Source organism: Colius striatus, chromosome 1, assembly GCF_028858725.1.
Source record: "Colius striatus isolate bColStr4 chromosome 1, bColStr4.1.hap1, whole genome shotgun sequence".
NCBI lineage: Eukaryota > Metazoa > Chordata > Aves > Coliiformes > Coliidae > Colius > Colius striatus.
Window position 1 is genome coordinate 63,323,732 of NC_084759.1, and position 144,179 is coordinate 63,467,910.

General features: G+C 39.5%; 1 protein-coding gene across 2 annotated transcripts; it reads right to left on the minus strand.

The window, feature by feature from the left end:
- Positions 1 to 19,237: 19,237 nt before the first annotated feature.
- Positions 19,238 to 109,869, minus strand: NCK2 (NCK adaptor protein 2). 2 transcript variants are annotated; one of them, XM_061997343.1, is made up of 5 exons: positions 109,593 to 109,869; positions 75,007 to 75,078; positions 52,307 to 52,548; positions 31,135 to 31,856; positions 19,238 to 22,245 (listed from the first exon to the last, which is right to left on the minus strand). In XM_061997343.1, exons 3-5 carry the CDS (start codon positions 52,530 to 52,532, stop codon positions 22,051 to 22,053), a joined length of 1,143 nt encoding a protein of 380 aa, XP_061853327.1. In that variant the 5' UTR covers positions 52,533 to 52,548; positions 75,007 to 75,078; positions 109,593 to 109,869; the 3' UTR covers positions 19,238 to 22,050. The 2 variants fall into 2 exon arrangements, with proteins under 2 accessions (XP_061853327.1, XP_061853336.1); XM_061997352.1 differs by lacking the exons at positions 52,307 to 52,548; positions 75,007 to 75,078; positions 109,593 to 109,869 and adding an exon at positions 34,489 to 34,740.
- Between the last annotated feature and the right edge of the window lie 34,310 nt (positions 109,870 to 144,179).

Below are 144,179 nucleotides of genomic sequence, written 5' to 3' on the forward strand. Positions count from 1 at the left end.
TAGTTTTCTCAACACGACTTCAGCTTCCCTCAGCACTCGGGCAGTCCCCAGAAGAGCAATCCCTGCAGCTCAGCCACACCTGGGCAAGCTGGGCCTTGCTTCTGGAAGGATCGATACCAGTGACTGAGAGATGTAGGGCGCAGTCGGCTGCACAAGTACCGTGTAGCGTCCCTGACACTCGCCAGCTCCTGAAATTGTTAGCATTTATCTGCTCACCCATCACTTGAATCAGCTTTCTCACTGCTGACTGTTGGGATGATCCAGTTCTAAAAGGCTCCACTGCTGCATTGTACATCTTCAATTATACATACAGTGCTCTGCCATAGGAGAAGAGCAACCAAAGTGATTTATTTCTGGGTGAAGAGAAAGCATCCCCTTTGTCTACAAATAATAATTACCATGGGCCACATTCCAATGCTAGCCTTAGTCATGGCTGAAGTTACTAGAACAGAGATTATTTGTGCAGTAAGGTATTTCTCAGCAGGTATCAGGATGTTGGTTTTCAGCCCTAAAGCCTCTACGTTAAATACCACATCTTTAATTATTTCAATTTATCTTTAATCAAACGATGTGTAACTGCAGCACCTCTCTCTTTGCTGGTAGCTGCTCCCATAGATACATAGCAAAAAAAAAAAAAGGCAATTAATTAGTGCAAATCTTAGAACAGAAATAGCTGTGTAGATATCTGTGAAGATGCTAAAAATGTCAGGAGAAAAGCAAGATAAATGTCAATGTTATTAAAAATAAATGTCTACTTAATGCAACATTTACCTAAACGTTTGCCAGGAAAACAGTAAATACAGAATTTAAATCCTGATGTAGCACAGTCACATACAGAGGCTCAAAGGGCAAACTCCACCCCTGCACTGAAAGGCAGCCCGAGATGAAAATCTCATTCCTAGTCTTGATATCATCTGTGCTAACCCTCTTGCACAAAAGTGGATCTTATCCAACATGCAGTGACTTTGTAAACAACCCACTTCCTTTTACCAATACCGACTTTAATTTTCTAACGTTTCCTTCCACATCCACGACGGTGCCTTATCAAGCCCCACACCCTGGCAGAGTGTTGGGATTTGGACTCCTTTTCCATCCGTTGGGGCCTCTCAGCCACTGCTCCGCAGGACCAAGGCCTCGGGTCCCCCCACAAGACCTGTTGTCCTGAGCTCTAAACACACACTCCTGTACTGGGCAAGCAAGAAATATGTGTCTCAGTTCATCAAATAATGCAGATGGCTCTTCCAGTGTAGAGTGTTGCATCTGGGAAAGAATAACCCCAGGTACCAGCACAGGCTGGGGAATGAACTCTTAGAGAGGAGTGTAGGGGAAAAGGGCCTGGGGATGCTGGTGTACAGCAGGATGAGCATCGGCCAGCAATGTGCCCTCGTGGCCAAGAAGGCCAATGGCATCCTGGGGTGTATTAGAACAGTTGTGGTTAGTAGGTTGAGAGAGGTTCTCCTCCCCCTCTACTCTGCCCTCATGAGACCACATCTGGAATATTGTGTCCAGTTCTGGGCCTCTCAGTTCAAGAAGGACAGGGAGCTGCTGGAGAAAGTTCAGTGCAAGGCCACAAAGATGATGGAGAGGAGCATCTCCCTTATGATGAAAGGCTGAGGGAGCTGGGGCTCTTTAGCTTGGAGAAGAGGAGACTGAGGAGTGTCATTAATGTTTACAAATATGTAAAGGGTGGGTGTCAGGAGGATGGAGCCAGGCTCTTCTCAATGATGGCCAATGATAGGACAAGGGGCAATGGGTATAAACTGGAACACAAGAGGCTCCAAAGAAATATAAGGAAGGATTTCTTCATTGTGAGGGTGACACAGCACTGGCACAGGCTGCCCAGATGGGCTGTGGAATCTTCTTCTCTTGAGACATTCAAAACCCGCCTGGACATGTTCCTATGCGACCGGATCTAGGTGAACCTGCTTCTGCAGGAGATTTGGACTAGATGATCTCTAAAAGTTCCTTCCAACCCCTACCATTCTATGATTCCATGAACCCACCTGGATGCATTCCTGTGACCTGCTCTAGGTGGTCCTGCTCTGGCAGGGGGGTTGGACTAGATGATCTTTCGAGGTCCCTTCCAACCCTTAAGATTCTCTGATTCTGTGGCTTATCACCTCAGCAGTGGCCAGCCTGCATGCACATCTGTAAACATTATCAATAAGGATTTTGTGGTTTCTTAGAAAGCTACTGATACAAGTGTTAACTAGTAAAAGGCCAGCAAATGAACCCTGAGGGACCGCACTACACACGCACCAGCTCAGAGATAGTTTCCTCCATCCATCACCACCTGGAGATCTGTCAGTGTCAAAACCATTTTCTGCTGTACACTCTTCATTTTGTCTCTGGATGAAGACGTGATGGAGGCCCACGCAGAAGGCTACTGCATCTGTTATCAGGTGAGCTTGTAATCTTGGCAAAGTAAAATGCATCAGGCTGATTTGACAAGATCCATTTTCCTTAGGCTCTGGTAGATAGACGTTAACAAAGCTGTTCTCCCTTAATTTGTTATTAAAGGAGCCCTACTTCAGTTGTCCCATTATTTTGCTTTGGATCAATGTCAAGCTGACAGATCTATGCTTACCATCAGCACTTGATTTTCATAGCATGTTAGCAATACATTTTTTTTTCCACTCACTGACTAAAAAGCAACTTATAGAGGTCAACAGAGCTCCTCTCTCCAGCTCTTTAAAAATTCTCAGAGAACAGTTTCTCGGATATAATGATTCTAAACTGTTCTGTCAGCTGTTGTCCCGTGTAACCTTTTCTAGCTGCTATCTCAATGGAAAATACTTCATTTTCGTCTTCTGTGATAGAGCTACATCTTCTGTTTACTAGGCCATGCAAAACTCTCTGCATTAGCCCTGGCCTGAACATCAGTCTCAGCAGAAAGCATCAAAAATAAGACAGTCTCCAGGCTGAATGTTCAAAGCTTCCACCTGAAAAGATCCTGGAAGCTGGTTTCAGCTCTGCATCCTCTCAGCTGCATGAGAGAATTTCTCTGCTAAAACATCTTTAAGCATTTCTGGATGAGCTATAACAATTTTTTTTTATGCTTCTGTGATGGACTAGGAAGGAGTATAGAGGGCTTCACACCAAAAGAGAGTTATACAGAATCACAGAATGGTAGGGGTTGGAATGGACCTCTGGAGATCACCCAGTCCAATCCCCTGCTAAAGCAGGTTCACTTCGATCAGGTCGCACAGGAACACGTCCAGGCAGGTTTTGAAAAGACTTTAAATCGCTTCCCAGCTTGAACAGACTGATTCATTCCCCCCACAAAGCTGTGCTGGAAGCAATCACCCTAACATCAGGGTAACACTCAACTTCATACACATCAAAAGAACAGTGATAGAAACCAGCAAATATCCTCACATGCACTGGCAGCTCCTAAACCTGCAGGGGTTGGACCGCCTGACAGGGAGAAAGCTGGAACCTTGACACTGTTCGGACTAATAAGCACATGCTTGACTAAAGATTCGAACAGCAGTTGTAATTGCCATCTGTGTTATTTCCCTGTGACATGTACAAACAGCGGCAGGCTTACATTTCTCAAACTTTCAAGGAGGAAATTCAAGATGTTACTATGTGCATCCCCTTCACAGGCTGAGGGTCAGGGTACACAACTCATTTTTTCACATCATCCTCCATCCCACCCCCTTGGACCATTTCTGACAATGTAAAGCAACAGCTTGATCTCTGAAGTTTTGATCAAGCTGTAAAAACTTGTCTTCCTCATGAAGGGCTGGAGATTTTTTGCAGACCATAAAGATTGCTTTTGCATAGTCTAGATATTATCAGCTAATACAGAAACGTAATACCTCTTCTTAGTACACCAGTAGTATCTAACCCATCCTAATTTCCTGTTCCTTCCTTCAGGAGACAAAACGTCAGAACAGCTGTGTCAGCAAATGCACCCTTTGATAAGCTGGAGATGTCACCCGGAAATCTCCTGGACCCACATCACAGTTATTTTTGTGGAATGGCCCCCATTAGGTTCCTATTAACAATCCTTCCCTTTTCATTGCTTCAGCTTACACCAGCTGCTCGATGCACAAGAACAGCAACAGTGCATAGCCAGACAGAATTAAGAGAACACCACAGTTTAGCTCAAGGAGAAGTTTGCATCATCAGAGATACATCTCTTCATCCCTCTCAGCCAAAACCCACCTCTTCTCCAATAACAAACACCCATTAAACCCCCAGAATTTACTGGAACCGCTTCCAATGACAGACGCCACGCTGTAAAGTATGAAAGATGAGACTGCAATCCAGCAGAGAATGAATGCCCACTTTTGTGCAAAAATGTAATCCTAGAAAGCTACAGAAGCATCCGGAAACAGCAGCTCTCTTACTTGGCCGTAATGCTGACCTCGCGTTCCACCCAGTTCACCAAATAAGACAACCCTGTTATCGCTAAAGATGATCTCATCAAAAAGCAGCTCTTAGGAAGTTTTCTTGCGCAGGAGGCTTTAACCGCCAGCCCTGATGCAGCCTGACTGGGAGCGGGTGTTTGCTCAGCACATTCTGGTGGTCTGGGAGACAAAGCCAGCATTCCCAAGGCTCGAGATAACCAAGCAGATGAAGTCATGCACTCCGGATGCTCCAGAAAGAGAAATGGATTTTTTGGGGGGAGGGCCAACGGGAAACCACATTTAGCATTACCACATGGAAAAGAAGAGAGAGAGAAAAAAAATGTTCCTCTTCTAATGATTCTCTACATGAATGACATGGTGGCATTACCGATAAAATAGCATTCGAAGGGATGAACCCTTTAACCTCAGGAGAAGTCAGACATGGAGGCAACCCATCTAAATGCAGGCACTACAAAGGAGCACCTGGGTCTATGCACTCTCCCCAAGGACAATTATCTTCAGTGGTACAGAAAGAGACTGTGGCTTTGTCTTTTAGGGATCTCAATTAAGCATCACCTTGTTGCCATCCTCATCTCTTTTGAGGAAGGTGCTGCTAAAACTGGTGGGCAACATAGAAATAAAAGGTGAATCACATGCTTACAACAAACCCTCCCGTTCTGGAGCCTGAGTAAGGAGAAAGCTACACAGCAGAGGAGGAGCACGGAGTAGCTCTCAGTAGCAATACTTCAAAGGCAGCCCAAGGTTAGGAAGCAGGCCTGGATTAGATATTGGTAACCACAAACATTTTTGAAAGCAACTGGGGTTTTAAGAGCCCTTGGGTTTCAGGAGTTCAGCTCCAAGCACTTAAGGGAAATAGATTTTCAGCCTTTCCTAGAAAATTCTGTAACTAGTTGCTTAAAAACTGAAATCATTGTATTGACCTACCCCTGAACTCCTGAGCCTTTGTTTTATATTCATCTCTGCCTGCAAGCCCTCCAGGGAGGGATCTGGCCTCACACTGCAGCATATTTCTGAGGCTTACAATGCAATTACTATAATGGACAGCTTTCTTTTCAGATCAGGGGAGAATTTGGTGAAAATCCTTTCCATTCGCATGTGTTTCCAATCATTTTTTTCCTTCTTCTTACACACATAGTCTTTCCAATTCAAAAACACATTGTTTCCCTGCAGATAGCACAGCTGGATGGGTATAGCTCATTACCTTCTTTGAAGCTTCTTTTCTTCCAAATTCCTTGGTTTTATTTTAACTCTTGCTTTATATGCTTTCTTCCACCTGGGTACAGATTATGGACATTGTCTCTGGTGCTGGATGGAAGTGTACTTAATTCCAGTTATCCACTGTGTTTTAGACACAGCCACCTCTGGAGAAAGTGGAAAAATCCCGAGGGACCGTTTTTGGAAAGAAAGCCTGTGCCAGGTGCCGTGCCAGAATTTCTCTCTCTATATGAGACAGGCAGCTGCGGTTGGGCTCCATTCACTTTACTGCCGCTGAAATGGCAGCATGAAACTTTTAACAGCAAAAACAGTTTACGCTTCAGCATTCCAGACACAGATAAAAACAGAGCTGGCATCTCTGTTGTCAAACACCCCGCCGTCTCTCGCCACGTTGATTTCACTTCATGCCGAGCCCAGCGGCAAAATCCCAGCGCTAATGAAGTTAATGGGAGTGTCACCATCGGATTCAAAAGGGTTGGGATTTCACACAGACTCTTCAGTCATAAAATTCCTTCCGCTCACCTCTGAGCTTAAAGACTGTGCCCGTTACACCCAGCACGGAGTATCTGGGGCTGATCCAATATCCTTTTAAGTTAATGGAAAGGCTCCCACTAACTTTAATGAGGACTGAGATGGATGGTTAGTGGGTGAGAGCATTTTGAGAGAGGAAGATGTTCCACAGCCACTTACAGTGTCTGTTTAACCCTTCATGTACTATTTTATGCTTCTCTTATCCCCCATGTTAATCTCAGTTGTTGCTGATAACAGTTTTGCAAGAACAGGGAAATGAAGCCTCTATCATAAATAATTCAGCTTTTCGCTATTCCCTCCTCCCACCATTTAAGGTGAGCAGCAACTACTGAGGAAGTCTGCATATCAACAGAAGCATTCAGATTTTAAAAAAGATGTAGAGATGTAAAAATACTGTAGAAAAAAACCAATCTACATAGCCATGGCTGACAATATGGTACTGATTCAGTCATGCCTGCAGCTTACAGCAACCTCTCTGCATTAAGGTAACGTCGGGAGGAGATGTAAGAAAGCAAACAGCTGTGACAGCAGAGTTGTGCTTGAGGGAGAATTATTACTTTTGCACTGAGGCCAATCAATAGATCTAAGCTAATGCTCTTCTCTTTCTCTGTGAGTATTGGTGGACCCATTCTTCCTCCTGATCTTTCCTCTCACCCCTCTTCCTGCTGCATTAAACCCTCACACTTGGGTACCTCAGCTTTCTATTGTTCTGCCTCATGCTTGGTATTTCTTGAAGTACCATTCCACAGGGCACCTCTTTAAAAAGGGCTTATTTACATCTCTTACCACCACTCATTTGTTGTAAATCCCAGTTCTACAACTGGGAGACAGTTTATTTTATCCTGGATGAAGCAAGCCATGAGAAAAGACGTTGCACTGATAATTGAGGTAAACTACATCCAATCCAAGTCTCCGAGTCTGTGGCAGGACTTTTGGATGTCAATACAAATCTTCACTGTGTTTTCTCCCAAACATTATCATGAAATAGAGGTTTTATTAATATTTCACACCTTCATTTTTTACTGCTCTGTTTAAGCCTTATCTTTGGTATTATGGCATGCTGGAAAACTGAGCAGAAAGTCTCAAGGCCACATGCAGGACTGAAATGAGTCACAGTTATCCAATACATCAGTCAAAGGGTTTTAATTTGGTGCCACTGGAGGGAAACACATTTCAGACCTGTCCTTCTCAGCCTCCAGTTCCTACCAACCTCATTTTTAATTTTTTTTTTGATCCCAAATGCATTCTCAGAGCAATGGATTCAAATGGAAATCAATAATCACCAGCTTAACAAAAGTCATTAATCCCTTGTAAGAACGCTTCTGCATGAACCTATTCATTCTCATTTCCAAGTTTTCAGAATTAAAGCAAGTGTTTGATATAGTACATGCTACCTATTCTCTTTAATTAAACAACCTCCCACTGTTGAAGTGGGTGTAATATTTCATCAGTCAACAGCAGGCACAGCCTTCATGAAGAAAGTTTCCGGGCTTGCCTGACACACAATAAAACACTGAACATCAGCTGAAGTTTCTCAGCTAACATTAAATCCTGTTTGTGGCAGAAGCAAGGGAATTAATTCCCTGGCATCATTACGACAGGTACCTGAAGAGAGAATTTCACCCTTCAGATTGATATTAAATATCATCTGCACTCTTCTTCACAGACTGAAGCACAGCTCAGATGAACAGCAAAATGAAATTATTAATAATACTGCTAACTGAACGACAGAAAATCAATGACCTATAGGAAATGAAATTGTATCGGTGCTGCAAAACTTAAGTGAATGAACATCCATTCACTAGTGCAACTCAGCACTTGGCCGCTCTGGCAAGGAACTGGAGTAACCGAGGGATACAACGTCCTAAGCAGTGCTGAAAAAGGAAGAGACGAGCTGTGTTTATACTTCTCGGTGCTCGTGGAAGAAATGAGAGCTCTGGCAACTGGTGGCAGAAAATATACAGTACTATTTATTTTTCTAATTCCTTTTAAATTTCCTTCTTTTTTTGGGGGGGGAAGGGGTGGATGGGAGTGTCTACAAAGAATGCATGCAGCATACAGAAGTAAGCTTGTGATATTTTGCGATTTGCTATTTGTTCTCATAAATAGAAAATGGAAACGTACCGCTCAGTCAAGAAAATGGATTTTCAGACATTAGAGACAAGCAGAAGTCTGTAGAGGCTTTTAATGGTGTCTCATAAGCAGGAGTCAAGGTTGTGTCTCTAGGTCTATGTGTGATCGAGAAATCTCACATATTAAGTACAGAGATACATGAGAAGGGCACAACAGGGAAAGCATCGGGGCAGCATAGACACAGGGGATGATTTGACATGTGTAGCCCACATCCATGTGGGATCATGACGCTGCTTGCACAAACGAGCTTAGGACTAGAGGAGAAGTGAGCAGAAGAACTGTACATGGACTCATATAAAAAAAATCAGGCACTTCAGTAACTCAAGTTTTGGGGCCCAGAATTGAAAACCGGTCACAGATTTGAGACTTTTAGGTCACTGTGAACAAGCCTCCCTTAAGTGTGTGCAATGCAAGCCATTCCCGAAAGTCCCAGAGGCCTAACACCATCCCCTTGATGGAATCAGATTACAAGGAAAACTTGGGTCATCCAAGAAACATCATCTAATAACAAAGTCATCTCTGGCAGTCCCAGTGGACCACAGTGTAGGAGGCTGTGAATCACTGAAGACGTGGGAAAATGGCAACAAGAGAAACAAAAAAAAGACCAGCTTGCAGCAGATAAACAGGTGTTACCTTGCTAAATCCTTATGCAAGTAGTTGTCAGAACCTGATCCTTGCCTGGAAACTTGCTGCTCTTTTCTTTAAGTAGCCAAGCTCTGATACTAAACATCTTCTAATGAATTCCGCAGTAATTACTGCAATATTAAGCTTGTGAATCCAGCCAGCTCCAGCCAGCACAGAAGAAAGGAACATCGTTAAACAGTAAGAACTGAAACAAAGAGAAATCAAGAGGATCACACTGCCAAACTTTAGCTAAGGTTATATCACTATACCACCACAGAGAAACATCAAACCCCATGAGATCAATGAAATGAAATGAAAACAGCTATTCCTAATCTACCCTTTGAGCTCATTGACATGTTGATAAAGTTTTCACTACAATGATGCAACAAGGGACTATCTCAAAAAAAGTCCCAAAACTCACAATATGCTGGGAGACTGTCTGTTATGTAATTCCAGCAGGCTGAGGGCAAGTATCTTTCCACATCCAGAGCTTATTTTTTAATGTTGGCTTATTATAGAGGAAGAAAACGTGTGAAATCCCTATGGGATGAGAACACAAGGTCCAAGAGCACAGGCACAGTAATACGTAGCATTCTTTGAAGAACTGGAACATTATTCAAAAGGTGATATAAAACAAATAAACCAAGAAAGTAATGGCATTTTCTTCTCCAATCTGAGGTTTCTAAGACCACAAGTATAAGACTGATTAAAATCTGAATAATAAGATTTTGTCCATTAAAAAATATATCTATCACTTAAACCACGTTCCTCTAGCTAGGATAAAACAACATTAGGAAAGTTAGAGGACTGAATTTTAATAATCAGAAAATCTGGCAAAAGCCACAGAGACTCTTACAGGAGAAAAATCTGGAAGTCAGGTTCAGTTAAAGAACAGTACAGTAAACAGTACAGTAGCTGATACCAAATTAAGCATTAAATCCTCTTTCAAATGACGTTTTCTTTGCAGTTTTGGCACCATCTCCACTTTTTATCCTTTTTGTGAGATTGGTAAATATGCTTCACCTATGGTAGTTCAGAAAGCACAGATGTATAATTTAGTCAGTTGCTCTACAACATAAGTTAACATTTCTGATTCCTTCTATCCTCTAAAATTAGCCCTCTTAAATTCGTAAAGGTGTCTTAATATCTTCTGATATCAAACAAAAGTCAGTAAGAAATGAATTGTATTAGAGTTTGATCCAAAGCCAAGTCTTTGATCAAAGTCTTTGATCTTTCAATTACATTTCAGCCTGCCTTAGTATAAGCCTTTAGAAAACATGCAAAGTAAATGTTGATGCTCATTGTGATTATTGCCTAACTTGCAAGGGTCTTTGCAAATGCTTTTCTCTTTCTGCATCTCAGTTCATGGCCACTGCCCCTTAAAAACTGAAACATTATCAAAGAAACAATCAGGGAGCCAGAAAAAGGTTATGAATCTGCATGCAATGTCTAGTTATGGAAAGCAGACGTGCACTCAAAGGACCAACTAGAAATCTACAAAAACATGTGAAAAATAAGTAATCACTACCATGTTCTAACATCTAAAAGAAATACATTAAAAAATACACATATGCAGATGTACATGTGTGCTTACCAGTATAGGGAGTGTCACTGAGGGTCAGTGATTTTGTGTCTGTTCTTGCGTAATTACACAAGTTTCTTTCTTAAGAAGTCTGTATATTCTGTATATTCAGTGTGTGTGGTGGGTGTAAACGGTATTTACCAAAAGATAATACCAAGACTGGATAGTTTTCAGAGTTCTAGGCCAAGAAATTAGGAGGAGAGGAAGTATTATCAAACTTCCCCATGGGCTGGAAAGTCTAAGACTTACAGGAAGGGTGAACAACATTCAGAGAAAGAAGCATCCTCATTGACTCTTCCTATTTTTGTAGTAACTGGCTATGTGTCTCTCTAGATAAGCATAAAAATCTATAGCTAGCTAGATTAAAATTTATCATAATAATTTCAAAAGACTGTCCTTTTCTAATTTCTGCTGATACAGATCCAAGCTTTTGGGAAAACATCTCTGCTTTCTTTTTCAGGCCGGTAAATGACGTGGTTTTCACCACTGGGAAGCACAGCAGTCCAAAGATCAGGGAAGGATTAGTTCAGAGTGCCATGCTAAAAGATTATAACACACTTCTACCCATCCTGCCTGGAAGGAGATAGGTCCTGCCCAGAAGTTAGAAGCCCCTACAAGAACTGATGGGCAACCATCAGTGAAGAGACTGAGTGAGTCAATACCTCTAACCAGAAAGGTGTATTTTAGTCCAAATTCCCTGCTTTTCCAAAAACTATGTGCTCCTGGTTCACAAACAGAAGCATCACGGTGAATTTCAGTGTTTCCAGGCCTTGCAGTCATCCTAACATATGTGCACTGGTTACAACTGTATGACTACAAAGGGACCAGCACAGCCATTAAGACCTCTTCATTGAAAAGACCCAATTCAGTACTGACAGACACCATATTTTTTTTCTCTCCACATCAAGTTTTACACATCATCAGCTCTCAATCCAACTCATCCATGTAGATGTGGAATGACATAGGCTCAACATATAGAGCCTCAGGCTGCTCTTCCATTGGTTACAGAGCAACCCTTTATTTTCTGGATGCTGATGGCAGGCAACATGTTCATCTGCTTACAGCAGTGGACAACCATGTTCCCTGGCTGGCATGTGTATGACTACAAAAGTGCAGCCATTTTTTCACATTCAATGGGAAAGGCTGCTATGAGGAAAAGCCAGCTCAAGGGATTTTTTTCCAAGTCTTAAAGTTCTAAGAAATTTGAGTAAGTATCCGGGCTACAAAACAGATTGGAGAAGTCAAAGGGTAACGTGTCCCCAAGCAATCAGTGTGGTGTGGAAAGTGGAAGAGTAGAGGACTTTTAATGCAACCATGGGCACAACTAAAATTGTTCAAACATTGTCTCTCTCTTCAGAGAGCACTGAGCTCATCGAGGATTAGTCACCCATGTGCAGCCTAGGGCAAGTCTGCACTCATGTTCAAATGTAATCAAACCTTTCCTAAGCGATCAACCTGCTACTGAAAGGTGTGCACTGATTCTGAAAGGATAAGCGAGCTAGTGCTGGAACAAATCAAATTTGAAGAAATCTTTAAAATAGAGGAGAAATAAACACCTGCACACACAGAGAGATCTATCCAGGACAAAGGGGATTTCTTAGATGTCTTCATTTCCTGTTGCAGAAGCAGAGGCTGACTGCTTGGTCAAGCCCACTGTTGTTTACACCCACCTTCTGCATTTTGAGAGAAAAGGCAAGAATGGCTTCAGAACAAAACTGCAGTTCCTCTGGCCCGGGCCTGCCAAGCCCCATTCCTTCAGAAACGCCTTGTGCAATCATTTTGAACTTCCCTCCCCCTTCACCGATGCCAACACATGTATCATCACACTCGTGTGGGTGAGCGCTCTCCTAATAGCATTATCTGTCACCAGGCCTTTTATGATGCTTCATTTCCATGGCTCCTACGTGTACACTCTCTGTCTTCTCTCCATCAGCATTGTATGGTACATGGCAATCATTTCAGCAGCTCTCTTCAGTTGGAGCTGTTCCTTTTGTGCATGGGCTGGGGGTAATTTTTGCTCTTTTTTAAAGGGCTTTGTTTATGGTATCAGATTTTTGAATAAAGATTTATAGCAGACCTCATGATAACAGTCCAAATAAATGCTATCAACTGTCATTTACAGCTACAACACAGTGTTATAGTTGCATGCCAGCATAACATCTCCACTAGGTCAGCCTAACTATGCACCAATGCACTTCAAGCAAAGCAGATCTCACAAAACCGGCTATTGCTGAATTGCAGCTCTCTTGGAGGAATCCGTGGTATTTTCCCTCTTCAGTACTGGAAAATGCCATCTGATAGGTCACTGAGAAGAAACTTCAGCAAGCAGGAAAGCAGGGGAACTGCTTTGACAAGTTTTAGAGTGCAAGAGAAAACAGAAGAGAAAGGAGAAATGTGGAATAGGAAACCAAGTACAAATGGGGCAGGCAGGCAGTGCAGAAGGACAAAGCACAGGACAAGCAGGATTCCTGGAAACTCAGCCAGCTCAAATGAAAGCAATGCCAGACAACATGCAACTACACAAGCAAAATCATTAACCTGAGCCACCATAAAATTAAAATTGTTGCAATTAGTAGAAAAATAACAAATATTCAAACTGGATGACCACGTGGTGGCCTGTTCTCAAAGGTTCAGAACTGCATTTAGTGTGCGCAGCTTGGCTTTGGATATGTTTCTAAAGGTGGTTGGGTTTTGTTATTCAAAAATTCTAAGAGTATTGCAGAATTAACGTTCTGCTAATGCTGAGGAAGGCAGACTCCTCCTTCCATCTGAAGTGGTTCCTGGCACTGCATTATATAATGAGCTTCTTCAGTCTTATTCACAAGCATTTACAGAGTGATTTGATTTAAAGCAGAACTGTAACCTGTTCCCTTTTTTTTTTGTTTCTTTTCCGGCAGAGTTCATTCCATTAGCACAAAGTGCTTCCAAGAACTAGGAAAGCAACTTTGGTTCTTATTTCTCCTACTGCAGGATCATGCAATTCATAAGAATGGTGGTATTTCCCATTAAGGCAACCCTGCACAGGAATACTGTTGTTCCAAAAGGTCCACAAAGTTTCAGAATGATGGCCAAGGAGACTTTCTGAGACTTTCAGGACTGCCAAAGACAGATGTATGTGCATTTCTGAGGAAAGAGTGGAGGAAAAAAAAAAAGGAGAGAAAAAAGAAAAGGGAAAAAAAAGACAAAGCTGATTTTAATTTAATGAGACAAGACTCAAAGATCACCATTAATAAACATGAGATATTGCCATCAAGCAGCCTATGATTGGTAATCTAACACTCACCCCATGGCAAAGGACTGAGATGAGACTGCTAACTCTTGAGATATGCTCAGAATTCTGATTTTTGCAGAAGAGGTTATGCCAAAGAGCATCAAAAGGCTGACAGCGTAGGTGTGCCATACACTGCATCAGAAATGTCAGCCGAAAAGAAACGACATAACGTCTGTTAAACCATCCTGAATTTTACAGCAGAATGATTTCACAGAGACAAACCAAAGGAGTGGCACATCTGATCAAAGTCACCTTTTAGCACAAGAAACAACTCTGTGCCTTATTAACACAGAATATCACTGATAACAGCACCCACTGCTGCATTATTAAAGGCAAAAGGCAAATAACTGGATTAAAAGAGTTCCAGATGGCATCCATCCATTACTGGTGGACACTAAAAACCTTTTTCTCGGGGTTTGGACTGGATGATCTCTAAAGGTCCCTTCCAACACCTACCATTCTATGATATATTTGGGCTCGAGAACTTCTGGAGAGAGTCCAGCGCAGGGCCACCAAGATGATCAGGGGACTGGAACATCTTTCATATGAGGAAAGGCTGCAGGAACTGGGGCAACACAAAACTGTGGAACACAAAAAGTTCCATTTAAACATAAGAAAAAACTATTTCACTGTGAGGATGATGGAGCCCTGGCACAGGCTGCCCAGAGGGGTTGTGGAGTCTCCTTCCTTGGAGGTCTTCAAGACATGTTCCTATGCATCCTAATCTAGGTGGACCTGCTTCTGCAGAGGGGTTGGACTAGATGATCTCTTTACCTTCAGCTCTGCGCTTAGCCCAAGTCAGTTGCTCAAGAGCCTTGACTACATTATGAAAATCTCTTCTGGCATAACCACAGTTACTCGGTCTTCGGTTGAGACAGGTTATTATGGTAGCACAAAGTCAGGCTGACGCCAGTGCAAAACCAAGTAATCTGGAGGAGTACCCCACTTTTCACTGGGATATACACCTGGAAGGATTTTCAACTGGAAAGCTACCACAAACAGTACCCTTCGCTTTGTTTTAGGGCCTCAACTTTCCCTCCTGCAGTGCTAATTCCTGGAATTTACTTCTGAATAAACAGACTGCACACCAAAAAAAGGGTTGAGTGTCACTTTTACAAATAAGCTATGTATATTCAAATGAAAAGAAATATCCTAATTCTCCAAAGTGAACCCACCAGATACTTGCTTCATGATCCCAGGAGGCTGTTCTCACTGCCTGTCTGCTGATGCCTTTACTTGCAGTTCTTTATGGTGGTATTATCATCATCATCTACAAACTTAATATTCCAAACATACCAGTCACCCACAACTGAAGGGCTTTTTTGCATTACAAATTATAATTGCAGTGGATGCACTACTGGTTCTGTGGCATAAAAAGGAAGGGGGGTGCAAATCATCAAGCTTATTTTGACTTGACAGAGTTGAACCCAGGTGAAAAGCTAAGTCAGTAACCCACAGAACCCACTAATTAATTACTATATAGATGGATGTATCCAATCTAATGGAGATCAAAATAGAAAAAAAATTAATAATAAAAAGAAATTAACCCATTATTCACCATGACAATTTCACTTACAGCTAGGAGAATAATTCCAGTTAACATATTCTCTGTGACCTGGCTCACATTCAAAGACACGCTTCTTGCAAAGAAGCAAAATTTGGCTTGAAAACTGGAGCAAGACACCTCTTTTGAAGTTTTCCCTCAAAAATCAAAACAAAAAAAAGAACAAACCATGAACAAAAAAGTCCCCAAAAATCACTGTTCTTCCTTTTAGAAACACAGTAGTAACCTCCAAGCATTGTGATTAATTGCTTTATCCATGTCTGGATCAGAAATAGTATGACCAGCAGGACCAGGGGAGTAATTGTCCCCCTGTACTTGGTGCTGGTAAGGTTGCACCTTGAATACTGTGTCTTGTTCTTACAGTGGGGGGCCCAGAAGGACATGGAGGTGCTGGAGCGTGTCCAGAGAGAGACAATGAAGCTGGTGAAGGGTCTGGAGTACAAATCTGATGAGCAGCAGCTGAGAGAGTTGGGGATGCTTAGGCTGGAGGAGGCTGAGGAGACTGAGATGAGACATGATCACTCTCTACAACTACCTGAAGGGGGGTTGTAGCAAGGTTGGGGGTGGTATCTTCTCTGTAATAATGACTAATAGGACAAGAGGAAATGGCCTCAGGTTGTGCCAGGGGAGGTTTAGATTGGACACTAGGAAGAATTTTTTTCACTGAGAGGGTTGTAAGACACTGGCACAGGCTGCCCAGGGAGGTGGTGGAATCACCATCCCTGGAGATACTCAAAAGACACGTAGATGAGGTGCTGAGGGATATGGTTTACTTTAGTGATGGGCCTGACAGCATTTAAGTTAGTGGTTGGATTTGATGATCTTAAAGGTCTTTTCCAACCATAATGTTTCTAGGATAGGGTGGGTGTCAGGAGATTGGGACATCCCTTTTTTCTATAGTAGCTAGCAACAGGACAAGGGGTAATGGGATGAAGCTGGAAAACAAAAAGTTCCACTTAAGAAAAAACTATTTCACTGTGAGGGTGATGGAGCCCTGGCACAGGCTGCCCAGAAGGGTTGTGGAGTCTCCTTCCTTGGAGGTCTTCAAGACCTGCCTGGACACGTTCCTATGTGACCTGATCTGGGTGAACCTGCTTCGGCAGGGGGGTTGGACTAGATGATCTCTAAAGGTCCCTTCCAACCCCTACCATTCTATGATTCTATGATTCCTTTCTTAAGTTGGACCAAGTCAACCTTAGTTTGTTAAACTTTATAATACTTTGTGCACTGCTGCTGTGTGATGTCAAGTTCAGTTCCAAACTAAATTCACTTAAGAAAATAGAAAAGAAAATTTACTTCTTACTTGTAACCGTGGACTCCCACTGCTGAAGATAATTTGTCAAGTTAAAGAGTCTTCTTTTTTCTTTTTTTTTTAACCTCCCACTCCTAAAACATTTAATATTACCACATATGAAAGAAAAAGCAAGGAAAAACTTGTCTAATCTGTCAATGGTTACATGCCACTTCTGTTAGTCAGCTAGCTCCCTGTGAGCTTGGGTAGATATTTTAAACAACTAAGGGAGACAGTCTATTTTATAAGAAGCAAAGAAACACTAAGAATATGCCAAAAAACTCGCATTTTAAGACACAACAGTAGCATAGTGTTCCAGAGGCATGCAAAGGACCAGAAAATACCATATTATATATAGACTGTATTTCACATTAAGTCAATTTAGGTCAAAAAAATCCATTCTATATGTTGGATTTTCCAACCAACTGTAACTATATCCAACAGCTATAGATATGAATATTCATCTAAAATAGAGAAAAAGACAATAAGGTATTGGTTTTGCAAGACATCAGTACAAGAACATACACATATTAGACATTGTTATCTTATGCTAAAGTTGGTGCACATTAAAGTTGCAATTGCAGTACACTTTCCAGAATAGTATTGCACAACTTATTTGTTACCTAAAAGCCTGTTCCACCCAGGAGCAACTAGTGAACAAACAGCAGCATTTACCTGCATCCTGCTTTTGCTCCAAAACCTTTCCTTCACATGGTCCAGGTGATCTATAACAGCATACAGTACTGTGCACCCTGACTCTTATTGGTTTACACTGAATTTTGGATGTACTGAAGAGAAAGGAATAGAAAGTTTCAGAGTTCCTAGTGCATTTTAAGAGCTGAGTTACTTTATCAACACACCTTTCACAGCTTATCAGTATAAATATGTTAACACATTTCCATTTAAAATGAGTCATCCCATCCCACTGGCACAGGAAACAGAACTCATCAGATTCAGATTCTGGAGATTGCACAGGTTTCATTTACCTCTAAATCAAACCTCTAAACTACTTTAAGACTGAGAAGGAACGAAAGCCCTTGAAGTTATTTAGTGGCTTTTGCCAAGTAAATTGTCAGACCTAATTCAAAAGAAGTGCGGTCCCCTTTCCAGTCTTTGATTATTTAGGCAAAATATGACTTATTTTTATAGGTAAAATTGTAAACTAGTATTTTTAAAAGTACTTCCACTTCGTGTTACAACAAAAGTTACTGTTCTAAGCACCGAAGAACCTCATTTAGGCTTAGTGAAGCCATTATGTCAGGCAGCAAAATTTAGAAAAGCTACAATAAAGGCTTAAAAGAACAGGTATAAACTTTAAGAATTTCATATAAATTGATGAGACAAAAATATCTGACTAGAAAACACTCAATGGAATAATGCAAGAGTGAGACTTTAAAGCCCATTCATGCAATCCATATTCACGTTAATGACCCAGCCATATCTCTTAATTGCTTCTCCCCCCTCCCCAAAAGCAAAGACTAGGCAAACCCTTTGCTTTTATAGTACAGTAGCTCCATGTGAGTTTACCTGGCATGCTCTTGGTTTACTCTTAGACTGATCTTTTTATAATTTGTCCCCACCCAATAAGGTGATTATCTTCCATACTAAATCGGGCCAGTCATGGCTACCTGGTACCCAGCTATGCAGTGCTTTGCTGACAGACATTCCAAGCCAGTTGAAGGCTGCACAGCTCTGCTGTTTCTGTTGTACTTCTCTGTTAGCATATTGGGTTGAGTCTCACATCACAGTTCATGCTTCTTCCCATCTAGATCTGGCTAGCAGTTGTCTGCTTTGGGACCTGGGTAGAAGCTTGTGTGCATTTATCTGCAAATAAGGTGTAAACCTTGAAGCTTTCCAACGATTTTGGCCAAATACCACCATCAGTAACATAACATGGCAGCATAAGTGCTTGAGCAAAGAGCAGCAGCCCCCAGTTGGTGTAGGAATATACACCATCCTGGCATGGCTGGTTTAACATTATTCTCCCCACCCCTTGGAAAATGTCTCACACACATATATTTGAAAGACTGAACAGCATAAAAGCTGGGACCAAGGACTGCACTGCAGGTATTTATGAAGAACAATTACCACAGAATCCTTTAAATAAAACATCCTCAGAAGAGACGTGCCACAGAACAGATGGGCTATGATGCGTAAGTTCAGAAATGGCAGGATTTTGACCATGTTTTCATGCTTATTCAAGGCAGGGCAGTGATATACTTCTAGAGCCAGAAGTAAAAATATGCATCTTAGATTCCTGTCACTACATGGAAAGTACAGTAACTGTGATGGATTCAGACAACTCATTCACATTCTTGTGTAAACACCAGCAAGGCAAGAAAACATTAACAGCTGTACAGAAAAAAATACTTAACAGTACAATTTATGCACCTACCCAAACCTGATACGATGCAAAAAGCCAGACTGAACATCATAAAGAAAAATCACCAGTTCTTCTCCATTAGAAATTCATTGAGCCTTTAATGAAAACTGCAGTTGAAGAAACTCAGGTCATCACAATTCCTCTCACCTTAAAATAAAGCAAACCCACACTCGAAACCCAGGCTTTGACAAGAAACATTAAAAAGTCAAAAAATATGGGTGAGGTTTTGTCTAACAACAGAAAGATAAGCATAACACAGGAAAATAAAATCTGTGTCTATCGCACTTTTATTAAGCAGTTAGTGATCCATTTTTAGGCCCAATTCAGCAAACAAGGTTAAAAAATGCAGCAAAACTTGCAGCAACTTATCTCAATTAGTAAAGACAGAAACCACTGAAGAACTATTTATGAGTCTGTTGAATTGAGAGGATGTTGATTAAATATAGTGTGGGCAAAACCCAGACCAGGCTTGTTTAAAAAAACCCAAACAACTCAAGCCAGTCATTCACACTGCTGGGTTGTAAATTAACTAACTGCTTCCAAACCAAAATACTTAATCAATTCACACCTCAATACACAGAAGCTGTTTACAGAGGATGAGGTAGAAAAAAAATGTTTTAAAGCATGATAAATAATACATTAAAATATAAAGCGTACAGTGAAAATTTCACTTGAACATCTATTTGATTTAGTTCTAAGCTACTAAGACTAGAAAGGGGTTGGGAACTAAAAAAGCTTGTAAAAAGGAACTCTAAAACCAACAAAAAAAGAAAAAAGAAAAAAAGATCACAAGAAGCATATGAAGGCTCCTGGAACAGGAAACATAGGGAACATTTCGGAAAATTAAACAAGGGGCATGTAGGAGTAATTACAGTGATCAGTTTACTGAAAAGGAAAACCATTCCCATAAATCACTTTTCCAAATACTACAAAGAGTCAATGAGACTGAAAAGCAATTCACTCAAACCTCAAAATGCTCATACAACATATAGCTGACTTTCTTAATGTCATTGCTGTACTCGGTACATGCTTCGATTCACTTAAAAAAATATATGTAGGTATTAGAAGGCAAAACCCTACATTCTCTGCATAATTCATTTATGAAGTTTAAGCAGCAGCCCACTGTGGAGTCCTTCTGTAGGTAGATTGTGAACAGCTGGTACTTCTCACCAACTTTCTGCAGAAAGCTTCTAAATTCTCAAAAGACAGTCATGGGTCTTCAGGATAATGCATGACCATTCTGGATTGCTCTCAGTCACTGTTTCCATTCCTTAATCTGGATCAAGCAGAAGCGTCACTGCCCAATTTTCAGTTAATGCACGTACAGAAAAATACAGTTGTTGATTCAAATATGGGTGACGGTTCAGATATAAGATTTCAAGAGAGTTGGGAAAATAGGACACATGTAGAACTTCAAAAATTGTACTTTCTTCTCAGGTCTGAGCAAGATTGCGATTCATCTGCAGATGTATCAGCACAAACTCCTGGCAGTGGTATGATTTACACCAAAGCAAGTCAGACAGTGCTGGTGTCTGCTTCATCTACACTGGAGTTCTGCACAGCAGTAGCTGTACCACCACTGGCCAAAATACAGAATAGGTAAGGAACATGTTTTAATAGCAAAAAAGTACCAGGAAACAGCTCCACCTTGCAGTTTTCATTAAAGCTATGAATGGACTAACTTACCACAGAAACAAGTAACACGGAGCTCATTAGACACTGCCTCATATTAAACTGTCCTCTGCAGTTGCAGAAGTTTTCTTTTTAGGCCACACAAATTCCAAGACAAAGAAATGGATTATTCACTCTATTTAACCTTGCTAAAGAACACCAGGACTACCACCCAAGGATAAATCCAGTACTCCGTCATGACATAATACCTTTTTTATTACAATATCCAAAAAACCGAGTATGCAAGATTTTGAGATCTCACGATCCCTTCTTCAATCTCAGGAATGTGCCATCTAAAGACTGTATATTTAAACCATAAAGGAGTTTAAATGTAAAGAAAAGAGAAAAATGCATTTTCTTCATAAACATTCTGTGTGTCTCTTCCTACCAACCACACCATCCTCTGTAAAACCCGAAGATTTCTTTCTGTAAAGCAAATATATATATATATATAGTGTTGGTAGCCCGCCCCGTCCCAAGATCAGTTTTTATTAATCTTCTGTATTAGTGTCAACAATCAGCTACAGATACATATTACTTTGAGAATTAAATACATAATCGTTTAATTCAAACAAGCAGAAGGGCAAGAGGAAAAAGCATTATGTGGATGGCACATTTGGTTGTAGATTACCAAAACATTCAGCCTTTACAATTCAATGTTTCTTTCTCTAGTAATCAACTTTCAAATAAAATTTCTCTTTGTTGCAATTACAGACCAAAATACACTAGATACTTTTCTTTTACTACAATCTTACCATAGTAGTTTAAGAAGTACTATTACAAAATGCTTTTAATTAGTGTACTCTTTACAAAGAGTCAGAGAGGCAATGTAATAGCAGAGTACAGTGTAAAGAGTGCTTCTAGGAACTAGGAGGTTTTGTAATACGCTACTCGGTAAGCGATACAGCTACAGAACTCACAGCCACAACTGTTACATCTACTCCCTCTCACTTGAGCAGCTGCAGCTTCAGTGCATTCAAACTGTGCCCGATGTCTCTGAACGGAGAGTTCTGCCTGCGTGAGCAATCTGAACAGATCAATGCCGGTTTGAATTGAAAACGCCCCTCCTTGATCTGAGCTAACTATGTAAACGTGCACAGGAGAGGGGAGTTTTGAACTCAGCTGGGAAGGTGAGTGCTCGCCACGGCCACCCAAGGGAAAGTCTCAACCTGAAGAGAGGTGGTCGGAGATTAAGAGAACTGGAACACAAAAAGAGGCAAACAAAACAAAACAATAAAAGAAAAAGAAAAAAAAAAAAGACAAACAGCAACCGACAGAGCAAACACTTTAGAAAGAGCCTATTCCTTAAGCCTGCTTCAGATATTGCTCTGCTCTATAAAAGTGAATTTAGGACCTAAGGCTTGTAAGTTATAAGAGGCCCAGTTGGCCAAAGTCCATCTTCAACGTCACTGAAGTGCTTTCACAAGATATAGCTTTTCCCCGTGTTCACTGGTGAAGATGGGAGCCTTTTTGTAGTGTTCCACCAACTCATCCATAGTATTAAAGCGACGCTGCCCAATACAATAGACATTGTCCACGAGCTGCACCTTGAAATGTTTGTTCTTCCCCGATGCCTTTAGAGATACTGAGAAGTCGCTGGGCTGTTGAGAAGAATTCAAAAAGAAGAAAAAAAGAATTACATAAGTGAACAAAATGAAGGCGTAATTTTGTGGTTTCAGGAACAGACTGTGTCATATAGTTGATGGTAATTTATGCTAGTCTTTGTTCCACAGCTCAGTGCTTTAGCTACTTAAGAAACCCAATAGTCTATTATTCAATAAATAATTGCCATCATTATTAACGTGCACAGTTAAGTCAGTTAAGTGAAAGCTCCCCAGATGCACAGCCTGAAGTTGCCAATTACATGACTAAATTGCAAATATTATCTTAGTTACTCCATCTAGAAGCCTGGGAATGTCAAGGAGAAGGGAAAAAAACTTTCATCATGTATGATTTCCTTGGTAGAGTCCTGGAGAAAACACAATTAGTGCAATATTGCTTGGGCAAGATGAAAAAAATTCCTCATATCTTTTTTTCTAGAGCCATGACCACTAGAGGGCCGTTCTTGCTTTGCATTGCAAAAGACAAAAACATTCACCTTTTATCTTCACGACCACTTGCATGGGGAGTAATTTCTCCTATTCAGTACATCTTTTTTTTTTTTTGTAACAAAGATAAAAGCTATAGAATAAAAATGCAGTACAAAATCTCACCATCAAATCACCACCCATGAAACACAAAATTTAAAAACAAATTAAGTTGTTCTGGACAGAACAACTTCATATGATAGATCTCCTTGCCTTGGCAATTGGTTGCTTTAATGAAGCAAGTGCTGACATTGAAACAGCTAGGATGAGATCATTCTGCTTTCTACACCACACACCACCATAGGAGGGTAAAAAGGACACACTGTCCCTCACTTCCAGCTGAACTCCATCTCTAGCCATCAACTGCTGCTGACTGGCCAGAGAGATGGGAGTATAGGCTTTGCATCACCAGAGATGACTGAAGGCAGGCATCACCAGCCGGCAGGGAAACAAACCTACACCAATTTGTCTACACCAAATGAAAAATGATAACCAAAAGGCCCTTATTTAAAATAGAAGAACTTACAAATGAGAAGCTCATCATCTGAACCAAACACGTTTAAGGAACAAGAAAAGATGTTGAGACAAAGGTTTTTAAAAGTAACTGCAATAATCACATCCTGCTCAACAAAGTTTTAAGGTTCTCTGACAAAGTACAGTTGTTCTCAGCCTGTCAAAACTGTGAGTTTTCTTAGCTCTTTGTATCTGCTAAGAATTATTATTTCTAGACCAGAAAGCATGCACTAATGGCACACAGAAAGATGCTGGAGTAGGTCTTAGACCTCTGATCTACTGTTCTGGTGTCCTAGGCATTGGTCAGATTTGTGAGGTGATGTACACAATACATTAAATATTTTTCCTGCCATTTTTTATTATAACTTTAATGAATGAGCAACCTTCTGAACTATTGTCCATTCTTCCCAGCCTCAGAGCTGCAAATCAGATTGATACATAAACAGAAGACATTATTACTGTTATTTTCTCCAGAATATGTTACAAAGTTTATTCTTTTCACGATGGGATTTGATTTTAAAAAGGAAAAAAAAGCGGAAAGGCTGATCTAACTCCTTTGAGAGCCATCATCCGGCGCAAAGAGATGGAAGAGCTGGAACAGCTGTTGCAAAAATCCCGAAACCCTTTATTGGCCTCAGCATAATAACTTCTACAGGATATAAGGACAAACAGCAAAAGCAACTGGGCTTGCATTTGTTTTTATTTGGGTTCTTTCCCACTCTAACAAACATGCAAATTGGTTAAAAAGACTATTAAAAAAACCCCTCTAGATAAACTATTGCTCTTAACATTACCGTTTCAAAGTATGCCAGTTTGATGCAGCTTGAATTGCTTCCCTGCTGTCCTTGGATTTGCTCCAAGTCTGTTTATTTTATTTACTGTTTAAGATATTTTGTTTCAACTGCTGGCCAATTTTTCTCCCTTCTCCTTCTTAAATTAATCATTGCATTTGGCTGTTTGCACTCTAACTTTTTCCAGGAATAAAAGTCTGGAACCAAATATACACCAAATAAGGGCACAGCAGAAGACTTAATCCCTGAATTCTATAAAGAAGTTGATGATTCTGCAATAGAATTGCAGAGTACAGCTTTGTGGCAGGGAACTTGTGAACATTCCTGCACTATCATAACTGAGAAGACCTTAACCTGAAGTTAAGTCAATTCCTAAACCAGAACACTGAAGATAGTCTAGGTGGAGTACTTTGAATTGACTCAGATTCCTTCATTTTCACTCCTGCTTATGACTAAGATGGCCATAGGCCAGCTAGTGTCTACAATATGTGGAAGACAACAGGTAGGAAGACACTACTTTAATTTTACTTCTTTAGTTAGGAACTTCATTATCTTTTCAAAAAAGATGGAAAACTATCGTGGAGACAAGTTACAAAGCCATATAATGGAAAACAAAGGAAACTAGGCAAAAAGGTACCCTCTTGAGAATCAAACAACAATTTTATCACAAATGGCAATGTTGGGAAAAATACCTCTCTCAGAAAGCTTTTTGCGGATCCTGTAACTTAGTATTTTCCCCTTTTGGTCCAGTTCCACTTGGCAATGCCCTTTCTCCATGAAAGACATTTCTCATGCACTCACTCTTCAAATTATTCTAGACCCTTCAAGCTCCCATTTGTGAGCCTGCCCTGGAGCAACTTAACTCCTTCCTTTTCCATAGCCGGCTTTTCTCTCACTCCTCCTACTCAGTTGTCCAACCAAAAAAATCAAGTAATAGCTCAAAGATTTAAGGTCAGGATGGATAGAACTATCTGTGAGGGTTAAAATTCCCCTTTTTTACCCCTTCCACCTCATTTAGATACAAATAAATATCCTTCCTCTCTCTGCAATGGTCATTGTGTTCCAAAATCAACAGTACACAGGTAAAAACCATGAATTGTCTCCACCAATCTTCAAATACAGCTCTAATAAGATTTCTATTCTTTCCTTTAAAATAAGCCACTAGGATTTTTCTTTAAGCCTGTTTTTAAAGATAAACTTTCTCTCCCTCTCCACTGCTCTCGTCAATCATAGCATGTCAAAGAAAATGACAAATGCTTCAGTTTTTGAACAGTTGCTACATTTCATTGCTTCTATCCAACACTTGAAGGATTAAAACATCAGGAAAATATGGGACACCCTGAACACTACAGAATCATAGAATGGTAGGGGTTGGAAGGGACCTTTAGATCATCTAGTCCAACCCCCCTGCAGAAGCAGGTTCACCTAGATCAGGTCGCATAGGAACATGTCCAGGCAGACCTTGAAGACCTCCAAGGAAAGAGAGTCCACAACCCCTCTGGGCAGCCTGTGCCAGGGCTCCCTCACCTGAACAGTGAAATAGTTTTTTCTTATGTTTAAGTGGAACTTTTTGTGTTCCAGCTTCATTCCATTACCCCTTGTCCTGTTGCTAGCTACCATAGAAAAAAGGAATGTCCCAACCTCCTGACACCCACCATTTAGATATTAGATATTTGTAAATGTTAATAAGATCTCCCCTCAGTCTCCTCTTCTCTAGACTAAACAGCCCCAGTTCTCACAGTCTTTCCTCCTATGAAAGATGTTCCAGTCCCCTGACATCTCAAAAAGCATACATACTCTTGTGCCTCCCCCTTCTGCTGTTGCTGGACAAAGAACACAGAAGCTAAATGCAATTTCAAAGGACTGGCACAGATCCAGTCGCACCTACAATCCCAGTATCATCTTAATACATCTACAATCATCAGTATCATCTTAATAGTATACCCTGCAACTCCATTTAGGATCAGTAACTGTAATTTGATAGCTGTGACACTATTGGCAGAAGATAGCCATTACTTCCTAATAAATAATTGCTCCTGAAATTGTCCAAAAAATTACATAGCTCATTCATGCTAAAACTCAGAAACTGGACTGAGAAAAATCACATCTTCTCTGCTTCATGAGAAAAAAATCATAGTGCTATGAAGCAGTGGTATTTGTCTAATCACCAGTTTCACACCCACTCACAGCAGAGTGCATGTGGGGACTGCAAGTTCTAACAGAAGCTCCCTTTGAAGTCCATGGGTGTCTGCAGCAGAGGATCTGCTCAGAAGCTAGAGGTGCAGTGTGGTTAATCTCCCTCGTCACTGGCCACAAGCTATTCCCGCTTCCTGTTAGCCACAGCAGTAGTAGGCACACTTGTTTCCCAGGGTGAATCTGAGCAAAAACTACTCTTTTTTCCAAATTTGCTTCTCTCACAATTGGAATCTTAGATCTTCAAAGCATGACGACCCAACCCAGGTCAACAGTGTCAGCCAAGACTTGTTTGTCTTGTGTTGGGTACTACACAGAGAGAACAAAAATCTGACTGCTAAAGAGCCTGTAATTCAAAAAGGGTAAGAAGTGGTTGTACAGAGATTGCACAGATTAAACCTGCATTATTTGTTCAGGAGTGCAAGTTAAACAAGACAACAAACTTGTCAATTGAGCAACAGAGAGAACAAATTGGGTAATATTTTTAATTTGATGTTCCACATCAGTCTCCTCCATTACCTCTTCAAAACTAAGGTGGCAAAACTAAGTAAAACAGTTGGCAAAAACATTACCAGTAGGTAACTGTGCCTGTTACATAAACCATGGGCTTAAATGGTTCAAACAAGTTTACGGTCCTATTAATAGTATTTCGTAATTAACAAAGATAATCAGGCTCCAAGCTACCTGTCAAAGTTCATCTCAGGATATTCTCCACTACTATGGCTGCATCCCTTAGATGTAAGTACAACTGAGAAAAGTTTTGGCTAAAGCAACCTAGCTGTGAGGCAAACATCTATTAAGTTAAATATGGAGAAACACTGTAAAACCTTCCAACTACAAAAATTTGAAATGGCGACACATGACAGTTCCATCAAGTGAATACAGAATAATACAAACCTTCATCTACCCAAGGAGAGCTTTTTATAGCTCAGTAATGCGCAAAACTCAAAGAAATCTAAGGAAAAGTTTTATACAGATGACTTTTTGTAACTATGGTGATAGAAAGCTATAGAAAACCCTAAAACAGGTAAAAAAAAAAAATCAAGCACAGGATTAGCAGGATAACTCAATTTTATCTATAGGTCTTTTTAGAAAGGAATAACCCCTGCATGCACAGCTTTACTAGGTGGGCTTGTAACACAATGTAATGGGAAGTGCTGGTCTGGTGGGAAGATGAACAAACTGGAGAGCTGACAACTTCCCTTTGTTCAATCTGGTCTCTCTAATCAAGATCTTTCCCTCTGATCGTGCAGACACTCTGGGTAACTTTCAGTCACTGCGTGAGCAGCCTTTGTAGTTAAGCATGCGAAATATGGCAACTATCAAGAATTTAAGAGTTACTTCTGAAATATTTCTTTGTTCCATAAATAATAAGCTTGAAAGAGATCTTTTATTATCTTTTTTTTCCCAACTCTATCAAGTATGTCTATTCGCTTGTTATATCAAACCTGTCACTTCATAAAAAAATACCAAAACACACAACAGGACAAAAACCCAACTAGCAATTCCCAGTGCTTTTATAATTCACATACACAAACAAATTATATGATAACATGATATATATATATAAAGACTAGGGTAGTAATAAGTTCAAGATATGGTAAAATATCAACTTTCAAGTAGTTCCAAGACAAAGGAAAAGTATTTCCATGAATAACTACAGTTTTTCTCATTGTTCAAAAAAAAACCCCAAAATATGGGATCTGCAAGACCAGATCAAGATTAGAAAAAGAAAAAAGAAAAAAAGATTAGTTCCTCAATTCAGCACATTTTTGTGTGTGTGTGTGCAGTAATATGAATTGAGTAAGTTTTCTGGTATTCCAGTAAGTGTTAGATGCTGGAAACAACTTGAAGATCACATTCTGAATGAAAGTTTTTGTGCTCCACAAGCAACAATTTCCCCAGCAACAATGCAGGCAGCAAATCTGAAGCTGCTTTGCATACAAGAGTGTTTAGTGTTATGATGCCATATTAAATTACAAGGTTATTGTGTCCTTTCCAGAAAATTCATTTACTCCAGAGGGAGACTCTTAAGAGCAAAAAACCCCAGTGTAGCATGGTGGTCACTGTGACATGGTGTGTACCAAGAAAGGCTATGAAACTTTGTACTATAAGCAATGTATTAATTTTTAAACTGTCCTTCTGGCACTTTCCCAAAAGACAGAAGAAAATCGATAGTTACTGTCTGTCTCAGGGTAACCCAAAATACAGTATCCAGATCTGAAAGTGAGCTTGTACCTGCTGGACGGACACACCAAGGGTACCTGGCATCCAGCACACCCCGCTTGGCACTGTCAGACAGGACACCACCTTGAAGAGACAGCTCAACTATTGTAATTTAATGACTGCCATAACCCTCTGGTGCCTTTCTACATTTTAAAAGAATTTATGTGCCACCTCAGTCTTTTTGTCTGTTGACTAAACAAACTTCATTCCTCTCAGCCATTTCAAGTTAGTCATGTTTTCTAAATTTTTATTTTTCTTCCTGTTCTTCTCTGGTTTATTTTATTTAATCTCTATTTTTCTTCCTGTTCCCCTCTGATTTATTTGTATTTGCCCTCATTTAGTGACTACAGTTAACTAAGAGGAGAAATAGAAACCCGGTAAACTAGAGCTCCAAAGAAAGGGTAGCTTGACAGCTATCATGTCTTGTGCAGTGCAAATTCATCAAGGAAAGATGCCTGTAGTTTAATTAGACAATACTGTATCCAGAAAAAAAAACCCACTCAAACTTGGGACTAATACAAAATTGTATTTTGTCAATGACGTTACAGGTGATGTAAAAATTTCAGGGAATAGGGAGAGTCCTAACTTCCATAAAAATACTTATAAACTACTAACATTTTCTAAATATTAGAATGTAAAGTTTTATTTGGATTTAGAAAATCCTACAGAATTAATAACTTCCTTGTCCTTTAGCTGTTGTTCTGGCATCCCTAGAAGCCATTTTTCATCTCCCTTGCCAAGAACCAACATGCCAGTCAATCCCAAATTTTAGCATAGCATTTGAAGAACACACAAAGTGAAATTGAAATCCGAAACATTTAGTTGCTTGTCCACTAAAGCATGTCCCTTAGTATGCACCACCTAATGCATATGCCTCAGTACTACCTCAGATTTTTACTACATTCTTCTGAGTAGCTGAAATTGTAACTTAGGAAGGACAAAATCAGCAAGCGAAATGTGAAACATAGTTCAAAAGAAGTATCGGGAGCTAAAAGGAATCTTTACCTCTAAGTTTGAGTTTAGGCTTAATAATTCCCCTTATTTAAAGAAAATTCTTTGTTTTTTGGCATGCAGTCATGACACCTACCACTGACGAGGTACTGAAATAATGGACTGGAGGCCTGACTGTTCCCAGTGATGTCCAATGATAGGACAAGGGGCAATGGGTACATAAGAGGTTCCAAAGAAACACAAGGGATAATTTTTTCACTGTGAGGGTGAAGGAGCACTGGAACAGGCTGTCCAGTTGAGTTGTGGAGTCTCCTTCTCCGGAGGAGAAAAACCCAGCTGGATGAGTTCCTGTGTGACCTATGCTAGGTGGTCCTGCTCTGGCAGGGGAATTGGACTAGATCTTTCAAGGTCTCTTCCAACCCTTAGGATTCAGTGATTCTGTGAAACAGTATACATGAACAGCATTCCTCCAATTTATAGACAATTATGATAAAGAATATCACAAGTTCTAACGAGAAGTGATATAAGCTTCTTCTGAAGATGTATGAGTCAAGGCATTTTTTTAAAAAAAATCATATTATAGTTCAAACTACATGCAGTTGACACTGCTTTAGATTTTCTTGGCAATCTACACTGTAAACCACGATTGCCTGTGGGCATAGGGAACCTGATACAAATACAGTGCAGAGATAGATGTCTGTAGCTGTATAAGGTATACTTATTTTAGTAGTAACATACACTACTATACATAACTATATTCATTTTGATTTTTTTAACAAAATACTTAGATGGAGATAAACGTCAATTTGTCTGCATCGAATGGCCCTACAACTGAAACAACAAATGCAGAAAAGCCCTAATCACAGATTCAGACTTTATCCCCACCCCCCTACTCCCTTTTTGGGGTTTTTTTTGGTAGCTTTTGAAAGATGTTTGAGGGAATTATTAAAATCTGTCACCTTTCCAAAATCACAGTCATGGGATAATTAAATTTTGAGTGGGTTAACTACGAGTGCTCCAGACCCAGCATACATGAAAGGCCCTTTAGTCCAATTTTAAATTTGAACTTTCAGAATTACAATGGTTCCTAAATTAGCAGTACTCACATCCCTCTGATGTCATCAAGGCTCAATTTACAAAGCATACAAGCTGCTGATTTGAACCTCTCCATTTTTGTATAATAATCTTAATTAGATGGAATAATAAATTACCAAGGCCGTATCAAGGTAAAGCAAAGCAGAAATACGTTAACATGGGATTTTAACCAATTGTTTAAGGAACTATGTTATTATGCAATTGAATGCAGAACAAAACTTACCAATGTAAAGATCTCATTTGAAATGAACTTTAAAATCAAATGAATGACTGAATTTGAAATTTGTAAGGAGTATTTTATCTTGTAGCACCGAATATTGGTGGAGGATTGCATATGAGGAACACCTAAGAAGTCAAATTGAAGTATTTACTGAAGCCTGAGGTATTTACTTGCTTGTCCACTAATTAAGAAACGCTAGATAATAGAGACCACAGCTGTTGAATTTCAGTGTAAATGTCACTGCATTTCAGGGACAGACTGGTTCTCGCAAGCGTGTTGATTGGTAACGCCAAAGCATTGCTTGCTTCTTTAAGGGTGTAAAGCCCTTTACTACAAGATAGGGAAACTATTGACTGTTAGTGTGCTAACCCACGCATTGGGTCTTACAAAGACTGCTGGCAGAGTACCACTTACCGAAGATTCACTGTCTCTAACAAGGAAGTCTCCTTCCACTCCCCTTTCGTTCAGGGCACATTCTGCTTGGTGTCGGGTAACATTCCCGTAATACCATTCTCTTCCAGCAAACCGTCCAGTAGAAGATGGTCCCGTGTAGCTTATCTGAGGTGGATGGGAAGCATTAATGGTAGGACCATCGCTAATGATTACTACATAGTTTTTAGGAACAAGACCAATTTGCCCTCTGGAATTTTTACATTTCCACCATTCTGGGTCGTTTTCCGGCTTCTCAATGACTTCCATCGTTTCCCCCTTTTCAAAATTGAGCTCTTCTTCTGTTACGGAGCTGAATGGATACAGTGTCTGAACAACATGGAGTACTTTGGTGCCCTGGCCGTTACTCATGGAAGCGCCTTTCCTTAAGCTGAGAAAGCTGGGTGAATCTGCGGTCGCTTCCTCAACCTCCTCTACCACATAGTTCGAAGGAAACCAGCCAATCTGTCCATTGTAGCTACCTCTCCACCAGCCGTCGCTGCACTTCTCCATGACAATCACTCGGGACCCTTTGACGAGGGACAGTTCATCCTCCCTCTCGGCAACGTAGGCAAATTTCACATAGGCTGGAATGTTAAGGTCATAAATCCGGTCAGCGCTGCTGCCGTTGGACGGGTACTCTGCGTCCGTGCTAGGAGTGGGAGAGGCGTCTCTTGCACTCGTCTTCCTCTTGGTTTTACCCAGACCTGTTAAAGAGAGAAGTGTAAAGTGGTCACTCGGAGTGCTTGTCCTCAGGTTGCAAATGCAAAACAGGTTTCTGCACTGCTAAATGGAGATATCTTCTGTAACACTACATAGTCAGGAAACCTTTAGGAAATTATTTTTAACATAAAGCTGATGCACCATTAGAAGAGCAGTTTGTGTTATTATAATGGCTCTCTTCCCTTCCCAGAAGTATCAGAGTTTTAACACACTTAAAACCAGTGGTTTCTTCACGTTGAGAACAGCTAATCACTGGAACAGTTGCACAGCTTGCTGTTATGTCTCTTAAAAATCCAGACAAATGATTGTGTTAATTTTTGGGATGACTTTAATCTGTCTCAAGCAAAGCATGAAAGAAAACCTACAGAAATAAACTAGCACAGCAATAAAAGCTTAAGTTTCTCTGCAGACTATATTTTGCTCTCTTCATTTTTCAGTCCCCAGGCAGCTACAGCTGCAACTCCTTCCAACTGCAAGTCCTTTTGAAAGCCACACATCTACTTTTTTGTCTCATACTATAAAAGCATACACCTGATGGTGAGGAAGATCATTTGCATACATTTCCTTGTAATCTGTAGATTCTGATGTACTGTCATGGCTTTAATTATAGCATTAAATACAATGTACAGAAGGAGCAACAATAACATTAAAGACATAACTTTTTTTTGTTTTCTTAATTAGAAGAACTGTGTTAATCTCTGTTTAAAAATAGAAGAAAAGTTGTGCAACACACTGGGTGTACTTTGCAGACTTTTGTAGCAAGGACTGCTTAAGCTTATATATAAATAGAAAGGTGAAGTGAACAAGTAGCCCTCTCTTGTGAAATCGACTTAGAAAATTCCTGTAAACAAAAGCTGAAGTCTCAGTATAGAACAAACGAAGCAACACCCAAAATGTCATGTAGGGGACAGAAAGCAAAAACCAACATAAAAATAGGAGCTTCTGTACTTTTCTCCATGCTCCCAGAGCTTTGCTGGCAGGCAACAGATTCATTTAAGACACAAGTACACGCTGACTATGGCACATTGCGGATGCAGGAAGCAAAAATTAAACAGGACTTTGCTTTTATTTCTTCAAATAATCTGACAAAGGTGAAATAGCATGCATCTCCTTCTATCAATTAATGACTATTTAATCTGGCCACTCCATTTTTTTAATATATAGATATATATATCCATGCGTATATATAAAGCTTTTTGTTCGTTGCAAAACTACCATGTTTACTTCATAGGGTCAGCTGTACAGTACAAACAGCACATGGGAGACCACGTAGGGATTGTTAACCAGAAGGGTTAAATACATTCATTAATAAAGTCTTAAGGTCTCAGAAGATGGCAGAAAATTCCAGTGATCCTAAAGTGTTTCCTGACCTTCCCCAACAGCTCCTTGCTTCCTGATGGAGTCTGCTTACATCCTGATGTCATTCTAACTACATAATTTTAGCCAAGAGCTAGTGGTTGAACTTTCAGGCAAAATGAGGGAGAGCAGCTTATTGTACTAGGAGAGACAATCACAGGAAAAGAGTGTCCAAGCAAGCGCTAATAGGGAGCTGGCCAGGCTCTAATCTTTGCCAAGATTGGAAATTTTCATCAGTTTAGGGATCATTTTCAACCAAAAGACACTAATGTATTAGAATTAGGGCATTACATTAGGGAGATATAAACAAACACAGCTTAAGGGTTTTTCTGTTAGGAAAGGGGGGAAATTACTTGTTGCAACTACTTCTTTTCCCTGAAGTTGTATTTCAGCACATTCACTCAAAGTCCTACACTGAGAATGAACCTTGCGGATGAAAAGCTTTGTAATGGAGACATGCAGCACCACTTCTTGGAATTACAGCAGAATTAATAAAATAAAACAAGCAGCAGATTATGAAAGTAGCTGGCCAGGAGAAAACTCATTGAAAATCAGAGCACTATGTGGGATGTAGTGTGATAAGAGGATGCCATAAACTGAAGTATTTAGAGAAATAAAAATGTTGACAAACTTCTGAGAAAAAAAAAAAATCTTAAGTCTGATAAAGGTGTCTTGATATTCAGGAACAGGTTATCATTCAGGTACTTTTCTTTCACCTGGAGTTTCCTAGCTTGCATCTTTTTCCACAAATCTTCCAATGCTGCGTCTGACATTTCAAATGTTCCTTTCTATTCCACCTCATTCAACACAAACCATGACAAAGTCGGGGGGGAAAAATAAATTAAAAAGTCAGAAACAGCACTTTTTTCCCTTATCAATAAAGGCAGTTGAAGCTCTTCAGTTCAAGCTTAACACTTAATCAAAAATGTTAAGGCAGATAGTATAGTAATGATTAGCCTTTCGCAACAGTGGCGATGTGCACCAAAGAATGTGCTTCCAGCTAGTTTAATCAAGGTAACTTAACTATGCAGAGACCCATCTGCAGCCAAGCACAGCAAAGGGCAAGCACAATATTATCTAATAGTCATTTTTTTCTGTGAGGTTACAATATTCATAACTGCATCTATGAAAGAAGAAGAAACAAGTTGTTCCATGAGCAGAATGAAGGAAATCTGTTCCTGTTTTTTCTACTTACACCTCCTGCCACACTCCTCCTTTGCCTCCCTCATTTCCTACAGGATCCACAACAAGCCCCCTTACCATATGACTGCCTTTGCATTCTCAGGTCCTTCTCATTTCCTCAGCTCTCCACTGCAATCTTCAAACTGCCCTCAGTATACTCCATCTTCCCTGGTGTGGTCCTCCCTGACTTTGTTGGGCTGGCCAGTCAAGCACAGGGCCCAGCATCCCGCTGCCTTTCAGCCCTGCCTGGACTGAGCAAAGAACTGGGATTGCTCTGGCTTCTCCTTCATCTGGGGCCACCAACAATGACCTTCTTGGGCATAGAACTGGAAAAAACTCGTTAGTTTCTCTCTGCCAGTCTGTCAAGTTTGTTTAGAACTGGCTGGGTTATCGAGGGTGGACAGATGGACGGACAATGACAGCTGACTGTGACAGCATGACTAGTGTAAGCTTCATTTCCTTAGGAAACAAGTCTAAAAACATAATTTAGTAGGATGGATGGACATAACTAAACAAGAACATAGTTAGGGTAAATATAAACTTTGTATATATCTATAAGAAAAACCACAACTCCTTTTAAAAAAAAAGTACAATCTACATGAGTCATCGCTGGAAGAGTACACACTGTCATTAGTTGCTATTAACAGAAACGTTTACTTTCTGCTGTTTCTAAGGGCATCTCTAGCTTTATGTCCAACTGGAATGAAACTCATGTAAGGAATTTCATGGAAAACAAAACATTCAAAGACTTAGGGATTCATATTTGAAAGAGTCAAATGTAATTGTGTCTGCAGCCAGAATTTTGGCATTTTTCTTGCTTTGTTCTAATGAAAACTTATCTACTAGTGAAATACAGCTGTATTTTCCCATTATGACTCATTGGCTATGGCTCATTTGAAGCCATAATCCTTTGTGATAAAACTAGTTGTCATAAGGAGAAACCGAAAGCAACGGATGAGCTTTCAAGTGATGGGAAAAGAGTGGGAGCATAAGCATTGCAAAGCAACAGAAAGGCTGTTTTATGTTATGGCGTCTCGTAGGAAGTAACACTGTTTGCAGGCTTCAGCTGACCCACGCTAAACTAGTTCATTTTCATTCTTACAAACAAGTTGCCAAGTGATGCAAGTAGGTTTAATTTTTAGGTTGAATATATTGCCGAGACAAAAAAAAAATAAAAGAGGGTTAGTATAATTTCCAGAGAAGGGATCCCACTGTAAATGCTCCTTCTGTTTGCAGTGAATGAAATCCTCTGGCCCTGAGGTTAGTCCTAGGGAGACTCAGAAACGTGCCTCTTGCATCGCTTCGTGCCCTCTTCCTTTCCTTGTTCAGTTGCGGCTCTAAAGAACAGCTTGTTTTGAGAGCAGCAGGCTAAAGGAAGACTAGTTTCCTATGTATTTGCTTCCTGTCTCTTAAGTCCCCATTGTGCAAATCCCAGTTTTGCACCCTTTCGTTACCAGCTTGTCCCTGTGAGGACCATTCCCTTTATACCCATAGGTCCTTCAGCTCTCACCTCTAATGCCCCCCACCCTGCAACACTTCCAGTCTTCCCACTTTGTGCTCCTTAAACTCTCCTTCAAAATGTCTTGAGCTCCCTCAACCCCAAACTTAACAGCAGTGGAATTTCTTTCTGCTCACTCCCTCTCTGGCCCGACTGTGGCTGTGATAATGCCAGTTCCCCTACCCATGTGCCATGCTGGCCATGCTCTTGGCCCAAAGCTTGGCTGCCTGTTAGACAGCACAGATGGCCTGACTGTCCAGCCTTCTCTTGCTAAAACTGAAAAGGGTATTTCTCTCTCCTTCTTTTGCCTTCAGTGAAGAAGACATTGCATGCCGCAAGGCTACAATCTTTATGAAAACTGGTGTTTAGGATAAACAAGTTTTGTTATCTTTAAAGCCTTATCCAAATACATACATTACACTTATAACAGAAAGGGATTTTTTTGACACTATTAAAAAATTGTATTCCAGTTGATAATTATGTTTAACATACTACCTTTATTAGAAAAATTCCATTATGAAACAGATGTATTTTCCTAATTTTAGAAAGAATTATTTGGTGAGTCTTTCTATGCTCCTGAGAGCTAGTGCCCTTGCCTGAAAGTGATGAGTTACCACAATTTGTATTTTAACTTATTCCCAGAGGTGAAAGAACAGATTCACTGATGTGGCTGTATAATGCACCTCCACAGTCTTACCTATACTCACATTTCTTTTATTAAGCTCTATTTTAAAATAACATGCACAAAAACACTGAAGATATTTCCAGTGAAATTGTCTAGCAACCCTCCCTCAAGACTGCTTCCTAAATTTATTACATTTCATATGTAGCTTAACTTTAAGCAGACTAAATACAGCTACATTTCTTTTTCAAAGGAATTTAAAGTTTATTGACTTTTCCATTCTCCTATCTATTGTACATAAAAAAGATTGTCAAAAACCCCAAACCTATTACTGAAAAATGGTTGGCAGGTGAAACTAGTGTCATCTGAATTCTCTCAAGTCACCTTTTCTATAATCTTCTCTGATTTTAATGCATAAATCATGAGCAAAAATACTTTCTGTAGCTTACCTGCACATCAAATCAAACTCACAGGTCAAAAAAAAAAAAAAAAAAAAAAGTCTTTTAGGAAAAAAAAGGTGCAATATATGAAAACTATTGCTTTGAGAAATCATAAAAGCAACACTAAATTTCCAAAACAGAATTCCTCATTCCAGAACTCAGTGAAAGAGAGTGTGTCACTAAATATGCCAGACATAATTGCTTAAGAAGCCCCCAAGAATTTCTTATTAAAATATCAAGAGCAATTAAAGGACACTCCCCTACACAAGCATAGACACACACACACACATATAAGTGACCTTTAAACTGTAAAATACACTGCAAAACCACTAACATGTCTCAATATGACAGAGTTCTTTGAAACTTCTTCCCTTTTAAAGGACTAGATTTACCATTAAATGATGTCCTTCAAACATCCTGTATCAATGTTGGAGTAACTAATATTAAGTCTAAATATTAAGTGGAAAATATAATAAATGCTCCTGAGTAATGATGTTACATTCCCTCTCCTGGTGGCAATTCAGAAATAAAATTATTTTATTAGAACATTTACATTTCTTAATAGGTTTTCATAACAAGTTAAAACTGATTTTTCTATCACATATTCAACCTTTTATGTTTGAAATTAGTTTTCTATCAGCTATCTATTATGACAAAGCTGCAAAAAATTAAGGATAAGGGTCATCAAATAAATATCTTGAATTAACAGTACACTAAATATTGCCAACTACTTTGTTTCATAGTCTGTTTACAAAAACACAAACATCTTTTTCTCAATTAAAAAGCTAAATTATGCTGTATCACCTACTCAAAACACAGGAACTGATGCTAGAGCTGAATAAATAGTACATTTATATACAAGTCAAAAACAAAGATAGGTAAAAAATTGTGTATTTCATTTTTATCTCTCTAAACTAAATCTTGTAGTTGGTTTTATTTTTAAAATCCAGCAGAAACAGAAACATGATGCTTTAATCACTTGCAAAGGCAAGTAAGGTTAATGAGGAACCCAGCTGCCCAAATTGTCTTGCTCTGCAATCAGGTTAGTACCCAAAAATCAACCTGCGTTGCACAGTTCTGTTTAAAGCTGACTAACTGGCATGATTTTAGTGAGAGGGGCGCAACTTTCGTGCTGATATTGATGGGTGAGCAGAAGTGCAGTAGTGTCCCTGAGCCCCTGGACACAGTGCTGGGTTGTGGTTTGTGGTGCTGAATGCCTCCCTGCTTACAAATGATAACACTCTTGCCCAACTTCCCAGTTTGGACTTGATGGCAATGCCTTTCAGTGTGCTACTTAGCTTCAGCACTTGTGTTCATAGCTATTTGGTATCAAGCCGACTCTCATACGAAAACAAAGGTATTGAAAAGTGGAGGAAAAAGGGAGAAGGTTCCTTCAGCTTCTGCCTTCATTCTTATACACACTGCTACAACTCTCACCCAGACTGTCAAAGCACAGGTTTTAAATGTAAAACCAATAAGTACTAGAAAATCTATTTATAGGGAAAAAAATAATTAAAAAGGATCTTTCATTGGCATTTTAAATTACCCAGTAACTGAAACTTCTTTACATTACTGATTATTCTTCTCTGATTTAAAAAAAAAAAAAAACCAAAACAAACCAAAACCAAAGCAGTTACTTGTAAAATTTTTTACACAATTATAATGCCTCTCAATTTGTGTACTCTCCTTCAGGAGTAAAATGCTTAAACAGTACTACTTGCTTTGTGGTTGAAAAAAAATGAACATAGAAGCCACAAGAGAGAGCGTTAAGAGCAGTAGGCTTTTTATGAAAATATTTTCATTCTAATCAGATTCCTAAAGTAATGTTTTTATTATTTAAAAAGAAATCCATTATGATTCAAATTGAAACAAAATGCTCAAGAGCTAAAAAATTTAACATTACTATTATCTATTAAGACAACTTCCATTAAGCTGCTGAAACATTGAAGAAAACAATTTTGAGGCTGATACATTTAAAGAAGTCAAAACAAATGAGCTGGAAGAATTCCTAGTATAAATACCTACAGCAAGAGCTTGTTCAAATACTGAATATTAATAGTAATTTCTAAAAGACTTAGAAAAATATTTTACAAGAATTTCTGTGAAGTTTAATATCTGATAAAAATTTGAGAAATTCATTTCAGCTGAGAAGAAAATATATTTCACACAACAGCTTTCCTAGTTCTAAAAATCTTCAAAACAAGTAATGAAAAATTCTCCTTCAATTGACTTATCAAATATTTTGTGTTAGATGCAAAAGAAACAAGCAGGTTTATTAAACTCTACATCTACTTAAATGTAACATTTAGTCACTATTTTAGCCAATTTTTAAGATACTTAAAAGCATACTTAAAAGTTTTCTTCTGCATTTTAATGGAATTGCAATTTCATCTGGTTTCACACATATGCAGTTAGAAAAAAATGATCCTTTTCTGTTTACCAAATAAGGTATTAATTTCCCAGTACTAAGGCTCTGGATTATATTGCAGATTAATGCATACAGTTAATAAGAATGCAAAGTGTACAGTGCCTTTTTTTTAAATATTAATAAAACAAAAAAATTAAAAAAGAACTAATTAACTACTCAGGAAAATTCTTAAGGAAACCATAAAATGATGCAAATTAAGTAATTAATTCACCCAGTAGAGAGATAAACACATAACTTCTTGACAGTTGGAATGTCCAGATCAGACATTCATTTAGTTTCATGTTATTTATTATTACAATTTTTATAATGTTAAATTAACTTGTCTTTGCTCCTTTATTAAAAAAAGAATTCAGCAGACTGAAGTTTCTTCTGTTACATAGAATGAAAGACCAAACGCTTCTGCACTTTTTCAGTCTGCAACCTCCCACTCCATCTCCCTCATCCACCTACACATCCAGTTTTAAAATGAACATTCACAGGCTGAGGTCCACATGCGATAGTTAGGATTTTAGAAGCCATAATTCCATCAATACTACTCATTAAAGGACATTGCTATAAAACCCAGAGATCTCCAACTGCATTTTCGTTACAGAAATGAAGCTTTACTGTTCTATTCATGACTTTTTGTAAAAAAAACAAAAAGTTTTCATTTCAATATGAAAAAAAGCCACACTAGAACAAAAGAGAAAATGGAAACTCTCTTATATGTCACATTGAAATCCTGACACTTTGATAACCAGGCTGCTTTATCATTGTGTTTTTCAAATATAGGAAAAAGTAGTGTTAAAGCTTCCCACACATCAAGCACTACTTGGTATGGAGACTTCCATAAAGAAATCAACTCAACAACCATATTAAAAACAACTACTGACTTATTTCTTGTAATTTAGACTATCTTATCAAATTCCAGTACCAGATGAGTTTCCTGTACTCAGTGTTTTAGAGCAAGAGGTTACAATGAAAGATGTACTATAGGGACAAAGGCAAACACATGATCGGAAGGCTTCCATCAACTGCCTCCCATATATTCTTACCCCAAAGTCAAGTAGATGAAGTCTTACCAGAAAAATTTTAAATGGTCTTGGGATTTTAAATCCTCTATGGAGTAAGAAAACTGTTGTCTCAGTCTCAAATAGAAAGCATATAAAACGAACAGGGTTTCCTCAAGCTCTGGGGTTCCAATTTCTGTCTACAAATTTAAATTCTAGACAGCTTCCTTTAAATACAGTCTTTGCTTTCAAATAGCAATAATTTAAAAGATATTTCCACCTACTTTATAATCTTATTAATGATGCTCTCTTGATTTTGTAGGATGCTCTGATAAGAAAAAAAAAAAACCAAACTAGGACTACCTTAAACCTAAGGCTGCCCTATAATTTTAAGAACAGATCCATAAGGTATGGGCAGAAGGCACGGTGCCCCTCTACGACTTCCCAGTGCTTTCTGTTCCCTTGATGTAGGGAAGGAAAGCTACATCATTTTGCTTCTCCATCACAAACATAATTTTAACAAAGAAATCCCCAACATGCTTGAGATGCTGCTGTCTACCCTAATATATGCTGCTGTCCCTCAGTAAGTATACAATAGCTTATGTTCCCCTTCCTCCTCTAGCATTTGATGGAAAGATTACTTATGTTTAGCTTTCATTTATATGAAGTAAAAGAGGTATACAGGACAGCTTGGGATACAAATCCAACTTGTTATCATGTACTCAATGTTTATTATTTTAAATAACACAGCAAGTACAAAGTGGACTACCTGAATGCAAGATGATGACCCTACAGTTACTTGCAGATTCTTCCAGATATCTGAGATAAAAATTAATTCTATTTTGGATATATACAATTATAGCACTAACTTGGTTTTTTTTCACTTTTTGTTTGCTCAAATTTGCTCTCAATTCTGTATATGAAAATGAAAGGCTTAATAGGTGTTATAAATACAGATGGAAGATCAGATCATCAAGCCCAAACCTGAACAGATAAATTACAAAGCAGCAATTATACAGCCCCTCAACTCAAAGAAATGCATTAGAAGGTGGTGATGCAAATACTGACTGCAGGGCAATCTCTTGGCATCAAATAGCTCCAGAGTAGCTGGCCATGTTACATTCAGCAGGAACTGTCTGAAGCTATAGGCTTTTACTCCACTTAGCCCCTATGGTCACTAAGCACGGTGTAAAGCCTTGGTAATTCTACCATAAGGTCTGAATGACAATGTTATACTATACAAAAGCTTTCAAACATCAAATACCATGTTATAAGAAAATTACCTTTTTTGTTTGTTTGTTTGTTTCCCCCAGACGTCAGAACTCCTTAAAAGCCTGTCATAGATAGCACTATTTTACTCAAAGCTCCTTTTAGAAAAGAAATCAAAGTAAATGCCACCTTTTCTTTACTAAATTTCTCTCTAAATTGCAATGCCCATAGTTCCATTAATCAAGGGCTTTCATGTTATTTGCAACTACATATGCAAAACCAGACTCCCCCCTCCCCCCCATCACTAAAGGGGAAATAACAAGGGAAAATGGCTTGCCTCACTAAACAATTCATTTCCTCTGAGTTTTGGCTCACATAGCAAAAACCCAAAACCCCACAACTCACATACAAGCTCAAACAATTTACTTCTGTTGATTAAAACTCAATAAACAATTAGTAAGTAATATCATAATAAATCTGGCTCCTGTTCTAGAGAACAACTTCCTGAATAAACTAAAAAAAAAAAAAAAAAATCTTACAGGTTGTAAATTGGTAGAGTCCATATACAAAAACAGCAGCCTTTTCACTACATCAACATACATTTTTTTCCCCTTTCTTTTTTTTTCTTTCACTTTCCACTTCTTTATTTACAAAGTCCCAAAGACTGTTAAACAGGAGTGATGGCCATGATTGAGTAGTTTAGATGGCCCACAGTCAAAGTTCTAAATAACTTTTCTGGTGCAAAATTCAGATACAAATAGTCACCTGGTAGAAACAGTATCCTCAAACATCCACCTAGCCAACCTGATCACCCTTTCACATTGAGAGCAGTGTCTGTCCAATGTTGTTTGCCAAGACTCGAAAACACACTTCTCAGTAAACAACAAAGTTTAATCACTCTCTAAGAAATCCACCTCTGCTATTGGAACCTTCCTTAAAAACCACAGAGGTGGGCACTTTCTCTCACATAGCAGGTTCATGCCGGGTATCTGAATACACAGTACACATCTTGATTCCTGCTTTAGTGGATACATGCCACAAAACATTTTTGAGACTTCAAAAATGAAGGAAACTACCTCTTTCATGTTCTAAGACAAAGTTCCATTTTATTTTTTCACATGAATGCTAATGTAGAGATTTGGTTTTCATGGTATGAAAGCACGTCACAGAATGGCCACCTATTGTTCAGGCCTTCAAGAAACCTAAGAAACAGAAAGCAATGCAACCTGAGTGGAATCACAGAGGAAAATAAAAAAAAAAAAGAAATAAATTTAATACTCTGAAAGACCCTGGAAAACTAATTGCTAAGATAGTCCAGGGCCTCAAAAAAGGAAAGATCTAGTAATACCGAAAGAATTATTTAGGGATGCATATGGAAGGAAATACCCACATCTACATGAGAATTCTTTGGTGATTCTAGGATAGTAGAAAGAACTGCTGCTGTCACTTTGGTATAAAAAAACTTCTTGTCCTTGGAGTCACCAGAATTCTTTGGAAAACAACGTCCTCAAGAGTACATATGCAGGCTATTGATTTTTGCAAGCCACATTAGTCTGGTCTTTAGAAGGGCGACTCCGCTATACACACCAAACAAGGTATACAGAAAACCTCAAAATCAGCTACTGTCAACTGTTTCTCCTCTGCTACCACCTCAATGTGTCAGGATGTGAAGCTAAAGGAGAGGACATCACACAGAGAGCACAAAGACCACATCTGCTGAAGAACTGTAGCTACTGCATCCCCCTATAAGCATATGCTCACAGGAAGAGTCCAATCCAGGCAGCAGGGTGCAATGCAGTGACCTGCAGCGTGGCCCCAATTCTGCTGCTTTTGCTGACTTTAGTCCTCCCAGAAACCTGAGGGAAAGGAGGACAGAGGGGAACACAATGCAAGAAATCCAGTACAAGACATGACTTGGGAAAAAATGTACTCTATTTTCACTGCCTCAGAAGAATAATTATCAGATTGCTTAAAGGATTTTGTTCTATGGAAAAAAATGAAACATCAAAAGAGTTGAGGGTTCAGACACAAACTTTTAATGCTAAGAGAGCAAAGGGCTCTGCCTCTATAGCTGGAACAGGGTCTAAGAAGACCAACCAGAAATGGAGTCTCTCTCTTTAACAAGGAACAATTAAAACACCTTGAGCACTAATTTTTGGGCTTGCTCTAGGGCCAAACATGGCTACTTGTTGAAACTGGCTCAGAGAGAGGCAAAACCAAGGGTCATAGAACAATAGAATGGTAGGGGTCTTAAGGGTGACAGCTGAAGGAAGTAATATCACCAAAGATCAGTACACACAGCCAGATTTTTTAAAGACAATTCTTTTATCCCTTCAAAAAATAATTATGACTAAAATAAAGGCTCAGTCCGCAATCTGTAAATGTAAAATTGTACCTCCAAGCGCACACACACACACACACACACTGCATAGGAAGGACAGAGAAAACTATCTATTACATAAAACTAATAATACAATATAAAGAACAAATTTTTTCACTCAAAGTGAACTAAACCCAGCAAGATTTCTTTACTCCTTCAGCCTTGCAACATTTTACTGCATCCATCATGTTAGAAAAACCTGCTGAAAGGTTGGACACATCAGGGCTTCCATTATATGTTTGTTTCAAACTCTTGAAGCACCAGATCTTTTAAATAATCCACCTCAATAAATCCACATATGACAAACTTTCAGCAGAATATAACACATGCTATTGTAAACTGAAAAAAGGGCAAACTTCCGCTGCTGTCACTAGCTAGCACGGGAGCTCAGGAGAACTGCATCAAGCTGCAGGTTCTGCTTTCACTGCTGCTTTTGGTTTTTCACCTTAGATCAGATAAAGTACTTGATGCACACATCCAGCAAAAAATCTTTTATCAAGCAGTAAAAGAAGCATTACCCTGTACCTTGAGCTTTCCAGAACATTTACTAATTTTCTTTGGTTTTACTTTTTTTTTTTTTTTTTGCTGCAGGTAACAAAAAGGCATGATGTTTGTGTTTTATTTTGTTTTGAGGTAGTTTTTTTGCATTTGTCTGCTCTGCAGTTTCTGGTTTTTTTCCCTCTTAAGCACATGTTCCTTCAGAAATTACAACACGGCATTTTTTTTTAAAGTCTGATTTTAGTTTCACGAAGCAGAGACTTCAATTATTAATGCTATTTTGACTGAAAACAGTTGACATGCATAAAGTTATTTAAATTTTTACAGGCATACAGTAGGTCCATAACCATAAATTTGTGAGTTTGTTTGCATTCTGGGTAACTATTTTAACATGCATAGTAGTAACACTAACTCAAAATGAGTATTTTCGTCTGCCATTATGTATATATCAAATTTGATCGTGAGATATGAGTATCTTTTTCTATTATTTTCCATATGCAGAGCTAGTGCTATGGAATATGTCTCTAGATCTTCAAAGATCATCAGTGAACTGAGAACAGCCACTTTAGCTAAGCCTAGGTTTCGGTGATGATAGTAAGGCTGATATGTTTCCAGAAAGTAGCAAAACATTTTAATTCTTTATATAAATCACCTGCTACCACTCCAGCAGTATCAGCAACCAGCTCCTAATTCCAGACACTGTAGGTGAAAATGGAAGAAATCTCTTCCCTGGGTTTTGAAACCAGGTGAGCAGCTCCCATTTTTCCTTTCTCAGCATCTAATGTCAGTAATCCATACAAACAGACTGACCTATTATTACTGTAAAGATGGAAGAAATGCTATTGTTCCAGTCTTTTCTGTTTTCAAACTAGCAAAGACACCACATCTAAACAGGAGTCGTATCTGTGTCTCTTACTACCACAAAACCATGTTCCTCAATTTCATTTTTGGTGAAGAGTCACCACTGTTGCCACTCTGCCTCACAAACATCCTTACTTTGAGCAATGCAATTAAAAAACACGATCAAGCACAGCAGAGAAAGTGCTTTTGCTGAATAAATGCAACCATGGAATAAGCTATTTTCATACCCAGATTCTAGGAAATTAAGCAAGAACTTGTGCTTTATATAGACTTCAACTACTTCCTCTCTGTAAAGATGAAAAATTTCTGTATATCAACTGCTTAAAAGTATCAATATAGACAATTTGTCCTCATTCAGTCCTTCAAGAGACAATAAGTGTGCCACTACTGTCACACACACAATTTGTGACAAGTTAGAAAGCTTCAGTGCAACACCAAATGACACAGGAAAAATACTTTTATTTGTGTTTAATTCCTACAAGGGGATTTTACTGCTAAATTCAACTAGAGATGTTCAGCTAAACGAAATACTTCATGTCACATCTTCTTAGAAAACTTTATATACGATACATAATTTAACAAGTAGCTACACACTGTAGAAAGTTCTGAAAGGTTGATTGGATATTTTGGTGGGGATTATTTAAAATCAAATTTATTAAATGTGTATTCTTGAGGGGAAGATTAGCATTTCCTACAGGTCTGTGACATGAAGGTCCATCAATACTGGGAACTCAAAATTCTAAAAAGATTTAAGTAACTCACTGTTTTTCTTGTAAGGTAGCTCTGATTTTATTAACATGAGATCTACAAGTCTTAAGGGCCACGTTATACAACAGTGTACTCATTACACAACAATACCATTATTATTCTTATTTCCACCATTCTTTCAGTCTGTAGAAAATTTTACACTCACATGGTGTCCAGAAAATGTAAACATTGAAAACAACTAATTAAGTATAACAGAAATATTTTCAAGCTAGCACTTAATTATATTGCTGATTTAATATGTTCTCTCTGATCCTGCAGCTAACATGGGTAAGGAAGTTCACTGATAAACAAACACAATTAATCAAGCCAAGAGTACAGAAGACTCAATTTATAGCCATGACTGTGCCAGATAACTGTGTGTGCTTCTCATGATTACACTTTCAAAAACTAATGCTGAAGAACTGGAAAAAGTTCAGTTAGAAACCACAACATTTCAAACCACAGAAGTAACTTTCCCTAGTGAACGACTTGAGTAATAATAAAATTTTAGTATTCAAGACAAGATTTAGAAGCGGTTTGATGAATGTCAGAATATCACCTTATATAATTAAAATCTACTATACATAAGCACATCAGAACTAAAATTGGGCCAGTAGGATTTTTTTAAAATAAAAAATTGTAAAAATTGAAATATAAAAAAACTAGACACTAAACCCACACATCAGAAGTTAAAAGGTTGATGACTTAACTGGAAGAATGTCATTTCATGATCATGTTATACAAAACTATTTGTATCTAAAAAGGAAGTACACCAAACCTCTTAAACAACAGTGTTTTCCACACCAAACCTCTTAAACAACAGTGTTTTCCAGTGTTCAAGAAAATATTGCATTAAAAAAGATCTATTCTGCATTTCTGCCTATTGCTAAGCAGTGACTGTCTAAAGAAAAAAAAAAGCTAACTTCCCCAGCAATTTCCAGAAAGGCACAGGGAAGATGATATATTAAATAGCTCTTAAATAGGAAAATGTGACGTTATAATGCAAAAACACCCTTTTCACAGAAATAAAAATAACCAGGGAAAAAGGGGAAGAGATGTAAAAGTTATACTGGTAGTGACAGTATATATAGCACCCAGGAACAGATTGACCCAGGTAGGCACCGTGGAGGCTGATAAACACAGGAAATACTACTGGACATTCACAACACTTCTGAAATAATGTGCTAGGAACAGTGATGCAAGTAAGGAGTGGTTTCTGTACTTTACACCTCACTTGGTAAATCTTACTTGCCACATGAAAATCTATCAGACTGAATGAATTAAAACCGAAAAGGTACTGAAATGTTTGCTGACTAACAAAGGTTTAGTAAAGAAGCAATCTGAAGATCCTCTCAGGCAACTGAAGTATCTCAGTGAAACGTTATCGAGATTACTGTTATTTGCCATCATTGCCAACACTCATCTCTGCTATTTCTATTGTTCCTATGCATTTTACAAACACATCTTCTGTACTCTTGGTGTTCAATCTCTGTTTCAGTACGTTCTAATAAGCCTTCTTTCACCTTCTTCAAGAACCAAGTGAAAATGTCTTCAAGGCTTCGTATGTGGTTGCTCACTAAACTAAGCAAGATTGGATGGACATCTTTAAGAAATCCTTATTATGGTGGCTGCTCAGAAAATTATGGGCTCCTGTGAAAATGGCACCCTGCTGCTGGATCACATTCATCAGTCACTCATGGCATGCTGTTTTCTGGGGAGTTGTGTTCTTGCCAGGAAAATGACTTGCAAATGTCTGGAAAAAAGTTTTACTTCACTTACACAAACAACGGACTGACTTAATTATTTTTACTTCCTTCAGATAAGCTTTCTATTCAGTCTGATAGAGATGAGCCATCAGAGATCATCTCTGCTGCAGAAGGGGAAACCCATGGAGCCATGATCAGAAGCAGCTCTGGGGTTGGTGCTGGCAAACACCCACTCTATCCACATAGGTATGGGAATTCATTCCCAATCCAGGCACATGGGAAGAATTATGTTACAGAAAACTACAGTTTGGAAGATGCATGCTGGAGGTCTCTTGCTTTGTAAGATTTCATCAAAATGTATAAAAAATACCTTCCTTACAAAAGAAATACTGCACAAGGAAACTATTTTAAACTTCACTATAATGAAGGAGCATGAAATTTTAATCACAGGCTTGGAAGCTGGCTTTTGTCTTAAGAATAGTAATAATTACCAGATTTTATTCAATATGCGCAAACAGAAGACAGGAATTTGAAATGGCTAAATTGCCATTAACTTTTTACTCACAGTATTACTCAGTTAAGACCAAAAAAAACCAAAAAAAAAGAGAAGATGCGTAATTTAAAATACTTAATAGGTGGTCTATACATTACACTTACATAATTAAAACTGGGTCATTGTAACTATGTATCTATTCATTACAGTTCACTCAAGAAAGAGATTTAAGAACATAGAATTAAGGCATATCACACAGAAAAATGGTAAAAACATCCAGCCATTAATAGTAAATTTACAAGTCTCAAAATGTCTCCAAGTCGCTTAAAAAAAAGCAAGAGTTTTGGAAAAAAATCCTGAACACAGAACTAAAAGAAGATACAGTATAATGGAATAAGATCTTAAAAGAGACACAAAGGTAATGGTGTAGAAAAGGTTATTATTTTGAAAAAATATGTAGGATGACCTAAAATTATCTCTTCAGAAATTACTGGGAGTCAGGAGATATGAGGTGAGCTGTTTTTCAGTCCACGTATAACTAATAAAACGAACATATGCTAAACAAGTGTTAGCCAGCATTTTAATATGCACGTTTAAAAGAACTGTTTCTGAACACATTGTATTTGCTAATGTTGTTTTCAAAAAAGGCTGAAATACAGTGGATAAACCAGAGCCTTAAGACATTACTAAAAATGGGCTGGTGTTTTAAATCATCACGCTGCATGTTCTAGGTACCCAGATGACCTACCTTCACCAACCCCAAGCCAAACAAAGGTAAAGCTGATGGGATTCTATTAACAAGTATTCAAGGGTTGAGATCCAATTAACTACAGCCAACAGTTACAAAAAAATTAGTTTTCAGCATCAAACAGGCATGACTTCATTCTCTGATAAGATTAAAAGTTTTCCTGATAAAGGCAACTTCATGAAGTCAGTACACTTTTGTGGTGTACTTGGCTTTTTATGTACAAGACACCGACATATTAACTGGTGTCATAAACTTTAATTAGAACACAAACTACATGGACTGAGAACTATTTAGATGATGCATCTTCAACAGCCAACTATAGAGACTATTAATTAAATAGTAACAGCTCTTATGGGGTCTGCCACAGGTTGAACTATGGCTGGCATTTTTCGTATTTATTGAGTATCTGGAAGTAAGTATAAATCAACCACCAGTAATTACTGTGGATAAGCCTAAGAATGGCAGATAGCTGCAGGCAATCATGTAGAGACACCACACTATATCATTTGTGTGTTAACAATGCTTTCAGATGAAATATGTTTGAACACAAGGAAATATAGTTGATTAAGGGAGAGGAGGTAAGGAAAACTGCATCTCCATGGGTGCAAGTGTTTGCTGGAACACCACAAGTATGAAAGGTGAGCCCAGGTACCTCAGAGGGTCCATCTTTTTAAAATCTGCTAGTTTAGTCACTGGGAGCATCTGAGACCCTGCTGCTTCTCTTCTGATACTTCACAAGACTTATAATTAATTACAGAGAGATAATTAATTTTTTTTATTATTATTTTTTTAAGCTCAGTACCTGAGATATTGCTTATATCTTCAAGATCAAAATTGAAAAACAGACTTAGTTTAAGGACTAACCCTCATGACCACCATTCCCATCTGAGCTGGGTTAGTGGGTATTTTAACATGAATTTTCTTGTGATCTTAAAAGACATATGTTTGATGAGTCACTAGACATGTTTCTATAAAGAGTCCTTAAGAACTTGCTTTACTGGGCATAGAAAAACTTTCAAAAACTGTTTTGTTTCACTGGATCAAGCATCAGCCTCGTAATTTGCAAGCCTTTGTTTAAAAAAATAAAAAGTGCATTCTCGATGGCTGCTCAGAACAAAGGATCCTCTAAGAAAGGACACATGCTATCCTAGTCCTGAATGGGAAATTACTGTACAGCAAGACAAGCAAGGCTGAAAACTACAGCTTAGTTGAGGACTCAGGTTCAGAAAGGTAAAAAGGAAATTGTACAGATATGTAGTGCACAGCAGAGACATAAGTTTCATTATGTGAAACAGTTCATAGGCTTTGAACTATAAAAAAATTAATACTCTTAAGCACTTACTTTTTTTTTGAGAGGTGTTAAGAATATCCTTCCTGTCCCAATTTGTGGGTCAGGTATAGCTTAGGTAGTTTTTTATTGTCACAGGATGTATGAACATACAGAGCACGAGGAGTGCTTTACACTGTGTGCTGGCAGGTACATGTGGTCACCGCAAAAGAAAAAGCTGGGCTTCACCACATGCTATTTTTTGCCTCAGCTGAACAAACAATGCATGGAGAAAACTATCAGAAAAGGTACAGGGGAATCAGTAGATTGTAATAAAGGTGCTTTAGAACCTAAAAACATGTGTACGTGCATGAAAGGGGCTGAAGTTTGAAAGATTCAATACCAGTGAAGGCTCAGCCATGAAGCTATCAAGCTTTGCTCTCACACTGTTTCATCAGTCACTACCCACAGTAAAATGAAGCACCCTGCAGCACGCAGCTTTGTTAAAGATTAAGGAGGTAAACATGTATATACCGAAGGAATCATCTCTGTTCCTTCACTTAAACACATTTCTGCTGGATATAAATAAAAATGTGTTTCTTTACATAAAGTAATGCTGTTCACATTTTACACAAACACTTCATATATTATTCACAACAGAAATCCAAGACATTAATATAAAGTATCATTTAGACAAAATATATATATTTTAAACAACATAAATCCATATAAAAGGAGCTTAAAGTTACAACTGGGATTTTGATTCTAACTAGCTAATTGATGTGGGTGCTGATTCTTTACATAAATCTTTGAGAAAGCATAATCACATCTGCTGGCATTGTAATGAGTATAATTCCAAGAGCATCTGCTGCAGAAAGCCCTATGGTTTAAAATATTACTGTGGTAAATCTTATGATAACCCTGTTAGCCTGTGATCCATCCTGTAGCCCTCACTTTCCATGTATTTTGTGGTAGCTCGTAAATGGAGGACACAGTAATGAAAAAGTGACCAAGAAACCTAACCTGTTCGACACAACACTAGCATAGGATATCTGCGTAAATTTACATGAGCTATTGCCATGTTATTTGTTAGTGAATCTTTTTGATTTCTAACAAGTCCAATCTCAAATTCTATTTTTTCCATTAAAGAGTCAGTATTTCCTACAGAAAACTTCAACAGTCTCTATGTCAGACTTCGTAAAACACAATCAAAAAATAAAATGCAAGCAGAAGATAATTTTAAGACACCTTCAGGTGCATGTCTGTCTGTTCTATTCATTACATCCTAAAATATCACTAGTAGATTTTGTTTGGCTTCTATTTGTAACATGATCGCTTATCACTATGTTCGAACTTTTCTAGCCTTATGCAAGGCACTCAGTCATTTAAAATCATTGCAAAAAAAGAAAAAAATAGTTTCACCTGAATTCCAGATACATTTTTTTTCAAAATACACTCCAAATTTTTCAAAAGTATAATATTTCATATGCATGATGCACATAAATTCTTCACAAGAGCTTAAGTATAGAACCGAGTACACCTAGAAGCAGAAGGAACATCTTGGACCGCAGCAACTTAACCCCTGACATTTTACGTAGCCTCATAGTATAATCACATTCATAAACTGATTTAGTTTTGCTATAGTAACTATGCTGAACAATCCAGTTTACATCCTTCTATTTCTGAGCGAGAGGAGAGGATTCAGCAGTTGATATCTCAGTGAAAACACAGTTCGTCAGACACTGAAAAGACTCAACCTCTGACAAACTGGAACAAAAGTAACTTTATTCTCCTGGCTGTGAGGTGAGAAAACTCATGACAGACTTTCCACATTATTCTCCTCCCACCCCCCACTCTCTCTCCCTCCCTCAATCATCCTCCATGTCACCTCAAACTAAAGATTAAGAAAATCCAAACAAGTATGTTAAAAAATATCTGTATGCACATTAAATTCCCAATCTGAAACCCATCAAGTCTACTGAACTTCTTCCAAAATACAAAAGGACTTACCCAATGTGTCTTTTAGATTTTTAACCAGAGAACCTTTCTTCAAGCTGTTTTTTCGCTCCACATAATTTGATGGCACATATCCCGTTTTGTTGGCCGCGTTTCTTACCCTCCACCATGTCTTGGAATCATCTAATAGCCAAAGACGCTCATTTTTCTTAATGTCAAGTTCTTGGTCCTGCTGTGCAGTGTAATCCCACTTTGCAATAACAATAACTTCTTCTGTCATCTTTCATGGAGTCCTTCTGCAACAAAATATTAAAACATGCTCATCAGTAAATGAGATCATGTGATTATTACTTGACATTTTTCTTCAAGTTCTTCTGAAATAAGCAAGAAAAAGGTAGGGAAAAATGAGAAAGCCGTACAGAAGAAAAAATCTCATAAATTGGAACTCCTCTTTTAAAATAAAGGAAGTCATATTGACTTTTCGTGCTTTTCCTGCCACTAATATATTACAACACTTTGCTAGCAAACTCTAGTCATCATGTATTACATTCATTTCCTCTAAACGTATATAAAATATTATTCAGATACACTTTAACAAAGGTTAATTTATAAAACTCATTTAGTTTTTGTATACAGCATTATAAAACTCTCACACCCAGCATTCAAAGTTCTGATCCAGGAAAAAAAAAATAGAACAACATTCCAAATACATAATTTCCTTTTGTCCCAGTTCTTAATCCTCATACTAACACATTATTTATAAATTTTCTGCACTTAAACAAAGTTATCCATAATTTTTTTTTAGTAGGAAGTTAACAAATACTTCAAGTAGTACTGTAACTCAAAGGGAAGTTTGCATCAAGAAGAAGGTAGTATCTTTAGTAAGCCTGTGCTCACAATGTTTTCTGCAGGCAGCACAAGAATGCATTTTAGGAGAAGCCTTCATTCGTGGGGAGATCCCACCTCACCACAGTCCTGTGCCAGGCAAAGTCTTCTCCACTGCAGAGAGGAGAAGAGTATCTACTGCACTTCCCTCAACTGCATTTAATTTCTTCCTTCACCAGAACTTATCCAGAGTTCTATTAAGACAGAATAATTTGTTCTTTTTTTACCTAGCTGTAACAACAATGAGCTCTTCCAAAGCTATTTGTCAGCTGCATAAAGACAGCTGCATGCCTCCACCTTTTCCTATGCATCTCAGTAATTACTGGGAACAATGTGAGGGAGCACAATAGTGTGCAAGAAAAAGTCTCATGCCAGTACGGTGACATTCAAACATATTGTAACGTTGATTTTGTTCTCCAAATTCTGAGAAGTCATCTAAAATTTTCTAATTGCTGTTGAGGGCTTTTGGAAGAGAGAGAAGCAGAGAAAGACAGGAGAGAGTGGAAACTGAGAATAATTTTTTAAAAAAAAATCAATGTAGTAGATTTAAAAAAAAAAAAAAGCTGTACATTGCCTTTAATTTACAGATTAGTAGAAACAGCTTCCAAAATGTCCAAGGATCTTTTAAATGTGATTTGACTTTGTCGCCTAGATCTTAGCAGTCCACAAAAAAATCCCAAACCTCACTCAAATTCTGTTCAGCATGTAAGTTATATGACCTGTATGCTGAAAGTGTTTCTTCTTGCAGTCTGTAAACACACACTAGCACGCTTCCTCCTTCTAGCTACATGCTAGACAGCCCAGCACTCTGCTCTTTCAAAGAAAAATGCTTTTCTTATTTAAAGTTAGTCTGTAATCATAAGATACTATAGTGGACTTCATTATAATTTAATAGCCTCCTCTTATCATCATTTTTGTTTCCAGAATCATGTCAGAGAGTTGAGCTATAGTTGCTAGACTATTTGGCACAAAGCTCTGGAAAGCACCAGCCAAGGTAGGACAACATTTTTGAAACTCTGAAGCTGAAATCGACAGGCTTAAGTTTTAATTTTGTAATTAGACAACACAAAGAAACATACAACAATTAAAATATTATTCAAATGTGTGTTGGCATAACTGAGAGCCCCAAAATTATTTCAATAAGAACTTTTGATGTTTTGAACAACTAACATATAAAATCCTTACAGTTCAAACAGGCTGAGACTTACGCAGCTGCAATTAATGATTTTACAAGAAATAATACTCTATACCCTTTGACAGTATTTTTTCCGTAAAATAGTAATGCCATCTGACAACGACATTGGAAAGCCTGAGCTTTGGACTGGAGTCTCCAATAAACTGCCCTGGTTTTTGATTCACATAAAATGGACAGATAGTCTATAGGCCAATAAGCTGATGCAGCCACAGGGGGACTGCAATCAAGCACATTCTGGAGGCCAGTGTTGTCAATACAATCCCTCTCTCCAATTAAGTTCTGTTTATTTTATCTCAGCAGTTGCAAAATGGTCAATTCTTGCTATTCCCGGGGACATGGAGAACATGAAGAAAAAGGACACCATCAATATAGTTTGCTGATGTTGCCACCGTGCTTCTAAAAAAGATTACTTTCACAACACAGGCAAATTAAAATTATCCCTCAGTATTACAGTATATAAATAATAAAAATAACACATTAGGCATAATATTTGACTACTGACTGGTGAAAAAAATATTAAACTCTTCCTGTCCCTCTGAAACACAAAAAGTCATGAACTGTTTCCCCAAGGTGCTGGGCAAGGTCAGAAGCATAAGAAGAGACCACAAATCAAGGCTGAAGACCTCAACTATACGGTCCTCTGAAATTCACTCATGTCAGAGAACCCTGAGCTCACTTAGGCTCCTGTCAACAATACATGGAATTGTGAAACTCTCACTCTGACTGAGAAACTATGTCATTTCACCCCTAGCATGATGCAATTTTGGCAAAAGTGTAGAGAATCCAAGTTTCTCAAGTGGCATGCTCATTTCAGTACAGTACTCCAAGTTCTGCTGATCATCAAGTGGCATGAGCCTTCCTATCCAAGTGGGGACAGGATTTATAGAGTCAAAAATGCATCATTTAATTGCAGATAAACAGATGTCCATTTAAAGCTATATGCATGGGTGTGGAAGAGTTTGGTTGTGCTATGTTTTTAGCTGGTTTGGGGTGGGATTTTTCTTGGGGGGGTGAAATTTGGGGGGGATTTGTTTGGGTTTTTTTTTTTGTGTGTGGGTTTTTCTCTATTGGCTTTTTTTTTTTTAAGTGTGGGGAAGTAGTATTAAAGTTCTTAAAATCACTTTTGTATGAGTACATCATTAGATTGGTTCCATCAAGGACAATAACGTTCTTCCTGTGACATTTGCAAAGCTAAGTTTTCCTTGTATGTGAATAAGGACACATTTGTTCCCCAGAAGGGGGGCTGTAGAATTAATAGTTTTGAAATGCTTCTGCAACACAGCTGTGTGCCAAACAAAAGATTAGAAGTAAATGACATAACTAGGTTTTGGGGAAAATATACAGAAAACACAATAATACAGCCTTTCTAAAACATTCAAGTGTCCCATAAAAAACTTGACATGCACTCAAAAGACTAAATTTCTTTAGTATACTGCTTATAGACTGAAAAACAGAACTCCATTTCTTGTAGATTATAATGATAAAGGGAGACTTCTTCACATAAGAAAATAAAAATCCATTACTGCTAAGAGTGTACAACCTTCTGGAATGTTCCTCCTTAAAAAGCTCAAAAGTCCTAGGCATTAAAATATAGAGTCTTCCCCTCACATTTAATAAGGATAATCTGCCCCCACTTTAAAAATCATCAGTGAAAAGCTTTGAAATACCTATGCAGTGAACTGTAAGTTTATGAAGTACACCACAGACATTTCTCAAGACAAGACAGATTTATATGGCCTTGTTTTTTAGGCTACCATATCAAGCAGGCATTTGCTTCACTTTTATGGCAATCCAACTTCCAACTACAAAAAACCACATCAAACCACACCTTAAAAACAAAACAAGATGAAGATATCACACTAAAGGAGCACACAAACAAAACTCCACGACCTAGACCTTCAAAAGGTAATTCTTAGCTATCTGTCTGATCCATATTTCCAACTCCTTTTAACCCAGCATTTTCCTTCATTGCTAGCTTTATTGTACAAACACTGTATTTGCTGAAATGTTACAACGAATTCGTTTAGATTGAGCTCAGGTATGTTCAGAGTCTTTGTTTCTTCCCTCCACTTTAGGTATTGTTGGGAGAGGAATTTTGTCTTCTGTGGCAGCTTCCCCTACTGCAAAAGTACACCTGAAAATTTTCCTGCACAAAAGCACCCTTGGGAGAGAGACAGAAAAACATACAAATCTGCCAGGCTAGAAACGTAATGAAAAAAAAATCCAACCAAGGTCAACACAGTTATAAGAAGACTGTACCAAAAGCCTGCTGAGACTAGTGAGGAACATGAGCTAATGTCAAGGCAGAACAAAAGCAGATATCACTGGAATATCTAGTACTGTAGTTCCCATATATAGACTTTATCAGAAGAAAGTTCTGAAAGGAAAAGTTTATATTCAATGAACTATCAATGACTCAATAACTAAGCAACGCCAGAAAAAAAACCCCAAAACTACCTATGTCATTTTGAACCAATGCTTTAAACTGAACCATGCAAGCAATATTTGAGACTATGGAAATTTAAATCTAGAATATGTTTAAGAGAATTTGATCCCACAAACCTGTAAATCTGATCATGATTTTTCATGTGAACGATTTACTCAGTTGATGTTATTTTAAATATCAAACTCTATAGAACTCTTGCACACAACAAAAAACCTGAAAGATGCATTCCAGTATGCCACCTGAACTGGAATCTTCTCCTACAGACTGACACAAATGAACATTCCTGCTACTTTAATGCCCTGGACTATTGGGGGGAAAAAAAAAAAAAGCAGCATCTTTTCTTATCTCAGGATGAAGGCTCGGAGTTACATCACAGATACAGTAGGTTAGGATAGTAGAAGCAGGAAGTATGGCTGAGCTTTAAAGATACAGTGAGAAAGGAAGCAGTTGTTCTCCTCCACATTTTGGGTTTTTTTAAAAGAACATGGCTGAAAACCAACTGACAGTAATGATTGAAATTTAATCCCTCACCAAGGGAACAAGCAGTGACAATTGATATACCAGACTGTTCTGGAATTAGATGTCCTTGTAAGATATGCTGAAGGAAAGGCACTAAATTGATACAGAGGCTTCTACAAGACATTGATACACATAAAATACATAATTGCTATGCAATATTACATAACACATAATTGCTATATAATATTTAGTTAGTTGTCTTGGGAGAATGAAAAGCTAACTAATGACATATCATGGTTTTCGCTAAGATTTGCAGGCTGAACAACCTTTACTTCTCCTGCCTCCAAAACTCTAAACATCAAAATGAGTTTTGAACCCTGAAGCACATGTTGATGAGAGGCCAGCTATCTAGTGTCTACTTAGTTAATCTTTCGTATGCTATAGCAAATAAGCTATTTAGTCCTCTAAGGTAACATAGTTGTGGAAAATTTAAGTTTCTTTCCATCAAGGCTTCTTTCATAGAAAGTAGATGTGCTTATTTTATATTCTGTAATGAATAAAATAACTTTTATTAGATCACTTTATCTGACTTACATTCTAAGTCTGAAAGTTTCTTTGTTACGAAGATGCAATTTCTGGTTAGTCTGCCTACCATTTCAGGAGGTTTTCACTTACAGTTGTTTTCTTTGTTGCATGTGTGGGTGTGTGGTTAGGTTTTGTTGAGTTTTTTTGGTTTGTTTTTTCTTTTTTTTTTTTTTTTTTTTTTTTTAAATCAGCCTGGATGAATAGTTCTGACATGTAAAAAGATTTCCAAAAAGTGCATCTCCGCATTTGAAATTGTTTCACTTGGTTCTTGAGCATCAGTAAAGCACCAAACTCTTAAGATGGAAGGCATTGAAAAGAAAATAAATGTAAATTCAAATGAAACTTGTGAAAAATAATACACCTTTTGGACATACTTTTAGCCATTTTCAGCAGAACACGGCATTTTTCACGCTTAAAGTATGTACTTTTGAAAAAAAATAAACATCTCCTTCATGCAAAGCCCAATGTTAACCTAAACCAAGCAAAAGATATTTCTAATGATTATTCCAAGAAAATCTCAAAATACAGAGGTTTAAAAACAGCAAGCAAGCTGACCCAAATTATGGCAAATTGCAGTCCTTCCTTAAAATCAGTGAAACTCCATGCTTTGTTAAGTGGGCTATTTGCTGGTGTTTAAAGGCTACTTGCCTAACTGCTTCTGCAGTTTAACACTTTAATACTGCATAAAATGTGCGTTAATCCACTCCAAGGGACACATTCTTTGGAAAGAGGTCACTGAAGCAAAAAATTTTGAAAAAATACTCCGTGACTCTTTTAAAGCAAGTTAACTATATAGCTGTAGTGGCTAAACATTCATTATCTAATCATGCAGTCTGTAGAGTAAAACCAATACCAGAGCAGGAAAAAACCCATGTTGCCTGTCTACTTGCTGACTGTTTTAACGTGAGCTTGACAATTAATTTGGGGTATTTCATTATTAGGTCTCATTAGATGCATTGACTACAGAACTAAAAGTGATAGTTGAGTAAGTACAAGTGATTATTATCTAATCTACTTTGATGTGCAAACTGAAGACACAGTCACAAACAATAGAAGCCACTGTAGGTTCTTCAGGAGGGTCAGTTTTCTGAAGCCTAAAGCAAGGATGAGTAGAAGTTTAAAAGAATAAATGTGAACAAAGATGTAAATAAATGGATACAATTGGAAGAAGGAATATTTTGTTACATTTCCAAACCTACGCTCACAATTTAGCATTTGTGAAAGAAGTATTGTATGATTTACAATATCCTGCTTAAAAAGTGAAGTAAAAAGCTTTAGGGGTTTTCTCAGTCTCCTTTCCCTGATCCTTTCTTTGAAAAGGATAAACTGATAGCAACATGCTCAAGTCAGGAAATGCAAACTGAAGGCATCAAAAGAAGTGAAATTTAGCTCATTAAGAACTATGAAAAACTTATTAAACTGGTACTGGAATAAATTAAATATTTGCAATATAATAAGTACTGAATTAGATAGAATATTATTTTTCCTGCACATGATGTAGGGGGAAAAAAAAGTTTAATAGTTATTGCTATGCTATGGGATTATTTTACAGTGACAACCATTTTCTCCTCTGTCATTAACTGGGGTATTAAAAAAAATAAGAAAATTAAACACTTCTAGTCTTCAAATTCACCCCAAGACAGCAAAACCATCCACAAAGCTTTTACAGTTTTAGTATCAACTCTGAGGAAAATCTTGAGGAATTAAATAGTTCAGGAGAGATACAGTTGTTCCACTAATTTGAAACCACAGATTGTACAATCCCCAATAACTCCAAGTCAGACAAATTCTAATCCTAAAGAAAAATAAAGGGAATAAAGGACCTACCAAAAGACTCACAAAGCATACCAGCAGATTATAGATGTGCAATTAATACTTATTGAAGAGGTTTTAAGGAAGATGGCAATGAACAAACTGAGGGGTTTTTTTTCTGCAAATTTTTCATTTTATTTGAGCTCCTGATTTGAGTAGTCATCTCCTCAAGCCTGCACCCAGGTTGGACAGACTATCAATCAACTGATGGACAGGCCCAGTCGCAGGGATAACTTCAAAGGCAGGTTGAGCAGGCACCAGAAGCCTTTCTAGCAGGTCCCAAGACATTTGGTTCTTCAGTGCAAAAGTATTTTGTTTCCTTATGAGTCACTTTAGAGTTAAAAAGAAAAAAGAATTCTAGATAAAACTGTGAGGGCGATACAGCCTGGTGGAATGGTTAATCACGTTGGAGGAGCTGCAGCCCATGTGTCCTAGGCAGGACTTCCCTGCCATGGCCCACTTCTACAGACAGTGCAAGTGTGGGTTTTTTAGATGATACTTCTTGCTAGAATATAGCTGTATGTCCTCAAAAACGAACAATAATAAATCAATCTTAATTAACTTGTAATTTAGAATCATACTAAGTAACTTCATCTTGATGTTAGTCTGCCTCCGCACACCTTAAAACCTCTTCCCCTCTGTATCGCCTGCTTTTGTTTCAGAATATAATGCTGCAAGGTTTGGGGTTTTGTTTCTTCAACCGGATGTCTCTGACAGTTTCTAAGCAATGTTTTCTTGTCTTGGCCCCACAACCTATCTGATATCCCAGTCTCTAATACAACTACAGCTACACTCTGGCACCTTGTATCTTGCATTAGAGAACAACTGCAAACAGGAAACCTCAAGACTAGTTTAGTGGTAACGAATTTCTGCATAGCTCTGATAGAGCACAAAAGTCAAGCTTGGTTTTTGTCTCATAAGTGGGTTAGAAGTCTCTTTTAAAAAAAAAGACACACAAAGAAATAAAGGAGAATACAGATTAGAAACACCCAGAAACACATCCTTCCTGGTAAGGAGTCGGTATAGAAATTTACCATTTAACAAAACAGAAATCTCACTTTATATACATTTATATAACAACAAATAAAAGAAGGTTTGTTAAAAAAATTGCCATCCAATGTATTTATGAAGCATATCATACAGATTAGTGTGCCCAATTGAAACAAGCAGAGACTATTTAAAATTATCTTTTAAGATATAGACTTGCCATCTAAGGAAAATTAATAGTTTTAATGACAAACTCTTTGTCTCCTTGGTTAGACCTACCTACACTTTGTGTGCAGTCCAAAGTCTTACTAATGACCATCTCTGACAGCTGTAGCTGATGCCTAGGCCCTTTCCAGCCCTCCAAGCCTCACTGCACTAGGAAAGTGTAGCACCAGGCAAGAACAGAGGGGATGCACTCCAAGGTAGAGGCTGCCAAGCACAATGTACCTAGTGAGGGCAATTCCCCCAGCTCATCTTTCCTCCTTTCTGGTAAGCCACAGTCACCTCAGAGTCATGGCTGGATATTATTTGGACTAATATAGCTTTATCATTTGAGGCATGTGGTCTCAGAAAAAGTTGAAATTGCAAGAAGAGGACAGAAGGCTGTCAGAAGACTAAGACTCTGGAAATTATTAAAGAATAAGACTGCTAACATTTATACAAGTGGCTTCACCATGGGCAAGCCCTGCCTGACCAATCCAATCACCTTCTGATGGAATGACTATACCAGTGGATAACGGACGAGCTGCAGATGTCATCTACCTGGGCTTCTGTAAGGCCTCTGACATAGTCCTGCACAACACTCTTCTCCCCGAATTGGAGAGATACAGATTTGATGACTGGACTGCCTGATGGATAAAGAATTAGTTGTATAGTCACATCAGAGGTAGTAGTCAACAGCTCAATGTATCAGTGGAGTTTGGTAACAAGTGGTGTGCCTCAGAGGTCCATATTTGGATCAATACCGTTTAATATTTCCATCAGTTACATAGACAGTGGGTTCAAGTGCATCCTCAGCAAGTTTGCAGATGACACATAGCCACGTGGTGCAGGTGATATGCCTGAGGGACCTGGACAAGCTTGAGAAGTAGGCTCATGAACCTCATCAGCTTCAACAAGGTGAAGTGCAGGGTCTTGTACCCGCGTCTGGGCAAACCCAAGTATCAATACAGGCTGGGAGAGGAAGAGATTGAGAGCAGCCCTGAGGAGGAGGACTTGGGTGTACTGGCAAATAAAAAGCTGGACATGACCCATCAATGTGTGCTTGCAGCCTAGAAAGCCAACTGTATCCTGAGCACTACTAAAACAAGCATTACCGGTAGGTTGAAAGAAATTATTCTCCCTCTCTACTCCACTCTCGTGAGCAGAGTCTCTGTGAAGTCCTGCAGTCAGCTCTGAAGTCCTCAGCACAGGAAAAACATGAAGCTGTTGGTGTGGTCCAGAGGAGGTCCATAAAAATGATCAAAGGGCTGGAACATCTCTCCTATGAAGACAGGTTGGGAGAGCTGGGGTTGTTCAGCCTGAAGAAGAGAAGGCTCTGGGGAGACTTTAGAGCAGCCTTCCAGTACCTAAAGGGGGCTTATAAGAAAGATGGAGACAAACTTTTTAACAGGGCCTGCTGCAACAGTACAAGAGGTAACAGTTTTAAGGTAAAAGAGGATAGATTTAGATTAGATACAAGGAAGAAATATTTTACAATGAGGGTGCTGAAACACTGGAACAGGTTGCCCAGAGAAGCTGTGGATGCCTCATCCCTGGAAACAATCATGGTCAGGTTGAATGGGGCTTTAAACAACCCAATCTAGTTGAAGATGTCCCTGCTCATTGCAGAGGGGTTGGACTAGATGACCTTTAAAGGTCTCTTCCAACCCAAACTGGACTATGGTTTTATGATACTATGCAAGTAGCAGATACTTCATTCTGCTGCCTCTATAACAGTAGAAAGAGAAAGTCGTTTGTTTTAAGGTAGGCTGCTGCAGCACTAAAAGAGCACAAATCTGAGTTCTAGCCTTCTATTAATTCATGCAATATCACCATAATTTTATACATTAAATCTGTTTCATGTTGTGACCTTCATACAAGCTGACTTTTCCAGTTCCACATTTTTTTTAAATTCATTAGTAATATTGCCATGCTACAAAGTTTCCTAGTCAGGACAGTTCAAGATACAAACGCTTAATTGATGTGACAGTCCTTAAAACACATAAATAGAAAAGATAGTACTTAGTATCATGTGATAAGCACTCTGCTGTTTTTGGAAGCTAAGTTTTTAAAAATCTTTTGATGTTTTACTTAAAAAGAAAAGGATATTTCTCTATCCTTTTTGGAACAGCAAGCCTATTATAAAGCAGGCAGTGTTTATTTTTAGCTTCTGATGAAAGACTTAAATTTAAAATTCTGTTTCAAAGGACAAAAAGCTGGTATTCTACAAGAACTAGTTGGTGTTATGGCAACATATGTTAAAGTTCTGCAATACTAGTAAGGAGCCTTACAACTTACCTATGCTTAAAAGATAAATAATAATAGAAATAGAAGTTACAGAGAAAACACTAAAAGGTTGCTAGCTAAGCTGAAACTGAGTATGGTCACCAACAGAAAAGGCAGCAGAGGACTTAGGAAAAAAAAAACTTACTCAAATATTTTCTTAAAAATGGGATGACTATTAAGAAATCAGCTAAGGGCAACCTTCACGGATTAAAAAAACAACACCCAAACAAACTTGATTCAGTTTATTTTGGGGCAGAGGGTGCGGGGAAGACTGTGTGTGCTGTTTTTAAGAAATTTTATTTTTTATTTCATTTAGAAAGCAGAACAAAGATTAACAGACAGTACTGCTAACTTTCTATAGATTGGGCAAAAAAAAATGCTATGAGAGAGGAGTTTTCCAGTTAGATGATTTTATTAGTGCATCATCCAACACAGACGATAGTTTTGGAAAAAAGCATTTTGTCACATCTTGAATATTACACCAAATTGCATCTGTATCTGCCCTTATACTTATCAAACAGGAATTATTAATTTAGCATCACTGGGTTTAGTCTGTTGAAATAGAGATAAAAATCATTAACATGTGAATATAAGGCAACAGCAAGAGCTGAGAGCCAACTAACATCCCTTTGTACCAACCCCTTCCTCCAGCCTTTACTTTAGCCCCCATATGCTCATGCCATCTGCCCTCAACCTTCCTTTCCTGCATCTGTTGCTGCAAGCTCCGTTAGCAAACAGGGCTCAGGCAGGTAGTAGCAGCTGATGCAAGGTTCTTGGTCTGCCTCTGCTGGCATCCTACACAAATTCAACTACTGCAAATGGCCCTATCTGTGGTGACTTTTTCCACTATTAGGACAAAAAGCTTCTTACTTTATTTTGAAGCCATTGCCAACAAGAGCAATGGTTTTCCACGTTCTAGCTGGCAATGGGAAAACCCAGAAAGTGCAGACAGGGCATCTTCAGAACCTTCAGCTGCAACCAGCATGAGACAAACAGACAGGAGGTAACATTTTTGGCCTATGTTTCTTGGCTGCAGAGTAAACAAAACGGAACCCCAAATGCTCCTTCATGTTTAGATAAATACAGCTGGCAGCTCAGAAGAGATCATCTCACCTTCTCCTGAATTATTCTAAAGGCAGTTTCAGAAAAGCCATGCAGCTAATAAACTGCTCAACTTCACTAAAGGAAACTTTTGGGAAAAGAGACCTCATCTCGCCTTCAAAACAGCAGCAATGATTAATGGCCACATCTCCACATTGGTTTATGGGTGTTTCTACAGAGACACGCATAAGGTTAATGTTTGTTGATGTTACTCTGGTCTGTTATCTCTCCATTCCTCTGAGCAGACAACATTTAACCTTACCTACACATTTAGAAATACATGAAAAAAAACAAACAAATCCAAAACCACAAGACAGAAGAGAAGGGTAAATTCCAGGAAGAATACAACATCCTTGAAGTGTCTACACAAGATAAAATTACAAATCATTTTACACCTACCAACCTCTCCACAGTCCTTTATAAAAAGAGAGTGGGAAAGAGTCAAGCACACAAGATTATAGAAAAAAGAAGAAAAAAAAAATCAGATGCTGTACTGACAGGACATTTAGGTAATATTATCTGTATGATAGACTGGTGAAACATGCTCTGCAGAAGAACAAATTAAGTGTACCACTGTTCATGCACTTTCATCCTCACTATCCAATCCTTTTTGCCTTAAAATTTAAACAGACAGCCACTCAGGATATGGTCAACACCATGTAATTTTATAAACGAGACATCCTTGAATTTCTTGCAAGATTAAGAAAAAAAGGTGTTTGAATGATTTTCTGCCATTGCTGGTTCTTTTTCCCTAGCTCAAATGTTCAATAGTCTGCAGGAAATATACTTCATTAGAGTGTTCGTACATTTATGTATTGTATAAACAAAGAACAGTCCTCAGACATAAGAAGTTTAACCTTGATCTCACACAGAAGGACAAAGCTCAGAGAAACTGTGGATTGCTGTTTTACTGCTAATCCCTTGAAACACTGCTACCTAGTTTTCAAGGGATTTCACTTTAAACTGTCTACAAAATGCTGAAAATAAAATTGAACTGCTGACCTTCTGTTCCCCGACAGAAAAATCATATATTCGCTTTTTAACTAGAAAGAGGAAGAGATGTTTGTTCAGTTCAAAAATTCATTTATTCCCAAAGCTCTTTAAGGAAAAAAAAAAGACTACATTGTCCATTTCTAGACAATGTTCACTTTATAGTCTTGAGCAATTTATCAATTGCTTCACAAAAAAACCCATTCAATCTACCTCATGCCAGTAGGAAAATGTGAAAAATATGTATATTAAAAAAATTTTAAACTTTCTAGCTCACAGTGAACTATGTACTTTAAGTGCCTGTACAGACTCTGTTGCCCTGAGCTTTCCAGTTGACCGTTATTTCAAACATCGAAAAAATTTCTTAGACTTCTGGACTTTTTTACCAGATCACCTGGACCAGAATTTTTATCCAATATAAAAAGGTGCATGTAACAGCAAAAGAAATTAAGACACTTCTCAATTTAACTTTCAAGGCAAAGTCTCACAGATTTTTACCTGAATTTAGGGTGACTGAATATCTATTTCTCATATTGAGGAGAGTTTCTCAGGCAAAAAGCTACTCCCTAGAAGTAGGATGTTTGAATAGGTAAAAATAATCATTGGACACAAGATACCATTATTGATTCTCTGCTTATGTATGTAATCAAAGCAGCAGCTTGGAACATAGTGTTAGATTTCAACAAGAATTGAATGTATTCCTGTCCAAGTCTGTACATCTTCCTGAAGATGGGACCACGACATAGTTACTCTGAAAGCTATCCCTTTAATTTCGTGATTGTTCACATACCAAGAGAAGGAACAATTTAATGAAGAGACACTCTTGGACCTTGTACGAGACATGAGTGAATGCCACAGCTTCACAAGTCTCTTGATGATCAAATTCACTGCTGTGCAAGTGCTATACTACTGGGAAAATATCAGCCCAGGCAAGAAAGGGCCATTCCAGTCTCACCCTGAAGTTATCTGTTCGCCTTCCATCTAACAGCTCTTTAAAAGTCAAGATCAGAATCCTCTCTTACTGCTCCCAGAATACAAGTGCTAAGGAAACTCTATCCCTCACACTTATTATTTCTTACATATCCTCCTCCAGTTCAAATGAAATCTTCCAAAAAACAGCAGCAAGTGATTGTTAGTTCCTCAGTTGAAGTGAAGAAACACAAAACCGTGACAGAAACACCATTCATGGAAGGGGTAAAAGGATGAACAGGGATTTACCAAAACCTTTCTGCAAGGCATGTTCCAGAGAAGGCAGGCTGCTGTAAGCATATTAGGAAGATGCTCCTTATTCTGAACTTTTAACTTGCAGTTCACGTGTTAGCTGATCTAAGGCAGCTTACACAGACGACCTGAGAAGTTGTTTTATTCCACTATTACCTCAACATGATTTTCCACTGCACCAGAACCGCTGTTCAAAAATATAAGCTTCTGAAAATAAACTTTTAACAGATAATGACTAGGAATATCTGACTTTTTCCATAGAAATAGCTAACCAAAACCAAGAAGAAGCAATTAGAGGAGTCTACACTTCAATGAGCAATATATTTATGCAGTAGAGACCAACATTGCCTGGTGATGCCAGGCTCTCATCCTCTTTTATTCCTACTCTCAGCTCTAGTGCTTGAACAAAACTGAATCTTTCCAAACTCCTCTATATCTCCTCCTACCATTTTATCCTCTGCCAGAAACTTCCCCACAGCTCACTTTTCTGAATAAATTCTGCCTGCAATAAACAATCAGTTTAAAATTAAACCCTTGGCTTTGGCTGCTACATTACAATCCCTTTCATGCAGAAATCTTATGTACTCTTACACTGATGAGATGTTCTATCCTCACTCGCTCACAGACACATTTTCTTCCTTACTCCCACCAGATAACAATAAAATGCATCAACAAATGTGAAAGGGAAATAATAGCAGCCAAATAATTTCCAAGCATAGAGAGAAATTGTGGGGATTAGTATCTGTATTAGATCCAAGATTAAATAAAGGACAAAGAAATTTAAAAAAGAGGTCTGAAATTTGGACATTTAGCCACAGAGCTCTCATTACTTCTAGATTAACACAAATTTAAAAATTCACATTGCTACTGAGTTGCAGTAAAAATGATGTCATCATTGTTTCACACACAAGTTTAGCTGAGAGTCTAAGTATTTAGTACTTGATAGCTTTTTGTAGCACCTTAATATTACCTGTAGTCAAAATTCAAGAGTGATACACCACAACTGTGCTACAAGTAACATTACAAGAGAAGTAGGCAATTTCTTCATTGTCTAAATCAGACCTTACAAAGAGAAGCCAATAGTGTTTACCAAATCTGTATCAGGTGTCAAGGAAAAATGCTTTTTAAAGAAAATTGAAACATATTGGGAGCTATGGAGCAGTGTATGAAAGGAGCAATAAGTTACAGTCCCTTGACTCAAAAGTAGAAGTGAGTATATAAAATTCACAAATTACCTCAAGGTGAGGAAGAGAATTGGAAGAAGGGGGTAGACATATGCATGGCCTCTCCCTCTGGACCTCAGGGAGAACTTATAGAAGAGAGATTTCTATTCCTTTCCTGCATTATAGAATCTCTGAATGCTTCAAGTGACTAATACGAAGCATTTCTATTCTTGTTCTTAAACTTCTTGTTGAAAATTAAGCTCTGAGGAATAGGTCTTGGACTGAAGTGTTATTTGAGGCCCTGTTCCTGCTCCTCTAGTGTGTAACACATTTAAGTTAAACAACTCAACCTTGAAGCCAAGCTCTAGTTCCATAAAGGTAAGCAGCACCATGTCACTGAATCAAATGCTGCCCTCAGTTTTTGTTCCTCTTTTTTTCAAGAATTGCGCTGAACTTGCCAGAGTATTGACTCAGGATGTGGAGATGCTCAGACACTACTTACAGGCCAGAACTCTTAGCCTGATCCATGGCCTGCTTTGTGCTATCCTTCTTCTCCACTTCTCCTAAACCAGTCAGGAAGGAGGTCACAACACCCTATTGATCTCTCTGCTGTCACCTTTTCCTGAAGGATACACAGCAGCACCCCCTCCTCACATAACTGGATACAAGCCCAGCACACATATGGGATACCCTCATTTTGCCCCATGATGACATGTTACCATTTACACACAGAAGGTTTACAGCTTACAGGTCCAGATTTCCTGAAGTTTTGGTAACTTACTGTAGTCAGTAAGTATGTTATAGCAGCCAAGCATTTAAAGAGTGCCTGAAGCATAAGTCAGTAGTTCAGACTGCAAGTTTCCATTATCCCTCAGGCAGTAAATTCAATTTCTAAGGAGCACAACTGTCAAAACCTTGCTCATGAGATAGCTTCAAAACAGTTTTATGAGTACACATACACACACACACTCTCCAGCTTTGTAGTTCTAGTCAAAACACTTAAGTCAATCCAAGGATGTCACACCCTTTTCTTTTGAGATAAATACTTTACCTTACCAAGCATCCTCATCTTCATCATCGTGAACTAGCACTCTCTCTAGCAATAATGGAACACATCTTTCCAGATTCTATACAAATCCAGGTCTGTCGGAAAATGACATTCAGAAATATTCAGGGAGAACTAAGAAAGGAAAAGTAATACTTTGACCGTTTAATCTTGAAAAAATATATCAGAAATCAAATATAGAGAGAGGTCTAACCCTCACTCAACAGCATTTTTGGGGCTGGTATGTGATAACTTAAGGACTAATGGTATGAGACAATCCAGCTTATCGGGGAATATGGTAAGCAAGAAAGAGCTACTGATTTTGGTGCAAGATAGAAAATTGAAAAATCCATCTCTTGGGAAAATCTGGATCCCTAACTATCTGCTGTTTCAGTGAAGGGATCTCTGATATCATCTATGATAGCCTGCTTGCATGAGAGAGGTATTTAACTTGCATACAGAAACATTGATTTTAAGATGTCGGTCCTTCACACTAAAAAACCCAACGAACCAACCAAAAAAAAAAAAATTAAAAAAAAATTAAAAAATCAAGCTACTTGTAAATTACAAAAGTTAGTAGGAAGAGGTGGAAGAAGCAGTCACAAGGGAAAGACACGTTAAAAAGAAATAGAAGGACTCAAACTAGTGAGGAAAAAACCAGTATAACAAAGACAGTAGCAGGGGACCTGCTGGAAGGATTGTGCATACAGCTTCTGAATCAAAAAGCAGGACTAGGAGCATTTAAAAGAAAGGAGGGAGGGAAAGGGGGTGACAAAGCAGGTACAAAATAATCAGAACAGAGGCTCTATTATTGGGAACAACTAAGAGCAGCTGACATAGACAACAGCCTCGAAAATAAGATGCAAGCTGCAGGAGATCTGTGAAACAAAAGGGTGTGAAAAGAGTGCACAAAGGAAAACATGGGTTAAACCCATGAGACTGCAAGAAGCCTGTGATGTCTTAAAATTAGAACTTAAAATCAGGGAAAGAAAGATGGACTGTAAAAGGTTTGTATGCATATCCATTGTATTCAATGCTTTGTGTTACTACAGGCTTTAAAAATAAACAGCAGGACAAGCTTATTTTCCCAGTCCTCTCTGCTTAGTACAATTTAAGCTTTATTACAACATTGCAAACAATAATTGTAATCCGAGATTAATTAACCAAGTTATTAGAAACAGAATTCCACAGCAAATATACCATGGTACGTTTTAAATATTTTCTGCTCTGTGAAATTCACAAATTTCAGCAGTTATCCAGAGTGTCCAAGTAACACAAACAAGACCATTTTCCAGACACAAACTGAGATGAACTGCATGTACAGTCTCTTCCCATTCATTAAAAGACAGCATTTCAGCAATCTGAACTGTTTTTCAGTATTAAAATACATTTGATGTAATACACACCATTTGAACATGATCTTACATGGAATATATTAAGAGCAATAGTGATAAAAATACACTTTACAGTTCTAGCTGTATTTCTAATAACTTACCAATCCTACCATGAACAAAGAATCATTTGAAGTTCCCTCAAAGACTCCACGCCAGATGAACTGCCTTCTAGCCATTATCAAATGGAGGAACAAACCTTCAACTGATTTTATAAGTGATCTATGCCAATGCTGGCTGTGTGCACCAGCCCTAGAGAGCTATGAAACAGGCACAGCACCCTTCAGAAACCTGAGGGGAGGCAATTTCCAGCAGGCATTTGCAAGCAGGCAATTGACAACAGCTCCTTTATAGGGAAGCTAGATCTCAGAGTAACTTGGTGACAATGGCCTCAGATTCATATTCAGAAGAGTTTGGGATCACTGACCCATTCCTGTGTTGATACAGCCCTATCATACAGTGCTGGCTCAAGGCCTGCTCCCAGTCCCAACATCCAAAAAGCCTCAAGTTGAATTTCCCTGACATAGAGGCACATGTACCACACTCACCTAAGTCACAAATGCTTTCAGCACCTTAGGATACCCTCCCTATGATATGGCTTAACTGCATAAACTACCTCAAAGAGTTTATCAAGATCATATTCTAAGCCACACCAGTTGTCCCTCAAAAGTGCATATTTAAATCTTCTCACTGAAACTGGTGTAACACAGGGATATGCTTGTTTGGAAATCACAGAAACAGGAGCTCAATAACCATTCTGCCAGTGGCATTCCTCTGAACACTAGTCAAAAACACCAAGGTTGGTCACTGGGTGTCTTGTACCCAGTTCACAAATATACTTGGGCATAAGCTTAATCTTAGCTTACTAATATATATGTTTTTCATATCTATCTACCTATCTTAACTCATGGCTATATTCATGAGCTAGGTGCTAGATTCTTTTCATCTGACAAAGCTTTTTCTGGGCTCAGAAAAACCTGACACTCTGGATGAGAAGACAGCCAAAGTATATACTGGTTATAAAACCACAAAACTACTTCCACTAGGAAAAATGTGGTCATCATTTTATTATTACTAAATTTTCACATATTGATCAAAGTAATACAGTGTTCTCTGATGAGGAATCCATACAGACTGCAGTTAAAGTGTACTACAAAGGCTATTAGTGGCCTGTTAACAAGTACCATTGCTATCTACAAACCTCAGTTGCATCTAAAGGTATCAAAAATAACAAGTGATTCTTAATCTATTTTGATATTATTAGTATATAAAAGTATGTCTGTATTTTCATGCAAAGGACTATACTTACTAAAGAGAAATAAAAAAAAAGTGTCATAAAAATTCTAAAAAAGACAGTACTAAATTTATGTAGTCAGGGTAGTCATTGGTCAGGGTAGACCAATTTATTTGAGGGGTATACCTGTGGTTATGGGAGTGTGGGAGTCAGATGAAAGTGCTTGTCTCTATTGCCACTAGCATAATATAACAGGCAGTATTCTATGGATTCCTTTCGTATTCTAAATGTCAGTAAATATATTTAAGTAATGCTAAACTTGCATTCAAAGAATTAAAATCATACCTTAGACACCTAAGATAATTGATGTAATTACAGAAAATTTTTTTTAAGAGAAAGGAATCCAGACATCCACTCAGAACATACCTTTCATTCTCTTAGCTACTGTCAGTATCAAAGTTTCTGATAGCTAACTCATACAAAACATTAAGAACAAGTATTGTTTTCCTTGGGTTTCAACTCCTCAAAAATAAAAAACTACAAACAAGCTGATCCACAGAAAAATACCAAGACATATTCAGATACAGCATAGCAGACAGTTCCACCAAGATAAAAATGTCCGTGTTGCTTTTTCCTCTTTAAACAAGGAGGAAGATGAGTCTTCCAGAAGCTTTGAGCAGGTCCCCATTCCTGTAATGTGAGGAATGCATTTGCATCATGGTTGTTCTGAGTACCTTTACAGACTACATAGAATATACAGGGAAAATACAAGACAGAGGGTTTTTTTTGATTCAAATATCATAACATGAACGTGTAACAAGTTCAAAACTATAGAATACCACTACATACATGATGTCCTACAATAGGATAAATGCTTTTTGGATAGTTTCAGATTTGCAACAACTGGATGACTGTAATAAATTGCCAGAACATTAGAATTCATCTGTAACCTCATGCTAATTTAATTGTAGAAATGACAGATCTTTCTCTTTATTTTTCTAAAGAGTGTTTTCCCTATATTTATCTCTCAGCTAGAACCAAAACCAAGCAACATAAAAAAGCCAGCTTGACCAGACAGATAAGAGATGAACTGGTAGATCTTGACAACCACATATTATTTACACTGTAATTTTGACTCAATAAAATCCTATAAGGACACATTACTGTATTCAGTTTAAAGCAGTGTAATTGAGTGTAATTTGTGAATATTTACTCTGTTGAAGAGGAAATTAATTTGGCAAAGAGAAAAAGGTTTATGTTCTGTTTCAACAAAGCATTTCAAGCGTAGGCTTTACTGAACCTACACCTATGCGTTTCTTTCCCTTTGGGAAAAGCATTAGAATGTTACATGTTTTGCAGGATCACATCTACACCAAGCTGAATATAGTCCATCAGAAACATGCACACAAAGGATGGAGAAAGGCAAAACATCACTATAGAAGCTAGATTTAATTTTGTTACTGAAATGAAGTGTTGTGCAGTTGGACATAAGTATTCTGTGTACCCATACTTTAAAAATGACCCAAAAAATGACAAAAAAGGACATAACTCTACATCTGCTGCCAAATGAGATGTCCAAACAGTTATTCCTCTTCTCCATTCAGTGTGCTATTATTTATTGACTGCCTTTTGGGGAAGTGTATAAACCTGCTGTAAACATCTTCATAACCCAGATTCAAAACACCTCTTTCCTTGAAGAAGTAATTTTTTTTCAAAAGCAATTTTTTTCATTGAACTGAAAACTATTATATAAAAAAGACAAGGAGGGAACTGGGCCTATTTAGTCTAGAGAAGAGGAGACTGAGGGAGGAATCTCATTAATATTTACAAATATCTAAATGGTGATTGTCAGGAGGTTGGGGCATCCCTTTTTTCTATGTCATCTAGCAACAGGATAAGGGGTAATAGGATGAAGCTGGAACACAAAAAGTTCCATTTAAACATAAGAAAAAAACTTAATCCACTGTGAGAGTGAGGGAGCCCTGGCACAGGCTACTCAGGGAGGGTGTGGAGTCTCCTTCCTTGGAGGTCTTCAGGACATGCCTGGACACGTTCCTATGTGACCTGATCTAAGTGGACCTGCTTCTCCAGGGAGGTTGTACTAGATGATCTCTAAAGGTCCCCTCCAACCCCTACCATTCTATCATTCTATAGGTGACTCCGAAGATAAAACTGTAAGGAGTTTTATATTACACATTTGAAATAAAAAATAAATATAAAATTTGGGCCATAGTCTGTAAGACACAAGCTTAATTTTGAGTAGAAATTTTTGTCGGAAAATTAGAATATTTTTGCTATGATTAAGTCTGCAGTTTGATGAATCATTTTCTTTAGAATTTTCTGCTTTCTTTTTTTCATTAACAGTCCTTTCAATAATATTTCAACTTTGCTACCTACATGACACCCAAAACTCATTATAAAAACTCTTTCTACTCTAGAAAATTATTACAAAAGATTTCTCACTATTAACATTGAAACACAAAATGTTCACAGCTATACTCTGATCTCTTGGAAAGGCCAAGGTTATAAATTTGTCCTTTATGTTTAAAGACATATACCAGATAATTGGAAAATATAACACAGAAGTGAACTGAGGCATCTCAGTTTCTATCCTAGTACTTCACAATTTCCTTTTCAGTTTGAAGGAAAAAGGATCATTGGCAATAACACGTGTAGATGTTATACTTAAGACTGGGTTGCATTTTCAATTATAACTGGTTCACCTGCATTTTATTAAACAAATTAAGTCTAATTTCAACATCTGATAACACTTCATTGAGTATTTAACAGAACTCACAACAAATATCAAGGCACATGAAGGCTTAGATATTGCTTTTCATTTAAAGGCTCCCAAATGTCAATAATTAGCCTTGCTAACTTCCTTCTGAAGAAGGTAACATTACTTTTATTTTATAAACAGAGACTGTGAGTACAAAATAATAAAGCCACCTGGTAAAGTAATGACTGAAACTAAGATTCCCAGTTTTTTTGCTCTGTACTGTAGCTACTAAAATACTAAAAGTTCAATCAATGTTCTGCTTTTTTTGTCTTCATTTTTTTTGAAGAGTTGTAGTGGGGTTTCATTTTAGTGAATGAACTCTACTAAGTCACTGAGATCAACTACAGTTACTAGCAACAGACATGAAGGTACATGAATTAACAGAAAGTAGATAAACAGACTCTACGACAAAACCAATCCTATGGAAAACATCAACTTCATTAGGTTACTTTAGCCCTTCAGAGCCAGCCTTATATATACTGAATGCAATTCTGTTCTACTTTCACAGAAAACCCACAAACCTTCTTTCCTCTCAATACTTTATACGCTATTAGTATTTAATCAAAGAATAACAATAAGCCTGCTCCACCACAGGCTACAGACAGCCGCTACTCCTCTCCACTGCCCACACCACCACATCCTGCTTATGGTGCCTTCAGGGGAAATGACACCAAGTCAAAGCAGTAGGTAACACGAGACAGAAGTCAAAACACAGTGGTAGCAGTATCTAGTGCTCAACAGTCTGAGCCCATCTTTTTTTCTTGTCTTTTTTTTTGAAAGTAAGAGCTAAAACTAATTTCTCTCCAACCACTGAAGGAGAAAGATTTGCTATTTAATCATTCATCCAGCAGTTTGTTAAATAATAATTAAAAACTAAACCAAAATACTACACTACATAAAACCAAAACCCAAGCAACATGTCCAGTTTAGTTATCTTTAGTTATGGAAATAACCACTGAATTTGAAGCACTCACCTTTGGCACACTGTTAAAAGGTTCCAGACAGTGAAAAGCAGGACTCTCCAACACAGTTATGTACACCACGATCTGAAACAACAAACAACACACATTTTAGGTTTAGCACTAAACTTAGAAGACCTGTAGCTAGACAATTCAGTTTTCATGCTATCAAAATCTCCTAAGAGATGCTGAAGAGTAAGCAGGATGGCTCTAACCTGATCCATCTGCTTAGCATAAATAGAATCCACCTTTGTATTTAACTTTTCTTGATGAATATAAGGTCAATTTAACCACAGACAATCCAAACCATCTAGCAAAGACAACAACTAGCAATCCATGTCATCACAATACAGAGAAGACGCAGTCAATAAATGGAAATAAAAAAATCATCCCAGTTTTTGAAAGAGTGAACTTTTAAAAGTACCATTATTTACCGTTTCTTTCACTTTTTGTATCAGTCAGTTTAATTTATGCATGCTTCCTAAGAAAAGGGAAACACTCTTACACATGGAACACTGAGGTATATCAGCAAAAACAGAGCTTGCAGATTTGTGAGATGTGACTGCTTCGACCTAGGAGGCACTGATACACATTTGGATGTGTAATCCAGCTGGATTACCATGACATGTGGTTTGAGGCCATCTGGCACAAGAGATACTGACCCAACAAGAGTGACCTCTGACAGAGGCAGAGGAGCTGGTCGTAGAGCTTCCATTAAGGGTGTTCTGGTTTAGCAAGGAGCAGCTTTTGGCTTAGTAACAGGGGGAGCGGGTTGCAGTGAAGACCCGGTAAAGAGTTTGTGGACCCTCCCCCGGCTCCTGGGTTCAGACCCACCTCCGGCCCGGCTGGGCCAATCTGGCGCCTCTGCCATCACTATTTAGGGGACAGGAATTTGAAATGCGAGGCAGGAGGTGTATGAGTGGTACAAGATGGAGGCGACCACGCGGACCCTTCAGCCAGAGGAGGAAGGAAGGAGGAGCAGTAGACCGGAGACCCTTCTGCAAGCCGTGGCGAGAATGCAAGCTGTGCCCCTGAAACCTGTGGAGATCCGTGGCAGGACTGAGAGCCACCAGCAGCTCCATGTGAGTGAGCCCGGACGGGCGAGGGACTGTGTGGGGAGACGGCCATGGCCCAGGCCGTGTTGGAGAGCCTGTGTGCCGCAGAGCAGCCCCACACGAGAGGCAGAGAGGAGCTGCAGCCTTTGGAATGGGTGCATGTCGGAGCAGCCCGTGCAGGGCTGGCATGCGTGTGAGTTACCCCACGGACTCGCAGGGAGGACTGGTGTGGAGTTCACCCGTCCTGAGGAGGGACAGACGGCAGAAGCTATTGGGAGCAGACTGACTGAGACCTCCACTGCCTGCCCCCCGGAACCGGTCGGGGGGGGCAAGGTAAAAACCCCGGGATCAGGGCTCTGAGCCCGGGAAGAGGGGAGGTGTGGCGGGAAGGTGTTCTTAAAAAGGCTGGTTGGACTCTTCATTGACGTATTCCTCTGTGTTGTTTCGTTTTGGTTATGTTTTGGGTTTTTTGGGGGTATGTTTTAGTTGATGTTGCATTAAATTATTTTCTGTTTTCTTCCCCAAACCGAGTAGCCTGGTCTGTTTTGTCCTGAACCTTAAGCGGCAATTAAGCCCTCCCTGCCCTTGAGCAATTCTCAGCCTCTTTGGTACTTGAGGCTAATCGTGGTCTTTGTTCCATGATGGGCCTAAACCACGACAAAGGGAAATTCTGTCTGAATGTAAAGAAGTAATGAGGGTGGCTAAGCTCCCTGAGAAGCAGTGGACCTTCTTCCTGGGAGGATCTCAAATTCTCCTGGACATAGCTCCAGCTGAGGCCTTAGCCCTGCTGGGAGCTGGACAGCACAAGCTTCCACAGATGTCTCTCAGCCTCCACTGTTTTATGAAGTATTTCTAGCCACAAAACTAACCGTTCAGATCGGTTTCTGGTTTTTAATGATACTTGTAACTCCATAGGATGTCTGTCAAATCGAAGCAGTGTAAACTCATTCAGATTCAATTCAAAGAAAAGGAAAAAAATCCGAATGTCTTCGTTGAGAGGCTGCAGCCATTGGCTTAGTTGATAAGGACAGATTACAGTTTCAACTCAACCTGAGGCCACTCATGCACAAACATTTGTTTTCAAAGTCTTCTCTGAGAAGACTCTGATCAGTTGACACTCTAGAAAAGCATCCTCTGAAGAAATTTAATTAAAGAGAGTAATTCGTCCAATGATTCCTTGCACCATAATGAAGGGGGGGAAAAAAGGTATAGACAAAGACACTCTAAAACATCTGTGTAAGGCGGAGTAACAGAACTACTCAAACCACAGTTTGACAAATGTTTAAGTATAAATGTATTGTCAGCAGGTGAAGCATGAGAGAGTCCCTGCTACTCAGCGCCTCAGCAACACACTCCTTGCTCCCCGGTAGCTGCCAGAGGAACTAGAGCATTGCTAACCCTCCTGAAAAATACAGAAGGGAGAAAAAAACCAAATGAAGGAGGGCAAATAGTGAGGAAGTGTAATTCTAACAGAAGAGTCTTCTGATCCAATTCAGCACCAGAATGAAGATATGTCTGTGACAGCAGAGAGCAGGCGAGGCTGGAGTGAACTAACCACTTTCTCCTCTGCTGTGGTGCTGGCTGGAATGCCTGCTGCTCTGTCACCTGACCTGGGTTTTTAAGCTTTCTGCAAACACAGACCACAGACAATTACACTTTGCTATACCAATTTTTCTGTTCAGTTACAGAACTTAACTGTGTTCTGACTGAAAACTGCTCTATACTTGAAATTATAGGACAGATATCAAGTAAATGGGAAAGATACTTTAATAAATGAAACAACATTAAAACCCTGAGGCAGGGAATATCTAGTTTCCTCCTAGCAGAATGTTTTGTAGTACATGTTATTCTCCTGTCAATAATGCAAGAACATTTTTAATATTAAGGGGGAAAAGTGAGAAAATAAAAGCCACTTAACTTTTAAATGAAAATAAACGCCACAAGATCTCCTGAACATTACTATCTTTCTGGCTTCCTACCTCATAAATCATCTACTGCCCATTACCATCTGCCACTGATGTAATGTACCAAGCTTCTGATTTTGTTTGGGCTTTTTATTTGTTCTGTTCCTTAAAGAAAAATCCAACACATTTTTCAATTATTAGTTCCTCTCTCATAGATGCACACTTGCATATAGAACTTGTATTTGAAAGTGAGTTGAAAAACAGTACTATTAATCATCAATACCCGAAAAACCTTATATTTGTTAGTCAATTGGAAAGAAAGTACAGTTGGGGAAAATAAGAGACCAAATTCCGTCTAAAAACATAAGAAAAGAATGAGTCATGTGTTTGTCTCAATATAAGAATGCTAACTTCCTTCTGAATTCTTTTATATTCACAGTTCAACTATATATCTCAATTATAGCTCAGAATCTTGATGGTGATAGTGCACAGAGTAGAAAGAGTCAAAGGAAAAAGATGCACAAGAAAACCTCATTTGTACCAACACTTTCATTGAAATAGAACTCTGTTAATTTAACAGAGAAATAAGCAAAAAATGCAGACTGGTCTCAGTCCTCTCTAGGCTCGATTCCATTGCATTATGACCTCCTTTTATATTTTTCTCCAGGTAAAAATCTTCACTTTGGTATGGAAGAGCCAGTGGACATTTTCTGCTACAAGTAACGCTAAGAGTCACTTCCTCGGAAGAACAACCAATTTCCATCACACACCCCCACAGTCTAAAGCTTTGCCTGCAACACTCTGACTTGCACAGTGACTCAAACTCAGGATGGAAACCTGGACCACAAATAATTCGCTTATACTTTAAATATGTTCCTTGAAACAATCTTTCAGTTAGAGAAGTTCAAAATCTTTCTTCTCAAAGGGCAGTAAATGGAAACAGTGGTTAGGGTTTGAGCTTATCTGAACACAAGCAGAGGGTTTGCACCTATACTGGGTTTCTGGTTTTGCTGTTCCATCCTACCAGCCAACACTCCTGACACCTGTTTTTGACAGCAAAACCAGGCTGGCGAGCTAACAGTTAAGCTTTGAGAGTACAAAATAATCTCCATCAGACTTCAAAAACCTTGGAGCACATGTGGCAAACACCATGTCCATCCAAAAGATAAACTGGAATGTTATAGTACTTGGTAAATGAAGTCACCAACTTCTTTGAAAGACAGTGAGGCAAAGAGAGGCATAGAGCTGGGCAGTCATGTCCCTTGGTATCACTAGTGCCCATCACTTCCATACTATGCGGTGTAATATCATTTGTCATACCTCAATCCTAATACCAATACTATTGGAGGAATGCCAGCTCTGCTGCATGCAAAATGTCACAGTTCCTTCCCACTCATTGGTGCCTTCACGTCCCATGCTTACCATGACGCCCATACTGACAACAAGGAACAGGAATGGCAAAGTATAAGAACTGGATGTACAAACAACACAAGGTAGAAAGACAAATTTGTCTACATTTAAACGGCAGCCTCAGTCGCTCTCATTTGTTTTGCAGACCAAGATCTTTCGAACACGATGACTATACAAGTCCCACAGTAGAAAGCACCTTTGAATAGTCAGAAATAAAACTTTGAACTTGGTGCTTGCATAAGCACCAGAAGATAAATATCAGTAATATCTAATATAAGCACCTTATATTTAATTGTGTAATCTTTAAAGATTACAACCTTAGGAATGAAGTAGTGCTTTTGTGATGATTATATTACAAATAACATCCAAAGTTATTAACCACCTTTCCTTTCACTAATAGCTGTAATGTGCCCCATTTTCTTTATCCCCATGGCTAAAATCCAAATTCAGCCTTACAATGACTGTTTCAATGACAATTCTCTCAGGCTCTCTTCCCAACACCTGACCACTTCCTATTTAAATTCTGACGTGAAATAGCTAAAATAATCTCTTTGATACTTAATATGCTAATACACAAGAATGACCTGACCATAAACCTGTACTGCACAGACTGGGAATTTTAACTCCAATGGTAAGGCATTCAAGTGGCTCCAATAACTATGATAAAATTCAACAATTGACATATTACTGGTGACCTTCTGGAGAACACATGAAAAGCACCACATTAATACAAATTCTCCTGTGGAGAAGATCAAGCTGGCAATCTGCCAGTTCATTACACTATCTAGCTCCACTCCAACATTAAATATTGCCTGCCTTTGTAATTGAAATATGCTGGAGCAATTGCAGGTAACCACTTTGGGCTATTAAAGTATTCCATTAAGACTTCCCCATTAGGCAGATATTTCAAATGAAGTTACATCAAAATAGGCTATGTTCAAAATATTTTAACTATGCAGACAATTCTGCAAGCACAATCCAGTTCCACGGAGCTGCAGGCAGAGCAGCCTAAGCACTAAAAAGCTCAATGCCTGAATTTGCTTCAAGGGAAAAGAAACCTACCAAGTTTATTCAAGACTCCAGTACATGCTTTGGATTTTAACCTCCTAGTCATATATATCCTCACAAAATTCACTTAATATTACCTGCTCTAAAGGTAAGAAAATGGTAATGTTAAAATATGCAACTGTTCTTGAACTTGGATAATCAAGGCATTCACAGAACTCTACATTTTAAAACTAAGCATGAAACATGGGGAGAAAAGAGACAGCAAGACTGGATTCACATCCTATTTAAGCTTTCCAAAAAGTAGCAAATTACAACATTGCATTACAAGGCGTATAACATTCTGAAAACAAACAAAACTAGTTAAAATCCTTTCACGTGATAGTCCATACAAGTGAGCTTTTCTTCTCTCAAGATCATGGTTCCTTAACGGCAAGGAAGCAAGTAAAACGGGGCACAAGAGGTGCACTGCACTACATGCAGAAAAGAGTGCCAGATACTTAAAATGCTGGAAAGGATTTAAGCTTGTGTGCCAGCTGTGAAAATAAGACTAGAACTTGAAGCAAAGACAAACTTCTGTGTTTAAATGGGTTTTTTTAAGTGGTACAAGTTTGAAGTCATGACCAGAGGCTGTAAAGGTTAGCCTAAGAATTCGGATCTCTTTTGAAGAGTGCATGGGCAAGAGGCTGTCTGTCTTCTCTCTGCTGCTATCTGGCATGCAAGGGCTGTAGTACACCTTCCAGACATGCTGTCTGTATCAAAGAGGAAGCGATTAGACATGTATTATTGGTCACTCCAACAACTTGGTAACTTTTTTTTTTAAAATAAACATGTACTTGAGGGCGGGAGGCAGGTAGGGAAAGAAACCAACTAGAGAAAGCATGCAACAGTTCACACCTTAATCACATGCAATCAAAAAAGTTATGTTGACCTATATTCTCATTTAACTCCTACAGTCAAATGCATATCCTCTGCAGACTAGTTTATACACAATAAGTTTTCAAAGAATAAGAACCATTTTTTATGTCTACTTGCACAACAACAAACTTCCAGTCCACTCATGAAACACTAGTAGTTGGCTTTCTAAATAACAGCAATGCTTACAAATAAATTCTGTATTGCAGAAACCAATTTACATGGACAGCTTCCTCTGTAGTTGCAGTCCAAATACATGCATGACTAACATCTTTCTAAATTGGAAAGAAATTTGGAAAGTTACATCTGTTAGTGACTGTACCTGCTAACAATTCTACAATATACGTTGTACAGATTTACATTATGAAGAGGAATCACATGCTTCTTTCACTCTCTCAGCTAGAGGTTTACTCTAAAAGAGCTATTAAAAAACTTAATACTGATACCAAATTACTAAATTCACTGTAATATGCAAATTTTTTAATTCCTGGCTTAAGCAGGATATGTACTGATATTAACCTAATTCAAATTTGATTATGCTAAGCTGCAAACTTCCAGGGAAGTCCCTGTCTGAGGAAAAGAAAAAACACAGAGTGGAGATATTGTGAATGGGAGGGCCAGGAGGCCTCCCTACAGCAAGGCTGCAAACTCTTTGACAGGATGTGTAATACTGCAGTCTCCAAGACAAACAAAAAATCCCCATCAACAAAAACCCAACACACCTGTCTTTCAGACTGACTGTCGACCACCAAAATAAATGCAAGCTATGTCCAGCCACTCTCTATAAACTGAAGGAGACTCACAATTAAGATAGTATGCCATCAAAATAGCTTTAGAGGTTTTTAAAGCATTTTAAGCATTTCACTGTGAGGGTGAGGGAGCAGTGGAACAGGCTGCCCAGAGGGGTTGTGGGGTCTCCTTCCTTGGAGGTCTTCAAGACCCGCCTGGACATGTTCCTATGCGACCTGATCTAGGTGAACCTGCTACTGCAGGGAGGTTGGCTAAAGGTCCCTTCCAACTCCTACCATTCTATGATTCTATGATTCCTATTCAAGAGGCAACTGTGAAAGGTGAAGCACTCTAACTCCATTTTATCTTAATTCTCCTGTTTTTTTCTTTTCTATTTATAATAAGGAGTAGCAACTCATAACCTCTCTAATTTTCCTTATTTACAGACTCACAAGCTGGCTATGTAAGCATATGTATAAATATCCCTAAAGGCCACATAGGAGAAGCAATGAAGGTTTTGATTTGTGCTTAGGACAGCTCTAAGCACTTCAAGAACCCTTACAAATGTATGCTGTAAGACCGGAATTACCAATTATAAATGCAGATAAATAAGTAGAAAAGGAACTATAAGTACAAAGGTTATTCTTTAACATTGTCTCATGATATCTTTAAGTAAAAGAAAGGATTAGACTTCAACCTTAGGTAGTTGCTTAGCTAAGCAAACTTCTAAGGCCATGGTTTGAACACATGATAATTATTTTTTGTTTAATAGTAGACCTTCTTATTCAAATTACAGATTTCATTTTTAGAAACATCTTAGCACTAATAGTTGGATAACTTTCTTCAGCACTTTAGAAAATAGTATTTTGTACACAGTTTAATAATTTGTTCCACTGGAATTTCAGCTTTTTTCTGATTGATACATTTTTGTTTGTTTGCAAAAACTGCCCAGTGACAGTCTTTCCATTAAGTAAAATCAGCTCAGAATCTTTGAGGACCTGAGTGGTTAACAACTCATCAGACTAAGCAGCTTCTTTACAAATACTTCTTTTTCTATTGCAACTTTACCATTAAAATGTTTTACATAAATACTCAGTATTAACAAGATTCCCCCCTCGGTATTCTCTAGGCTGAACAGTCCCCAGTCCTGGAGCCTTTCAGTGGGTTGTATATGTCTCGAAAAGGTGTATGTCAAGAGGGTGGGGTGGCACTTTATTGTCTCAATTGACAGGACAAAGGGTAATGGACACAAGCTGGAACACAAAAAGTTCCATTTAAACATACGGAAAAACTATTTCATCGTGAGGGAACCCTGGCACAGGCTGCCCAGGGAGAGTGTGGAGTGTCCTCTGGAGGTTTTCAAAATCCGCCTCAATGCATTCCTGCACAACCTGATCTAGGTGGACCTGCTTTAGCAGGGGCATTGGACTAGATGATCTCTACAAGTCCTTTCCAACCCCTACCATTCTGTGATTCTGCAATATTATTTCTTCCAAACTTCTCTACTAGAGTCAGTGCTTTTACTTCAGTAATTACGCATTTCAAGGATCTGAAAGATGACTACAAACAGCATATTAACGTACTCTTTACAGTAATCTATTAATCTGTACACATAAATTACCAAAAATGCACACCTCCACTGGAAAAAGGCAGTCATAGATGCTCTTTGGAGAAGTGAAAACCACAGATTCTGATGAATTAGCTACCACAGAAGGTTGTAACAAACTTGCTATCACAGAAACACTAGGAAGACATATGGGGTTACCACTTTCAGCTAGGGAGAGCAATGTTTAAAATAAGTAAATAAATCTCACATCTACACAGTGAGAACATTTGCTTTGGGGCGAGATGTAACAGAAAATGGACTGTTACAGAGACTACAGATCACTAATAACAGACTCAAGTAAGGCAGACTTAGCCCACTGGTAATTCTAATAAGGATTGCAGACAGCCTTTAACTTTGAGCTCCCATTCTGGTAAATTATTCATTTGTTCTTAGTCCAAAGAAAATCTTACCTATGTGCACATTCAACACAACACTGTCTAAATTTTAAGTAATAGTACCACTACTATCTCGGTGCTAAAATATATGGATAACATGATGTTAAGAGAGATAGGTCAAGGTCAGTGATTCTCTTTGAAAGCACTAGACAGATGCAGGGAACTGGAAGAAACACACAGAGCAGATCCTGACTGATGTCTTTAAGGAAAACATTGTCAGAAACTTCTTGATAACTGTCTCTTAAACACCTCCAGGGATGGTGACTCCACCACCTCCCTGGGTTGATAGAGCTAGGACAAGGGCTGGACTCAATGATCTTAAAGGTCTCTTCCGGCTGAAACAATTCCATGATTCTATAACTCTCAAACTGCTAAGTATCAACCTGATACTTAACACTGACAGATCAAGGCCTGGTCTGGGCACTGTCCCCCATTGTCATCATCAACAGCTGAGGCAGTCATCCCCTGCATCTGAGCTAGTTTGCTGAGAGTATTTGGGTTTTACCCTTCCTCCAGGTGCACAGCCACCAGGTATATAAGGATGCTGTGAGCATTACTGCCCAAGTAGAGTATTTTATTCTGATGAGTATGTAAGCTCTGCCCTATTCAGTTCAGGCAAACTGCATCTGAAGGACTGTCAGCATAAAAAAGAGCCACTTCACTTTGAAGGGATGGCAGAAAGGAGCCCAGGCATCTTGCCTGTCAGGTAAAGAAATCTATAGTGACTTCAGTTGATAGAGCACGTTGAGAAAAGCTCTCTCAACTACCACCAGCAAAAAGAGGAGGAAGTTTCATTGTTTATTCAAATTCTGCATTTCATTTACAATGTTGAAAAACATGGGGCTGCAGAACTCACAAACAGACATTAAACTGGAGCCCATTTGTAAAATTGAAGGATGGGGAAAAAACTCAGAGAGCACAACACAAAATCCCTTACTGAAACTGAAATATACTCAAATCACATCTGGTGTTAGAGTTCAGTAAATACAATGATGAAAATTATCTTAGGAGGAGCAAGACATTTTTGTCCCAATATATTTGTGCAACAAAGGCTGGGAAAAACTGGCATTCCAGATCCAAAAGCTTTTTAAGTCTCCTCTGATGGTCCAACTGAAGAAAGACAACAAGCTGTATGTGGTTCAAGTACAAAAGTACCACAACTAGGGGTTCACAACTAAGAGGCAAAGGTAAGTGGAAGACAAAACACTTCGAACTTTGAAGTTGCTTTGATTCCTACATGATTTGGTAGGCAGTACATGCTAGTGAGGAATGTGTGCTACCATTACTGTCCTCTTTGGACATGACAGAATGATAGTCCCCAAAGTCAGCACGTTCAATGCACTGGTCAAAATAAAATTGCTAGCTTCCTTAGATTCAGAAAAAGGAAGCCATGCCAGAGTCGCCAGGATTACTACTTCCCACAAACACAGAGGTCCCCAAAACACTTGCTATTTCTTCCAAGTTAATACTCAGAAATGGTTGAAGCAGTTTTTGGCTGAACTGCCTCAGAAACTTTGCTTAAGTTTGACAAGAAATATTAACACAGCTTTGGTTCCACCACAGTGTACAACAGCCCCAGCCACAGGTGTTGCTATTATTGCTCTTTGAAAGATAACTAGATATTCCAAAATCTCATAATACCCAAATAAAATCTGGCAACAGCCTACCTTCTGAGGTTTGCAGCACTGATCTACCCCCTTTCATGTCTTATACACATTTGATGGTGTCTTATTCTACTCATTTTAATTGTGCCAATTCAGTGGCAGACAACAAATGAAAAAGCAATAGAAACAGTGCTGGCCCTGTAACAACAGTCAAAACAAAGATTTCCTATGGCAGCTGTCAAATTAATGACATCTCCAAAGCTATCTAAATACAGTATCTGGGCAGAAATCCAATTATGTCAATTCTGTCTGAATACCCCAAAAGAGAGTCCTACTGGGGTTAGAAGTGGAAATAATTTTAAGTGCATATTAGCTACATAAGCATCTCCACACTTGAAACCAGAACAAGGGAACAAAAACCAAAAGGCCTGACATTTATCTGGACACGAGGGAGAGGGGAAAAAGAACTGTTACACATCTGGCAAAAGGTCAAAGCCAATTACCTTGTCCAAATTTGCCCCCCAAGATAATAGCTTCCAGATTCACTTATTTGAAGAGAGATGTATTGACTCCAGTAATTAAAAAGATTTCTGCTTACCTCTATATCGTCCGCTATGGCTTCATTTTTCCCAGAACGTCTTTTTCCCAACAAACTATTAACAGCAGTAGTAGCACATGTCAGCTTCCCAGAAGTGTGAACTAAATTTACCTAAAAACTACATGAAAGAAAATAATATTCTCCTTCCTTTATATAATAGGTATCAGTGACAAACGGTATTCACGCTCTCTAATGCAAGAGCATGACTTCTTGCTGCTTTTACTGTTTTACTTAAACCATTGTAACCACTGATTTTCCATTGCCTTGGTAATGTCTGTGTTACTGATTAATTATGTGGCGAATTCAGTTAGCTGAATCTTACCAAGGGATTTTATTTATTTGTGGTTTTAAAACAGACAATCAAGGTGCGAAGAAAATAGCCTTTTAATTCAACAAAGGAAAAAACACAAGGAATTTTGGTTTATTTCCTTTGCAGGTGTACTAAAATAACTGCTTCTGAAAGTATAAACATAAATTTATCTGTTTTTTAAAATGAAACTATTTAAGAGACTGTTATGAAACTAAAGAATGTATGTGCCAAATAACTGAAGCAATATACGTTAACTACATTCTAACTAGAAACCTTTATCTCTATTATGAATAAATAAATCTTTAAATAAAAGTGAATGATAAAAAACACCAGACTCTGATTTAAAGTTTCTAACTCTCCTCTGTCTATACAATGGAGAGAACACTCTCAAAGATAAGGCTATAACTCACTACACATATATTGCAAATGCTTCTGCTATCAACATGGTATCAAATTCAGTAGAGAGTAAAGCATTCATTATGAATGGACCTATATTTAGGATTGCACATTCCAGGCTCTGCTTCTTACACGAAGACTCACACAGTTAGAGGTGGTAGGTTTTTTGGTTTTGTTGTGTTAGGTTTTTTTCCTCTTGAGCACAGTCATTAGAGATATTCAGGGGAGTCTGAATATAAAATCTGGTATGTTTCAGAATGTACACAGTTAATGCAAAAAGAAATTCACAGAAATGGGTAGCACACAAATGCAGGGCTGTGCTCCAGAACTTAAAAATAGCCTTAATTCAAAGCAGTGTCAAAGCAGACCATCTTCAGCCACTCAGAGCATTTACTCTCAAAAATCACTTTGAGAGATCTATTTGCAAGCCAGCAAATTTGGATGTTACCAGTTTGTACCAAACTCAGATCAGTAACCCACTGCATTTTCTGCTGTTAAAGCAGAACACAGAATATCAGGCACAGTAAATTTAACTAAACTTGTTAATAATATACTGTATTTTATCACAATGAAAAAATAAAGTGTATTTAAAATAGGTTCCAATTGAACCCTGCAGTCAATGAGTCTGTCAAACATTCTGGCAAAGCCTAGAGCAAAATTCTTCAGCCTCGATTTTTTATTTTTAAATTTAAGAATATCTACAAGGAATCCATTTGCTGCACTTTATTTCAAGAGATTTCATTTTTGCATTTGCTCTGTAGAACACTCTGAGTGCAGTACCACGAATCCTCCTTCATGTCACACAGGCACTGCAAATCCAATTACTACTCTATTAGGTCTCATTTAAATCCCATATGGTATGACAATAAACTGAACAAAATGAGCATCAGCACGTTTTTCAACCATCTTTACAGTATGACATAGATGGCAATCACAGCTTAATAAAATTTCATTTACAAGAAAGGAAGCTCTGTATTTTCTTTCTCTGCCAGGCATTTCAAGGAGACTTGGGAAATGTCACTTCTTCCCACCCTCCTGTGAAGAAGCCAGTTGGCCATTGCTATTTCATGCTTCTCAAATGCTTAAGCCTCCTGAGTAAGGAACCCTTTGACACAGAGTAACACCACATCAGGAAGTAGGAAGAGGAGTACAAAACAACCTGACCAATCTGAAGGGCACTGATGGTATTTTCCGACAAGCTCTTATTTTATCTGGACATAAAAAGTGCTAAATATTGCAAAGTATAATTTGCCTAACTTTCAGAAGCTCCAAATACTTCATCATTTCTGTGGAGTTAATTTATGGATATATTATAATCATGTACCCCTCTACCTTCATGATAGTATTTTCCAAGCTTGTCTCGCTACCCAGCAACTAGTGTTTATAGATGTCTAGGTCAGCCCATTCTTTTGGGAATGTATAAAAAACAAAGAAAACAAACACAAAATCCCTCATTTGTAGTAAGGGGGTCACCATCATCAAAGCTCTCTCTGAGGGATGCATAAGAGCCTTGTTGAATAGATGTTTCTTAATAGCTGACCTGAACAAATCGTCTTCCTCATTCAGGCTAGAAATCAAAATGTCATGCTGACATTTAAACACATGATCTGTTGTTTAAAAACAAAAGCCAGGAAAATATATGCTGTCTACTTTCAAACATATCCCTCAGACACTTTGTTGCTAGACAGAAAGATTCAGAGTTTCCAGAACAGACTTTAAAAGATTTCAGTCATTCCATTAAAAATAAAAAAGTTATAATTTTATGAAATTTCATCCTTTAAGTGCCTACCACTTAGTCAGTGAAATCATGAGAAACAGATGAATTCCAGATTGAAGAATGCTGATAGGGAGGAAGGGAGGGTAATTAAGTTATTTCAAGGTTTGTGCTCCAATTCTGCAATTAGAAGAACTGGGCTGGAGTTTTCTCTGCAGGGAGGAGAGATTATAAAGACAGTAACATGATTGATTTTTTTTTTTTTTGCTAGAAAAGGAAACAAAAGGCAGAGGCATTTTTCCATGCTTATTAATCAATCACATGATCTTTTCTAGTGTATTTCCATGCACTTTTTTCTGTGTGCTTCTTAAAATGCCTTCCCCTCTGCTTTGCCTATCTTTTGCTTCAATTTAAGTCCTTCTCATTTACCTTCATCTTTTATATAAAATTATAGGCAGGACACCGTTGGAAACAATAAAAGGCAAAGACCACAGATCCTGAATTAAGTCTGCCTGAAACTTTGAGCAATATAACAAACCTTAAGGAAAGTAAGCTTCATTTACAAAAATATCATAGAATCATAGAATAGTAGGGATTGGAAGGGATCTTTAGAGACCACCTGGTCCAACCCCCCTGCCAAAGCAGGTCCACCTAGATCAAGTCACATAGGAACCAGAAGATGTCAGCTTCATGATCCAAATATCTGCCCAAAAATAAAGCTAAGACTATAATATTTTAGTTTTTAAAGTTAATAAAGAACTGAAAACACTACACCACACTTGCATACTTCTATAATTTTGAAAATTTTGGTTTACTTTCCATGTGGCAGAACAATTTCCTCTCCATTCTAGAGGATTTTAATTACATTTGTTTTTGTTGTATTTTACTGTTCTTTTCAGTAAGCTACAATGGCAACTGTGGATCCTATAACAAGAACTTATCCCTCTAGGAAAGTTAACACTTCTCAAGCTGCAAAAGAGCACAAACATCCCACATGCTTCAAAACACAAAGCCTAGTGCCACGAAACCTAAGAGTAACAGTCTCAGAAACCCACTGTTGATTGCTAAAGCATACACACGATTTTTTTTTTGAAAAATCAGTTATAGCAACCTTCCATTTAAAACAGTAATATCACAGGTGCCATGATCGCTTTTTTCTTGACAAATACAAAGTAACAGTTCCCAGTAAAAATCAAGACTTTTCAAAACTAGACCCTAAATACAGACTACCAATGTGTCAAGTGCTTAAATTATAGCTACTGTATTTCTAGCAGCACTAGGTACCTTAAGAAAGCAATGTAACACACTTCAAGCTCTTAACACATTTGACATATGGTAGTAAAAATATTATTTTAAAAAAATATCCATCCAGGAACTGATACCCTCTGCCAACAGGATTCAAAATTCTGGTGATAGTCCAAGAGTCAGAAATAAACATACCAAGATGAAACAATATCAAGGACAAAAAGCATGATGCATCACCTAGTACTGGTTCTGATCCCCTTATAGGGTACACCATCAATTCATTCCTTTGTCAAAAAGATTCTCACCTTACATTTTACTAATTTGTGGTAACTTTACATGTGCAGACTTGTTCATCTAGAATTACCTTACCCTTTCTTGCTGACAACTATGTTGATGATCTCAAGAAGGATTCAGCAACATTCATAGTTTCAAATACACACAGAACAAAGCAAGTCAGGCCTACCTATTTCTACTACAGGCTGATTACTATCTCACTTTGCAAGACATAAAGGAAACAGAGGACATGGAGAAAAGCAACCCTGCAGAGTGCTTATCCACCAAAATTCCCTACCACACGTTTTCTAGGTCTATTACTTATCAGTAATGGAGCTTTGAAGTACATAGTGCTACACTTATAAACTCTAAAGCTAAATATTACACACTTTGAATAACTCACATTTCAGAAGCCAGTTTTAGATTTGCCACCTCAAAAGCTAGCTGGCTTCACCACAGAAACATGACTCCTCTTTTATGCAGAATATAACCTGATGAGAGAGCTTCAGATGAGCATACTGGGTCTGAAAACCAAACAATGCTGTTGCACAGCAAAAATGCCTTCTGTTTGAATAAAGCTTCAGCTTCTTGAAGGAAGGATCACCTCAAAGGAGGGTAGTACTATTTCTTCCAGCTTTTTAATATGCCCACAGGCAAAAAACTTCTCTTTCCTATCAAGCTCTCCCCAGAGCTGAGAGGCAGGAGGACTGTCTGGACCTGCTGCTTGAAGAAGAGTTATACTTGCAAGCAGAAAAGTAGGTAATCCAATACAAATATCAGCTTTAACAAGTTCTTGGCATATGTTAGTCAAATTTATGATGTCAAATTAAAGAATAGGCCATCAGACTAATATATACAGCTTTGCACACTCTGAAGGCATCTTGTTTACCTATACAGAAGCTTTACTGAAAAGTAGAATGAGACTGTGATATTCTCAAAAATCAAACATAGGATTTCTTAGCAAGACAGGATCTCCCCCACAACTCAAAAGACTGACTCAGGCTAATTACCACCAAATGTTACAAAACAACTCTTCACTAAGGAAAAAAAACCCTCAAAACAAAACACAAAAATAACCTCCCCCACATTTTCAAAGAAAACTTGCAAAACTCAAAGTATGTGTAAATCGATGGCCTGAGGGCAGTGCAAGTTCTGCTTCAGGTCTACAAAGCTTCTCCAAACAGTACCAAAGTGTAAATGACAGTATAAATCTACCAGGGATTTAATCATAGTTGCAAGACCATGCTATCATATTTTCATTACTGCCATTACTTGCAGTATCTAGATTACAGCTTGGATGAGTACAGAATCACAACTTAACTTCATCGCAGAGAGCTCTGCCAAATTGTTCCTCACTGATGTCTTGAAAACAAGAGCTTGGATAGAAAATGTAGTGTTTAGTAAGTGGCTGATAAAGACTCCATGCCTTGCATACAATGTGGAGTGGGAGGCAGGTACGATAACCCACATGAGAAGGTCAAGCAGTGCAAAAGCAGAGGAAGAAATAGGACAAGAGGAACAACACTGAAAGAGATGCAGAAAGATTTTATGCAATTAGCAATTCCCTACACAGACAGGGAAGGAAAGACAAAGAAGAGCTATGTGGCGTTTAGTTTTCTTAACTAATCTGATGTCAAATAGCCAGTAATTCTAATACTTTTTTTCAAGTATTCAGAACAATTTGACAGAAAATAAGGGTTGGCTACGAATAGTCTAGGTGCAGACAGCCTTTTGGTGCACTGAAATTTTAGAGATAATATACTTAAGGAATTTATAGTCAAGAAAGCAAAAGCAGACCACCTTAACACTGAATATTACACAAGATTTCAGTTTTTAGTTGAGGTTTATTTGACAGCTTAAACTCTAATCCTGAAAGATAAAATAAAACACTAATGAATCTGAGCCAGTCTTTCAGAAAGTGAAGAATTGTGGAGATTTTTGGGTTTAATTCCAATTCAAGTCAAAGACACAAGATGAAAAGGTTCAGTATACAGGGATTCTTTAAGTGTCTGACTATGTGCTCATTTTCAGTTTCTTTAAAGATGTGACTACACACAGCATTTATGAAAATGCCAGAGAAAAGTTTTCAAACTATGAAGAGAGTGGCCTAAGTAACAAATCCATAATGTAATAATATTCCTCTTAAACCACTTCAAAACCAATTTCTATACAGATGGAAATTTGATAATTGCATTACCATTCCAGCACAGAACACTATACTTAAAAATTGTTTTGTTTGTAAAACAGATAAAGCTAAAAACTCTAAAATGTCTTATTTTATTTCTACCAAACCTCCCCTGCAAAGTTGCATTTCAGAAATGCCAAATTCTTGATCTCAAATAAACATAACATGGAGTACATACAGTGTCACAGAATTTCCAGAGCAAAGAACTATATCTCATTACTGTTGAGGTTTTTTTAATTTACACTCCAGAAGTCTTTAAGTGGAATACAGATATGAACTGAAATTCTGTATTAAAGTTTTCCCTAAATTATTTAAAAAAATCCTTCCCTTCAGAAAGACTAATTTCATGTTTTGTTTTGTTTTAAAAGAGAGTCATTCAGAGAAAAAGAAAGATATAGTCTTCCTCTCTTAGAAATCTCTGAATTTTCACAGTTACCCATTGCCCTCCCAAAAAAAAGAACATGTTCTCAGCACTGAACCCCCACCTCAATGTGTCCATTCATGCTCATTACCACAATATCTAAGTAGGGAGAGATGCCCTGTGGCCCAGGTCAGAAACATGCACACCCAGATCTCAACCCCAGCTTATAGTCCTTTTGTCTGCCACTGGTGAGAACTACAGCTTCCTGCTTCTTGAATCTCATCAGAAGATCCATCCACACTGAACTGATTTTTTAATCAATATAGTCCTAATGAATCAGTATTTTCCAGGAATAAGGAAGACATTTTTCCACCAGAAAGCTGTGTGACTAAGGACAACAGAATTGTCAGTAATTATAACCACATGTAAAACTGCTGCTTTATATCACTGAATACCATCCCTTCACCATCACATTTTTATTGCAACTGAAGTCAAAACATACGCTTCCATTCAAGGTCAGAAATGGCAATTAACTGGCACATGGCAATTGAATTGAACTATGGAGATGACCTAACATGATCTATCAAAAGCCTTGGATTTTCTTAAAGAGCATAAGGGCTGTGGGTTGGAGCGGTTGTGAACAATTACTGTATCAAGGTACAACACTTTTTAAAAGAAAAAAATGGGGAAAAGATTTAGTAGAGTAACATGATTTCCCCTGTGAACTCTCTCTTATTGCTACAGGAAGACAGAATTAATTTTAACAAATTCTACCAGCCAAGCAACTATCATGGCAAAATATTAATCATTCAAATTACCTCTCTCAAGTAAGTTTTTACCCCTCTCTTTCTATATAAAGAAAAATTTAAAATACATTGTCTTTGAATCTGAAGAAAATTAACATAATTCATGTACACAACTAATCGTAATAAGGAACTATCTTATTAGTTTGTCCTTCACAAGGAGGAGATGTTTTTCCTAACCAAAACCTGACACAAATTCCCCAAACATCTTTTCCACATTTAAAAAAGTTTTTATAGAGTCTCCAGGAATAAAAATAACCCTGGTACAAATATCTCCAGTAATGCTTCCTCAGCTTTTACTAACCAGCAAAAGCTTAAGAAATCTACCCATGAAGTACAATCAATATGGAGCCTTTTAAGGAGACAGAGCATATATAAAAATAACAGTGCAACAATAGGTAAGAATGAAGTTCAGGCATGAAAGCCTGAAAGAGAGGTTTAGGCACAAAAAGGGTTGGAAATGAAGGATTGAATATGGTAACAGCATTGTCAGTAGCAAAAGGATACTCAGTATTTCTTCGCATCTCCCAGAATAAACGCAACAGCACATAAACCAACAGTCCTGCTGAAATCAGTGCGTATTTTGAAACATAAATTATGTCTACACCTTGCTGCATTAGGACAGCAGCTCAGAAATAAGCATGCAATCCCTCCAGTAGAATTCACTTCAAAGCCTTCACTCTGCCTACAGAGCTCAGCAACAGATAAAATTGAGAATGCAGTTTCATTCATTTCTTCCAGGCACTCTAAAATTCACACTTACACCTCAGAGTGGCTTGAAATCTGGCGTGCCATATGGCAGTGCATTTGTCATTTCCAGAAATATGCTGAATATGGGTTCTAGAGATATAAAGTAAAAAAAAAAACTAAACAAAAAAACCACCCAAAAAACACCACCAAAAGCCTAAACCAAAACCCACAAAACTCCTGGAAGCCAACAGATTCTGCTCAAACATCACTAGTTTTACACTATGCACAACTGGAGAGCCTAGTCTTTGATCAGTCTTCAAAGAACCTCTTCATTTACCCCAGAAAATAAATCCAATGCCTTAGCTTGTGGAGGCTTATTTCCCTACTGTTTTGCAACTCTGTAAAGTTATTTACACTTGCCTTAAGTGAGACTGAAGTAGAAATAATACATCAACATCAATACTAGAATTATGCAAACACATTGCACTTGGAGCACTAAGTAAGTGATTTACAAGCTGCAAAACAGCGGAGAATCAGGATTAAGAGTTTTACGGCTATTTCAGTGTGAACCAACTGAAGAAGAAATAATTACTTCTTCCCATCCCTGCATACAAAGTTTAATGGTGCATATTATGAAGCTACATTCAAAAAAATAACAGAGCAATTAGCAAACAGATTTTAAAAAAAGACAAAACAAAAAAACATGAAAAAGAACTAAGGCTCTCCCACTGGCTGACATAAGAGTAAGATTTCGAAAAAAAATTGGCAGAGCTGAGCTAAACATCTTGCTGTTGCCAAAATGAGCAAGTCTTGTGTTGTAGGTAGAAAGAAACTAATTTATCATTCTACTACAATTTCTACTCTCCACTACTTGCAATCTGTGATGAAATGATCTTTTTTCTGACGACATTACATGACTGGAACAACTTTCGTCCTTGCTCTTTCTTTTCTGTCAAGGCTGGAATCACAGACCATGGTATGTTCCAACATAGATACAAAGAATCATTCACTTTTTGATGGCACACTCACCTTTACCTCCCTCTCTTTTCTCCTCATGTTGCCTCTTGAAACTAAGTTATCTTAAGCACATATCTTTTTACCCCAAGGAAGAAAATTGTGGACAGTTATTACTTGCTGTTAAGAACTGCTGTGGGAGTGATACTTTGTTTTGAAACATACACAGAAGTCAAGGAAAAAAAGAGTTACTCCAGAAGGGTGGATCCTAGAGTCTCTGAACTTCCTATGTGCATATTCCATAGTAAGATTTGTTTTGGAGACCGTGTGTGTACAGTATCTATCCGGAACGGGGAGGTGATTATACAGACAGCAAGGAAGTACGGGTAATTCTGTAGTTTGAATCTAATCCAGAACTACTGCACAGTTTCTATGCATAAGGCACAGAATCAAGCACATTTCCACCCTGATTGGGAAAGAATACTTGCAAACACCTAAAAACCCCCAACTTAATGGCAGTAGCAACTGGGATATTTAACATAGTACAGACATTGTTCCACTACACTAATCAATCATGTTCATCCAAGACCAAGATCCATGCAGCTGCTCCAGCTGATGAGTGTTTCAGCCATCCAGAGACAAGACTACCACATATCTGCCACTCACATCTCCTAACAATGACAGTGTATCCATCTGCTCATTGTTGCTAGAGGCAGCCGGCTTTGAGAAAGCCAGGGCTTTTTTCCCCAGGAGTAACAAGCACAGAGCTGCCAGCCGCTTGTGTTGCTATCTAAGGAAGCTACCCCAAGAAAAGCAAGAAAAATGTGTGGGCTGTGCTGGAAAGACAACGTAGAAACTAAAGCAAGCATAAGAGTCCTCTGTAATAAGAGAAGTGAAGAAAATCCCCCACATTTACTAAGATTCAGATTGATGAGCAGATCTTCCCCCCACTGGCCCCCAGTCAATAACTGGGACTTTTTAAGTATACTGAACTTGTGAGTGGGATGCAAAGCTGCTTTCACATGCTACAGCAAAATTTTACTGTGACCAGCAGTCAGATAAAAGTGTAATAAAATTTCCTGAACACTTAAATATTCATTGCAAGGCAGAGTAAAACCAAACAAAAACTCTAGAAAACCTGCACATTACAGAGCTTTCTATATTTGTTAATTATTCTCACAAGAAAACATACTGGCCATCAAGTTGGAAATTCAACTGTAATCATATTCTCAAATCTAGGTCTAGAAATCAGACTAAGTCAGCTATTGAAGTCACACACACTCTACCACCCTCACATTGCTATTACCACACTGGCAACAGCAACAGCTGTAACTACATATAGGTGGTCATATAGGAGACCCCATGTTTTATTGCTGCCATCACCCAGGTTAGCTCCTGGGAAGGCAGTAAGTCACTAGTAATTGACTACACTAAGACTTTGTAATGTAACTACAAAAGGATAGAAGACAAAAATTTAGAGGTCTCTTCCAGCTCCTACCATTCTATGAATCTGTGTGATTGTGTTTAAAAAGTTTTGATTGCAGATTAACACATAATAATGAACACATTTATATCATAACCAGGTAGATTGTCTTCTTGTTATGATGAAGTTTAAGTCTGTGATATTTCCTTCCTTTGAAGCAAAAGTGAACAAGCACTGCCGATGTCAGGATACTAGCCTAGCTAGCTCTAGTACAGCAATCTAGGATATGTCCAGATCCTAAAAAAACTATCTTAAGTGGACAAAAGTATTTAAATCAACAATTCTTATATTGTCACAGCCAAAATGCTAAAGAGAAGAACTGATGCACACAGTTCTTCCAATCACGGTTTTCTTCTTCACATATATGTCTTTCTTGACAAAGTCCAAAATCTAAGCCTCAGAAAAGATAACTAAACATATTCATAAGTGGCTTGAGTGTAACAACTCAGTTGATTAAATATTTGGAAGAATTCACCTGGTGGCTTTGAAGTGGAGCAGAGAACCAAACCAGAGCTCTGCAGGCACTAATACCCTCCTTGGGGATCTACAAATAAAACAGTAACAAACCTTTAGCTGAAACAAAAACAAAAAGATTCAATCTGGGAAATGAAGCTACAAAGAACATAAAAGTTTACTTCCTGTACCCAAGGTTGGCAAACTACTACAACTTTAAGGTATGTGCCAGTAAAGCAACTTTCCTTTCTTACTTACAGATTCATGCACTTTTTTAAGCTCTTACTGCATATTTTAATTTTATACTTAAAGCTCTTCCTGCATTCCGAGACAATTCTTATTATTTTGCTTTGATGCTTTTTTTCCTTGGATGTTTTCCAGATGAAGCTCTAAATTGAAGTTCAGCAGAAAAACGATCAGAGCACTACATTTCAATAACAGAAGCATTGAAAATGTGGCCTTCAGTGTATTAAACTCATTGCTGGAAGCTACATATGAAAATATATTACCCACCTCAGAAAACTCTCCATTGTTATAATTTGGTCATTTCACACACCAGTGATCAATCTCAGCTGAGCACATTCTGTAAGTCCACACATAATGATAAAAAATTAGACACACCAGAGAAAAATTAAAACTCTTCCTTCTTGAACAAGTTTATTCACCTAGTGATTTTATATAAAAATCATTTTTCTATTGCTTCTTGGTATGAAGCTAAACAAGCTGAAGATAGAGAAATTGTTGATTACAAGGGTCAATGACTCAGCAACCTGCATTGTGTCCATTTTGCAGCAAGATCTGCTAGGCACAAAAAAACCCAAAATATAATCAACTTCAAAGAAAAAAAAACAACAAAACAATCTTAGAAGCCCAAATGAAACTTTTTCTAAAAGCTACCTACACATTCAACACTACTAGCTTTAGATCATGCCTCTCGTCTAACTCTCCTTGAACTCAGGATTTCTATTCTACAACTCACTTTCCTTTACCTACCCCTAGGAATTTAAAAGTTCCAGATTGTTGTTGCCTATAAAAGCCTCAGAATCACCAACTGTGACAAATTATATTATACACACATCTACAAGCTGAAAACCCCAGGCTGCATTTCCGTACAGAAGAACAGAGACTGTTCATAACAGCAATGCTCTGGAAAAAATATTACTAAAGAGAGAATATCCAGCTATTGGAAAAGAGAAAAAAAAAAAAAAAAAAGACAAAATATTGCTTCTGCTGTCCCCCAGCTCCCTATCACACTGAGATCCAGTGCTGAACTGCATCATTCGTTCCTCAATATGGTAGGCCTCCCTTTTCCATACTAGAGTAGATAAGCAAAGAGGAGGATGCTGTACAGGGAAGGAAAGTATGGTCCAAAGCTAGTTCACACCAGTAAACTTTACACAATTTGGACTACAGTGACGTTCACAGATTCAGTTCAGATTAAAGGAATCATCCCCAAGTACCAGGTTGTGGGTATGCATACATACATATGTAGGTAGAAAATGAAAACACAATACTCAACAGAATAACCTTTAAAGCACTGTGTACTTAGTCCCAGTCCGAGCAGAGAAGCAGACAACCTCATTTCTGTGACTCCTGCGCAACTACATGCTTTGAATAGTGACACAACAAAACAAGAACAAAATACCTTCATTCAAATCATGTTTACAGCTGTTAATTTAATGGAAAGACTCTCTTGACACGAAGAATACAAGAGTAATAGCCTCCACGGCAACTTTAACAGTAGACTGTTAGACAAGGGGCTTCATAACACAGTAGCTGAATGCCATTCAGCTACCTGACAGCCTCTAAGACTCTTGGAAAAAGTGAATTAGTCAAAAGATGTGTTATTTCTAAGTCAATGACCCATGCTCTTCTGGTACTGCAAAAGGATCAGAAGGGAGATAGGGGGAAGGACATAGACTGGATGCTTTCAAAGAGGGATTAGAGCATTGGGCTACATGATTCAAGACACTATATGATGATCACTCCCATGCAGCAGATGCAGGAACGTAGACTCTTTCACAGGAAGGTTACACACTCATTTTTGCATTCCGTACACTTACAATATCTTAAACAATTGCACTGAAAACAATAAAAAACAATGTAAAACATTCACTCACAACTTTTCTCAATGCTTCATTTTATTTAGTTAAAGATATTTATTGACTGAAACATGTGGGAGACCACTCCAATACTGTAATGCAATGCCAGAACATATCCAAGGAAGAAATTTTGAAACAATTATACAGAAATGTTGTATGCAAGGGTTCAGCAGTGTGGATGATCTGTCCTTGTTTCAAAAACCTCATGAAAGTGATGTTCAAAAATACAAAAATCCTGAATGGATTACAAGCAACTCAAACACTTGCAATCAAGGCTTTTCCAATCTTAATGATGTACAAAACACTGCAAAATGGAAAAGGAAGAGGAAAAAGACTAACAAAGCCACAAAGCAGAGGTGGTGTCTGCTTAGACAACACAACAATCAAGATATGTGCCAAATAAATTAAGGTTTGTCTATAATGAAGGTCAAATTTTTTTAGCCTTTGTAAAATAAAATAGTATTTCCCTAGTAAAATCTAAAGCCATCTCTACAGAACTACCAAAACTATGAATAACATCCATACTAGGTGCAAGTATTCTTATTGGGTTTTGATTGTTGTCAGGCTCTTGGGAGTTGGGGCTTCCTTACGTTTCATTGACACAACAATTTTAGAAGGATGCTGCCAGCAATTTAAATAATCCATTGAAAATCCATCTGCTTAATAGCAACCAAGGTGTCCTGCAAGCTGGGCACACCCCTAACATTCCAAAAGCCAGTCCCAGGAAAACAGGGCAGAAAGGAGAGCCAAGGGCTGCTACCACACAGGTCAGCAGCAGGCAGGTAGAGTGGCCCTGCAGAAGGAGGTGACAGGCCTCTGCTGCTAACACTGCCCAGGCAGACATAGCACAGATCACCTGCAGGCAGGATGGCTCTGCCTGAAGGTTAGAGCTTGAAAGGCAACATCATCTCTTCCTTTCCCCTACACCTAGCTGGGGTTAAAGCCGACAGCAGACATAGAATTGTAGAATCATTATGGTTGGAAAAGATCTTTAAGATCACCATGTCTAACCACTAACCTCACACTGCCAAGCCCATCACTAAATTAAACTATGTCCCTCAGTACTTCATCTACACATCTTTTGAATATCTCCAAGGATGGTGACTCCACCATCTACCTGGGCAGCCTGTTCCAATGCTTATTAACCTTCTCAGTGAAAAAGTTCTTCCTAACAGCCAATCTAAACTTGAGCCCATTTTCTTGTGTTCTATCATTCATCACTGGTGAGAAGCTACTGACCCTCATCTCACTACAACTCTGCTTCAGGTAGCTGTAGAGAGTGATCATATGCTCTCAGCTTCCTCTTCTCCGGGTTAAGCATCCCCAGTTCCCTCAGCCACTCTTCATCAGACTTGTTCTCCAGACCCTTCACTAACTTCATTGCCAGTCTCTGGACATAGTCCAGTACCTCCATGTCCTTCTTGTAGTGAAGAGCCCAGAACTGGACATGATTGAAGCTAATACAGCATTTTCTTGGATTCTGAGCTCCTGGCAGTTTCCAAGCCCTGCCCTTCACTTTTACCAACACCTCGCCACATGGCTGTGGAGCACAGGAGACCTGGGAGACATTCATCCTTTCCCTCATTTCTCCTCCTTACAGCTCCTTTGCCAATGCACTCGGTTCATGCATTAAAAAAATATTTCTAAACTGGCAAACAACCCTGAAATTAGCAATGCCAAATTGATCTCTCAAAAACGAACAAGAAAAAGGATTTAAGATCATTATGATTACCTTGCTGATCCAGGTTCTATCTATATCTATCCATCTATCTAGAGAGAGAAACCTCTCCTCGGTTTTTCTGTAACTAGTGACTTGATCATAGACCAACAGGTGCTCTACCTCAACCATCATAAAAACCATCTTTTCTCTACATCTGCATTCATGATTCACTGATATCAGATTCAGGATTGCTGTCTTTGAAGAACAAAACATTTAACATTTTTAGCAAGTACAGTATAATCTACTGAATATCAAGCTGCTTCTAATGCTACATGCACTTAGTATTAGTATGTATGCCATTGCTGCAGAAGAGTAAGGTAACGTCCACTAATTCAGACTGCAGTTATGTATGATATCTTCTTTTAACCACGAATATGTCACATTATCTCAAAGGAATTCAAATGACCAAATACTTCACCACTAAGACTATCTATCTGGAAAGAAAAACAAAAGAAAAAAAAAAATCAAAGAACAGAACAGGTAAATCACAAGGACAAGCTGAAAGACTTTTATTTTAGACTTTTATCTAATTGCACCATTAAAAAATGTATTCAAGCTAAAAAAGGATGGAGTTTTAAAAAATACTTCAATGATTTGCCTTAATATATTACTTACTTTAAACCTCAAGTCCTTCAAAAAAAACATTATAACCCTCAATGCATTTAATAACTTTTCTTTCATTGTATTTTGGGTTCTTTTCCCTTTTTTTTCTGCTTTCATACAGTCTGGTCTCTAGGTTTATATATTTTAAAATTAAACACCATACTAAATAATTCCTTGTTTTCCTCATGAGGAACTAAGTTCCTTTTTTGCATCAATTTAAGCAGGTAATATGTGAAGCACTGGCTGATCCACTCCTATTCCTTAATGTCTCACTGTTATCATTCATTAAATAATGCTAGACTACTAGAGGTCCCACTGGCTTTATTGGATTGCTGATATAATAACGTAATACACATTGTAGAGGTGTAGACTATGTAAAAATAAGCTGTCTATGTGATACCTCAGGCAGAAGTTCAACGTGTAATTTAACATCCATGTCATGACAAGTTAAAGAATGTATAGCTAAAAAAGTTGACCTGCGATGTAATTGTGGTTCTTGTTTTGACAAAGACGTACTTACAGCTCAGCTTTGTGTTTAGTAAATAAGACACGTTCATTCCAGTAGGACCACTAGAAGTATTGAGCACATGCTTGTATTTGCACAGTGCCACAGCGGGAAAAGTTGGGATATAAAACAAAGAACAAACATTTTGGCAAAGCCAAGATGTTGCATCTTCCTGATGTTCCAGAGACACAAAAGGAATATCTTTACAAAATAAACATCTCCCGTCAGCAAAACTGGAAAAGATCCTGAAGGAATACAATCATCAGTATTACAAGACAGGACTAACGGCAGAAAACACGTGCATTGCCGCAATAACATTACACTGACTTTAATAGTTTTCCGTCATAGGAGGTCTATAGCATTTTAGTTCATTATGATTCCCCGTGCATCCCTTAAGAGACTCAGAGCTCATAAAAATGATGTGTCATATTTTGATACTTGTGCTAAACACAAGCTTTATTATTACCCATGTTCAAACCCAATACAATCCACACAGTCCTTACAGAGATATCTGATTAAATTTCTAATATTCATGAACTAGATTTTTAATATTGAATGCTCAAAATGATTTAAGTCTTTTGATGTAACAGAACATAAGTCATTCAGTGTCAAGTGGAAGGCAGATCCCTTATTATAGCATTAATTATTTGGGATATTGGCATTAATTTCTATCTCTATTTGAATTAAATGGAATTCAAAACAGTCTGAATTTATGAATACTCCACAATATAATAATTCCTATATTATCCCTGCAGAACTAACACAAAGATTGCCTACAGATCTCAAAATGTAAAGGAAGGAGATTGATCATTAATTTTTCTTTTAGTTGTTTTTCTGAAAGATGGGAAAGGTGAAGTCCAATATGTTTACACTCTAAACAGCTTACACTTTTGATACAAAAACACGTCTTTATACATGTAACTGCCATACAGATATTTTTGTATTCAGCATAGAATGACTGAAGGAAAATATATTTAAGCAAGATATGCTGTGGCAAATTTCTTTTACGACTGGAACAAAAATATTCTTAATTAAAACCACAAAGTTACAAAAAGAGAATTGTAGAATCTTAAGGGTTGGAAGGGACATTGAAAGATCATCTAATCCAACCCCCCTGCCAGAGTAGGACCACCTGCTAATAATTCACCAAATAAATAAATAAATAACTACAACAACCACTCATGTCAAACTGCTGTCCACAGACCACCTGAGTCAGAGTTACCAGAGCACTAGATACTGAAGGACTGTAACATTCCCATACAAAACATGCAAAAATCAGTATTTACAGCTTTTTGTCCAACTTTACAAGACTTCTGCAAGTCTGGTTAAATCAGAAACAGCTGTTCAACTGAAATTGTAACTTTACGAATAAACAACAGCCAAGGCTAAAAATAAGCCAAACAAACCATCTGTGCCACTGTCCCTGTTCGTAACTCATCTATACAGGTGTCAGCTCCTGTTCCTGTCTCCACACAGCAGAGCTAACATGGGGTGTTTGTACTACCACTGACTAATAACACTAACACAAGATGAAAAAAGTCAGTGAATAAAGTGGCCACTTTCAACCTAAAAAAATACTCAGCACTTGTCTTTCTGGTTTTGCTGAAGTTGTTACTAAAAACACTGAAAGTATCTAAAACACCTTGTAACACGCAACTACCTTTCTTCTTTCCTACTTATTTAGAAAAGATTTAAAACTCTCAATCTAAAATTACAAATTAAATTCTCAAGAAACATTAAATCTTTTTAAAACAAAACAAACAAAAATCCCAAGGGCCCTTGCTTTTCCACCTGAACTCAAAACAAAGAGAAAACCTTTAGTAAGTTTTGCAAAGCCAGGTGGCAGCATGCATTTGCAGCAGCCCAAGCCTCCTATGGTGGAATCCAGAATCCTTGACATGTCATCATTCATGATCTGTCAAATTTGATAACACTCTGTGTGTGTCTGGAGGGACACCATCCATTCAGAGAAATGAACATGTGATTTGCTGTCATGACAGCTATCAAAATTCAGCCCGAGAACATATCATACAGCCACATATCACTCCTTTTGCATTAGAAAGTTGAAAAATACTTTTCCTTGTTGTCATCCAAAACATCATTAGGATGTCAACTACAGAGTCAACTCCCTTGAACCAGCAGTAGCCCAGGATGGCACAGAGAGACAAGTCCAATACACAATGGATGTGGAGGAAGACAAGTGTGATGAATACACTGATATTGTAAGAACAGGAAGGAAAAACCTTGCAGCCACACTCTGCTGAGGGTGTTCCTATTGCATTAAAACCAAGAGGTCAGTTCAATCAATACTCAGGACTCCTCTCCTTCAGTATCAGTGCCAGGGTTTGCTAAACAGGAGGCTTAATTTATTGCTGTTCCTTTAAATGTTTTATTAGCCTAGAATGCCCTAAAGAAATTCAGAGTAATACATCAATTTAATTCTCCATATTTAGAGTAAGTTTTGATAGGACAATGTTTTTCTTCTGTCTGAAATCTGTGAAGGGACTACTCATGAACTGCTTTATTTTACTATATAGTTAACTAAAAACCTAAAAGGCATATGAAAAGTATTGTTTCAGCCAACTTAAATTTGATACGGAAAAGTTAGAAAATCCCAATATATTTTACTTAGAGTTTGTATGCATAATTAACACCATTATTCCTTTCTAAACCTTCACACTCTGCAAAGATCTGTTCTCACTCTGTAAGAAAAGTTCTACAAACGTGTTTAATGTATTTTTAAAAATAAGGACAAGATAGTTAAATCAGAAGAGAAAGGTATTAATGTTTTTTAAAACACATTACTTTTATTTTCTTACAAATAAAAAGCATAATTTCTTTAAATGCTGCACTGTCAGCAGAACCCAGAATCTCATCCCAGCATGAGCAGAAAGTACTAGCTTTCACTAACCCTCCTCCTGCTCTCCTGCAGGGAGCTGATCCAGCATAACCTGTAGGAAAAGATGGCTGAAAGACAGCACTCAGCTAAATGCAGCTTCTCACACCATAAGAGAACATAACCCAGTTCACCTCTGTTGGGAAGAGCTCACCTCTCCCTGAGCTTCAGTTCCCACTTTGACACCTGCATCACTTCTCATAAAGGCCCTCAGAAATACTGTGATCATTTCTAGAACTCAGGAACTTTAAACAGCTCTGAGGAGTAAAATCTGCCTTTCTACCAAAGTAATAATCTGAAGGCCTATTCATTTGGTTTTTCTTATTGATTCATTTTGGCTAAACAGTCTAGCCCTACCACAGCAAACAGCACCCATACTGTTTCCAAGGTCCATGCATTACACACCTCCTGAAGCAACAAAGGAAGAAAGCACATTGCCTGTCAAAAAAGTAGAACCTAGTGAAACACGATGGTAATGAGCTACCATCTAACCCATATTTCTTTTTTTTTTATTTAAAAATCTTCTTAAAAAAAAGTTTATATTTCATTTTATTAAAGAAAAAGGAGGTTGTGGTTACTACCTGGTTTTGTAAACACAGAGAATATATCAGCTTTTGTCTAAAGTTTCAGCTCTACTCTAGCTGTGATGTTTCTTACTACCTGGTTTTGCACTTATTTCTATAGTTGTGTGCACTCTGCAATCAGTAACTTAGATGAATTGAGGAAAATTTACTCAGTCTAGATCAAAATCGCATTTTTGCATATCTATTGCACATGACTTGCATCTGTATTCTGTCCTGATTGTAAGAGAAGCAACATTTTTGAGAATTCAGGTATCTACCAGGAGTCCCAGCACGTTTACCCCACTGTCTGCTTCACAGAATAATCAGTATTAGTTACATGTCACCATGTTAATACTTGTTAATTAGATAAAACCAGCACAGCAAACCTACAGAGGGAAAACTCTTCAAAGCAACATTGTTTCTGCAACTTGAAAATACACTGGCTGTACCAGCACATCTGAGTTTCCACTCTAACATCTGTTTTTCTCAGCACAAGTATTTATAAAACTTCACTGACATCGAGCTATTGTGCATAGCTGCAGTGATTTAAAATGCAATGGGATGCCATTCTCTAATCAAGACTTATGCCTCTGCACCTGAATTCTTAAAATATACAATATTCTATCAAAGCTTAAAAAACACACTGCCAGGCCACCTCACTGCACACAAAGTTATTTATGCTGGGTTTAAAATACTAGCTCCCTTCATTAATGGTGAGAAAAAAATTAATTTGTTGTGTCACATGTGTTTAATGGAATATAAAAATATGTATTTCATATCTCAGTGAACTTCCAATTTGCTCATTTCATTAGCATTTATGAAACAATTAAGAATAGTTATGATGGGAAGAAAAGATTATCCCAAGAAAAAAAAAACAACTTAACACTCAAAAGAATTACTTTACCCACCACTGAACAGAGCAGTGGTTTAATTGGGCAGAACATCGACAACTCCGTTACTATGAAGTAACTACTGGGCCTAATTGAATGTGCAAGAAAAAGTTAAATGGAACTACCTAAAACAGATATGAGCTTAGGATTCCTGGGATGACACTCAAATTTGCCAAGTAAAATAGTCAGAAAAGTTATTTTTCAAAAGGTGTAAATCACCAGGATCTCACATAATACATTTTTCAGACATCTGGACAACAATGTACTGGTTAAATGAACAGTACAGGCCTGTCTCACGTGCTTTAGGAGGAAGAAACAATGCTATTTCCCATGTTAGAAACAGCACCCTGGTTCTCTCTGAAGGTCTTCCACTCCAGGAACTAATAAAGACTACTGACTTTCACTCTGTGGAAACTATTGTTCTGCGACTTTTCTGTCTATTGAGTAAATACAAGGATAAACCATATTGCTTTTAAGTTTATTATTTCAGTAGAATAGAAAGCAGCTTTCCTGCAAAGCGCCTCAACTCTCTGCCTCTTTAACACAACAGATGACCTACTTCAGGGAAGAAAAGTGTCCAGTGATGAGGGTCCGCACCTTACCCGGGGTCTGAGTAAACTAATGGAAACAAAGGAAGCATTTGGTTTCACGGACAGTCTTCAGCTACTTAAAATCTCCTTCACACATTCCCCAACAACAATCCGTCTTCCTCAAAATACAGAACAAGGCTGGGAGGGGGAATACCCACAGCTTAGAAACCATTGGTCCCTTGATGCAAACAAGAAATATTTTCTAGATCAAATGCTTCAGATTCTAAGATGCCTCAGTTTTGATTTCAAACCTGAAGCAAATAAATTGATACAGCATCTGTCTCCATGAACTTGAAAGCAGTTTTTATGCTCAAGGAGCATGAAAAACAGACACTCCAGGTAGTTTTGCTGCTGCTCAAGATCACGACTAAACAAAGCTATCTGGGCATCACTTTTTGAATTGTTACTGTTATAGCTTCCACGGAGGAAAGCCAGGAGCAGTGCAAAGGAGTAAAGTATCAACAGCAACACAAGGTACAAAAGACAAAAGCTGGAAAATAAGCAGATGCTGCTGACCTTGTCCCTCTTATTTAGCCAACAGTTGATGTAAGGCAACATATATGACATATCCTTATGCTCCCACACCCCTAGCTAGGAAACTATAGAAGAGAGTACCAGAAGATAAGAACTTCCCTTTCCACTCCAGTAACAAGCCAAAGGCTGAAGTTCGGAATTTATCATACATTCAGTAGCAAAGACGTAATAAAAAGGATCATCCAGACAACTGGAGACTACCTGTTGTTTGGTTTGGAAAAATATGGCAAATTTTGTGTGTCACTACATCATAACAGCAATCAGAAATGTCATCTGATAAGAGGCTAATACAACAGCTAATGTTACAATGACAGGATGACAGCAATGTGAGCTAACATTGTAACGAGTCTGTATCTGTTTCATGGCCTATATAAAAAAAATTGCTAATTACAGTCTTGATTTTTTGTGGTACACTGCCTTTTATCGCTACATTTATTCATTGTTTCCAAAAGTGACATCTTGTGTCAAAGTCTCAAGAAGCAAGTCAGTTACTATCTGCTGAACTGCTTAAACTGACTTAGGTCAGAGGCTTTCAATTCCTAGAGTTGTGAAAATAGCATTTTTAAGAAGCAACAACATTATTTTACTTCAGAAGTTATACTACTACATGTGAAAACACAATATCATTAATATAATCTACGTGGTGCTGTTCCAGATGCCTAAAAGGTAATGGCAAAAACAAATAGTTTCAAACAGAAATTCTTCATAATCTCCTATCCAGTGAGCCCTTTCAAATTCCTCCATATTAAGTTACCAGTCCAAACTCCCGATGATAAAAACCACGCGTGGTTAAGCCATGAAAATTTGTTTTCACAAAGGCCACTACTGCGTTCAGTGAAAGACAAGTCTAATTCTCCTATGTTGAGCCGCTGCAACAGTAGCGGTATGTTCCTCAGAAACAAATATTGCTTCACAGCAAGGGGAAGATTCGCAGTTCACTTTAAATTCTTGCCGAGGTTCAGTCAGCGTTCGAGTTTTAAAGTAACAAAAGAACAAGACAGTTTTGAGTTAGATGCTACATGGAATAACTCGGGTACATGCAGAGGGCAACACTCACTGTATAAAAAAAATAAACAAAACACAACTGCTGGAGATGTTCTAGAGTCGAGAGGTACTCACGATTAGCCAGCTACAAGTCAGATCTGAATTACAAACCTAAATCCCGATCTGACAACTTTATCTGAGGTGGGCCACAATGCTCAGCCTGCCAGCAAGGGATATCTATTGGTGTGGACACATTTTTAATTAAAAACGGGATGAAAATACTTGGAAACTAAAGGCATTTTCCTCCCAAAACACCCAGGGATGTGCTTTAAGGAGCAGTCAGTACACGAAGTACAATTTTTACCTTGTTGGATGAGTTCTTTTAGCTTTACATCTTTTCCCTACACTGGCATCGGCCAGGGGCATATTTGCACCGCACTCAAGAATACGAGGGCTGAAGCCAGAGGGGTTAAGTCGAAAGTCAGGAATGAAAAAAAATAATAAAGAAGGAAAAAAAAAAGTGAGCAAGCGAAGGGAGTCCGGGAGGCCATGCCCTCGGCCGCAGCCCAGTGGGATCGCCCTCTCCGCACCGCACCGCGGGCGCTCCCGCCCGGGAAACTTTCCGGTTGCGCCGCGCTCCGGCCGGGCGGCGCTGCCCGCCTTCCCCCGCCGCCAGGCCCGCCGGCTGCCCCCGCGACCCTCGCGTACGCCGCCTCCATTCGCCCGCCGGGCCGGGCTAGGCGCAGAGCAGAGAGAGGAGCGGGAAGTATCCCAGCCCACCACTACCTCCCGGCTGAACGGTGAGTGGCACAAAGCAGCGGCTGTCACACACGCACTCACAAGCGGCAACTCGGGAGGATGAGGAGGAGCCGCCTCCCTCCCCCCCGTAGCTGGACGTGGCACACAATCACACACACACCCCCCCTCGTCCCCGCTTCCAGCCCCCCTCCTCAGCAGGTACCGGCTCCCTCCTCCTCCAAAGCGGCGACGGGGCCTCCACTGCCCAGGTGACACCCACCCCTCCCCCCTGCTGCCGGCGGCCCTTCCCCCCGGCTGCCCCCCGCGGCCGCCACAAGTTTACGGCGGGCCCCAGCCCCCTCCTCGGCCCGTCCGCGGCCGCGCTTACCTCCGGCCGGCCGACGGGCAGTGGGGCAGGAGGCAGCAGGGAGGCTCCCAGCTCAGGAGGGCTCCGCTTCTTTGTCTCCTCGGCGGCGGCGCCCGCTCGCTCCCCCCTCCGTTTCCCTCTGCCCTTTCCCGGGCGGATGCGGGCCGCGTCCTCCGAGAGGGGGCGGCTGGCTCCCCCCCTTCCCTTTCCTCCTCCTCCTCCTCCGCTCCGCGCCGGACGTGTCCAAGGCCCCGGCCCTCCGCGGCAGCAGCAGCTCCGCTCCCTACCTCCCCTCAGCCTGCTGCGCCCGGCGGCGGCGGCGGCGGCAGCAGCCCCTCCCCCGCCAACCGCCCGCCCCCGCCCCCCCGGCACAGGCACAGCCCACGCCCCCGCCCCCGCCCTGCCCTTCCTGCTGCTGCCGCTGCCGCTGCCGGGATCGCGCGGGAGGAGCTCCGTGGACTCCCCCTCGGTCGCCGAGAGGGCCACCGCTCCCCTCCCCCAGTGCAGGAGGGCTGGGCCGGGCGGCTCCCTCCCCTCAGCGCCGCCGGGGCTACAGGCCCGGACCAGAGGGCGGGGCAAGATGAGGCCGTACCTGGCGGGAGCGCCGTGACACCCCCCCACCCCACCCCACCCCACCCGACCCAACCCCGTCCCCCTCCAGCCCCGGGGGACCTGTCACTCCCGGTACAGCTCCCCCACCGAGAGCGGAAACACCCGAGGAAAGTACTGGCGAGTGCTTAAACAAACGGGGCAGGGGGGAAAGAGGCGGTCGCGGGGAGGGGGCGTGCCGCGGGCCGCCCCGGCGGTGCGACGGACCAGGGACACGAAGCCGCCGCCGCCGGGGAACTTCCAGCCATGGCATCAGGGCGCCTCCGCCGCCCATTGGCCACGGGCCGTGACGTCACGGCCGGACGCGCGGGGCGGCTGCGGCCGTAGTCCCTCAGCGGCGGTCCTCCCGGCTCTCTCTGCCCTGTCTCCCCTTCCGCCCCGGGGCAAAGTTTCAGCTTCAGCTCCCCACACGTTAGCGGGGTTGGGCGGTAATTTTTATTACCGGGGCTCGCCTTGAACCTGCCCAGGTGGTGTTCCCTCAGGAGAGGGCGCCGGCCATGGAAGCCACTACAAGCCGCCTTTTCCTTCCAAACTCGGAGTCTGATCCCTGGGGGCGGAGCTGGGCCGGGCCGCCCCCCGTGCCCAGTCGGCCGCGAGTGATGGGGACTTCCCCGCGGGTGGTTAAAGACGGCGGGCAGAAGGCACCTGCGAAGGTTACGGACATTCGTGGGAAGGGACAACCCGCCAGCCTGGCTAGTAACCACGGGCAGTCACAGTCCCACCAGGCACTGTGCCTTCTCAGGGGTGCAGTCCCTCGGCGGGAGCGAGCGTCTCTGGGCAGTGGGGAAACGGAAGGATCATCTCTCTGGAGACTTTGAAGTGAAAAGTAGTGCTACGGGGGCGGGGGAGAAAGCCCTGGTAAAACAGAAGAGGCTCCCACATTCGTTCAGTATCTCGTGAGAACAGGTTTCTTGGATTGGGGGGCAGTGCTACACAACACCCCCTTTTCCAAACGCAAAATCAAGTCAGCGGACGCACTTCCTTTTTTCTCTAAGATGAAATTAGCGGGGAGAACTTTGGACAAAAATTTTCAAGTCTTTAAATAAAATGATTGAAAAATGCGTACTCGAGATCTCTCTGTGCTTTTACTTAGAAACCCTCAAATAACTCCCACTTCCCCTCGTTAACTTTTACTAATTCTCACAGCATTTAATTAGTGGTCTTGAGAAGCCCTAAGTGCCCTTCTCATGCCTGTGAGATAAACCCAAAAGGAAAATGCAGCCTCTTCTTTCTTCCAAGGAAGACTTTGCATGCACCTCAGGGAGAAACAGAAAGGCCTTTTCCTTTCCAGGCTTTTTATGCATGCGTTTGACTTTGGTTCAGAGAGGTGTTAATCTTCCTTTTGAAACAATAATCTGACCATGTTTTTTAGCGCTGAAAAATATTTGGGATCCTTATTGCCTCCTGCCTCACTGCATGGTCAGGCCTCACTCCAGCCTGCAGAGGTTTAGGCAGAATTTAAATGGCATCGGTCATCCAAGGACTTTCAGATGTAAGTCTCTGTTGTTGCTGGAACAAAATGCACCATGGGAGCGATAAAGGAGAGGTGAATTATCCCTGCACTACTTTGCATTTATAAAACACAGTTAGGTTTCAGTCTCGATTTTGTCCCTCCTTACCACACACTTGCTAGTGCTATCCTACAGGAACCTTCCACTTTGTTGTTTTCCCTGTGGCACCATTGAGTTGAGGAGGTCCAGAGGAAGATGACATGACCTCACAAGGTTTCCAAGCTAAATTAGACCACTGGAAGTGTTTGGCACTGTAGGACACCAAGCAAGCAATAGATCTCAAAGCTTTCCAGGTATCTGGGGAAAAAAAGAGAAAGATAAAGTGCACCTAGCTTTAGCAGATTAATGCTAATAGGATTTATGGAAGAAGAATGTTTTAGAGAGGGATTTGGATAAATACATTGTCTTCAGGCAAAGGACTAATTTGAGGACTCTGAAGCACACTGTTGTTAAATTTATTTAATTACATTAAGAAATGATCCGTTAAAGCTATTTTTTTCCAAACTATGGCTTAAGATGAACAGAAAACACTGTAGAAAGAGCTTGCAAGGGTATGGTGAAGGGTGTTTTAACTGCCTGTCTGCTGAAGGGATCCTTGTTTCACCAGCAAAAAAGACCAAGATGTTGCCCTGAGTAGTGTTTCAAAACGTTGAGCCTACTGAAATATTAATGTACGCTTTTTGGAATGTCATAATTAGCTGTTATCTCTGGAATAACTGTTATTAAGAAGAGCTGGCTGCTTGTCATTTGAGTGAGAATTACATTCTAAATATGAGAAGATGATAGATTTGGGGGAATCTGCACAGAAGTGAAAGGGTACATGATGTGGCGGGCATGCTGTTTTGTATATGGAACGTAAATATGCAAAGCATGCACTTTTGCATATGCATAAGAGCGGTGCAGTCCTTGGAAAACAGATACACAGAAGAGCATGAATATTTCTCTCAGCCTAAGGCTGTAACTGTATAGTAAAAATGAAAGAAAAAATAGTTAAGCAATAGGAAGATGCCTCTCTGTCTGTGGCAAAGAAACGTCCTGCCCATGCTGCCGCTTCGCACAGGGTTATATGCAAACAACAAACCCAGAGGTTGCGTGACAGACTTGTTTAGCAATTATGTAATGGCAATCAATTTGCCTTGACATTCATGTCTTACAAAAGAGGATAAAAAAAGTGATACTGTATCTTTTGGCTTTTGTTTTTTGTTTTCCTTCACCTTTTTTTTTTTTTTAATGACGACTGGTTCTCTGTCCCCTGTATGATGCTGCTTGTGTTTACCATCCCCCTGGCAGAGCAGTGGCTTCCTCAGGATGGGCACTCATCCATAACCTCTGCCACAGATCCTAGCCATACAGCTCCAAACCATGCCAACGTTTTTACACCCTATTGTGGTAAGGACACGACTCCCACATCCTAGATGGGCTCCTTTCACCTTATGTGCAAGCACCTGATCCTTTTTTCCAGGCGCATCAGGTTTTCTCACCAGCTGCTCTATCTGGGGTATGAGCTAATACTCACTCTCCTAGGCCACTGGAGGACATTTGAGGAGGGATGTGTGAAGGAGGGACTAGAAGTTTGTTTGAAAATCTGGAAAATGACTTACTCTGGTTCAGAGATTGGCAGTAAAGGTACTGAGTTCCTCTGTATTAGTCCACTGGGGAGAAAATATACCTAAACCTAAATTAACCTGGTGTTAATAATGCTACTCCTACTTTCCAAACTGTGTTTTGAAGGTGTCAGTGTTGTAATAAATACCATTTATACTTGTGGGGTTGTAATAATGTGTCACTAACAGATGGAGAGGTAAAGAAACACTGAGTACTCTGGAAAAAAAAAAAAAAACCCAAACAAAATATGATTTTTAATTGTCTCTAATCTGAAAAAAAATCTTCATTATAACAACATCTTTCAAAAACTTTCAGGATTACAATTTTTTTTTTAAAGGATGTAAGCAGTTTCAGTGTCTTTTCTCTCAAAAAAACCCCAAATCTCTTTGTGAAAGGGTTTACATCACTACGTATCATCTAGTTTCTGCTCAAAGCATATGCTTAGTTCCCATGTAGATGAAGGGGAAATACGTGACCACTACCAGGGGAGAATAGATCCCAAATACTCAATTAGTTACTGCTGAGTCACTTAAGTATATTTGCACAATGATTCTAATTCAGCCTGGCGGTAACACAGCTGCTTTTCTCACTTGCTGCATGGCTGCTGCATCTTCAATGACATTTATGAAAAACGTTGAGGGGGAAGAACATGTCCTTAGAGCTCAAAACACATCCAAATTCTTTTCTTCAATGGACCAAAGCTACCCAAAGGTGCTGTAAAACTGGAAGCTAAATCTATCAGCAGATCACATTTTATTATGACAAATTCTATCGTTATCTCTTGTAGACAGTTGCTAAGATTCGAAGTATTTATGTAAGGAAAACAAACCGGTGTTTTGGGCTTTGGAAATGTCAGAGCTCTGTTTATTTAAAAGTGAAAGTGTGCTGAGGGACATCTTTGGAACTCTATTCAAAGGTTAAAACTGATCTTTCATACAGTTTTGAAATTCAAAATGTTGCTGCTAAATGGTTTGATTCTGCAGTATAATCCCCATTTTGCTTTTAAATACCAGATTCTGTTACCAGAGCTAGTTGTTCCACACACTGCAGTGACCCAAGTGTTGCATCTTCCTGACATGAGGCACAACCATCTCAAGGAAGGAGCACAACACCCTGATACGTGGCAGGGCCATGTAAGCAGCTCTGGATATAGCGTCCCACTGCTAAGGTAGGTTATGTTGGCAAAATGTAATTACCCATGCTGGACTTTGCTCAGAACTGTGAGCTGATATTTCCTTCTCATGAGGAAAAAAAAATGTACAGGGAGAGGCAATGGAAGAGTAACAGAGGAGGTTATATCTTACTTAGAGATCTAGTAGGCTGTGTGGCGACTTTACAGATTGCCTAAGGCCGAGGATCAGTGCTTTCTTTGCTTGGAAGAAGTGTTTCTCAAGTAGTTGTTTCTCCCTATTGATGGAGGGCAGCTCAACCCAGTGAACCCTCAACCTGGTCAGGCTCTGTGACAGCGTCCTTGAGGACCTATTAGCCACAACTACACAGCTTTTTTGTTCATGAACAGGACTTCTTATCTGGCCCATCCCAGTTTGACGTGTCAGCCATAATCTGGAGAGGTGAGCAAACGGACTTGCTGCAGATCTGTAGTTAGGTTGGTGGATCCTGTCAACTGAAGACCTTGGGCTAATAGAACAGAGAAATGGTGGTGCCGATTTGAGCCAAAAGACTGGAAAAGCAGCTGCAGGTTATGAGTGAAGGCAACTTCATACTGACCTGGGTTTAAGTTCCTACTCAGGTCTGTACTGTATGTCTACAGTCTTAATTACTAACTTTGTACATGAGAAATGACTTCATCCTTCAGAGCTGATGTCAGAGTTTCACAAGCTAACAATGCTGTAGCTGACTGAGAAGGAAACAAATGCTACTTTTGACCCTTCCCATTTCTTTTATAATAACCAATGACTAATCATAGGCCTTGTCTTCAAAAACAGTATTACCAGTTATTATAGTATTATCATTGTTATACAACATACCTGATATCTCTCAGAGCACTGATTCCAAGACGCATAAGGCTATGCGAGAAACTCAGCTGTCAAACAGTGTTTTCATCCTTCACAACTGGCACAGAAAGCCTGGAAGCCTGATCCTTGTGAACTTAGAAACCTGTAGATAAAAGAAAAATCAATATACTTTTAAATCAGGGTTAGTTTCATGATTGTTGTCCTGGTTGAATATTTGAATGAAGTTGACAATTCTGAATTAGGTCAGATACCACAAGTAGTTTTTTGCTATTATATGCTGCATGAAGTTTATCTTTATACAATATTTCCTGTTTTAAATGAAGATGATGCAGACTGCTATGAATTGGTACAGAAGGCTTTAGTCTACAGTCTACACAGATGTAGAGTCTACACAGATCAAACATCACCTACAATCTACATAGGTCATAGCCAAATCTGCTTTGTCTGATTCAGAAAATAGAAAAGTGTTGTCTGTATTTTACCTTTCAGTTTGGAATTAAAAGACGTAAAAAGACCATGACAATAGGGGAGTCACTAGATTTTCACTGCATCTACGTGATCTTCAATAACAGGGGTTAAAACATGGTGGATGTACCATAACAAACCAAGACTGCACCTGCTTCTGATGAAAACCTTAACTTGAAGATGTTTTTTGTGGTCAGTTTTTAAAATTCTTTCTTGATGTTACAGGGCTTATGATCTCTACACTTAACCAGTGAAGTCTTCCTTGTTTTCTAATGGGAAATAGGTTAAAAAATATATAAATAAATGTGACTTTAAAATCAGTATTTGGATGGACCGCTGTTTCCAGTAGAATTGGTACATAATTATTGTAAAATACGATGTACTCTGGTATTTTGCTGTCACTCAGCAAATAACCTCAGTTGCCACTGTGGAATTAATTGAATAGTACATCAGTACAATCAATTGCTGCTCTAACTAATTAAAATTAGAATTAGCTGAAAGAAAAATAGGATAAAGAACTAACATGATTGAAAGAGAAATTGTCCTGTGACTCCATCTGTTATAATTGAAATTGCTGAATGATTATACATAACAGAAAAGCTGAATACAAGACAGCAATGTAAAAATCACTGGTCAAATACAAATATCATGTAAAAGAATCTCAAAACACTGGATGGAGAAAATTTTAACTACACAAAATTACAAATATGAGTTGTTAACTGAAATCATAGAATCATAGAATTGTAGGGATTGGAAGGGACCTTTAGAGATCATCTAGTCCAACCCCTCTGCAGAAGCAGGTTCACCTACATTAAGGTGCACAGGAACACATCAAGAAGGGTCTTGAAGACTTCCAGAGAAGGAGACTCCACACCCCTAGGGCTCCCTCACCCTCACAGTAAAATAGTTTTTTCTCATGTTTAAATGGAACTTTTTCTGTTCCAGCTTCATCAAGATCAAGTAAAATTTATTTTAAATATTGATTGTATTTTAAACAAAACTCATATTCTGTACAATGATTATTCTGATTATTTTAAGGAACAAACTTTTTAGTTGCAAGAAAAGAGCTGGAAAAAAATAATGAGGTTGCAAAATACAGTTACCGGTTTCTTGGTTTTATGTGGGTTTTCTCAGCTTTAAAGTAATCCCTTTTTAAGCAGCTATTGCTTAAACAGCAACCTGGCAGTAGCAAATGGCTGATCACATCTAACCTCAGATCTGCTCCACTACCAATCTTTTAGCTGATCTCTATTACATACAGGTATTGTCTAGAGACAGGAAGAATAATTCAAAAATCAGTGTTCCCAGCCTTTGTTTTCTATCTATCACTGTCAGCCAAGTGCTATATAGCTTTAGCTTAGTCAGTAAAGCTTTGGCAGTTTAGCATTCCCATCTTTTATCTGATTATATTAATAGTTCACTGGGATGATGGAGGGCTAATTTGTAGATGTAAAACATGGGGGGGCATTGTATACAGGTGATGTATTTTACTGTTATGACTCACAGCAGCAAAGTCAGTTCTGATTTAGCTGAAAAATCCAGCGCTCAGCTAAATCATATCAGGTACTGGTTTTTAATTCAACAAATTTAGAGTGGATACATTTATACTTTTGACATTCATTAGACAGACTCTTTTGTTGTTCTAAAGTAAGTCAAGATGTATTTATTTGTAGTGTGTGAACGCAGATGAGCGTATGAAGCGGAGGACTCTGGTTGAGCATCTGGGTCAGTGCCATCTGCCAAAAGTAGGAGCAATTTCTACTTTTGGAAAAAAATAGGCTACTCTGGAGCAAGGGTCCACAAAGTTCCTCAAATTCCTAGTTTAAAATATTGCAGCTCTTTGAAGGCCAGACCTCTCTTGTGTGGAGACTGCTCGCTGTAGCTGTGAATGCACAGTGTGCCGCCAGGCAGGAGGCGTGGGGAGCGGATGGCCACCCACTGCTCAGCTGCTGTACAAAAATGTTCTGGTCCAGTGCAATGACTTTGACCTGATTTTTTGACCCAAAATTTGACCCAATGCTAACAGCAAGTCATCGGTTTGAATTTACCTACACATTGCTATTTAGATGGACATGAAACATGTTAATTCTTAACAAGCTTTAACTTAGTATTTTCCTCCTTGTCTCCTGGAGGGTTTTCTGCAGAGCTCGCTGCTGCAGTGTCCTTCTGCTCTCCTGAGAATTTAAATTGGGTGGTTGAGATGCCTAGGTGACAGGGCAAATTGTCTAAGCAAGCTTGATTGCAGGTCACTTACTTCATGTTGATACTGGTAGGCCCTGGCAGGTCTTTCACAGATCAGTTAGGAAAAAGACTATTTCCTCTGCCTGCACCCCACAGAACAGGTTCATCTACAATAGGATTTTCCCAACAGACTGCAGGAACCGCTGCAGTGGGTCAAGGCTCAAAGTCCATTGCCTCTGCACTCCATCTCAAAGACCCTGCCAGCACAGCTGTAGCTGGCTCACCTCTCCTTGCCAGCTGCTGGCTTTGGAGCTCCTGCAAAAATGTCAGGGAGAAAAGCTCTTCACCATAGGAGGGCGAGTGGGAAAAATGGTAATGGGGAGTGGTTACATTCTCCCCATTCCTGTCCCAAACCTCCTAATCACTGAGCCTTCTCCACCAAAATACCCCCAGGAGAGGAATTTCTGGGAAGTATCCAAGCTAGAGGGAATTAATTGTGCCTTGAGATTGAGATATTATTGTTCATGTAACTCTAAAGATGTTGAGAACTGAGCTTTGTACTGGTCCCCACACTGTTCTTTGCCCAGTGCAGTTTATGGCATCACAGTGCAGTGTTTTAATGGTATCTTCCCCTAACGGGTGCCTAACACTGAGCCACCTTGTACTTTGAAGTCTGTAATGTTGAAATTGTTTACGGAAAATCTCACGGCTCTCACTGATTTCATCTGCTCTTGCCATTTCCCTGTGAGTCACCCAATATGGTGTGTACTTTGTTTTATTTACAGACCATCTTTAGTTAGGTCGTTTACTCAGCTTTCTTTAGGCAAAAAACCCCGACCAAATAAAAAGTTTCTTGCTCTGAAAGCTGTGGAGACACATTTGAAAATGTGTAATCCTAAGGTCTTTTTTACTAGGAGGTTAATAGAAATAAGCCTGGCATTGCACCTTTAATAGTGCTTATTTGGAGTCATGAGTTGTGCATACCAGTGGCTTGCACTTCTGGGTGTTTGGTATCTCTGAAACTTCCACATATCTCCGAGTGAGCACCCAGAAATTACATTACTCGCCCTTAGGAAAGTAGCTGTGTTCTAATAGCTCATAGGGCAGTGGTGAGGCTCAGTGAATGTTTGTAAGCGCTTCAAGATCACTGGAAGAATAGTAGTCCTGTGTTTTTTCAAGTGCTTCTAAGTAGCCTAGCTCTAGTTTCAACTGTGTTTAGAATTTTTTTTTAACTGGGTTTGCACTGTGTTGCTTTGCCTGTGAATCTTTATAATAGGGATGAACGTGATCACTACGACAGTGCAGCACCTACCCATTTATATTTCAGTCTTAGACCTGACTTGATCTTTCAAGGGCAGTCAGTAGGAAGTAGGAGCACACACTGAAATCTGAAAGGACTGCAGAGAGAATCTTCCGAGATGGGTACAACTACTCAATCATCTTCTAGTCCAGAGCTTTGCTTGCTGCCTCTAACCTATGGGAAAGAAATAAAATCAATCTTACACTATTCTGCCAAAGCTGAGCCTGTCAAGAACACTGATTACAGTAAAAAAAATCCTTTACATATACTTGCAGGGAGAACTCTTTTATGATCTAATGAAGTCAGGAAGTCACTAAGAGAGTACAACCCTGAATGAGGATACTCCTAAGAAGCAACATCAGTGTTGGTTTTTAGAATAAGACAGTTGGGTGAACTGGCCAGGCTGATGTAACGGAAAGTTATTTTTTTCCCACAATTTGGCTAAAAGTGGCATAATTATGTCCATTGCTTTGTATCAGAGTTGTTACCTTTGCAATTGTAAACAAGAAACCGTTGCCAATTTTCCACTCAATGGAAAAATTCTGTATGCTTTGATAGCAATACACCAGAGATGGCACATAATGGAAATGTTGTCACAGAATGCCAACTCAAAAGGATTGCCAACTCAAAATGGCTAAAGGATTACATTTCAAAAGACATTTTCCTTTTCCTTTCCTTTCCTTTTCCCTTTTCCTTCTTCAGGGAACTGGAACATCTTTCATATGAGGAAAGGCTGCGGGACTGAGGGGAGATCTTATTAACATTTATAAATATCTAAAGGGTAGGTGTCAGGAGGTTGGAACATCTCTTTTTTAATTGTAGCTAGCAACAGGACAAGGGGTAATGGGATGAAGCTGGAACACAAAAAGTTCCTGGCACAGGCTGCCCAGAGGGATTGTGGAGTCTCCTTCTTTGGAGGTCTTCAAGACCCGCCTGGACTTTTTCCTATGCGACCTGATCTAGGTGAACCTGCTTCTGCATTGGGGTTGGACTAGATGATCTCTAAAGGTCCCTTCCAACCCCTACCATTCTATGATTCTATATGATTCTTTTCCATCTTTCTCTTTTTCATTCTCTTTTTATTTTCCTTTATGTTGCTCTTTTTCATTTCTCATTAATATAGAAACATATAGAGAAAAGGATTTCTATCTCAAAATAGGCCTGTATGTCTTTTTTGCTGTAATTTAAGATTTAGACCTATAGCAAATCCACTTGACTTTTCAGTTGTAGTTTCCTAGGCATTTCCTGCTTATGTTTGTTATCAGTGCTGGTTAAATACTGGAAAAAGTCTTACAGGCATGCAGATATCATGGAATTAAATGTAGCATTCTTCATAAGCAGAATAAAGCAGATTGGGGAACATATCTGCCAATTAATTTCTCTCAGTTAGATGAATGCTATACTGGTTTTATGTATCTCTGAGTCAAATCACAAGTCATTTATGTGCCCTCACCTGGCAATTCCTTGCCTTCTGAAGGGCAGGATAGGCAGAAACGTCTTGATACGGTATAAATATGCTTGGTCTCTTCTGCCTATGTACATCAGCTGAGCTGACTCCAAGAAGGATGCAACTTGTCCCATTCAGAGCTATAATTTGGTATCTTTTTTCTTTTCCTGAAGCAGTGCAGAAATGTATGTGTGTGACCTATGTTGCCTGAGTCTTCTTTAAGTTGGATTAATTATTTGCTGACCAACAACAATTGATTATCTGAAACAAATGTAAATATTACTCTAGACATGTGTGGTTTCCCTAAGGCTAATTCGGAAATTAAATCATCAATGTTTATACTCTGGGAGAAAACATTTATTCAAAGCCAGGGAACGTGTATGGACTATCGACTTATCCTCAGCAGCCACCATTTAGGCTGTATGGGACTATTTGGACAGCCACCTATGATCATACTAATTAATCTTTTTCACCAGCAGAGCTGTTCATTATGTGCAAGCAAGTTCCAAGCCTGGTGCTGGGCATGGTGCTCCCTTGAGAGCACACACAGAGGCTGTGGATGCAGACACTGAAATGTTCAGCTCAGGATGAAGAGGAAAGGCCAGACATCTCTCTTCACCTTTCCCCATCTTGTGTCCTGCTTATGCTAGCTCTGGCCCTGATTGGACACTCCCCTTTGATTCACTAGTGTAGCATAAAGCTATGTAAGTTTTGCTGTCATTTGTTTGTTTTCTTCCAGGTCATTTAACTGACATAGCTCAAGTACAAAGACAACACATGAGTGCGTGTCACCATGAGATACAGAGTGGGACTATGCAGTGTCAAGGGCATGAGAGATGGGTGAGACCTCCAGCTTTGAGGTCGCAAAGTGGTTATTTGACTGACTTTGGTGAAACCAAACCCTTGCTGACAAGGACTCAGAATAACAGTACCTTCAGCCAGCACCTTCTGCAGGGAGTGCCTGTAGCCTTTCACCAAGTCACATGATGCATGAGGTTATCTTAGAGACCCACTCCCGCTCCTCTGGCCAAGAAGGGATCCTGAAGTTGCTTTGCTGACTTAATGATCTCTGGATTTTACTGTCTCTCTGCTTTCCACGAGTGCCTGACATTGAGCAGTGACGCTGCACACCCTTTCTCCAGCCACTAAAAATCTTGCCTTCACCTTCAACAACAAAGGTGGAGGATACTCATAGTCAAAGCTGCTAGGAAACCACTGCTGCCTCTTGTGGTGGATCCATCCTGCAGCTGTGTGCCAAGCCCACTGTGGCAGGCCCTCCAGGCAAACAAGCACTGTATTTTTGGGCTGCCATCAAGCCCAGACATGACACGAGCATCAGGGATGGTCACGGGCACGTGCAGGCACAGAGTTGGCAGTGTGTAGAGACTTGTGAAGTCAAGCAGGAAGATATGGATTTGTGATGTTGAGCACAGGCATCTTAATAATACATAAGTCTTTTGTTAGTCACTTAAACCTTTCATTGGGTTAAGCCCTAAGCAGCTCATTGAGTTGCAGTCATACAATCAGGAAACTGAAGCAATGTCACATAGAGCCACTGCCCTCACATTGTTCCTGCTGAACAACTGCAGCAGTGTGATGAGCCATCCTTAGCTGCCTAAAAACAATTCCTGCAAACTGTTTCATGGCTACTCAAAAGTAAAGTATACATTCATGATTTATGAGCAATTGGAGAATCACCCTTCTAACTGTCCCTAATTTCCTTGAACATTTAATTTACTGTTTGAGCAAGTGTCTAATTTCTTCAAATTAAATTGATAGTTGTATTTAGACAAGAAAAAGTCTTGTACAAGTGGCTTATTTTACAGATTTTTATATATCAGGAAAAAATCCTTTATATACTTTAGCTGGAAGTTGATTTGATGAAGAAACAAAAGTCTTTGAGTGTCAGCCTTAGGCAATAGCATTTTGTTATTAAAAATAACAAACAACAAACAGCTGCAGAGAGGGAGGTAGCGTCTATATTGGGAAATTATTGGAAGACTGCAACCAGTGAAGAGAAAGGCTGGGTGTAGGATTAGCAAATGAATTCCCCTAACTCCTCTCCTGCAAATAAATCAGTGGAATGTGAATGACCCTAATTCTGGTATGGATATGCAGCACACAATAACTTTACTCCCTCTGCCCAGCTCTCTTTGCTCCCAGTAACATCCCCATCCCCGGAAAGCAGAAGCCCTGACTCATCCTGCCCTGTGGCTGCTGCTGTTCCAGGCAGAGCTGGATGCAGGAGCATCCTCTCTACCTTTGGCTCCCAGATCAAATTGCTCCTCCTGACTTTATGTTTGCTGTTATTCCTACATGCTCTTCCCAGCCTTCACTTTTCAAGGAAGTGGATGGATGTATTCCGGTGTATTTGATGTCTTTTAATAACACGTGCATTTGTTTAATGCTTGCTAAATGATCAGCTTCATCAGTATGTCCAATACAAGAAGCAGTTCAAGGGGGATTTCCACACTAGGAGAGACTTAAAAGAAATACTGTGTATGTAAGAAGCAGTTTACTTTGGCATACTTTTAAGTAATTTGGCTCCTATTACAAATAGTGCAGTGATGTAATTTCTTCATTTTCATTAAGTCTGAGACAATAAAATATACCTTCTATGAAACAGAACCACGAACTACATCTCACACCACACAGGCAGGCACCTCTATGTTGAAGGTATATATTAGAAGCCTGCATCTGTTATTCATACACAGGGAAATTTAGCTTCAGAATTAAGTGCTCACTAGTTCAGGTATTAGGGTAATGAACCATGTCTAAAATGTTAAATCTATCAATTAGAGTAAACCTGTACATGTTAAAAACTTAAAGTTGGACTAGCTGGGCAAGACTGGCACTGTACCACTGCAGCATTATGGAGGTGAGGATATAAGCATGGGTCATGTTGTCTGAATAACTTTAAATTAAAGCCTCATCCAAAGCAATAGTCATTTCTTCATGATTTCCTGGAAAATATCATCTTTATCCATAGCAACAGGGGAGCAATAAGAATACAATTACTAGTGCAGCACAAATTAATTTCTGAACAACTGTCTCTTCATATGAAAGTCCTCTAGGAGAGTGAAAAGCAGATCAATAGGCAAAATCCACTGCATTTGCACAAGGCCAGGACGCTTGGGTTGCCTGTGCAGCTGGAGAGTTGTAATCCAAATCCTCTCCACACGTGACTGGAGCAAGCTCTGAGCTGCATTGCCAGGCTCTTAAGTGCAGTCTTTCCCAGGGAATGAGCAAGCAGTAGGCTGCCAGACTTGTTGCAGCCAGACTGTGAACAGGTTTCTTCAGGCACTGAGTCCTGCTGCTTGGCCTGCTCCCAGCGGTCTGTGGGAGAGTAGGCATCCTGGCACTAGGGCTGCAGGAGACAGGGTGACAGGATGCATGTCCTGGAGGTGGAAGCCAAGCCTCTGGAGAAGCTGCCAAGGCTCAGGAGTCTTGACTATACCTCTGAAAAGCCATTTTAGCAAAGTGACTGGTTGCTGGTGAAATGCAGTTGTCCCCTTCTTCAGCAGAACGGCAGCACAGCCAGGCATCGTGGCTGAACTGGCACAGGGGTGGCAGTGTATCCCAGACTTGTGCAGGTCATCTTTACCACTGTTGAGGCCAGGGTGACTGTAAAGACATCCTCAATTGACCTTGACAACAGTCTGTCCTGTGGCTTGATCTGAACAGAATGATTAATGTGAGTCACAGTGTGGTCAACCCTGCCTTGCCTACAGTTAAATTGCACAGGACTAGAGAGGTACATGGTAGTAAGTTCCTGTGACATCTGCCTTTTCCAAACACACCAAGCCCTGTGCACAGGGGTTCTTGGCTTCAGTCTCTTCTTGAAATTTCCCTCTACAACAGAGCAGAGCAGTTGAGGAAAACACTTCAATATGTGTGTGTGTACAAAGGAATGAGCAAGGAGGGCTTCCCTGCATCCTTCCACTGCAGCACCGCTCCCACACACGTTCCGATGCTCACACTACAGATGGAGTTTGAAAACACACAGGTAAAAAGACAAAAATAAACAATCCTCTCTAGTACTGATATAACTCTTTAGTTTAGTCTAAACCACTCAGCCAAACCACAATATTTTGAGAAAGCGAGTAAATGTAAGTACTCATGTCCTTACAGACAGTAAACCAAAACAAAATGAATGGGGCAGATATCCAGTTATAATGGACAAACAGTCCTTTGGGGAAGACTTTCTCAAACCAACCATTAAATTCAGTACATTTTTCCCTGCTTGCTCTGGGCTTCTAAAGAAAGGGTCAAGCTCAGGGGATGACAGAGGAACTGAGGAAATGAGATAAAAAAAGCTATTGCAATTGAATTTCCTCACAGAGTAATTCTTCCATAAGCTGCAAAAACTTTCCTCGGCTAAATAAATAATTTGGAGCACACAACTTTTTACATTTGTAGCAGGCCTCTGACTGTAACCTTTGCATATGTTGCGACTGCCCAAGAATCTGAGAAAATAGCTGGTGCATTTACATTTTGCATACCATCTAGAGCTAGGCAACAGTTGGGAACTACAAAACCCTTCCAAATGTTTGAAAATAACAGAGTCTTAAAAAAAACCAAAACCAAATCCAAAACAAAGGAAATATCCCCAAACCTCCAAACCCCAACCTTTCCCCACACCAGCTTTGGCTGCAAATGGTTTGAAACACATAAAGAAGTCTTAAGTACACAAAAAGTCTTTGGACTTTTTAGTGACTTGACCCTAAAAACCTTTGCATCCTTCCTCACCACTGCTTAATTAGGTCTGCCTCGATAGGCTACATATAAACAGAAATGAAAATAATGAGCTAATCAGAAAACTATTTCAGACACTTAGATTGTAAAATATCAATCTAAATATCAACTATAGTTGCACTATGTAGTACTTTCAATATGTACAGTTCTATTAATTTCTGGAGTATCTCATGAGGCAGGTATACTTTCTATACAGCTATATTTAGGACAAAGAAATTACAGCATGCAGCAGTTAGCAGGCTTGCCTTTGATCAAAAAGCAATTCATTATCAGGGATGAATTTCAACACAAAACTCCCTTTTCCTCTGCTCCCACTCACTGTCTCAACAGGAAAATACATTTTTTTACATTCATAACATAAGAATTAAAATCCTTTTGCCTCAAATGCTTTTGATGTCTAAAAATATTAAAAAAGTAAACCCAGCCCTCAATTTCTTGTCTTAGCTATAATCTAGATGAGTGAAAAAATCTGTCCCTTAACCACTAACCTTACATACATATCATACAGCAACATAGGGGCTAATAGCATCAGCTCTTGACAGGTGGAGATGGTTAAAGCCTTACCTTCTCTCTCTACCAGAGCGAGCCTTCAGAGAGTTTCTTTTTAGTCTGTTTTCTCTCTGTTAAATGAAGAGCTCAAATCAAATGGATTGCCTTGAGAGGAACTAATATGAGACTTTCATAAAAATCTACTTTCCATCTGTCAAAGAAGAAAAAAATCTGAATAGAAGCAAAAACCAAATAGCAGAGCTATTTAAATAACTGTGATCTATTAAGTTCAGCATTGGAGAATCAGTTCGTCCCTCAGAACTGAAGACAAAGACTTTAGAACCAAATTTGCTCTTTTCATTCAGATACAAGACCATGAATCAGTACTTGTTTACATGTAGTTTGTCTTACTACACTTTTTGTAGAGGAAGTGCAGTCACCCATATGTTGCTCCACCTGACCCATTCTTGTTCAGATTTTATGTAGAAATGTCCTTGATGTCAACAATAACAGGAACTAAATATAGTTTTGTAGTATGTGAATTGTTTCAACAAGAGTGTCAATTTAAAAAAAAAAAGTTATCCTGCTGGAAAAAAAAAAAAGATAAAATCCATCACCCATATAGATTCTTTTTCCCTCTTCAGGGAGGCTTTCAGTCCTGCATCTTTGCAGTTCATTACCTTTAACAGAATTTTGCTATCATCTCACTTTTACTGTTAAAAATCCCACAGCCTTTCAAGTTGCCTGCTTGAATAATCTGCCCTGTCCCCTCTTTTAAATCTTTACTAACATTGTCTCCAAGTTTTGAGCACCTTGAGAATTCAACAAGGTACTGGGAATTTATTGTGGCCTAAAGACCTTTGCAAGACCAGAAATAAGAAGAGTCCTTGTCTAAACATCAGGGAAGAAATGGTTCCAGATTGACCAGTTGCAGCACTTGGAAACCCTGCAGCAGACGATGGTGCATACAGAGGCTGAAGCCCTTTCCACATTGCTTTTCTGCCTCTCCTCTGCTCATGTCTCATCTCTGCTGGGTGACTAAAGACAATATTCTCAATAACATGTTGTCATTGAAGATACAGGAAATATAGCAGAAGAAAAGGTCAAAGAACATTTTTGGTTAGCTGACCTGAACATTCAAACCAAATCAAACTGATTCATTCCTAGTACAAAGAGATTTATATTGCTGATGCTGACTGTGTGTGTACTTCTGATGTTCTCCTACCCAAGAAAATGCCACCACCTTCATAGCTTGGAATAGCATAAATTAATTTTACAATTATAGCAGATATATGCAACAACATCACTCAGATATAAAAATAGTTGTAGTCAGGGGAAAATGCTTTTTGATGTTATTGTAAAAATAATTTCCTTTGTTAGAAACATAGAAGAGCATACCAGAAAGGATGCTTGTACAGTATATTGGAAAATAGCTTTGGAGAAATCTATGAATAAAGGTAATATTTAAATAATTCAGTTATCTGAAATGGTCTCTGAAGTCTTTTCCCATCTTAGTGGACAACTTGACATCCACTCATCGCAGCCTGTATATGAGGACTATATTAAGAGACATTAAAATCAGGATGTAATTCCAACATTTTCCAGTTTCTAGTTTGGAGAGTGTTGTTCTGGCATGGACTGAGGTTATAAGTGTTTTAATAAATACACAATTTTAAAACATCGTAAATAATTTTTAGACTATTTGCTGTCTATTAGCAGAACATGTCCTTTGCAAGAACAGAACCTAAACTAAAGATTGAAATTAGGATCTGGGGAAAACAAAAAAAATTACATTTACTCCTCTAAGATGCAGATGTAATGGAAAGAACTGGAGAAGAAGCCATTTTTTTAGAGATATTCTGGCATTGATACTTGGGGACGGGGGTCAGCAAATCTCCAAAGCTCTTCTTATGGATAGCACCCGTAAAACAGATAAAGTGTAATATATCTACGTTTGGGGCAGGGAGCTGAGCAAAAGATGTCTGTGTGTTAGAAGCATCTTTTGTGGGGTGAGTGACAAATGTTCCATGCAAGACCTGCAGCACCATCAGGACAGAGGGTGTTACAGGTCCATTCCTTCCCCCATAGCTCCATCCCTGGACATAAAAGAATAAAGACTGCCCCTTTAAATGCAGTCTAACACAAGAACCACATTTTGAAAATCATATTTCCAAGTGAACCTTATTAGCATTTTGATTCCCCAAAGTACAAGGGCAACAGTGTTAAAAAATAAAGGAAGGAAGATGAATTGGAATAAAACATTTGAGTGGAAACACTGAGTTGTTGCCATGACTAAAGGGAACTAATTTATTTACTTATACATTCTTTGTAATCTCATTTTCTCCCATGCGACAGCCAATGACTCATCATTTGTTTACTGATGAGGAAAACATACTTTCTGAAATCTCTACATGGAGGGATCTTCTCCGGACAGTCCACATTCCTCCCACACCCAAAAGCAGGCTGAGTGTCCTCCACAGCACCCATCCTGTACAACCCTGCAGCCCCACGGACACTGACCCTCAGTGTCTCAGAGCTGGCAGGGCAGGGAGAGGCAAAGGAGAGGTGTCCCCACAGGGGCTGTCCCTGGGGATATAAGGTGGCTTGGACTTGCTTGGCTTTCCCCACAGGGTTTTCCAGCCTTGGTTTGGGGACTTCCTGGACAGAGAAATGTGATGCTGGCAATGTTGCTGGAAGAGCAGTAAGGTTGACAGTTTTGAGGTTAGCTTTGATGTGCTCTGTCTACTCTGTTTCTGGGCTTGATATATACCAGCTCAGGCTGTGCTACCAGGAAATAAATACACATGCGGAGATATTGTTTCTTTCCACCCTCTCAATTTCATCCCCATCCTGATAAAAACCAAGAAGAAACTGAAAGGGAAAGATATTTTTGGGGTCAGCAAGAAAAAGGAAAATATCCTCACTGAAGAAAAAAAAAAAAAAAAGGATAAATTAATAATTTTCGACAAAGCAAGGCAGCTGAAAGAATCAGTAGCAATTATGAGCAAGGACTGCTCATTTGTGAGTGCATTGTAAAAGGCTGTTGCTTTATTGTTGTTAGTTTGCTTTTTCCTCTTGCATCGCCTGTCCTTCAAAGAGGCTTGCTGGATCTCTCAGAGCAGTTGTTAGCTGGGGCTGTCCACCATCCACCATGGCCTCAAATGCCAGGGCTTTCCTCCAAACCACAGGCCTCTCTACCATTTCAGGTGACAGCCAACATCATTTTGATGCGATGGGTTTGCATCATTCTAGGCCTTTAGTTATTAAAAAGTAACAAAACTGCTAACAGATAAACACATGACATCATCAACCCTCCTATTAATTAAAAGGGAGTGTTTCAATATGAGTAATAATTATCTTGAATGAATATGGGATATGAGCCTTGTAGTAGGACTGAATATAGCCGGCAAGGCTTTAATGCCAGGGGGAAATGTTAGTCACCTGGGAAATCCTGAGAGCACTCTAGAAAAGCCAGACTAAGCTACCTGTCTGCAGCTGGAAAACAAACTATGTCCTTTGGTCTAAAACAGTGTTCATTCCCAAATCCACAAATTCTGCTTGTGGCTTAGCCATAGGCTTGCCTTTGACAGTCCACTTCATGAGCCTGTTTCTCAGTTTCTGTAATTATAACATCAAGCACAAAAAGAAAGCCCCAGATTCAGGAAAAGAAAATGGTTTGGCAAGGCAGCTTCAGAAGAGAAAGATAACAGTTCATCACCCCTCTTGCTGGAGCTGTGCCCTCAGCAAGGAGGGGGTGACACTATCGAGGGGATACAAAGCCTGGCTGTACTGGGATGTGGATGATTTCATGGAGGAGAGCATGTTGCTGCCTGCTCGCAGGTGGTCGATGTGTTTTTAGCTTGAGATATAGAGGCAAGTGTCCAGACTGCCACTCTTTGGAGAGCCCCACATTTCTGGGCTCCAGGCATTGCACAGGGACCTGTGTGCTGAAATGAAGTGATGCTGTGAAGGAACATAAAAACCCCTTGAAGCTCCTGAGGCTGGTGGTGGACTTTCCCCATTGTGGCTGACTGTGGCAGGGCTGGGTGTCCCTCTGTCCTAGTCACTCTATTGACCTAACATTTTGGGTGCTTGTGTGACTGTTAACATGTGCTGTACTGCAGCAATTGAAATAGACTATTAGAAATATTTTTAGATAACTCTGACTCTGGCATTAACCTTATTGCTACTTTTCTGTCCCAGAACAGAACTGTGAGAGCTCAGAGCTCTGCCTAACCCAGCCCTGCAGGAAGGAGATCGGAATGCCTGCAAACATGACAATAATGGAAAGATTTCATGCTTATTAATCTTGAATCTTTGCTTACATGAAAATTTGGATGGACATATAATTTATCTATCTCTAACCTAAAATACTCCAGGGTGATTGTTCAGCTTGTAAAATATTTAGACGCACACACCCACACATGGCCCAATTTTTTAAACTAGGTTTGTATAGCTCTATGCCTAATTTGTTTGTGCAACTTCTGAGACTGAATGTTCAGATAGCAAATGGATGTGCAAACTCTTAGATCTATAGATACCAAACTTACTGTTCCCTCATTTTCAAGTGTAAACATGATAAATGTTAAATACAGCCTCTTGTCAGACTCCAAGCACACAGCAGTCCGTGCTGCTTTTTAAAAGTGGTGCCCAAGAAGAAAAAGATCCAGTTACCCCATCACTAACTGCACTAAGCCTAAAATAAGTAGTTCTATAAATATATGTCCTGAAGCTGTAAGTGGGAACTATTCATAGTGGATGGTCACATTCTTAACCCTAGTCTGTGTCACTTGTCAGATAACTACTGGAATTCCCAAGTTGCATTTAGAAGTACTGTATTGTGTTCCAAAAACACTTGAAAATAAAGTTATGCTTACAGTAAAGTAGTACTCCTGAATTTTATTTACTTGCTAATACAAAAAAGAAAACAAAATTAGCATGTTCCCTGAGCATTGGTTAAGCTAAACCTTGCAAGGGTTTTACCAGGTGCCATACATAACTCCTAGGGAACAGCTCAGAGAAGTTTAAAACTTACTTTGTAGGGACAGATGAAAATAATTTCATAAACACAGTGAATATATATATCCTATTAAAAAAATCATAAAGTATGACTGTGACTCATGTTAAACTATAGCATGTACAATACATCACTGTAATATAGCTATTACCTATGAGATATCCTATGACTTAAAATGCACTGTTGTCTCCCTCAGTGCTTAAGAAGCAGAGTTTTCCAAATTCCTCTCTGTAATTTCTTAGACATCATCCATGTGGAATTTCTGCTCTAATGTTCTCCTTAATCTCTGCAAATTTAATCTCTTCCAGTTGCAGAAGGCATATCACTTGGAGGAATCCCCTCCCTCTCCTTGGTATTTTATTTGCACTCCGTGGCAGTGGGAGTGGTAGAGATGTGATGCCATTTTTCATCAGGATGCAGAACTATCAGAGGGGAGTGTTCTCCACTCTCCTTCTGCAAAATCACCTTGAATTTTCCAGGCTTGCTGGCCAATCCAACTGTATTGATGTGGACACGCTTCCCACAGTCCTCACACAGAAGCTGGGATTTGTTTCACTCCAAAAAGACAGCAAATGGAAGAAAGAAGCCATGGGCCAAGGCTGCTGTGCTATGATTTAAAGTGATGATGCACTTACAGACCAACATGGGATTTGGTTTTAAATAAAGCTACCTCTACTTAAAAAGCCCCACACAAGCCATGGAGGATGAAGGCAAGTGATTGCCTGCGTCCCACCGCTGTGACTCAGGGCAGTGAGTCATGCCCTGGGTGTCACATCCTTGCTGGGGACCCATGCTGAACCTTATGGGGCCTGGGTGCCTTTCTCTACAGGACCTGAGTCCTGAGTCAGGATGAGCTGGACCTTGGGAAGATGCAGCCCTGCCAAGAGGGGAACTGAGGCCTCTGTTCACCACACCGTGTGGCTACCAATGAGACAAGCAGAAAACTAGAGTAAGTTACAGTTATTCTTTTCTTTTTTTTTCCCATTTATAATTAGCCCTCCTAGCACTTCTTCATGAGAAATCACTTCCAAAGCCTGGAGAAAAAACCAAAAGAGCTGCTTTGCTTTTGCATGCATCAGCAGAAAGCTACCTTCCTGTCTCTAAACACTGAGAAAAAATCACTCTCTGCAAGAGCAGCAAGCACTTAGGGAATTCCTCCTATTTTAGAGGTCTGCTTTGGAGCGAGGGGGATTGCACCTTCGTGTCTGTCTCTCTTCATCATCTGTGGAGGGGGTAGCTTGCTCCACCAAGCTGAAGGAGACATCTGAAGGTAGACAAAGATAATGGGGAGGAGGCCTCGCCACATCTCACACAGCCCAACCACTGGACCGAAGCTATTTGTCTTTCACTCCAAGTGCTGTAGGTGCCTATTCCTTAGATTAGCTGACATGATCCTTCCATGTGATGTTCTGATGCCAATAATTATACTGAACTATTTGCCCACTGCAGGAATACAGTAAGAGCTCTGACATCTACCTTATGTGTGGACATGGGCATTTGCAGCCTTGCAAGTTGTAGCTACCACCCCCTCCCAGCTCCTGATTTGGCTGGTTAACCACAAACACCCAGTGCATTTTGAGATGCCCAAGGCTTGTCCTGTCTTGCCTGGCCTCAAGCCCTGTACTCCAGAGGCATGTGGGTTTCCTGTAATTCCTGTGAAATATCTATCAGTCCCAAGTACATGTCTGCTCTTCCCTGGGGCCAACAGGCCATGCCTATGTGTGAGCAACTGAATGAAGCCCTAAATTGCCATCATTATAATGGGACATTTGATACTTCCATCATGTGCACACACCTCCCTGTTTATGGATGCCTTAAATCAGCAAGCTGAATCTTCCCCTATATTCTTTCCCTGGTCTGAATGTATTTTTCCATTTCTCTGAGATATAAGAAATTATATACAATTCAGTAATAATCCCTTCAATATTATGGATTAACTTACTCAGAGTAGTTAATTTACCAAATATCTTCTTGCATGCTTTTTCAGCAACAGCTAAAGTGTTGTCAATAATTCCTAATTGCCAGCACTTTGTCTTCATTTTCCTTTCTGTAAAAGTAAGTTTTAATATGGTTCTGCATCATTCACATTTTGTAACAATTTCTTTCACTTCCCTCTTTAAAAAGGGTCCTCTTCAAAAGGGGTCCTCTTCCTCTTTAGCACAGTACTCCTCTTATCTGATGCACCTTTGGCTCTCCTTCACTTGTTTTCTTGCTGGTTTTATCTTTTCCTGGGGACTCAAGCAAAGCCTGACAGGCAAGCTTTCTAAAGCACACTGCTTGCTTCTTCCTCCATCCCTTTTTCTCTTTTGGAGAGGAACTGTAGACAGACATGCTGCAGCCACGTTTTTTTTTTTTTTTTAGAGCTATCCAACTTTCTTAGAAACTCGTGTTGGCTGGTTTGTTCATTATTGTACACCATTGCATCATAGTGACTGATTTTCTTAATATATTCCAAATTTTCTTACACACCTCTCACTTCCTGTATTGAACATGCAATCCAAAACTTCTGATTATTAGGTGCACTCTCCTGTACAATGCCTTTTTGGGGTTTACTTGCTTCCAATCATTGAATCATTGTGAGTACCAGTGTCAAACTTTCCTATTACTCTCATATGCCTAATTTCCCCCTCGCTGGACAGAAATAACTCCAGGCTAACAACTTTCTTGACACAATTCCAGCTGCACCAAACCTAAAAACTCAGAAATTGCAGATTAACCTTCTGGTGTACAACCATGTGATACTGTTAAAAATGGTTTGTATTTCAGTCCTTTCAGTTTATGGAGCATCCTTTTACTCTTTTTACTGCATCAGACAGAGAAAGAGACAGAAAGGAGCAGAAGGTGAGAGTGAGGGAGAGAAAGGAAGAGCAAAAGAAATAAGGAGAGGAAGGAAGGAAGGAAGGAAGGAAGGAAGGAAGGAAGGAAGGAAGGAAGGAAGGAAGGAAGGAAGGAAAGAATTTTTATGTGGCAGGATTGAGCTTTTAAGACAGCTGTTAGGAAGCTCCCATGAAAGTTAAAATGGGTGGCAACACGGAGAAACTCTATTATCTGAATCATGATGCAGCTGTGTCTGCAACTTAGAAATGCCTTGATATTTGCAGTAGCTATAATTGCCATCATGTCATCCATCATGTGGATGTCTGGGTAGGGTGGAGTGGTCTCTCTATTCCCAGTCTGTGGGGCTGTCAGTCCTTGAATTGCTCAGATTCCCTCTCCGCCAAGCTCTCACCCCCATGCCCATTCTTGGTTTTCCCTGATAAAAACAATCTAATCCCCACAACTCGCTGGCCTGTTCCTTATCTGATTGCACTCACCTGTCTCCTGCCGCTGAGCCTGGGCCTGGGGAGCCAGCACTGTTGAGGCTATAGCTCAAACATTGTGTTCAGTTCTGGGCCTCTCACTACAAGAAGGACATTGAGGTGCTGGAGTGTCTCCAGAGATGGGCAATGAAGCTGGTGAAGGGTCTTGGAGCACAAATCTGCTGAGGAGCAGCTGGGGGTATTTAGTCTGGAGAAGAGAAGGCTGAGGGGATATCACTCTCTACAACTACCTCACAGGAGATTGTAGTAAGGTGGAAGTCAGTCTCTTCTCCCTAGTAATGGATGATAGGACAAGAGGAAATGGCCTCAAGTTAGACCAGGGGAGTTTTACGTTGGATATTAGGAAGAACTTTTACACCAAGAGAGTTGTTAGACACTGGAATGGCCTGCCCAGGGAGGTGGTAGAGAATCATGAAGCAGGCTGTTTGATGTGCATGCCTACTGTGTCAGAAAATGAGTAAATTAGGAAGTGGGGAGCTATCAGAACTGATAGCTGGTTTGTTCTGCAAGTGCTGGACAGAAGCAGTATGAAGATGCAAAGAGAGGAAAAGAAGATCTTCCCACAGTAGATCAATATTGTTAATATAACTGAGATCTTCACAAAAGAGAAAGGCACACATTTCCTACATTAGCCATTGTCGTAGCAAGTGGTCCCTGCTGTTCACATTTAAAAACTGACCTTTTCATGTTTCATTACTGCTACTGAGATCAATAATCTCATGCATGAGAAGAGATACTGGTATCTATAGTATGTCCGGAGGATAAAAAAATCAGCTTGTGGTACTCACACCACTGCTTGCCTAAACACCTCTTTGCGAGTGTCCCAAAACAGCCCGCTTAAATTTCTTCTCCAGTGCAGAGATGGAAGATAAGGCGAGGACTCATAATCATTCGTTCTACATAATTAATCAGCTATGATAAGAGCTTGATGAAGCAACATTTGCAGTAATGCAGACTTTAAAAATAGACTGTATAATTCCTTGCATGTTTTCAGTTTCACTCCACATTCATGCAGGATATTATGAAAATCTGTAATCATATCCTTTCCTCCTACACACATGTACTCATAGGAAGGCTGGCTGATACATAAACACATGCACCCAGGTGAAAACATGCTTGTGTTGAGGAGTAGGCATTCATTTTAAATATGGTAAAAAATACTTGTATTATTTTCAGCGTTCTTTCCAACTGCATGTTTCTATGTGTGCTTACACACCACACCACCATAACGTATCACTTAAGCACGGTTGATATCTGTACATTAAGCTGCAGAGACATGAGATGAACATTGTTGGAGAGAGACACAGAGTACATGCTCAGAAACATATCCATTACATACAAATGTTCAAAGGATTGGTGTCTTTTCAAAACAATTGCTGCTAAGGCATTTTTAGTCTCTATTTTCCAATAAATTTGAACACAAAGGGGAAAAAACAAGAGAGGGAAAAAAGGAATTCAATGCAAAAATAAAAAAGAAACGCAAGGAGGGGAAAAAAAAGAAACATACTTTCAGTCAGTCTCTCCATAATAAAGTTTATAATGGGTACAATCATTTTTACCAAAGAGTCCATGATAATTACAGGTACACTGTCCTACATCTGAAACCTCTGTCTCTTTTGTATATATACACACATGCATACATGTATATATCCGTATTTTCATACGTGCTTGTATCTGTGTATCCACGTATGTGGATTTATGTGCCATATAAATACCAACACAACCCCAAAACTTTTGCAAGGGGAGGAGACCAGCAAAGCAGGTTCCTGACCATCTGACAGAGCTGGGGAGCCAGCTTCTGTAATTTCCGTCTCCACTTTGCCTGACATACAAAGGACAAGTTTCTGCTTTACTGGCAGATTTACAGCACCAACAACATCAACGACGGCAGAGTGGGGATGAAGTCACTGAAACTGCTGACACAACTCTTTGGCTGGAGAAAGCCCTGCGGTGGCCCTCGGAAAAAAAGAAAAAGAAAAGAAATGAACCACCCCAGCCAATTTCTTTCCTCATCATGTCCTAATATATACCACTGTCATGTCTTGGAAGAAATTCAGGGTTTTCTCCTGCAAGAAATAGCAAAAAGGAGGATAAATTGCTTTATCTCTGGCAGAAGTGGAGCAAGCCTTCTGTCATATCCCCAAAGCTGCTCCAGGGAGAGGATTTCCTCACGTGGATTCAGGCAATTATTTCACATTGAATCAGGAGCAGAAATGTTTCTGCTTCTGTGACTGAGCTTCCCTGGGGGTCTTCTGCCATCAACAGCTAGGATCTGTAGCTCCTGGGAGACAGGTCCCACGGCTGATGTGTCTTCAGCAGCCAGTGTCTCACCAAGTGCCTCCCCCAGGTTTAGTCTGGGGATATGTCCATTCCCACAGGTAGCAAGGTGAAAAGCCACCTTTCATCTTCATTCCAGCCCCAGAACAGCAGCAACTAGGACACCAGCATCTGTATTTTGGACCCTGAGCCCAGTCTGGCCACCTTCTCCCTCCTCTGGGGTCCAGTAGCTGGGCTCTTGGGCAAACTACGCCTAAAAGCTGGGCAGGGGATGCAATCACATCCTGCAGAGCTCCTGCCTGTGGATTCCTGTGCCACTGAGCTTTCCTTCACTATTAAAAAAAATCTTTTAAAAAGTTTAAAAAAAGTAATAATAATAAAGAAAATATATTTTACATACGTATAAATACTACTATCAGGGAAGCAGAGAAGACTACAAACAAATGTTTTACAAAAAGCAGAGTCTTCAGCAAAGGCATAGCAAAACCTTTGGTGCTAGGCAGAAGCCACCTGACCCCAGGGGGTGGGAAGGAGCCCCCTGGCAGCACCCCAGGAGCAGGGTATAGGAGGGAGCCACAATGTCCCTTGCCATGCAGGCACCTGGGAGTCACTGCCCCTTTCCAAGTAAAACCAAGGGAGCAGAGCCACACTGTGCTAGGCAGAAGAAAAAACCAGTTCAAAAGACTGGCAGCAAATGTTGCAGTTCAGTTACAATAAATTAAAGGGATAATTATAGTAAAGCATTCTGCATTTCTACTCAGTTTATTGGCATCAATTTCTATAAATGCAATCAGACAAGCAATAGTGATTCCCTTCATAGAGTGGCCATTGTATTTCTCGGCTCCACACAGACTCCTTGTAAACGCGGTGGTATAATTAGTGGCTGAGCACAATCCTTGGTATCGGTGATGACATCATTAAGTGAGAGACAACTGAGGTTTCGTCACTGATCTAGTTTTAATTTAGGACACAGAAAATTTGTGTTCCAAACTATTCACTTGCATTTGCGGGCATCAGAGTTTCTAATTTACTAGAGCACACCTGCTGTGAATGCTATTACTTTTATTATTCTGGAGAATGAATCAGTGCAGACCATGAGAAAAACAAAACCGGACATGTAACCCTGAATCCACCCATCTGGAATTGAAATTTCTATTCAATTGAAACTCAATCTGGTTGTGAGGGTGACCAATGCAATTTATCAGCCTTTAACGTCTCCAAATAGGCATAATCTTCATCTGAGTTTTCACATTAATTTGTAGCTTTAAAAAGGGGAAGCATGTTAATTTTTGCTATGTTCCCATGCAGTAGAATCATAGAATGGTAGGGGTTGGAAGGGACCTTTAGAGATCATCTAGTCCAACCCCTCTGCAGAAGCAGGTACATTGCTGGCACATGTTTAGTTTATTATCAATTAGGACTCCCAGGTCTCTCTCTGCAGAGCTGCTCTCCAGCAGGTCTCTCCCCAGCCTGTACTGTGTATGGGGTTGTTCCTTCCCAGATGCAGGACTCTGCACTTGTCCTTGTTGAACCTCATGAGGTTCCTCTCTGCCCAACTCTCAAGCCGGTTGAGATCCCACTGAATGGCAGCACAGCCTTCTGGGGAATCAGCCAGTCCTCCCAGTTTGGTGTCATCAGCCAACTTGCTGAGGGTACACTCTGTCCCCTCATCCAGGTCATTGATGAAGATGTTGAACAAGACTGGCCCCAGAGCTGATCCCTGTGGAACTCCACTGGCCACAGGCCTCCAACTCGACTCTGTGCCATCGATCAGCACCCTCTGGGCTCTGTCATTCAGCCAGCTCTCAATCCACCTCACTGTCCACTCATCCAAGCCACACTGCCTGAGTTTTCTGATGAGGATGTTATGGGAGACAGTGTCAAAAGCCTTGCTGAAGTCTAAATCTCAGCATGGATTTTTACCTAAAGTACAATATCTGACTGGCTGCCACATTACTCAAGTTTAATAGTTAGTCTCATGGTGTATTGAGAGCATTTTGGGCATAGCTCAAGGCAGGAGAGAGAGTTGTTCTACTTCTCTGCAGTAGAAATAACAATTGACAATATAACCACAACTAATTTGTGCATGAGAGTCCTGTTTAGCACTTGTCTTTTTCTGACCACATTCTGCACACACCTTCACAAGTTAATCCCATGAAAAATACAAGTTCTTGGCATGTGGTAGTGAAGTGACAGAAAATTTTAGGAAGTTTTATAGGTAAAATGGATGAAGATATTTGCCTCTTAAAAGATACTTGCCTCTTTCTCAAGGCATGAGGCTTTTCCGAGGAGGGCTTGTGAGCAGCATTGATAGCAGCAGCTATTAGAAAAGGTTAGGAGAAGCCATTTCTAAACGTGAAGGAGGTGGAAACAGCTTCTGAAGGAGCAGAACACTTGAATGACAGGGATGTGCCTGTGACAACCATGCCAGGATTGTCCAACACAGAGGTGTCCTGGGACATCTGTATCACCTGAGGCTCTGCAATAAAAGACTATACAGTGAAGGCTTAAAACTTCTGTCACGAGTGGGAACAGTAGAGGTACTGGCTGGATGAGATGCCGCTGTGTGACACAGCTAAAGGTAAATAGGTACTCCCCTTTCACTGTGTGCATGGATATTTTAGTAGTTCATCAGTAAAAAGAGTAGTTTTGACATATTTCTGTGTGACCTGATTGAGGTGAACCTGCTTTAGCAGGGGGGGTTGGACTGGATGATCTCTAGAGATCCCTTCCAAACTCCACCGTTCTGTGATTCTGTGATTCTGTGATTCTGTGATTCTGTGACTCAGTGAGCTATCACTGCCCAACTCCACCTCAGCACACCACTCTGCCCACCAGCCACACGCACTTTTGCTCATTCAGTCATGGCACCCAGGGAGCAGCAAGAGCTACTGGGGTTTGAGCTGAATAGCACAAGTCACGAAATGCGTGACAATAGAAAATCAACAGAAAAAGACTGAGGCTTCAGAAACAATTAAGCCACTTAAAAGCTGTGTGAGACTCTTGGGGGAGGAAAGAGAATGTTAAAAAAAGGTCTTACAGTACTCAGCAGGGGAGCGGAGAGAGGTTTCTGCTGCTCCTTCTCACAGTGCTGCTCCACTGACACATTGCAGATGCAAGCTCACCTTCGTTTAAGGTCAACTTTTCGGTTGTAGTTGTTAGTCCTGCTGAATAGTCAGGCCCCAAATGAGCTGCAGCCCAAAGGGAGCTGTCAAGCAATACTTGCCCACTTAACTGATTAAGACCTGTTCCTTGTTTTTCACTGGCAGTTGATGGATCTAGTAGTTCTCTTCCCTCTGCAAGATAGATCAATTGACAAGAAAACTATTTAATGACAAAGCTTCTAAAAGCTTGTCTAAATTCTTTCTGCATTTTAATAGTGAAGACAAGTTATTCAATCAAGCATGGCACTTAGCACTGCAGCATCTACTTGAAATGTATCAGCCTCCCTGAAGAAAATGCTTCAGGTCACACTGCGGACAGAACATCCAGAGACACATTTAATGTGACAGGCTTTAGCATCCAGTATGTATGAATTTGGGTTAGAAGCAAGCTTGCAGAGGTATTCTAAAATGCCAGCTGAGCTCCCAAGCACGTAGCCATATTTGCTAGTTTAACCAAAGAGCCCTGAGGGCTCTTCTGTGATTCCAGAATTGGTATGAAGGTGCAGATGGACAGTTGGTGCCTTGGTAATAGCCAGATATTTATCATTCAGTTTTTGACTCTACACTTTCAGCTTTGTTTCACATTTACATGAACATTTATCTGGTCATAGTTTTGTTAGGCAGTGCCTTCTCACAAGGTTTCCATGTTTTCCCTACCTTTACTAATTGGAAGCACAGTAGATTGCACTCTTGCTGAATAGACTAATTTATTTCTAAGTCACTGCTCTTAACACATTTATGAATTTGGCAAGGAGGAGATATTACATTACTCTGGAAAGTCTTCAACCATAGTCTGCTAAATTAATAACCTTGTTCTTAATGAAATTTGACTGATTTTACACTTTCCTTTCCCTTTAGGAGTGTACCAAACTTTACAGCACTCAAAGAGGTAGTGTAAACTCTGAGCATTCTGTTGAGACTGAGTAGCAATTCAGTTCAAGAACAACTCATCTGGCCCCTTGCAGTGATGGCTCACTGAGAGAGAAGATGGCATAACCCAATATACTTTTAAGTGTCCACAAACACTATGCGACCTGATCTAGGTGGACCTGCTTCTGCAGGGCAGTTGGACTAGATGATCTCTAAAAGTCCCTTCCGATCCCTACTATTCTATGATTCTATAAAACAGAGTGAGAAGGTAAAATCTACAATTAGGTCCTGCTCGTCTCATTCAAGCTACGTTCTTATTTCAAAACTGAGCTTTTCAAGCCAAGGAGATTGCCACCTGCATAGTGCAGTAATCTAGTCTGTCCAAGCAGGATTCACTAAGAATCGTGCTTGTGTTTCCTGCCCTTGTTTTGGAGAAATGTCAGAGTAAAAGCAACCCAGGAGCCAAATTATGCCTTGCCCTTGAGATTTTCACTGCTTCTCATCATACCTGCTTTATACTTCTTAGTCTTTCATATTTATGAGTAGTCTCAACTAAAGGCTCCAAAATACAAAGGACTACCAAGATGATCAGGGGACTGGAACATGTTTCTTATAAGGAAAAGTGGAGGCACCTTGGGGCTGTTCAGTCTAGAAAAGAGAAGACTGAAGGGAGACCTCATAAACACTTGTAAATACCCAAAGAGTGGATGTCAGGAAGATGGGGTGACACTTTTTGCTGTAGCGTCTGGTGACAAGACAAGGGATAACAGACATAAGCTGGGACACAAAAAGTTCCACTGAAACACAAGGAAAAAATTCTTTCCTGTCAGGGTGAGGGAGCCCTGGGAGGGATCCAGGGAGGGTGTGCAGTCTCCTTCTCTGAAGGTTTCCAAACCCTTCTGGATGCATTCCTGTGTGACTTGATCGAGGTGAACCTGCTTTAGCAGGGAGTTAGACTGGATGATCTCTAGAGGTCCTTTCCAATCCCTGCCATCCTGTGATTCTGTGAAATACAACCTATTCCAAAGCTGCAAGCTGTTTAAAAGCACACTCTATTGCAGTAGTCTGAAACACAACACTCTCTTGCTTTTATCCATTTTTTTCGTCTTTCCTCTTGGGCATTGTGGATTGTTAAGAGAGGCTGTCTCACCTTTTAAGCATTAACTTGAAGTTTCTTTGCCTGAAAGACAGGGTAAGTCTAGTGTGTCATACTGCACTCCTCATACCTATCTAATTGAAAATGGCCATAATTTCCCTGCAAGTTTATCTGACCGAGGAAACCAAAGCCTCTTTCACAAACCCACAGCTATGTTACTCACATGATAAAGGACAATAACCAGTGCAGAAAGGGCTGCTCTATCACCACCAATGAGAGGCTCACACTCCAGCTGAGCCTGCTGTTGTGCTTCAGCCACCATCAAGATTAGAAGTACTGTGAGTATCACTTAATCAGCTTTCTTACACTGAAGTTTTGTCAGCCACAGATTCCCCACAGTGCACCAGCTGTCTCAGTATTTACTCTGTTTTACAACAAAAAAGTCAAGGCTGCCAAAAAAATCGCCAGACAGCTTCCCATTTTTGCACATGTAACAAACACCTGCGGCTATATTCCCTTCAAGGCATGAAAGAAAAAAAAGAAAAAAAGAACTCAAAAATGGATTCATGTTTTGGGGAGGCTTTAGGGGGAAAAAAACCCCAATTTAAACATTTATAGTACCATTTTGAAGGCAAAAAAGGGTGAAATAGCCATCAAATGGAGCAAACCACTTCCTTACATTGACTGTGCGGTTTGATCAGTCTTCTTTGGAGGGAAAAGGAGAAAGGAGATGGTTTGAACACATCCAAGAATACGTAGCCCAACTGGGTGCAGGCATGTGTGCTCTTCTTCCACCTGCGTTTGAGAGTATGCAAAGCAAGCGCGCTCATCTGCACCTGTTTCTGTAGACACATCCTGACTTTTGAAGCTTGAAATTTGGTATCAAAACAATCCCTTCTGTGCAGAGCAGGTGTTCACAAAGCTGCCTACAGCTCATTTGTAAAAGAGTGATTCTGAAAGTTAAGGGGGTTGTGTGCCAGCCCTCCACCTCCTTCTTCCCTCCCCCACCGCCGTAGCACGGGCTGCAGAGTTACAGCCACTGGTTGACTCTGCGTTCACATAGAAACTGTGTGTGTGGCTCACTGGTCTCATTACTCATCCTAGCAAGTCAACTTCCTACGTTTCAGGGGAAGTCAAAATGATAGTGACACTGACAATAATACGTTCATTAACCATTGTCTACTGGGGCTCCATACGAACTTCTGAAGTGTGAGATTTCATTTGAATTACTGTTTGTGTGCTCAGACGATGCACCGAGGGGGTGCAAACAATTTTGTTCAAGTCGTGGTCATGTGTGCTTCTTCCCCTTGTTGGCTGTCATTTTGTACAAGGATTTCTTCAGACGGCTTGAGCCTCCAGTGATTTCAGCTTTCAAGATTGTTATGGACAAAGTGGGGATCCAAGTCACCGTGTTTACTAAACTGAGAGATTGTTATAATGACACGTCTATGCTATGACAAGGCAAAGGAACATCTACTTTCCTAAGAAATTACATTCTTCTTTCGGGCTGAGTTTGTTCAGCCATAAAGCTTCAAATCCTTTATTGGCAATACTGAATACCTTCCCCATGAGATACCTCTTCTGTACACAGGCACTTACATAGGCTGGTCAAGATGTTGCTGAATCCGCTCAATGATTAGCTAGCAGAGGATGAAATCCGAAAGTCACTGGAGCCAAGCACTGTGGTTTCTCTCCTGGTCCTCATTTCCACTGGTTTTCAGTCTTGGATCAATTCATGTCCTTGTTTTGACATCCTTCAGCATACTAATAGCAAACTTGCACACAACACTCCACACAGAGGTTTGCTTACATGGCATTTGGAAATAAACTTTTCCTACCTCCCTCCTCAATATTATTTTTAAGCTGTTAATTCATGTAAACATTTTATTTGCCACTCTTGTGTATTATCTAGCCCTATTCAGAATGCTTTTTTGCCCCCTACTTGAGAACACCTTGTTTTCATAGTTGACCTGATCCCACAACCCTTAGCATTTAGAACGGATGAGTAACCTGAATCCCAAAGGCTTTCTCTGCAGTCACTTGCAAGTTGCTGAAACATTTGGTATATGTAATTATCCCAAAAGCAACTGTTGCAACACGACTGCACCACCTGCATTGCTTGGGATCCAGAGCTATGTTGGCTGCCTGTATGGCACTCACTAGGCTTTGCTCCATGACAGCATCTATTATTCATGCATGCATATGCATTTCTGGAAGACAGGGATTACTCTGTCTAATGCATGCTGTGCCATGCTGGAGCTCTCCGGCCTACAAGCTGATATGTCTCAGTGGTGCAACGCAGCTTTGATCCCAGAATCACTGTAATTATGATACCCTATTTCTCCCCTCTGAACTGCTTAGCTAAGCCTTGAAAGCCATCTGCAAGATGATTCAGGTTGGATGACATCTTGCTCCCATAACGCCACTGTACATCAGGTGGCTTGCTCCCAGCCAGCTCTAGACCTGTCAAGCCTCACTCAGCTGGCCTCAGCTTCAAGCTCCCCAGCTGTGGCTGCCACACCTCCT

Bases quoted from the DNA above. Each gene is read 5' to 3' on its own strand.
- NCK2 (XM_061997343.1), bottom strand. From the start codon at position 52,532: ATGACAGAAGAAGTTATTGTTATTGCAAAGTGGGATTACACTGCACAG. The intron at 31,857-52,306 runs GTAAGTCCTTTT...TCTCTTTAACAG, and splicing joins AAATCTAAAAGACACATTGG to GTCTGGGTAAAACCAAGAGG. The intron at 22,246-31,134 runs GTAAGTGGTACT...TCTTCTCAACAG, and splicing joins TTAGAGACAGTGAATCTTCG to CCCAGCGACTTCTCAGTATC.